Source organism: Carassius carassius, chromosome 47, assembly GCF_963082965.1.
Source record: "Carassius carassius chromosome 47, fCarCar2.1, whole genome shotgun sequence".
Classification (NCBI taxonomy): Eukaryota; Metazoa; Chordata; class Actinopteri; order Cypriniformes; family Cyprinidae; genus Carassius; species Carassius carassius.
Window position 1 is genome coordinate 24,460,674 of NC_081801.1, and position 124,263 is coordinate 24,584,936.

Genomic DNA, 124,263 nt, shown 5'->3' on the forward strand with positions numbered 1-124,263 from the left:
GATTATGTAATGTGGCTGTAAAAAAATTGCAGTCTGTTGTAGGATGTATTTGATATATATATAAAGATGTATTATTCAGTATTAAAGTGACAGCAGCCTAATATAATTGCCACAAAACAAGAAAAAAATCACTCACTGCCTGACTGAATAACTTTAGTAGCTTTAATAAGAATAAATGTATATTTAATTCATACAGTGAAAACTATGCAGTTTATTTATTTCTACATTTAGTAGGCTATTAACTGAATACTGTATACTGTTAGATTGAATTACATGAAAACTTAAAGCATTGTTTATTTAATTTGTATTTTTTTCTATTAAACTTGTTGGATTGTCTGTAATGTTATTAACTTTTGTTTAATTAATGACTGTTTACTTATCTTTCATAATTGTTTGGAGACTTCTTTTTTTTACATTACAGTTATGTTAGATAGCCTAGCATTAGTTTCTGCTATGGTAACAAAAAAAAAACAAAAAAAAACTTAAAACTTGGAAAAAATATTGACTCACATAAGCATGAAAAAAGTGCACCTGTTATTTATTTACTTCTTTATTTATGTGGTGGTGTGTGTGAAAAAAAAAACTATTGTTAATTTGAAAGAATTTTATTTTGTTGCACCACAGCAGATAAAAACCGAATGATGTATAAATTCACTAAGGACTGTGTGTATTAACAAGCTTGGCCTTGTGTTGACTCGACTTTGCCCTCGGCTAGAACACTTATAAGCTCTCTATTGTGAAGATGAATGGCTGTGTAAAGTGACATCCATTTAACACTTGGGAGTGGAATAATAATAGGCATGACATCACTTGTGTGGTAATGATTAATAGTGTTTTTAATGCCAATGATTTCAGCAATGTTTCGTTAAGAAGCGACAAAATTTCTCTGTATTTGTTACGTATCTAATGTTGACCCTTTTTTCAACCGCAGTCATAAATGGTCACTGATAAAAGAAAACGTTATCTCAAGGGTGAGGGTGCAGAATTATACTCTCATTTGTTGCTGAAAACCATAGAAGGATCCTGAGCAGATTCAGCCCTTGTTCTGTCAGGTGTCCCGACAAAGGAGTCATGGTTTGTAAGCATTTATGACTGTTCTGGTTAATCTTAAACCATTGATTTCCCATGCCAGGTTCCTCTCTTTTCCATATGTTTGTATGCGTTTGTCAATGATTCATGGGAACTTTGCATATCATCACCTCGCAGACCATCAGCTCCCATGTGTGAACCCTACTTGGATGTCAGCATGTGAAACCGTGCAAACCATTGCAGGACTATAGGCCAAGGTCATAACATTTTTCAAAAGCCAATGAAATAAAATAAATAAACTAAGAAAGCTACAGTGGACAGCTCAAGCAGTTCAGTTCAGTATTTTTACACATTCAAAGTTAATGTATTTTAAATTAAATATACTTCAACTTCATTATTACAAATGTGTAATGATAGCTATATATTACTATCAATAAAATTACATAAGCATATTTTAGTGTATCATAAATGCTTGTCAGTATATTTGGCAATACACTTTACACAACAGAAGTAATAATGATAGTGATGGTTCTGTGAAGAACCATTAGGGATCTAAAATATGGTCATGCAGAATAAACCGTTAATATGTGCTTTATAAGTACTAATGAAAGCCAATAGGCTAGTAATATGCATGCTAATAAACAACTAGTTAATAGTGAGAATCGGTCCCTAAATTAAAGTGTTACCATATTTATAAAGTTTAGTATTCGTTTTAATAGAATGCTAAACTGCACTTCTGTTTCACATGGGTTCCCATGCCAGAAAGCACTTTCTACTTACTTTCTTCCATTCTGAACGCTAGTATAAGTCAATACGGAGCAGTTGAAGTCAAGGGCAGCGTCACATGCACTGAGCACGATGAAAAGCCCAAGGCTGTTTGTTAGAGAGTATTAAACACTTGCTCTGCATATGTGACACACGCCAACTCCTTTTTTAACACACATCACTATTAAATATTAAACAGGACCATCTTTCCAACACAAGGTTATGCTATTCATGAAAAGCCAAAAAGCATTACTTCAACTTCGAAGAATAGATATTATATTTTTTCTTGTATGTAGAGCCGTTGAATCGCCACTACATTTGATCTCTTTTCTATTCCTCCCAGCTCTCCCTGCGTGTGTTAAAGCACATATAGTCCTACTGTACTCAGATATGATTGCACTAGCGTCATCTGCAAATACATCTGCTACTAATATTCCATACAGCACTATGCTAATGACATGACTTAAACAGTCTAATTTTCTCCTGCATGTTCATTGCCTTCAGGAATTGGTTATGAAGTCTATATTAGCATTCCAAATCTCATACAAGCAAATTTTTTATTTTGACTTTCTGCCAATTGGATAGTTGTTTGGAAAAACAATGTTCTGAAGAGCTGAGGTCAAGGAAAATGGATACGAACGGCGTCGACATTATGTTTTGACTGATGTTTGCAAAAGTTAAAGCAATTGAGAAAGCTGAGGATTATGCATGTGTTTTTCCATGCTAATAACTTTGAAAAAGCTTTGACTTCTGCAGTGACCAATGTTCAGGAATGTCTTACCAAATCAGGTTTATTATTGAACACACACACACACACACACAAACTGTGTGTTTGTTTGCAAAAAAAACAGCAGAGAGGTTTTTCTGAGATGTGAGGAGCTTGAAACTGTTAAAGAGTTTACAAACATTGGGGTGACTTTTGATTCTGCTTTCAATTTTAAAAGTCACGTGAAAAAGTTGTCTAATATTGTAAGGTTTAATTTAAAGAATTTGAAGTACGTCAAACCATTTCTGACAGTCGGCGCTGCTAGGTTGTATTTACACTCGGTGATCTTTTCACATACTGAGTGTTGTTTTAGTTGGTCATTTATAAGTGGCACAACTCAAAGACAATAGAATCACTGTATAAGAAGGTGATAAAAGTGTTAGATAAAAAAAATAATAAAAAAACTTGGCATTGTATTATTCTTCTAACATTTAAAAAAACACACACACAATGAGCTGAGTTTTGAAAATAAGAAGTAGCCTATTAAATATCGGAGTAAATACTGGAATAGTTTACCGCAGTCAATATGACAATGTTAGACTCATCATACCTTTATCATTTTAAAAATTGGCTTATGATGAATCAGTTGTGTAAACACTTTACTTAGAAATGTTAAATATGTGTTAGGTATTATTCTTTTATGTACTGTTTTTTGTGTATTTGAGTGTATGTAAATTACCAATGTTGCTATAAACCGGTATATTTTGTATTACTACAAATGTTCATTAACATTTATTGTCCCTATCAAATAAATAAACAATACAATATAAAGTTTTACTTGCTCGATGAGGATGTTAAAACAAATGTCATTCATAAATTCCTACAACTTTCACGCTGTGGAAATAAAAACGGAAGACGGAAGACAAAGAAAGAGCGCAGCGCTGAAAAGGGGCGGAGCTAGACTTCTAAAAAAAAGAATCCACTTTTTTTAAATTTATTTATTTATTTATTTTCATCTGAAGATTATTTTAAAAAAAATCTGAAGAACATTTCGTGGCATAGTAAGGTCCTTCAATGAACCACATATGCTTTATTTTTAAGAGCGTCGCTTAAAAGCAGTTGAGCTGTTTTAAAGGGTCGCTCCTAAAAGGTTTCGTTGTGTTGGTGTGAGTTTGTATGGTTCTGAATGAGTTGTGGTGTTGCACTGGGCGGGTTGTGTGTGGTTGTCTGTTCCTCCCCTCAGTGCTGGACTCTCCTCCTCACTCTGCACTAGTTTTATTTAAAGAGTGAATGAGGACAGCGCAGTTTCTCTGCTGTGGATACCGTTTGAATCAAATATGTCTCACACTGTGACTCTCGCCGGTCCCTCGCCGTGGGGTTTTCGTCTGGTGGGTGGACGGGACTTCAGCACACCGCTCACCATCTCAAAAGTACGTCTTTTCTTATGTTTCTCTTTAATGAATAACTCTTTCAGAGTGAGGCGAGGGTCTCTTCACAGCCGGCGCGTTACTCCCCTGTCATGATGTTACATGACATTTGGGGTTTACTTCTCTTAGATCAGATAAACCTTACAAACTCTTTCAAACTCTTTTTTTTATCTTGCGTTGATTGTTCTGTTACAGTAAGTATAGATAGTGACATCATCGCATTTGCCTCCCACTCTGTAACGACAATATTTTGACTTGATTTTGTTGATCAAACATTAGTCAGAAGTTGCTCTTTTAGGCTCATTAAACGTAACGAGTTCTTGGTCGGTTCCACTGAAATATGGACATCATCTCTAAAATGAGACAGTTGTTGACTAACAGTTTAAGCATATCACTGTAAAATCAATAGCACTGGTCAGATCATTTAGTCTGGGAAGAAATGTTTGAGTTCATTTTAAAACCTTTGACAATTTGGGTTCAGTCAAGATATTGAGGGGGGAAATGTAAAAAGCAGGAAACTTAACGGGAAAGTTGATCTAAAAATGAAAATGATGACATCATTATTTCCTCACCATTGAGCTGGGTTTCTTTATTCTGCTGAGCACTTAAGAAGATGTTCTGAAGAATGTTTGTGACCGAACAGTTGACAGTAGCCATTGACTTCTACAGTATTTTTTTATATACAATGGAAGTCAGTGGCTACCATTTAACCACATTCTTCAAAATACCTTGTGTTCAACAGAAGGTTTGGGATGGCATGAGGGTGAATGAATGATGACAAAATTTAGATTTTGGGGCAAATTGTCTCTTCAGGGAGAGGTCTTTGAGAAACATTCAAGATATTTCTGAGACCTCCTTTGTGATTTTCACATTTCTTTGGGATCTGACTTCGATGCTTCTCAAATAAATGAAAAGCTGAATCATGCTCGACTTACCCTATCATTTACTGCACATTTGTGGTCTGTAAATGCCAATGCCAGAAGAAATCTTATTCAGCTGGCTTCCACTTACATTGCCTTAGAAAAGCGGCAGCTGGTTTTCACCAATTAATATTTACAGCCCCAGCCAGCCAGGGCTTTATCTGTGATATGAAATGGTTGTGGATGTTTAGTCTACTCCACACCTCCAGTGGATGAATAAATGGAGTGGGTGCAGGCACAGTTTTCTAGTCGTTTATTAGAGATGCAAAAACATCCAATACAAATAAAATAACCCCTAGCCAGAGTAAGAACCCTGTGTTGATCAGTTTAAATGTTGTGCAGGCTAAAGAAACATCTGCAGCTTGTAAAGATAGCAGCTTGATGGTACTGAAAGCTGGTGAAAGGCTCCTCAGTATGAAACTGTTGGAGGCTCAGATTCATATTTTTCGCATTCACATCCTGAAGATTTTCATCTGGCACTGTGGGTAGATTTCCCAGTACTTGCTGAAATGAACAGGTCAGCCACAGGTTTTGTTAAGTGTCTATTAGGGTTGCAGATGTTAAGTTGTCTGTTGCCAAAATAGTAATTTTTCCAGAATCAAAATGGAAAACCTCCAAATGGAAAAGTTTAAACACAAGATGCAGTTTTAGGAAACGAATGCGGACAGCTGATTCAGATAATGTGTCAGATGCATTGGTAATATAAAGAGATTGTTTTTAAAAACTACAGTTACAGTAGCCATAGGGTCTCCACAACCTTGTTGTAAAATGCCTTTGCTTCTGAGCTAATGGGTTGAACATTTGGTGTTTTCCTGGTGAATGTGAAAGTGCAATACATAACAAATTGTCAGCGCATGTGGCCATCCATTCACAGGAATTCACAGCCCCGTGTCACACAGAAGGCGATGCTTTCACTACTCTTTCCCAAGTCTTCACTTCAAAAGTACTAAAAAGATCTGAAACCTTCATTCCTGCGATAAATTTTAAAGTTGTCCGAACCGGTTTAGCATGCACCGTCTTATAAACATATTTACTCTGTTAATCTTCGGTGTCTGGCTGGCTTCATTGGGGATTTCACAGAACTAATTTATTGCATCCAGGGCCTTCCTCTTGTTATTGCTCTGTAAGGGCATGCAGTAATGTTGGCACGCTGCAGCTCATTGTCCACAGTCGTTCAGCTCCGCATTTGTAACACAGACACATTCCAGGAAGCCATGTGACATCATTCAAAATGAGATTAAGTAGCAAGTAGGAGATTTTCAAACACAGGACTCATCTAAAAAGTTCACAACTGTTCAGCGTCATGGGTGTTTTGTCAAGCAACACTGTTAAAGTTGAATGTCTGTTTAAATGCTCTATCGGACCGGGTCATGGACGGTAGGGAAAAAACAATGCTAAAATGCCAAGCATTGCCTACTTACAAAATGCTTGCACAAAAAAACTCTACTGTATTTCAATGCAAATTCATCAGTCGTTAGAAGCTAGGCAGATGCCAGCACTGTCAGTTTGTGTGACGTGCACCCATCCTTGAAAAACAATACAAAATAACAAACTTTCAACAAAATATGTTCCAGTTTACAATAAACATGGGTTCAGTTGCAACAAAGATAAACATGCTTTGTGCTGACCACATTTAAAGCATGATTCACTTTTGCAGGGTAAGTATATTTGGTCATTCTTTGGGACTTCAATGTGAAATCTGGGTACTGAAGGTAAACCGGTTTACAACAGCTGTTCTATACTAAAGTGTCCTAAGAATTTAAGAGTAATTCATGATTTTTCTCTACTGTGTTTATCACCGCTATTAACTTTGTGTTACATTGAAAACAACTCTTTATACCCAATTTTCAGTGAACCAAGCATACATTTTCAGCACCCTAGTATTCATGTTTTTTTGTTTTTGTTTTTCATAGAATTGCCATTTATAGTCATTAAAATGTTAAGTAGGGATGTGTGATATTGGATTTGTGTCGATATCTGACATGCTTATATTTTAACTCACTTTGACTGATAGCGAAAGTCAATATATTTGGTTTTGTTTGAAAACAACACCAAGTCTCTCCTGTGTTGAGATTATGAACTTTTTTTTTTTTGTTTGTTAGTTTTGTGCAAAAACTTACTTGTTAGAAATAAATTATTTTTATATCATTTTTATAAGGACAGTGACAGCTTTATTAGTAGCTTTCTGACAGTGTAAGGTCACATCTCAAAACTTGTCCTCTGTAACTAGTAACTCTCAGGGCAGGGTAAACCAAAATGTTTCAAGATAAAACCATGTGTAGGATGACTCAGGACAGGCAAAGAAACTCGATAAATGGGATGAATTAACCTTAATAGTAGGTCATAGCTTCTGTTTGCTAAATATTTAGGGTTGTACATATGTGCTTGGCTTATTATAGGCTGATATATTTGCTAGTTAATGACTTTGAGGTAGGCTTAATTGCACTCATAACAACAGCCCTCGGTGCTTAAGTCAAGTGTCCTGCACTTAGGAACAATTTCAGGCAATTTCCTGACTTAGTCTAAACTGGGCTTTTGAGCGACATTTAGAGGTTTCTGAATACTTCAGCTTCATTGTATCTACTCAGTATGTAGTTAAAGTGGGTCTTAGAAAATGTATCTCAAATTATTTTAGAATTGTATTTAATATTTTTACTAGGGCTGGGCGATTTATTTATTTATTTTTCTCCATATCATACAATGTCAGTATTTATCACGATACTAATTTTGCGTTAAAAGGGAAGGAATTGTTTTACACATAGACCTTGAGAATGAATAAAGATAATTTGTTTGTTTACAGTTAAATTCCACAGAGCTTCCTTTTAATTTAGGGCCGTTATGAAATCGGTTTTATTTTCCACTAAATTCAGTTTTCAATTATATTTTATTCCTGTATTCTGTGTTTTATGATTCCATCAATGCAAATGTATCATAAAAACTCAATTAAAACTCTAATTAAACAAATTAATAAAACTTTAACAATGTAATATATCTTTTAAAATTTAATGAAATAAAAAAAAATGTCCATAGGTTTTCATTGTTATTGACATACATTTTATTGTGACTCAATATAATATAATGTTATCGCCCAACGCCCAATTTTTTCTATGCCAGTTTACAGAAGCAATCAACCTTTTACTGTACATTTGAATGTTTTTTTTTTGTTACCTGATTTCCAAATCCATCTATTTTTTAAACCACTTGTTAATGTGGTAGGTGATTTCTACTTGCAATTCCCTATATAGTAGTTTGATTGTAAAAAAGTATAGATTTATAATATCGACCCATATAACAGTTCCTTAATAACATAAAAAGGCAATCAAATAGAAAAAAGTGTCTGCTTGCATTTCATCGTTTTTTGATCCAGAGCCCCCCCATGAATTGAACAGATAACACTTTAGTTTGTGAGATCTCAAAGCCAGCGAGTGCTGGCAGGATAAGGGTGAGTTAGACATATAATTACTGATATAATTACTGAAAATTGTTGTCATGTGTAGAGAAAATGACCAACTGAAGTCTAACACATTAATGCTTTTTTGAAGGAATTCAGCAATTGTTTACTGTAATTGTTTGAAGTACTTTTAAAAAAGAATATTGTGGTTTTTGCTTCTTATGAAAACTGCTTGTCATTAAAACCATGTCTAGAAATATTTCTCCATAAAATCAAAAGAAAAGACAAGAAATTCTGTTTTACATAGTTTCAATTATATACCTTTTTAAAATCACTTTTATTACAAAGATCTTTGGCATTATGATGTTCCTTTTTTATAACTTCATTATTTCCTTCCCCATTGTCAGAAAAAGAAAAAAAAACATTACTGTAAAGGAAAAAACAATGGCTCATTGGAAAAACTTACCTATACTTACAATACACTGCAGTTTCCAGCTGAAATGCCACTATTGGCAGTAAAACACCACCAACTTTTAATCGTTCCCATGCGAATTATGGTGTAAAAGGCAGAACATTTATTAATAAAGGTTTTTTCACATGGTTCCATGCTCAATACTCTAATAACATCAGAACACATCTAATGTACAATATAGTGTAAGGGTTCCCAAAAATATTATGTTGTAAAATGTATATGTAAAATATTTACTTGATATATCCCTTGAGATTTTAGGTTAATATTTTATTAATTAAATGACATGTTGAGTTCTCAGATAACCGATAATGGTCACATGACTTGCAAGTAAACAATAAAATATTTCCTCTGTTTTTAGTAAGTTTTTATTTTATTTAATAAAATATTCAAATATATTAGTAGTAGCAGTAGTAGTATGTTTTAATGACACAAATATATTTTTGCAATATATTTTTACTGCAAAGTAAAAATTCTGTATTTGAGGATAATTATAACAAGAATTTTATTTCACACTAAAATACTACTGTTTATGTCTAAAGCTCTTCACTTTCAAGCACTCAATCTTATAACATTTCAAATGCTTGAGCTTTTATTTGACAGAATACTGGTGAACTTCTGTCCAAAAATATTGAATGTAAATAAAGAGAACAGGGTGCTTGCAACACCAATATCACTTGTTTCATTCCCAGGTAATGCATAATACACTTACATTGTACTTACAGTAAATGTACTGACTGGTGTACTTAATTAATGCTTTTTTAATAGTAAAAAAAAACAAGATTTTGACAAGATTTTTAATTGCTGTTTTAAGTTGATGAATTGAAGATATTAAGAGATTAATAGAATTTTGACAGGCAAGGCTTTAGAGTCTAAAAAGCAAACTAATCAGAGCTACAATAACTATGGAGCGGCATCATAAGCATGGATGCATCACATTGAATAGTCATTACATTCTACATTAGTCAAGTGTGTGACTGATCATATATCATTGGTCTAGTTGTTGGCTTTGTCTCACAGATGGTTTCCAGTCAGTCAGTAATGGTAGCTTTGGCTGCAGGCGCTACAGTGTTTGTCTTGGGTGTGGTGCCTCCTTAACCTCTTTTCTGTTTGGCTTTTGTTAGATAACACCTGCGAGTAAAGCAGCGTTGGGCAACTTGTGCCCTGGAGACACCATCCTAGCCATCAATGGAGAAAGCACAGAGACCATGACACACATGGAGGCTCAGAACCGCATTAAAGCCTGCACAGATCAGCTTGTGTTGGCCATCAGCAGGTATTCACATGGTGCAAAGATATGAGACGACATGCACATCTGTTTCCTTCTTTAGCAGAGAAAAAATGGTACAAGAGCTGTCACTAGGGCGCTACCTTTTTAAAAGGTACACTTTTGTGCCTTATTAACCCCTGAATGGTGCATATTAGTAACTTAAAAGTTCATTTTAGTCCCTAAAGTGTGTATATTACTACCTAAATGGTACATCTTAGTACATTTTGAAAGGGTACCACAAATGTGACAGCTTTTGTACCTTTTTTTCTGAGAGTTTGAAAAATGCTTGAGTGCTCGTGAACTTCTATAAGTGTTTATTATGCAGTTACAGGTCAGATAGTGATATTATTGTGACTCTTTGTTTGAGCGAGTCGTCTAGGCCAGACATAACAACACTGGCTCAACCAATCATGTGCGTTTGGTGCAAGGATCTGTCTGAATAATGGAATGATTTATAATGTGTCACGATTTTTCAATCTCTCAGTTCAAATGCACTGTACGCAGAGAAAAAGAAATCCATTAACAATCCCCATTAACAAACTTCTGCTTTTTTTACTTTTCTATTCAATATAATCAATTAAAATGTAATATGGTGATGAAGAGAGTCATGCATGCATGCTGAAATTGCTTTTTAGCAATGTTAGAAATGAACTTTTCCATTTAAGAGCAATATTTTCCCACTGGGGCAAGCTTTTTTTTAATTCCTTGTTAAATGTATCTGTGTTGTCTAACATAATTATTAACATAAAAAACACAGTAAACATAAAAAGTTACTGGCCAACTAGTTTTTACTAGAATTTGGTGCTTGGTGAATGTTAATGTTAGGCCCTGATCATAGCAGGTGCTGCCCATCATAAATTAAAGGCCTGTCACATGGCGTGGCAGATCATAATCAGAGGAATACACCTGATAAAGGCAAAACAACGAGCATGTTTACATGCACACCAATACACTGATAACTCACAAAAATCAGGCTTATTGAAATAACCAGTCATCCGGCTTACATGCAAACCAATAACCCGGCATGAAAGTAAACTGCATTTATAGTGTGCATTAAATATGCTAAGTACGGAAGCTCGAACGTGTGAGACAGTCAATTCTGTGTTGACCGAACACAAACAAACTGTGTGTTGATAGCACTGTTCCATTTTAACCGAACCATAGGAAACTTCATTCTCCCAACATCATTCTCCCAAAACGTTTAATACGTCAGTATAATACTTTTTAAACAAACAGAACTTTCATATGCGAGTGTGAGATTCACCTGGAGGCATCGAATGCTACATCTTGCCATATTTGGTGTGTGTTCTCTGAGCAAGCTGCTCTTGTTATTTGGAAAAGCCCCGACCTCTGTGCTCATATATCATCTTTTGACATCAAGTGGTACATTCACATAGGAGTAGTCAATTTATTTAAGGATACCCTGGGTTGTTTATACTCAGCCTTCGACTGGGAACTTTAGAGACTCCTTTCGTTTTCCTCCACAGCTGATCGCATTTCAAAACCTTCAGCCAAAATTTTCTTACATCAGTAAATCTACATGACTAGAGTAACAACAAAATTTTGTCAACATCTGATCTTTGCTGTCTTTAGGTGTTTTTATGGCCTGCATAGATGGCCCTGTGAAGGTCATGTGACAGCATTGTAAATGCAAAAACACGGCCCCCCCGTATCTTTTGGTATGTGACCTTTAGCATATGACAATGATTCATTTGTATTAGTCTGTGCTCTTAAAATGAGTGTTGCACTAGCACGTGCCTACTATAGCGGTTTGTTCACACTATTATGTTTAGATGGAAAAAATAAAGCTAATTATATGTTGTAAGTTGCAGTTTCGTTTGAGAGATGCATAGATGATAAATTGGAAAAAATGCATGACACATTATAAATAAGACAGTTCAGGTATAGCCAAAAAAATGAGCTGCCTCTTTAAACTTTTATAACCCATGTAAAAAAAGAAGAAAAAAAGCGGGTTCTTCCAGTTAAATCAAATGTGCATGTAAGTTTAGATTCGATAACAAGATTTAAGTTTCAAGATAAATCAGTATTGGATTATTCCTAGGAAACTGTGTCATTTGTGCCAAGGGGAAGTTTTTATATTTATTTTTTTAATAAATCATATTTTCCCTCCAGGGTTCCAACTGCCATTTATCACCACATATATATATATGTTATATATGTTATGTTATATATATATGTTATCCCCATGACATTGAGTTTACAAGTCAACAAATATGAGTTTTTGTGTGTTTGGTTGTTAAACTACTACCACTAATGCTAAAATGTGGTAATAGCCTTGTCAAGTATCAACAGTCTTTATAATAATTAACCTCTATGTTATTTTAACCCTGTCACAGCAAGACTGATTAATGCGCTTATACAATAAATTGAATCAATAACTGAGTACACTGTGGTAGTATTACAATCAATGTTGGGGTAACGCATTACAAGTAACGTGAGCTACGTAATCAGATTACTTTTTTTCAAGTTACTAGTAAAGTAACACATTACTTTTTAATATATTATGTTTTGGTGTGCTTTGTAATAAATAACAGAATATCATTCAAAATGTGCAAAAAAATGGTTGAGCATTATGGGGATGAACATCTGCATAAAATAGCTGATAACATGCTTAACTAGTCAGTCCTCTCGCTTTTTATTTGTGCTGATGTTGCTGAAATGGGGACATGTAAATAATATTCGGATGAAAAAGTAAAACTTCTTTTAAAAAAAAGTTTATCATTACTGACTAAACATTGTCACATATTTGAAATAATGTGATTAAATTTAATCAGTGTGAATCAGTATGACATATCCCACAAACACAGCTCTGTTAATAAAAAATACTACCATAATAAGTTCAATTGTTTAATTGATTTATGCACATAATGTAACATAATTCTAAAATAAATGAATTTGTTGTCCAAACACGTCAGTGTTTGAGGAATGAGGCTGGAAATAACACACAAATGCTGACAGTGGAAAATAAGAGCCAACACATTACAGCCAAATTGACCAGGAAAGCATGGGATTCTGAACAGCATCCAGTATTTAAGCGATTCCAGAACCATTGTCTTTTCTTGTTTAAGCATTAATAGGAGTTGAAACCCCCAGTGAAATCAAAACATGATCTTAGCAACACCCACTGAGGCTTTGTTTTGACTTAGCTGAATGTATGACCTCATCCATTACTCTTTTGTTTTCAAGGGTCACAGTTTGATTGATATCTCAGTGATGCAGGTTAGTAAAGGTCATGACACACCAAGTCAATGGCCTGCCAAAAAGTTATGCTTGAAAACTCTGCGAAGACTGTAGCCGATGGCCAACTCACAGGTGTTCTGCGTCAGTATGAGAGGTCTCCATGCGTGAGATAACTCTCCAGACCTGCAGATGGCAGTAGTCTGTATTCAGCATTCAAAAATGGAAACTGAATCTAGAACTGCAGATATACCACTTTGAATATGAATCATGCTGATTAGTTGGTCTAATTACAAAAAATAACAAAATTACTAAAATTAAATAAAGGAACTACTGAAAATATTCAATTTAAATACAATATTACAACAAAACCTAATTCATAATTAAACTAAAACTGCAATAGTGTATCAGTAGCCGGGTTTCCATCTAAAGTTACCAATTTAACTTATGCGCAAAATTGGAATATCGCACAAAACATTTGCGAACAAGCACCGTTTCCATCCAATGAGTCAAAGACAACAAAATCGTCACTTGCTGATAAACTGAGTGCGTCACATTCTCAAAGGGATAGTTGTCCAAATAAATGACAGTTCTGCCCTCATTTACTCACCCTCAGGTTGTTCCAGACCTGTATGACTTTCTTTCTTCAGCTGAACATAAAAAGAAGATATATTTAAGAAGGTTGGTAACCAAACAGTTGATGATATCCATTGACTTCCACAATATTTTTGTGCATAATGTGGAAGTCAATGGCTGCCATCAACTGTTTGACTCCCAACATTCTTCATAGCCAGCTTGGTATTGTTACAATGTCAGTAGCAGTGTTGGGGAAAATCACTTTCAAAAGTAATGCTTTACAATGCTGTGTTACTCCAAAAAAAATTGAGTTATTTAGTTACTTTTTATGAAAAGTAATGCATTACGTTACTTTTGTGTTACATTTTGTCACATGAGCTGGGCTAGCTTATTTATTTTTAATAAAAAGTTACATTAATAAGCCCTTTCACACCAAAATTGACATTAACAAACCTCAGACTGAAGGAAGTGCTTCTGAACCTCACTCACAATTTCTCGTAACATGGGGACAGGAGAGGTTTGAATAAATGGGAAAACAAAGTAACTTGCATTATTATTTGAAAGAAGTAACTTACATATTTTCATGTAAATGTAACAGTTATGCATTACTTTAGTTGTTACTTAGAAAAATTAATCTGATTATGTTACTTGTAATGCGTTAATCCCAAAACAGGTCAGTAGTATATGTCAAAAAACAAAAAACTACTGATCATACTTGTGCATTTTTGTCTTCCCGTTCATGAACAGTTGGATTTAGCCCAGTGCATTATGGGTACTGAAGCTTTCCTACCTTTTTGGCAAATAGGAACAGCTCTTTTTCTCAGCTTTCTCTAGTCATTATATTTTTTCTACTGTATTGACAGCCAGTTATTTTAAAATCCAGTGTTGTCAGTGGTCATTTACCCCTTTAACGCCCTCATTCTTGTATTTCTGACTGTAACATTCAGAGTTTCCATGTCTGGTTACTGGATGTACAGGATATGTTCCCGCTTGACCTCTGAGTCAGCACTGGACAAAAACGTCTACTGTAACATGTCATACAGACGCACCCTGGCATATCCTTGAGCTACTGTGAGTGTGAAGGCAGAGAACAGCTGCTGGGAATCTCTCCGTATCTCGCTAGCCTCCTTCCTCTTTAAGGAAAGTTGAAGTCTGGAAAAGGCGGAGAGTGCGGATGACAAAGATTTGTTTCCACAAGTCATGAAGCTGTCGGAAAGAGCCTGCTGGGCCAGCGACTTAAAGCTCAGTGAGTCATAAGACCTGGGTCATGGAAGTGCAGGGGAGCGGAGAAAATAAAAAAGAGGAATTAAGGCAAAGAGAAAACAGGGCAGGACTTAGTGCTTAGTGGACAATGACGCAGGAATGAAGAATTGTGTGTGGATTTGAAAGCTTAGAGGAGGAAACAAAGAGAGGGAAGAGCTACGTTTGCCATTCCTTGACAGCTGAAAAGGGAATTTCAAAGGATCGGTGGAGAGGGGTGATGTCATCGAATTGAAGCACTTGTCAAATAACTTTTAGTGTTTGAAATTAAAATATAGTTTAGAATTTCAAACTGGTTTTGCTGTTGGTTAAACAAACAGGACTTCCCGAAAAAAAAGTCGCACTGGTGGCTGAGCCAAAAGTTGACATGTTAGGACATCCTGCATTAAGTAGACTTGTACTGTGATTTTTTTTTTTTTACCCCACGGGACCCAAATATTTTATTAATACGATACTGGAGCAGGAATGGACACTGTTCTGCAGATTCTATCTCTGTCCCTAATTATACGGGGCCAGTCCCATGGAGCCAGTTTAGCCAGGTAGGTTTTAGATCAGTTGGGTTTTAGGGTTTTTAGTGTTATATTCTGGGTAAGAGATTGCAAACCAATACTGGAACAGTCAGCTGTCAGCATTAAAGTGCATTAAATGCATCAAAGATATAATATGTGTAATATATAATTCATACATCAAATCCAGGCAGTTTCATCTTTAAAACGTGAACTGCTTTCATTTGAAGCAACACATCTTAAAAGGATAAAATGCATTTATAGTATTCTGTGTCTCCTGTTCATCACATCTCATCATAGTTGCTAGTGAAGAACAAATTGTCTCCAGTAAAGTGGAAAAAATGGGACAAATGAAAGTCGCTGTGTCTAGACTCTAAAAAGTCAGTCTATGAATGGCTTATAGTTGACGGTGACACATATAACTGAGAAATGCGAGAAAACATTTTATCATTTAAAAATAAATAAATAAACCACATGCTTCAGGGCAGAACCGTTGTCTTTGTAGAACAGACTCTTAAAATGTAACATTCAAGAATTTGTGAACAAATAATTTCATTCCTTTTTCAATGAATAAGGCCCAGACAACTTGAAATAATTAAACAATGCTCAGATACAAATACATACACTATACAAATGTAAATAAGCATCTGGTTTTTATTACTGTGGCACAGCAAAATTCCAATTGCTCACTTTTCATACCTCAAGTGTCTTATGAAAAATGACAATTTGGAAACTATGTTTGAACAGTCCATGGCTGTGTTTTCTTCCTGAAAATGGAAATGAACCAAAGCAGCAGAGCCAAAGCGAACCCTCCATTATTGTAACTCAGTTACACGTTCAAGGAATCCCAACCAGATGGGAAAAAATGATAGAGACAGAAACATTTTATTTTAGCAACAGAGTTGAGACACCCACTGATAACATGAGTTAATGAGATGACGTCATTCATTTATTTGTATTCCTACTGTAAATAGTACTTTTGAGCTGCTAATCTCACTCTAAACCTAACCCTAACACTGTTTCTTAAAAAAAAAAAAAAAAAATACTTAACACAATACATAAATGTTATTCATTTGAAGGTTTTGAAGTGTAGTCTGGTTTAACATTATGCAAATATTTTATAACATTTCATTCTGTTGTGCAAATTTATTGATTAAAAACAAATGAAAACAAATACATTAGATTAACCGATTAATTCCACTTCTTCACAGATAAGGAATTATAATATGTTCATGTCTACAAAGTTGTTCCTACATTAAAACTTTACGTTTTAGATGACGTCAATCATTTTATTGTCTATGCAAACGTAAGAAAATGTATGTGTGGTAGAATCACACTTTATGTAAAATACATTCAGGTCAAGTCACCTTTATTTGTATAGCGCTTTATACAATACTGTTTGTGTCAAAGCAGCTTTACAGAGTCAGACAGGAAAATAGTTTGGCAATGATGCAATAGGACAATAACAGAGTCATTTTTCATCTGACGTCAGTTTATTGATGATTCAGTGATGTCATCATCCAGTTCAGTTCTCTTCCAATAGTGTCTGTGCAATCAGTCAAGCGTACACAACCAAGCAAGCCAAAGGAAGCAAACCTCCATCTGTGACAGAAATGGAGAAAAAAAACACCTAAGGAGAAACCAGGCTCACTCGGGGGTCCAGTTCTCCTCTGGACAGGTGAAACCAGCATGGCGTGGTTTAACTCCAGGCTGCAGCACTGGTCAGCACTGGTCAGAACTCATCTGGTTCTGATGGTCATCGAGGGGATGAAGTCTTAACAAGGGACCTGTCTCTGGGGTGCGTCTAGCTGTCCTGGTCTCCGCTGACATTCAGGGATGTAGAGGATGTCTCTAGAGGCTGATCCTCCATCTGGACTGGATACATACTGGATGAATGAAAGAGACTAATATTAGCGTAGATGCCATTCTTCTTACGATGTATTCTTACATACTAATACTCATGAGATCATGTTGAGAAAAATCCCATTTGTCCCTATGAGGAGGTCAGTCTCCATTTAAGTGTCTCATTGTCGTGCTGACAGATTTTGAACAGCCTCCCAATGCATAATTATGTGCCACAAACTTGCTTGATTATAATGGAGAAAGAGTGGAAACAAAATGATTCATTGTGTGCATCATTCCTGCCCACACTGCATCTGCCTCTCTCATTTCCCCTCATTCTCCGACACACAATACTTCACATTGTTGATGCAATAAGAGTATGAGTGTTTATTTGCCATGTGTTTTGTAGAAATTGCTCAATTTCCCAAATAATTATGAAGAAATTACAATTTTCAATTTCAACAAATTTGGCAAGACATTAAATTTAATGTGCAAAATGTATGTATAAAAACTAATATATATATTTTTTTAAATGTACTCCATTATCTTGGAAAAATACATAAAGTAAAAAATATATATGTAAAGTTGAGACATTACTTGGCAACTCAAATCTTGGTTTTTCTTTGCTGCATCTTATTTCGGAGGCTGGATCTTAGTTGTTGGCCGCATATGTCATTGAGATGGTCTCATTTAAGAAGAGTAACCGTTAGATTGCAAAGTAAGAAAAAAATAACAGTATTTTAAACCTCACGAGGAATAACAGTCAATTATAATATGCTTACCTTTCTTTAATTATGTATACAGCCTACGACTGCGACCTCCAGAGGACACAGCCTCTGCAGCTTTTGTCTTGATTTTTCTGCTCCGTTTACACAACTGGGAAAATAACATAAAGCTTTCCTGCCCAATATATTTTACCTGTTATAGAGCGGTGGTACTGTCATACCACCAAGTCCTACATACAACAATAAACAAAAACAAAAAAAATGTTACAACTACAGTACAACCATGTAAAAGCATCTTTATTCAAATGGGTATCATGGCAAACATCCTTTAATCAGTAACATCCAGATGACCCTAAGTCCCTTTGACCTTCATTTCCAAGTCATTGCCTCACCCTGCCACATCCAAGCCAACTCAGAAGGGGGTGCATTCATGCTCCAGTGATGAAGTTTCCATTATGGGACCACAGAGGTTTCTTTGTTGCTCAGATCTGCATATGGCTGTGTGCATGTAGGTGTAAGTAGAAAGGGGGCAGAGGAAAACCGCCGTCTTTGTTCGTCCATTTGGTCAAAAGATGCTTAGTATCTGTTTTATTGTACCATTTAACTTGACCATTATGCTGTTTGAGATTTTCATGACAAGCAAGCACATTGATCATTGATATCAGTCAATAATGTTGTAAGCTGTAGACTGTTTTAACTCATGTATGCAGCTCTATGGCTTCACTCACTTAACTGCTTTTGATTTTTTTAGATCTGGAAAGGTTTGGTCTCCAATTGGATTAGAAGAAAACAAGACGAGTCCATTCACCGGCACACTGGAGTCTGAGTCACAGGTATAAAGGCTGTTGGCATAAATATAATGTATAATGGGATGCTTTTAAACCCTCACGGCTTAAATTACGTTTTAATTCAAGGCATTTAGCAGATGCTTCTCTGGAGAGTCATAACTCTTTTAGCTTCACATGTGAGCATGTTGTGATCAACTGATGTTTTTTTGACGAGCAGCATCTGCCTTGACCATTCACAGGAATATAAACTACTATACAATGCTGGAATGAGTCTTCAAACCATAAAATAAATAAATAAATAACATTACAAAAGCCACCTTCGAAATTTGAGGATCAGTTGAAGTCAAATACATTTATGTTTTGCATTCTGATCTGTTTTGTATGGACGCTTGTTTCTGACACAGGCTTTTAAAAAAAATCTCTCTTTTTTTAAATAGACTCAGAATTGAGAGTTATAAACTCACGATTTGCAATAAAGTCAGAATTGTGACATAAAGTCACAAATACATTCCCTTTTCATTTTGAATTAGTGGTAGTAACAAAAAACTGAATTGCACAAAAAAATTATAATGCAATTCTGAATAAATATTCATATTTTTCCTCCGAATTCTGATTTGCGAGGGAAAAAAACTCTGAATTGTTAGATAAAAAGTTAAAATTACTTTGATCATTTTTATGCTATGATGGAAACTTCCTTCTATATTACTGATAAGGAAAGTCACAACAGCTTCTTTATGGAAACTAACTAATAATGTTACACATGGCACCTTCATGTATGGTATAAGTCAACGAAGTGAACACATTTTTTTTTTTTTAGTTTGACAACCAAAATGTGAGTGATAGTTTACCAGGTCAGATGCATTCACAAGGAAGGTGCATCTATTGAAATGAATGCATGCATTCTTATTTGGCTCTTTAAATATGGTCAAATATATTAAACACTTGGTTATATATATATATAATCACTGTGATCTGCTTTGAACGAATATGTTGTAACATTTTCTAGTCAAATTGATTTGACTTTTTCCCTATACAGTTTTTGTTTTATCCAGCTGTATTTACTTGATGCAACTAATAACATCTAAGTGAAAGATATAACACCAACATGTCAAAAAAGAAAAAAGAAAAACTGATTCACTGAGTTGGAAAGGGATCACCCCCTTTGTGTCAGTATTTTGTTGAACCACCTTTAGCCCTTTCTATTCAGTCATGTCATGAAAAATAGCAAATGTCAGATATTTTATGGCAAATGAGACAGATGGTCTGAAATGGTTTTTGGCGCTGACATTGGAATCGGTTGGGCATTGAACAAATCTTCAGTAAAATCACATTCACATTTGGTGGCTGTATGTCATAACGTCTATAAAGTGTGTTTCAGTCATTTCCAGAGCAGATGTGTGCCTCATGCTGACATGTAAGTCATAGTGGCTTCTGCCATGGCCACTGGAAAGTATGAATGTTGAAAGTCTGTAAGAATAGTGATAGAACAAGTCAAGTCATTTCCAATGGAAGTAGATGCAGCCAAGTATTTGGTAGAGCCAAAGAATTTTTCAGAGGCTGTATTTTAACCCAGACTGTGTAGGTCAGAGCATAACTGAGGTATTGTTTCATTGCTTGGAATTCTTGTTACCTCAGATTTGTCATATGAGATGGAATTTCTTTTATGAATGGAACAAAATTGGCCGTGATCCGCCAAGCTTTTAAGGCCCTCTTTTATAGCCCTACTTTTTGTGTTTTTTTAATAAATACATTATTATTTCTCAAAATTCTGTTTAATTCTTGGTGTTCCCCATTTTTATTTGTAATTTTCCAGTTATGTGAGTAATCATAATCAAACCATTACTGATTATACTTAGAATCAGTTTGAAATAATTTAGATTTTTGAATGTTTAATTGAAGTCTCTTCTGTTCATCAAGCATGCATTTATTTGAGCATACCCTAAAACCTTTATACCCTAAAACTTTGAATGATAAAAATGTATCACAGTTTCCACAAAAATATTAAGCAGCAACAAAATAATAGGACATGTGATATGAAAATCTGCATACTAGAATGATTTCTGAAGAATCTTGTGAAAATTCAGCTTTGCACCACAGGAATAAAAATAGTCACATTTATCTCCAATATCTTGCAATGTTTGGTGCATTTTGTGTACGGTAACCTATTTCGCTTAAAGAAATTCTACTTAAGAAACAAAGTCTACATTTTGGATACCCTGGCGGTAAGCTGATAAACATCAAATTTTCATTTTTGGGGTGAACTATCCCTTTAAGTCTTACATTGCATAATTTTTTAATGTATATTTAATAGGGGTGGAACGGTTCAACTTTTTCACCGTTCGGTTTGTTTCACGGTTTTAGAGTCACGGCTTCGGTACCGTTGTATGTGCTATGTTTATGGAGAAACTATACTTAAAAAAATATATCTAGCTACGAGCAACAGCACATTTAAATACAATAGGTTATAGATACAAATAAAATAAACAGTGATTTTCTTTCTTTTTTTGGGGGGGGGGGTCTAGCATTAGTTTTTAGGTACAGAAATTGAATAAAGTAATCAAATGTAAAACAGCATTGCATATTTGACTGTATAAATTAAAGATTATTCTTTATTAAAGTTATAAAAGCTTTTTAATCAATAGCAGTGAGTGGTTTCTTTGTTGCTGTTCGATTAGTATAAAGACTGTCACTTTAAGAGAATGCACTTATACAGTAGCCTACATTCAGCCGGCTATGTCTGCTGTAGGATACTTACCAAAACGGGCATTTTGACATAATAGGTGTGAATTTGTCCATTTAAACACAATACATCTGAGAGAGCTTATACGTGCGCGCGTTCTGAGGTGCGGGTTTTCCGGGCTTCGGATGAGCGCACGCACAAATCTTCACACTTCGCGAGCGAGCTCGCGTCCTCTCTGGCTCTTAAATGTTTAAACTGCCAAAGCTTAAATGAGTTTAAACACAGATATCAGCGTGTGGTGTTCAGGTCTCATCTGTGCGCCGTGCTATCAGCACCCGGGTGATGAAGGAATAAATGACTGCTCATATTCCAGCATACGGCATTCACATTGAACAAGAGTGCATGGTTTGTCTATGTTTTTTATGTCTAGGAATCCAGAATGCACATGCATCAACAGAAACATATATTAGCTGAACCATGTTTGTTTTACACATTACTTATAGCAAAACATACAGATGCTTTGTCAGATTTAAGTTGAACCGCGGTCCCAGCGCGTGTCGAACCGTGTGTTTTTTTTCAGCGAACCATGCCATCCCTAATATTTAGTAGTTTCCTTTGTATTATTTGATGGTGAGCTGGAGATGTAATGTTATGGGGCTGATTCTGGGAGTGTTTTTTTTGCCATATGGTTTCCATCAGGTCCTCCCTTCAACTTCTATATCTCCTTTGCAGTGCTCAGGTTGATATCAACCTCCATAAATCAGGGGTAATTTCCCCACAGCAAGCCTTAATGAATAAAAGTAGGTTTGGGGTCAGTTTAGATTTATTCATTTCATTACTGGCAGTCCGCTGCAGTAGCAGGGCTCTTTGGATAGTTCTGAATGTTCTGGCTCTCTGGGCCATCACCCAGAGCCAAAGGGCATGCTGGGATAGCATTGTAAAACAAGTCGGTGAAACCTGATAATAGTCAGGATTTATGAGCAGACACAAACACTCCTCATAAATATTTTCCTGGTCTTTCTGTGTTTCTGGTGGGCCCTCAGTGATGATTAAGTTTACTTTAGGATAGTCATTGCTGTCTGTTTGAATCCTACAAAACATGTCCAGGTTGTATTTCGTTCAGAGAGAAAAACACAGAATTAAATTTAGCATTTTTGGTCACATCGCCCCTGATGAGGACACTGTACCTCATCTTTTTAGTCCATTATTCTCTGGAAGTTCTCATTAATGTAGTAATTACATTAATAAATAAAAGGCAGTACAACTAAAATAACTGATTGATGTTTAGTAACACTTTACAATAAGATTTCATTTGCAAACAGTTAACTGCACCCTATTTCCTAAAATGTTCTACAAACCAAAAGTTCTAAGTTTATTTTTATTAACAGAAATAAACAAGATTAATAAATATTGTCACAAATGTACTTTTTTAACTGTAATGTTCTAATGCATTAAATAATGTTAGCTGACGGGACATTGTAAAGTGTTACCAAATACTTCACAATAATAATTTATCTTGTTTTTGCGTAACAGTAATTTAAATTGCAGCAAAATAAATGTAAACAGCATTAATAAAAATAAATAAATCAACAAAATATAAATTCTTATTTCCTTAATAATACATATAATTTTTACATTTTTACACCACACTGTTTTAAAAGGTTGTCATGTAATATTTCTTCTGAAGTTAGGGTTAGAGTTAAACAAAGTGAGTTTGTTTAAACAGCTATTTCAGTGATCCCCTTCATTCACTGTATTACAGAATAGGTTAAATAAATCAATTTAATGAGACAAAAGCATTATCCGGATTTATTAAATAACAAAAATTAAGCTTATATATTGAAAATGTATGATTAAAAAGGTACATAATTGAATGGGTTTCAATGTAAGACTACAAAACTGGCTCTTTTATAAGCTACACACCAGATGTGTAGACTAGTAAATCTGCCATTTTTATTGCAGTTACACCCTTTTGTGGCAGACATGTAAAGTAAAGAGGCATGCATCAACACACAGGTCTTCAACGGGTATTTTTTTAGCAACAAGAGGATTTCTGCCACGGTTTTCTCTGTAGAAATGCCTCAGGATGTTGCGTCCCCAACAGGGCTGTAAACATTATCTATAGCAGGACTAAAGCTATAGATGATATATGCAGAGTTCTGGCATGAAACTCTAGATGGCGCAGTTCGATAGGTCTAACTCAATCTGACCGAATGACATCATCACATGGCACAGCTGATTGGTTCTGTCCTGTATCAGTAGCCAATGAGCTCGCTGCTCAGCATTCAAATATATGACTAGGGCTTACCGTAGCAGTTGCAGCTTGCTTCAGAAACCCTCCACCTTCCCCAGCTCCACCTGTATAGATCTGCTATGAGGTGTTTCATTTATGCTATATTGGGGTTATTTCATGTCTGTTATTTTGCAGCAGCAATATTTCTTACATGCTCACTAACAGTCTGTTTGGTGGTCTACTTCAATTTATGTTCCCAGAGTTTTTAGGCGATTCCTTCCCAGTAAAAGAACAATCTGTATTGGCCTGCATTTGAATTGTTTTCAAGTATGAACTTTTTTTAAATACTTTAGATGATAATGTTTCTGTTTAGTGTTAATCAGCTAGTGGCCGGATCATTGCTCAAATACTGTAAAACAAACAATGTTTGTAATTATAAAATAACAAATGTTTATATGATGATAAATGATCTGTTGTTCAGGTCAAACCAATCTTGACCCATAACCAGAGTAAATTTGTGGCATCTGATATCAATTGAACTGCTCTGTGAAGTTTGATTTTTTTGGGAGGTTTTGTATCCATATGGCCTCCATGCTTTCCCACGATTTTTAAAGGTTCCTGGTATTTTAAAGGTATGTTTCTGTATGCTCTGAATATTTATTTGAAGTTATAAAACTTAAGCAAAGATCAGAATTGTCAAATACAAAAATACATTTCACTGAGTGTCTATTGTGAATGCATCAGGTCCTTTATTAAATGTTTCTGCTGTACACGGTTTCTCCTCTTAGTAACAAGACATCGTAATATTTTCACTTGAGCAAGTTTTCTGACACCAGTTGTTTACGGTCTTCTAAGACAAAAGAGCTTGATGACAACATATTCGTAATTCAGTTATTTCTCCTCAATACAAAAGAAAAGAGCATGTCAAATTTCCACTTTGTGGACATTAAACTAACTAACTAACTAACATTTATTAAGATGAGCTGCAAGAGTTTCTGCATCTTTCTGATGTCAGCTTGATGAAAGCATCAGCAAGATAATTTTATCCCTGATCATTTCCGTTTGATCTTTACATTCAAGCAAAATGTGGATTTCGTAAACCTGCCATGCATTTTTGCACAGAATCTGGATGGCGATGTTGGAACTAAAACTGCACTTTATGTACTCTATCTTATTTTATATTCTGTGAGGGTATTTATAAAGATACAGAGGAAAATAATTCTGTTTTAAACTTATAAGTGGCCCTCAAGGGAACGAATAACATAATAAAATGCATATGAACCTACTAAATCATTCATATTACTGCATAGAAATAGTCTCTCACACATTGTTTAAAATGAGCGACTGAGAACAGCTGGCTTCTGTCCACTCAAAATGAAAAATGCAATCTTCATACTGACTTGTTGCCCTCGGAACATTTTGTACCGTAATACAGTGATGGGAGATCTTTTTCACTGTCAACAGAAAACAGAACCTTTTCTTGGAAAGATGAAAATGTGGATTGCAGACAAACTATCTGCCTCCTGCTGTGGAGCTGAAAAATGAGCGCTGCTTAGATTGTCTATTTACCATAGAGAGAGAGATAGAGAGCGAAAGAGAGAGAGAGAATTCTGTCATTATTTAATCACCTTTGTGTCGTTCCAAACTCAAATACTCATATTTTTTTGTAAAACACAGTAGGATGCATGCATTTTGGAATTGACTCTAAACAGTTGATTCCAGATTCATTTTCTTGATTAAGCTCTTGTTTCCCAGTGCTTTAGAATAATGATGGTTCAGTGATGGAGAATGGTACACTATCAATTATGTTTGAAATAATAAAGGGTTTTAACTGTATGAAAGAATTCTCAACTGTTCACCTAGGCTGCATTTGTTTGATCAAAAATACAGTAAAATAGTAATGTTGGAAATTTTGTTACAACAACTATTTTTTTTTGTAATATTTAGTAAAATGCAATTTATTGCTGTGATAAAAGCTGATTTTTCAGCATCATTACTCCAGTCTTCAGTGTCACATGATTCTTCAGAATCATTCTAATATGATGATTTTGTATTTAAATTAAAACTTTTTTTGACGTTTGCCTGGTATCAATTATGAAACATTGCTGCTATCAGTTTCACCATTTCTTTTATTGCAGTCAGTATTAATGCATGACATATATTGCCAGTAGGCTTAAGCGTTCTGCAAAGCATTGGCAAAAGTAATTACCATAAATGTGTCAGGGGGAATAGGAAGGAGTTATTTTAATCATTTACTAATAAACTAGTGTTTTCTGAGTCTGTGTCGCAAGGATGAAGTTTCCGATCCTGTCTCGGCATCTCCTCATTAGACGTGCCTTTAGAGAGAAGTGTATCTTTACATATTATGATTATAATCAAAGAGGTTTTGTTTTTGATTTGTTTTATTTTGTTAAGTCGTAATTTAAAGCTTATATATATCATGCCTGTGTGGCATATATTTGCTGAGTTTCAGTTCATTTTTGTGAAGTGCTCCTGTTCAAGACGAGAGGGCAGAAAGCGCTTCATGTTTGTTTACTTTATTTTATAAAAGTGCAAAGTTTTTTTTTTTTTTTTGAGTGCACACAAATAAAAGTAGACCCTTTGCAGTAAAGAATGATGCATTGCTCTTGCCTTTATGAGCAAAAATTATGGTGTATCCACTGAAAAAAATGAAAGCGATCACGCTGGCGTCTCCAAGTCCTGCAAAGCGCGCTTTAGTTTCCACTCTCAGCACAGACTATTGGATATAGCACACATTTATCTGCTTGAACTGTTTTGTGTCTATAGATTTTATTTTAGGCAAGTTGTGATGATTTGACAAAGCTAAATTGATCAAACATAGGCTCACTGTCTGACACTGGCCACTTGGTTGTTACTTTAGAAAACAAAAACGTATATTTAATGAACAAAAATGTTTTTTGCTTCGTTTTTCTACAACCCGAATTCCGGAAAAGTTGGGACGTTTTTTAAATTTTAATAAAATGAAAACTAAAGGAATTTCAAATCACATGAGCCAATATTTTATTCACAATAGAACATAGATAACGTAGCAAATGTTTAAACTGAGAAATTTTACACTTTTATCCACTTAATTAGCTCATTTAAAATTTAATGCCTGCTACAGGTCTCAAAAAAGTTGGCACGGGGGCAACAAATGGCTAAAAAAGCAAGCATTTTTGAAAAGATTCAGCTGGGAGAACATCTAGTGATTAATTAAGTTAATTGATATCAGGTCTGTAACATGATTAGCTATAAAAGCTTTGTCTTAGAGAAGCAGAGTCTCTCAGAAGTAAAGATGGGCAGAGGCTCTCCAATCTGTGAAAGACTGCGTAAAAAAATTGTGGAAAACTTTAAAAACAATGTTCCTCAACGTCAAATTGCAAAGGCTTTACAAATGTCATCATCTACAGTGCATAACATCATCAAAAGATTCAGAGAAACTGGAGAAATCTCTGTGCGTAAGGGACAAGGCCGGAGACCTTTATTGGATGCCCGTGGTCTTCGGGCTCTCAGACGACACTGCATCACTCATCGGCATGATTGTGTCAATGACATTACTAAATGGGCCCAGGAATACTTTCAGAAACCACTGTCGGTAAACACAATCCGCCGTGCCATCAGCAGATGCCAACTAAAGCTCTATCATGCAAAAAGGAAGCCATATGTGAACATGGTCCAGAAGCGCCGTTGTGTCCTGTGGGCCAAGGCTCATTTAAAATGGACTATTTCAAAGTGGAATAGTGTTTTATGGTCAGACGAGTCCAAATTTGACATTCTTGTTGGAAATCACGGACGCCGTGTCCTCCGGGCTAAAGAGGAGGGAGACCTTCCAGCATGTTATCAGCGTTCAGTTCAAAAGCCAGCATCTCTGATGGTATGGGGGTGCATAAGTGCATACGGTATGGGCAGCTTGCATGTTTTGGAAGGCTCTGTGAATGTTGAAAGGTAAATAAAGGTTTTAGAGCAACATATGCTTCCCTCCAAACAACGTCAATTTCAGGGAAGGCCTTGTTAATTTCAGCAGGACAATGCAAAACCACATACTGCAGCTATAACAACAGCATGGCTTCGTCGTAGAAGAGTCCGGGTGCTAACCTGGCCTGCCTGCAGTCCAGATCTTTCACCTATAGAGAACATTTGGCGCATCATTAAACGAAAAATACGTCAAAGACGACCACGAACTCTTCAGCAGCTGGAAATCTATATAAGGCAAGAATGGGACCAAATTCCAACAGCAAAACTCCAGCAACTCATAGCCTCAATGCCCAGACGTCTTCAAACTGTTTTGAAAAGAAAAGGAGATGCTACACCATGGTAAACATGCCCCGTCCCAACTATTTTGAGACCTGTAGCAGAAATCAAAATTGCAATGAGCTCATTTTGTGCATAAAATTGTAAACTTTCTCAGTTTAAACATTTGCTATGTTATCTATGTTCTATTGTGAATAAAATATTGGCTCATGTGATTTGAAAGTCTTTTAGTTTTCATTTTATTAAAATTAAAAAAACGTCCCAACTTTTCCGGAATTCGGGTTGTAAATTAACTTAATAAAAAAAACGAAACGACATATAATCACTTTACCATTACTTACAAAACTGAACTACTTTAATAGTTGGAACAGTAGTATTAGCTGTTTTGAGAGAAGTAGTAATTTGAGATTAACTATCCCAATTTAATTTGAGACCCGTGCAGGGCTCTACGCTGGTCTGCCTCCATGGTCCAACAGTGCTCGTCAATGTCAAAATGATCAAGATGGCCAATCAAATCAAAGAATGCAGGTCTTATTATCAATGTCACAATGCAACTAGAGTTTATGGAAAGATGTAAGTAGTACTGTATTAGAAAACTGTTTTACGATAGAAATGTTTAGCAACCGACAGTTATAGACTATTTAGTGATGAATTAGCAGCACGAATTATGTGCCCAGCTACATCTGATTCAAATATTATGCTAATTAACAGTGAGTGGTGGTTTCAGACATTACAGTGCTTCACTCGCACTGACTCTTATTCTGCCTGAAAGAATGAAAAGACCGAGCTGAAGGTTGAGCGATTCGACCAATCAGATAAAAGCAGCGTTTCAGCTCCGCCCACAAGTGTGAATGAAATATTGAAGCCATAAACCGAAATTATCAAAACGTACATGGACCAACGGTCTTGTCCATGTTCTCTCACTTGAATCCTTTTCTTGAGATTTGAGTCTCTGACCTTCTGCAAGCCCCGCCTTGTTCACGCAGTGATTGACATGGCAGGAGGGGGCGGACACGTGATCGGCTCGGAATGCATTTTCAATGTGCATATAAAATTTTGCTACATTCATTGCGGAACACTGAATGAAAATGCAATCGTAAATGTCTTGACTGTGAGTGTTAATGCATTTAAGAAAAATAGCATTTAAATGATAATTTTGCCACAGTTTTTGCTTGAACATGTTAGACATATCTAATCATTTCTGTAATACATTTTCATTTTAATTTTGCAACTTATAAAGCGTTAAAATTCGTATTCATTTTACATGTTAAAAATGGTGTATGAAATGGCAAATGAAAATTATGTAATTTAATTTTCATTTTCATTTTGCACCAAACGTTGCACAAATGTATTGGAAAATGTAAATGTAAATACAGAAATGCATTGTCATTTTACATATTGCATTGTCATTTTGAATATTACATTCCAAATTGAATAATGCTACCCATATTCTTCCATAATTTCCGGCATGCAGAGTTTTAAATTTGACAGCCATTCACACTTAAACAAAAGTTTCTTCTTTTCTCAGAATTAGTCTTCAAGTACACTACTTCAGACAAACTCTTTAGCGAATAAAATAAAAAGCATCTCCACTCCATCTGCGAAGGATAACACAAATATGTTTCCTTAAATGACTGCTACAGCTTGTACTCAAGCACTGACTTGACCAGAGGCGAATGTATAAGATGGGAATTTGTGTGCAACAGTAAATATTTAGGTATTTGTAGGTAAGCTGTTTACTGGGTGCATCTCAGATCTGTAAACCTGTCAAAAGCTGTTTTACTGTTCCAATCATGGATCATGCTGGACTCGTACAGTCATCTCAATTCGATAGGGATGTAACGGTTCACAATCCTGCTTTCACAATATGATTTTCTCAAAAATATGTTAATAAAATGAAATTTAAGGCAAATTATAAATGAGCAAGTGTCTTTTTATTATTTCTCAGACAAAATACAGCAAATTTCTTCAAATAAGTAAATAAATAATACAACTAAAAAAATATCTGTTTATATATACATAGGGTTTATGCTATTTCCAAGCTTGGATTTTTCTTACTGTTTTTTATTTTTTATTTTATATCAAAATGTCCACAGAAAATGGACCTTGTACAGAAAAAAAGGCCTGACTTTAGCTTTGTGTAATTATGCTACATAAAAGCAGGCCAACTGAATGAGACCCAAGCTCAATCTCTGACAGCAGGTGGCGCTTATGGAACAACAGCAATACAGCGTTTCCTAGGTTACAGCTGTGCTTATAAACACTACTTTAATATGCATTATACAGAGACAAGGTGAAGTTTTCTGAAGATAGTCTGTTCTATTCAGAAATACATTCATGTAACTCCTGACTCCCAATTGTATCGTGATTTGTTTTACATCTCAACTGACTTGAATTGCATATGTTACCCTGGACCACAAAACCAGTCTTAAGTGTAAATTTTTCTAAATTTAGATTTATGCATCATCCGAAAGCTGAATAAATAAGCTTTCCATTGATGTATGGTTTGTTAGGAGGACAATATTTGGCTGAGATACAACTATTTGAAAATCTGGAATCTGAGGGAGCAAAAAAAAAAAGTTGTCCAAATTAAGTTCTTAGCAAAGAATATTACTAATCAAAAATTAGGTTTTGATATGTTTATGGTAAGAAATTTACAAAATATGTTCATGGAACATGATCGTTACTTAATATCCTAATGAGTTTTGGCATAAAATGAAAATCTATAATTTTGACCCATACAATGTATTTTTGGCTATTGCTAACTTCAGCCTTCAGACTGGTTTTGTGCTCCAGGGTCACATATTTTAAGCGATTTTCAAATGGCTCAGGATGCATCATTACATATGCTACCTAAAATTCAAAGGTGATACGCTTTTAGTAAAAAGTGGATAAGTTGCTCTGGAATTTAGAAAGTATTTGAATAAAAATCACCTTTATTTTCCCACAGACTTTTCGACCAATCAGCAGTGGCTATAGCCCCACTCCCATGAGTCCGTCCCCCAAGAGTCCCATCACAGGCGGTGTGTACAATAACGGCAACTCCAGACCTACCTACAACAATCCAGCTGGCCTGTATTCACAAAATAATGGAAATGGTGCCCTAACAAAGCAGATGGCAGGCCTCAGCCTAGGCTCCCCCCACAGGTGTGCCATTTTACAGCTATTCACACATGCACAGGAATAAAGCATTTTTTTCTTTGGAAGAACAATAAGACGAGGCACATAAGGTAAATTAAGTCAGTTCTGATTTCACATTAACTGTACACTGATCACTTCTAGCCAACACAAACCACACTGCTGTTGCAACGGCCAGAAACTGATATTTATGATCCTCACAAGGCTGTGAGAAACAGTGATTTATCAAGGAAGCAATGTTGGAAATGTACAGTGCAGGTCCTGTCTTCGCTCAGAGCTTTTCACAACAATAAACACTTCAGACTGAAAGATATTACAGCTCTTCATGCCTATTGTTATGTAAAAACCAGTTCATGTTAGAACTGGATTGTGAGTGAAGAGACGTCAAGGGAACATCTGCTGCACTGATATTTGCAAAATACCCTTGAGTTTCCTGAAGCACTAGAGTATTTGTATGAAAGATAAGGGTGAATGAGAAGCAGTTGCTTGCTTGTAAAACCCGCTGTTTATTCTGTAGATGACAAATCCATTGTTTATGAATTCCTTCTATACTTAAAGTGGTCATGAAGTGCCTTTTTTATCATCTTGTACTGTTTTCTGAGGTCACAAAAGATTTTTACATCAAAAAACATAATAATCTGGAAGTAATAGACTCATTTTTGTCCTGTTTTGACCCGCTCTGTTTGAATAGGCGTTATCTGTTTGGATTTTAGACTCGGAAGTAAACGCCCACTGATTGGCTAACAGTTGTGTATGTTTGACAGCCTACACAACTGATAGATGGATGCGGATTTGATTTATGTTAAAAACACATACATACGAAGTACATATCAAATGATCTGTAATAACAGACAAAGCAATAGTGGCGACGTAAACAGCTACTCACTTGTGTGCTGGGACATTACTGTCGGATCCAATAGAGTCGCACAGCATCATCTTTTAGATTCAGTCTTTCTGAAAATCCTGCGTGGAATTGTGCCTTGTTTATAAACAAATCTATATCTTGTTAAACTTGTTAAAATGAATATGAGTTTAATTGATCTAGCTGTTATTTTCAAATGATAAAGCATGTCATTTTGGGGAGAAATGTCTTTAGGGTATTGCATTTTTTAGAGGAATATTACAAAAGTCGTAACAGGCAGAAAATTATACCCTAAAATATTCCTTTTTAGGTAGAGTATGCAGCTTTACGGTGTTCAAAGTTTTGACTGATAGATTTTTAACAAATGTGTTTTGATTGAAATTTAAGCACTTACATTGGCTTCCATTCTTTCAGTTTTTATAAATACCTTGATTCACTGAAAGATTGTTTTGCTCAGTATGAAAACATATGGCAATAGCAGATGTTTCTGGAAGAGAAAGAGATGGGGATGTGTTTTTTACTCTCAGTTTCAGCCCTGAACTGCCAGTGAATTCATCAGGCAACCGCAACGGTTTCGACCCACAGTCAGATGTCTACAGGATGCTTCAGGATCATGAGGAACCTGTGTCAGCTCCCAAACAATCTGGCTCCTTTAAATACCTGCAGGAAATCCTGGAAGCTGAGGATGGGGGTCAGTTTTACTTTCTATTTCTCTCTCAGAATGTATGTTTAAAAGTTGTTAATTACCAGTAATATGTTAAAAACGGTCCTATATAGTAATTTGTTTCTATGATTTTATCAGTTGTACCTTTAAAACTAAATAACTTTTGTCCACTTTTCACGTAATATGTGTGTATATATATATAATCTTAGTAAACAGAAACCTGTTAATTCAAAAGACCAAACAAATTTTAATTTTCCATTATTTGCTGTTGTGTCACTCTAAAGTGTGGGCCTTAAATCTCAAACTGACTGAATGAAGAGGTGCTTGTATGCTTGCAGTGTTAAGCACTGTATATCTGCTTTTTATTGTAAATAGTCTTTGCAATTTGTCCATCCATATTGAAAGTGAATGTGTTGTCCAACATGGCACAGTGTGGGTCCAGATTTACTGTCAGTTTGCACCGGCGCAAAACCTCTTTTGGCAGTAAAAGTGTGAACTTTGCAGCTGACCGTATTGCATATGCATTTGTAGGCATTTCCCTTTGAGACACAACATTTATGGGAGGAGAGGATTTAAAAGCATGCAAGGTGATCTGCGGTAGTCAGTTTACTGGTATTTGCACCATTATTTAACACTACAAAAAAAGCTGCTGCAGAAACAGGAAAAAAAAGTAAAAGTTGCGGCTGGTTTTGAGTCACTTGTTTCATGATAAGCTGCAGGTTACAGTCGATCTACTTTTTTTTTTTTTTTTGGTAACAAAACTGTGATATGGTGTTTTATCACAATACATCAGTATATGCTTGTTACTAGAAATGCTACGCTATGTTAAAATTGTCATGCTGCTTAAAAATGTATTCTGTAAATGCACTGCATTTTTGGGCCAGGTCGCTCTCTAGTCTCTTGCAGGCTAAAAAAAAACTCAAAATGCTGTGCTTTATGTCATTTAAGCCCAAAAATATGTTTTGTCTCAGCCAAATCCCATAGAGAGACTTCTAGACCACACTATACATACAATTTGCCATTTCTCTTAGTTTGAATTAAAGGCCTGTGGAGCCACAGGGCTCAGAGATCAAGTGTTTAAGTGTGTAAATAATGGTATTCGTTGACAGGTTTGGAGTTGTAACCTGTCCCAGCAGTCCTTGGGAATAAGAGTTAATGATCTCACTTTGGCACAGCAACAGTCGGTTGACGGAGGCAGGCACCATTGTATCATTTATCCGTAATTTTTCCTCGGATGTTTCCTCATCCAGCAGCAGGGTGGTTTTCTCCACTGAGCTCATGCTACGCCAGTCCTGGTTCTAAACTTGGCTTGAAACGGAGAAAATAGGAGGAGGCCTTGGCAGCTGTGCTCCATACTTGGCCCCAGCAGTGCCCTGAAGCTAACACACACCCGTGATTTTCAGCTACGTCTGCGTGGAGAATAGTATCTGACCTGAGACTGAAGCGTGAAGGACATTCATTTCCGGCCAGCTCTTGTTCCAGGGACAGCTGCTGAGCGCTCATTTTGAGTTGTTCCTCACTTTTTAAAGCAATAGTTCACTCAAAAAATGAGAATTTATTCAAGAATGTTATTTGAAGAGCGAATTTGTATGTGAATTAATGGAACAGCATAACTGAGGACAGTTTTGGGGAAAGTTACTTTTAAAAGTAATGCATTACAATATTGCATTACACCCTAAAAATGTAACTAATTGCATTACTTAGGTTTTATGAAAAGTAACGTTAGATTTTTTTTGAGTATCTTTTGCATTACGTTTTCTCATTTAGCCTGATTTTGCTTGTTTGTTTTTAATATAAACATTTTTTAAAATTTTTTTGGTGAATGTACAAAAGCCCTTTTACTCCAAAAGTGAAATGAATAAGCCTTAGGCTGAAGGAAACGTAAATTCAAAAAGCTCAAATAAAGCTTTCAGCTGTTCTGCCATTATGGATTGCATAAAGACTGGGACGCAAGAGAAGTATGTTCAGTTGTTTATCTGAAGTTGTTTTTAATCAGTACGGTTGAATTCGATTTATTTAAGGTCAGCTACAAAGACACTGATTAATAAATTGGGATTAAATGCATAAAGGACATTCATATTATTTACCATATTTAAATATTACAGGTTTGTGTTCATTTTGAGGAATACAGAATCTGTTTTTGTGTGAGTGAGAAGTAGTAAATGCATGTTACTTAGCAGGGATGCACAAATGTTTTTCAGACTGGTTCTCATGAGAGCACCTGGAGGTTTGGTTTGGTTTGGTGCTCACATAGTGACTGTGACCCATTAAATATAACTACAAAAAAATCTAGTAATTATTAATTTAAGTAATAGCATTATTGCCCTTTTCTCGTAAAATAATAAACAAAACCGTAAATACAGTGTGATATTACTATTATATTTAAAAATAAATAGTTAGTTTTAAATAAAATTATTTGAAAACAGGCTACGCTTAAAAAAATACAATGCTAATATTTACATTTTCATTTCTTTTTCATGAAGTTTCATCATTTTCAAACTTAAAATCAGCAGTTATTACAGTCAGAAAATCTAAACGGTTATTGTGCATTAATGCAATGAGCTGTCTGAACTTATTTACCCAGCACATTTTTTATTTTGGTCATGCATGTGCAGCTGCACACCCCTCATGTGCATCCCTGCATATAATATTCTGTGCCCTTGACTTGAGTTTATTTTCCTTTCAGGGACCTCACCGGTGGACAAACCTAGTGTCAGAGGCTTGCGTTCCCCTGTCAAATCTCCCGTGCCAAAGCTGGGCAGCCCCATAGCGGCTCCTCTGGCACCAATCCCCGGTTTACAGAAGCTGCCGCAGTGCACACGCTGCGCAAACGGCATTGTGTAAGTTGTGCTTCATATCAGTTTGTTTAAACAAATAGTAGTATTTGCAGAGAAAAGCCCACAATTGAACATTAAGGAGATTGAAAGTACTGACATAACAAGTGACATTGGAAGCCAATATGAGTTTGTTTCCATATCTTTGAACATGAACCTACGAAGCTTAACTTGCTGTCAGTGAATGACATTAAAAGTGCACAAAAATAGAGTGTGTAATAGTTAAAGGATTAGTTCCACTTCTAGAATACAGAATATCCTGATAATTTACTCACCACCATGTCATCCAAGATGTCCATGTCTTTCTTCAGTCGCAAAGAAATTAAGATTTTGGAGGAAACCATTAGTGGATTTTCCTCCATATAGTGGACTTCAATGGGGACCAAATGGCTGGAGGTCTAAAATATGGTTTCAGTGCAGCTTAAAAAAATTAAAACGTATATACTTTTAAACCACAAATGCTCGTCTTGCACTAGCTGGACTTCATGCATTGCATAATCACATTGGAAAGATCACGCGTGACGTAGGCAGAAGCACCGACCCAGTGTTTGTGACGCGAACCTACAAAAACGGCCAAACAAAAAAAGGTAAAACGATAATGTCTGACGCTTTTGAAGTTGGGGGAGAAAATGAGAAATTAGTTTTTCTTCCTTCCCTTGCTTTATGAACTGGAGCGCACACTTTCCTACCTGATTACATAATGCATGGATTTGTGGACACACATCTCAGAGCTAGTGCAAGATGTGCATTTGTGGTTAAAAAGAATATACATTTTTATTTTTTTTTTATCAAATAAGCGATGGTTTTGCTAGATAAGAGCCTTATTCTTTGGCTGGGATCATGTAGAGCCCTTTGAAGCTGCACTGAAACTGCAGGCTAGACCTTCAGCTCGTTGGTCCCCCTCGACCGTTTTCCTCAGAAACTTTAATTTCATTGCGACTGAAGACAGAAAGCCATGAACATCTTGGAAGACATGGGTGTGAGTAAATTATCAGGAAATGTTTATTCTGGAAGTGAACTAATCGTTTAAATGAAGCTGACCTGCCGCAGCATGTGTTCCTCTCGCTGCACAGGTGATCCATATATAACTGCAAGTCACTTTACCGCTGTTGGCACTTTCCCACAGTTTCTATTAAAAATGAGTAAACCGTGAGGTCATATGATAAGGAAGTTCCACTGAAGAGTTGACAGATGTTATAACCGCCAAATAACTGTTCACTGAGATTAATAATAGGAAGTGGATTCCCAGCTAACAAAAAAGTTATAAAAACATTATTTCTGAATGTTCTCTGAAGGTACAAAATGTCCAGTTTTTAAGATGTTTTAGAAACGTTTCTTGGAACGTTAAGGGAACATTCGATTTTATGTTTTACAGCATCATGGGAATGTTACTTTTGAATGTTCTCTAAAACAAGTAGCAACGTTTAAAAAATGCTTGACGAACATGCAACTAAAACATTTCAGAAACGTTCCATGAACAATGTATAAATAATGTTTTTGTGCTGACATTTTAAGAACATCATTAAAGACCAGATAACTGAACAAATGTTCCATTAATGTTACTTTATAATGTGCAGGAGAACCTTGTACTTGTATTCAATCAGCCGTTAGGTTCACATAACAGACATTTGTCCAGAACAGTAGCTTTCTGTTTCTGTTTTATATCTTGGGTTAGATTAGTTTTACTGATCAAACATTATATGGCTAATCCTGCTTTAGAAAGTGTTGTTCTCAGCCATATTATCATAACCCTTTTTTCTTTTTTTTAACAAGTCTATCCATAGAAGTCTGTAGTATTGGACTAGTTTTCTGGTTTAAACCAGTTTTGCTCAGTTTCTCTAGAAGCAAACAAGTCAAAGTCTGCTTTATTGCCAGTTCTGCCACATGTACTGCACATGCAGAGAATTGAAATTGAGTCACTCTCAGACCCTTGGTGCATACTAATAACTCTAAACACTAAAACAGTAGAATGTAAAAATACAAATACAATATATAAATATGGACGTGGAAAAACAAAAAGGACAGATAAAGTAGCACAAGGCACATGGCAGATAGAATGCAAACCTGTGAAATAAACCAATAGTGCAGATTTAATGAGTGTAGTGCAAAAAAAAAGATAAAATAACACTTCATAGAAAATAGAAACATTAAAATTAAAAGAAACCAGGTTTGTTGTTGTTAGTGCATAACAAAAAATAAGATGTCTATTTTAGAAAGAAATCATTGTAAACATTAAGGTTGTTTGAAATGTTTTTATTTATACTAAGTAAACTAAATCAAATAAAACATTGATAACTTTTTTAATTTTTTATCTTAAGTGAAAGCTCTATTTTCATTTCATATTATAGCTGATTCTGCCTTTGTTTGTGGTGAAATTAAGGACAAAAATAATTTATTGTGTCTAAAGAAAATATATTAAGTATGGTCTAACTTTTTTATGTTGTTTGTTTATTTGTTTGTTGGAAGGTTCTGGAAAAAAAATTAGATTTAAAGATTTTTTAAATCAAAATGTATGGTTTAAACTAGGGATAAGAGATGCAGTCAATTAAAGCTATCGATGGTCGATTAACCGGTTTAATTTTGGGTTGTGTGCGGGCTGCAGGACACAGGACAGATAGGCTATTCATTCCTACAACTTGTTAATTCGTTCCTGCGACTTATTAATTTGTGGCCACAACCCATGTTTCATTCACTTTCCTCCTTAAATAACCCTATGATTCAATTAAAAAGAGGTAACAAATTAATAAATCCAACAAATTCTTAATTTATGGCCGTGAAATCTTTCATTTCACCTGCCACATGTTTACCACAGTTAGAGATGTGAAAACAGTGATAAAAAGTGAATCACAATAAAATAATCCTGTGAAATTAGGAGGGTTAGATGGTGAGGATTAAGGAAAAGAAACAATGCCTAAATATTATTGAATTTGTGGAAATTCATGACCAACCGGCAAATCAGAACAAAGCCGCGTAAATGAATGCTATGGGCTCAAACGGCATCCAAAAGCATGATTGCGATGTAACATTTTCCAGCTAACTAATTATTCCTCTAATAAACTGCTTTTTATACCACACCTTTTATAATCAGATATTATAATTTATAAATGAACAATTTCTGGATTCAAAAAAGGGACTGTGACCGACACAGACAATACGTTTTGCCGGAGCATTCGATGATGTCACTAAACGATGACAACACATATGAGCATCCTTTACAAGTTTATGCATGGACCTAACTAGCCTAGGGCACAGGTTTTAAGCTCTGGGACTAAATGGTATGCTTTAAAGAAAATTGTCTATGGGAAATACGACTAAAAAAGTTTTAAAACACGTTCACGAAAAATAAAGGATTACAACGAGCATTCTGTTTGTTTGCTTTATTTTACAAAAGCACACATCTGTTTTTATTGTTTGTGCAAAAACAAAAGTAAACATTTTTGCGGATTATCTCTTACTCCAAAAATTTAGGTTTTTTCATGTTTCATCTTATCGATCACGGTGGTGCCTCGCGTGCACACATCCCACATATTATAGCAAATCAAACTTACATTGCAGTCTGTTCATTATCAAAATACAGTCAACCAAAAATATAAAAGGTTACACTAGTCAGTTTAAATAGACCGTAGTGTACCGGTCCTCTCTGCTTTTAAGGAACGTTTTTGATCATGTGAAGAGGATGATCTTTTCCATCTATATGTGAATGTATGTAAAGTACAAGCCTAGTTTACATTATAAATAATTCAAATACATTGCGAATATGGAAATATTTGGATTTGTGCAGAATAAGACATGAGCAATAACCTCCAAATGCATCTATCCAAACGTATGTCGCGCTCTCTTCATTTTATCAAATGATCATAATCACATGTATTTAGTGTTGTCAAAAGACCCGGTACTTCGGTACCAAGTCGGTACTAAAAAAATTTAAATGTGACGGTACCAGGTTTCTTTAAGTACCGGTAGTACCGAGGTCCCGTTCAAACCCGGTTCAGCCATAGACAATAAAAGAAAGGGTTCAGCGCTACGATTTCCGTGAAGCAGAAAACGAGGACGGAATCTCAAAATCCAATCATGAAAATTAAACTTACATTTTAATATGGACAGTCATGGAATTTGTCAAAGTTAGCATACATTAATCAAATCAAATCTCCATATGGACCAGTAGCTGTAAATATTAAGCTGCAAAAGTTGTTTGAAATATGAATCCGTGTTCTGCATGTCTCTGTGTGAATTAATTAATGACAGAGACGTGCGGGTTTGTTTACTACATAGACCGAAGCGCATGACGCTTGCATTAATTTCAGCATCTGAGCTTCAGATTCTCTCTCCATCAAGCGATCTGAACTTTTCAGTTCATCTCAATGGACGCATAGTGCACCTGTGTTTGATGCTCTGTAAACTCTTTGTGAAGGCGCACGACTCACCGTCGCTTTACTGATAGTGCGGTTTCTCACACATGCAAAGAGAGAGAGAGCGAGAGTCTTACCACGCTGAATCGACACGCTATATGTAAACTATTCTTTGTTGTCTTCTCCAGTCAAAATAATGGAGTTCATTTAGAATTATTCATTCATTTTCGAACAAGCAGAAGACATACCGGTTTCTCCGGTAGTGGGCGGAGCTAATGCGCAAATGGCAATTTCATTGGCTGGCGCTGATCTCTTACCGTCCCTGTTTTGATTTCAGCAAATCATTTTGACCGAACGCAGACAACGTGATTAATATTCATGAACCCAGCAGCTCATCAATTCATAGTGCATTGTATATACATTACTATGATAGTAGAATTAGTAGTAGTATTATCAATACTCAAATGACAAATATGCATTCATTAGGCCTAAAAGTTAATTTTTACATAAAGGCATTGTGCTAGAAATATTACTATTATTTAGTAAAATGTATGTGATACTGCTACTGTTGAAAAAAAATATAAAACTTAATTTTTTAAAGAAATAAATCACAATATTTCTTCCATGTTTTAATTTTAATAGCAAATCCCCTTTATTTACCAAAAATAAAATGTTTAAATTTCATAAATTAAAAGACAGATTAAATTTGGGTGAAACTTGTTTACTGTTTTTCATAATTATATAACTTGTAGAAAAACTTTAAACACAATTGTAAATAAGTATAAAGAATGGCATTGGTTTTATTTTTAGTGCTAAAAAGTTTTTTTTTTTTAATTAGCATATTTTTGTGTTTTGCATTGGTACCGAAATTGGTACCGAGAACCGTGGATTTTCACTGGTATCGGTACCGAATACTGAAATTTTGGTACCGTGACAACACTACATGTATTAATTTTATAATTCTGCAACTAGCATTTTATTCAGACTAAAACCCCTTTATTTAATTTGATAAAGCATTTGAAAGTAGCTTTTGTACATCCTGTCATGCCGGTGACTGCGTTTCATTTAGCAGCATTAAGGTTAATGATGATGTATTGATTAATTGATCGTTAATTTAAACGTCGATCAATCATGGTAATGATCGAAAACTGACACCCCAAGTTTAAACCAAAACAAATATATTTGGCAGTAACAAATAACATTTTTCTTTTTATAAGTTGGTCCAAAGTATTTTTTTTTCGGTGTATAATACTAACCGAGAGGATGCACTGTATTTTTTACACCATAGCATTCAATTTCAATAATGTTAATAAATAAATTTATTTATTTCTCAGAATTTTTTTATATATATTTGAAAAGTTTGCAAGGAAAATATAGTTGCAAGCTCCAAATTGTTGAAATTGGAATGAAACATTTATTTATAAACATGAATATTAAAGCCCTTAAAAGTGTCTCTCTATAAGATTTGTCCTTTTGTACACTATTATCTATCTGCCATTGATAATAAAATCCCAGAAGAGTAAGATACAATAAATGACATTTAAGAACTGTCTTATAACGCAGGGGAACCATTGTGAAGGCCAGAGACAAGCTCTATCACCCCGACTGCTTCGTGTGTGATGACTGTGGGCTGAATCTAAAGCAGAGAGGATATTTCTTCATCGATGAGAATCTGTATTGCGAGACGCACGCCAAAGCCCGAGTGCAGCCTCCGGAGGGGTACGACGTGGTGGCAGTGTATCCCAACTCCAAAGTGGAACTGGTCTAACACACACACAAACACACACAGGTTCCCCTTGAGGATTCAGCTTGGCGAAGTGGAAATGAGAATAACAAACTGAAATATCTTTTTCAGTCCCTGCTCAACTTTATCCTGGACTCGCGTTCTGTAGTTTGTTAACCTGCAGTTACCCTCCTACTGAAATCGAGCAGCACTTATTTCTAGGTTAGATGGCCTTACTAACATTCGTACAGAGCAATTCTAGTGTTGCTTTAAATTTAAAACACAAGATAGCAGAATAGACAAAACAGCGTTCCAGAAGAACATCTGTTCACCTAAATTCCAGTGGCACACCAACGATTTATTTTTCTGAAAGCTGTGGTGAACTGATATGCTCAAAAATGCCACGAAGAATGTTTCGAGCCATGTGGAAAATGGAAATGGTATTCATTTATTCAGAACGTTTGGGACGGTATGTTTATTCTTTGGCTAAGAAGCCAAGACATGTTTTTTCTAGCTTCCATTGCCAAACCCCGCTTCATCTTTGCAGAAGATAATGAGACTGTAGGAATGGAAAACTGCATTTGATTGGCTCTGAGCAAAATTATGCTGTATCTGTGTTGTATGTGAATGTAATCTGACACGTAATTGCTTTTCTGAACACAATTTCTGTCACAAATATGCATTTCATTTTTTAAAGAGACTCTGCGGACAGTTTTTTCATTCGCATCAGCTATCTTCATGGTAAAACAACCATTTGAAGAGAATATTGATAAATGAGGCTTTTATCTATTCAGCATGTTTTCGGTCACAAATCTAGCTTGCTGAAAAAAAATGGTTTAATGGCGCAAACATTTCTAGATAACTGACTGCGTTTGCATACAGTATGTGATTGAAACTAGATTTATTTTGATGGTTTGGGTGACTTCATGTAAAATGAAACCAGAATAGTAAAATAGATATGCTTTTATTTTTTTGTCTTTTCGTTAAGTGGCTAGGCTTTTGTAAATTCTGTAAAAAAAAAAAAAATGAGAAATGTTTGTTTTTCTAGTTTCTTATGAATGATGCATTGTGTGGGTTTTAGAAACGTGTAACACAACTTTACATGGTTGACCTAAGAACCGTCTGTAAATAATTAGAATGCTAACAGATAATTTTTCAACATAATGACATTTGAACTGAAAAGCGAAAACTGAAAACAGGTACTTATAGTCATTTTAATGGATTATTAGGTCATTCCAAGCCCTTCTGACTTTCTTCCGTGGAACACAAAGGAGTAATGCTCATGCTGGCCAGATGCAGTTAAGCTACTAAAAAGCAGCATGAAAGTATTATAAAAAAATATCCTATATGACTTGCTGCAGTCCGAGTTCTTTGAAGCCAAACAATAGCATCGTGTGTGAGGATCAGACCAAAACTGAAGGCAATATTGTGACTCATATTCCATTTTCAAAACTGCTTGATAATCACATTGGTTTAACTATTTATTTCTTCTGGAAGTTTTGTGGTTGTTTCTCAGTTACAGTCATTAATGTGCATGCAAAGTTTTGCCATGCAGATGTGTTTTGGAAACGCTGTACAAATTATGATTATCAATTGTAATAGGGGTCAACCTGAACCCCATTGGTTTCCATACAATTTGCCAAAAAAAATCAACACTCAACACAACCAGCAAACGGTCAAACAAGTCCATCTAGCATATGTTTACATAGAAAACAATGCTAGCGCACTGGAATGGAAAAACACGTTCAGTGTGAATGCCCCCGAAACCATTTATTCAGATGTTTCGTCTGCCATATCTCACATATCTTCAATCTTTAAATATGACAAATCAAGAAATTGCATCAGGAATCACTGGTTCTCACATGAAGAACTTGATGAGCTAATTCAGCTGTGTTTAATTAGGACAGAAGCCAGCGCCGCAGGATAGTGGCCCTCCCATTGGAGGTTTGGACACCCCTTTACTAAACAGTTCCACAGAAGAAAGCCATGCAACTTTGGAAACACAAAAAAACACACAAAAAAAAGCAGTTTTGTTTTGAGCAGAATGCTAAGTGAGTCTGCGTTAGCGCCTCCCAGAGCTCCTGTGGATGCGTTCCCAAACTATTGCCAAATATCCATTCGCTGTTTTCACAAGCCCGTATGCTTTTGCTTATCAGAAACACTCTGCATAAGTGACCATCATTAAAATCTTCCACTTTCACAGCCGTTGTCTTCTTTCTTCAAAGCACTTCATGCAGACACAAGTTGGGTTAAAATGGCCTTTTTTATGTTGTAGATATTTCACCCAGCTGAGAGGTTTGTGTTTTCAGCTGTCAAGGTCAAACTGCTCTTCTGATGCATGGCTCTCGCTCAGTGGCCTCTTCGTAATCAGAACCAGAACTGCATTTCAGTTGCTTTTCACATTCCATTTCTACTTTTTCTCTATCCCTCATGATCTCCAACCACAACGATGGCTGTTGCAATTCCTTCATGGGAAATCAAATGACTCAGTCTAAAATGTGCAGTGGTTAATATTGTGGCAAACCCTCTGACTCTCCATCAGTTTTGCCAAACTTGACTCCGTGAATGTTTCAGGTTGGGTCATGTTACAAATATTCTGGAGCATGTTGGTACTTCATATCGGGATGTTTTCTTCTGAACACTTAGTGATTGACAGTGTAATAAAAAAAGGATCAAATTAATTGCGATTACAGATTACAGGTTTTTGCCAATGAATAGTTGTTTATATATTCTTTTGCATTATTTTAAATTTTTGGGGGATTTTATAATGCAATACAAAATGTATAATTTTTTTTTATGAGTGTTTTTTTATTATTATTTTTTTTCATTCATTCCGTTTCCATTTTTGACCACGAAGGTACAAGTATCTACTTTTTTTATTTATAACGCTTTAACATTTGAATCATGTTCATTTTTTTTTATTAAAGTGTGTTCACATAGCTAATGCAACAAAATAGACAAGTTTCATCCCATTTCAAAAAAAAAAAATAGATTTTTTTTTATTTCCTATGCCGGGTCATAAGTGTTACATTTTCATTTTCGACCATTTAACACATCTGAATCATGGCCAGGATTTTTTTTTTTTTTTGTATGTGTGTGTTCACATAGCTAAATGCAACACAAGTCACCATGTATCATTTAATTCTGAATAAGCTAAACATTTACAATATTCAAAAAAAAAAAAAATGTTCAGTCAAAAGTGACTGAAGAGGCCCAGAATATCCAATTGTGAGTCATCAGGCGTGTCTTAAAACTCTGTAAAGTGTTTCTTGGTTGCTTAGCTAGATAAATAATATATGAGAGCTTAGGAATTTCTCTTTAGAAATTGAGATTTTTTTTCTTCCTTAATATTTACATGAACACAGCCCAACTTTTAAGGCACTAGGAAGACAAAGTATGCTAAACTGCACTTTCAGCTGGACTAGCATGGAAATGTGTGGTCATTTCAGCTGGGTCACTAGTTCTGAAACGTCGGACAGATCCGCTGTGAGATCCAGAGGCATGCACACAGAAGCAGATCTCTCTTGTGCTGAGTCAGAGACTGCTGGCAGCACACTTCTCAAGACCAAGTTTGGACAAAACTGTGGAGAGGGCTGGTTTAGATCAAGAGAAGAAAAACAGAAACAGATATCTGAAGAGCTTCCTCTGCAATGTAGCTAAAAATAAACCAAAAGCATTTGTTAATGTAAAAACAATCAGCAATCGGTATATACCCCATCAGAAGAGGTCTCTCCAGGTTCCTCCATTACAACTAGTCAAGAATATCATGAATTGCGAGCAAGACAAGAAGCATTCAGGATTTGATGAGAAAGTAAAACAGCATGTTGGTATAAAGAGTGTAATCCAGGGCTCTTATTGTCATGGAAAAGTTAACAGGAAAAGGAAAACAGCCATTTAATGGTTTCATTATATTAATTTTAAAACTGGTACCGGTCAATCCAGCACGGTGATCTCTATTGAATCATTTTTACAACATCTTTCCATGACCAACGAGTGGAAATCATTGAAATTTGTCGGTGAAAAAGAGTGGGAACCTCTTCTAAAGCAGCCAAAAGCAGAATCATTGCGTTTTCTTTACTGTGTGTGTGTGTGTGTGTGTGTGACAAAATATCAAACATATAACAGAGCAGACCGCCATATAATTAGAGGTTTCACAGAATCCAATATCCAGCGGCTTCTCAAAACAGTGTGTGTTGTCATTGTCTTACTAAAAGTTCCCAAAGTGTGTTAAATGAGGTCATTAGAGGCAATAAGAAGGAAACCCCTGCTCTCCCAAGCTATAATAAAAACAAGAAATCTTCTTTCATGTATAGCCAGAAGAACTAGGGTTGCCAAGTGCACGCTTTTCCTACAGAATCTGGCTACTTTTAAACTCGGTCGGCTTTTGTTTCAGATTGCATTGCTTTTTTTGTTCTTCATCAATGTTTGCATGGACGTACACTCTTCCCAGTGTATGGTTTTACAAAAAGAGGAACTGTGTGCTTTGGGAAAGTGTATGTTTGGGCTTCAAATAGTAAATGGATGGCTTTAGAGTGTAGTCTCGGCCGGCACACCCATGAACCGCTGGATGAACGTCTGATGCACAACACACACACACAATGGAAAACACTTCAGGAGTTTCTAAGTCATCATCGGATTGGATTAATTCTATGAGTTCAGGAAGAAGTGTCACATTCTTCAACAGTTGTTGGGACTCCAAAGCCACTTTATAGAAGAAGAAATTCATTGTGTGATAACTGCAGTGTTGGGGAGTAACTAGTTACATGTAACGGCGTTACGTAATTTAATTACAAAATAAATGTAACAGTAATCAGTTACAGTTACTAAGAAAAAATGAGTAATTAAATTACAGTTACTTATGAAAATTGTAACGATTACAAAGAGGATTACATTTGAATATTTACACACATCCACATACAGCTTATTTCTTTCCCAAATTGCACTAAGACATATGACCCATAATCTCCGAGACGCGGAAAACACATTCGTAGAATCCAGTCATAAAAATGGAATTCAGCCTATAACGCGGACGCAATATGCCACATTTAGGACGAATAAATCAAAAGTAGGTCAGTACACTTGAAGCAAAACCCGATATGGACTGATGTCTGTGAATGTTAATCCGCAAAAAGACTGAATATGAATCCTGCACGTTCTGCGTGTCTGTGGAAATCAGGCGCTGACTGGACACCGGGAGAACCGGGACTATTCCCGGTGGCCTGGCAGACGATTTGGCCTTCTACTTTAATATTGTTATTGTATAATTGCAGGCCGAATATACTAAAGCGATTATTTCCGAATCCGCCATTCGATAATTAAATCTCTAATAAATCATGAATCGGTTAGTCGTGACTGGCAATGGTTGGGCTCGCGCGCTCTCCGCGCCTCCGCCGAACGGTTTGGATCAGACTCCGAGTAATCAATGCGAGTGAGAGAGACCGGAGTGAACTGTGTAAGCGCACAGCTGGAGCAGAGAAGCGACACTTCTGTTCAGGGTTTCAGGTGCAGGTCAGTTTCATCTGTAAATATGCTAATGTAGTTTTGTCTTTGTTTACTTAGTCAAGCAGCAGCAGCACATTGCTCGCAATCACTCAAAATACTGTATAAACGACGTCATTATTATCTTTTGTAATGTTACAGTAGTAAGTTAGCAGATAAATCATCATATTTTATCGTAGGTTTAGGGGGAGCTAGTGGATACAAAAACACAACCCTTAGGAAAATTAATGTAGCCTATGGTATGGCACTAACCGTGGTTTAATTATGGAATTTGTAGTAAAAATAAATACAAGTGGTAATTCATTTGCCAAAAAAACAAAATTGCACTTACAAAACATGGTAAAAGTCAAATAAAAATCTTCAGTATTAAAGTCATGAGAGAGATGGATGGATAATGGAAGTGAAGGTGCAGTTCAGGAGAGAACTCTTAATTACGTTGCAAGTCCCCCAACCTAAGGATTCACATTTTTTCATGTCAGGTCCAAAAAAATAATAATAGGGTTGTCCATGTTTCAGAATGGGTTGTGGGTGTATGAGTGGGAGATTTCCCAGCCTATTTTTTTCCCAGTCCGCCCCTCATGGAAATTAATCTCTAGAACAGTCACTTCATGAGCATTTTTTACTTATTTTGAGAAACTATCATCATATCATATACAAAGAGACAGCAGTGTTTCAGAAAGACACCAATGTTTCAGGAGTTTAGTACACAAAATAGGACACATGCTTATTAGATAACCGTATTTGAGTTGATGTATATGCTTTTATTTTTTTATTAACTATTTTTCCCCAAACCATTGTTAGATGCAGTTAGATGCCTGTAGTTATGCAAAGATTTGGTTTAAAAACAGTATCTATAAACTATTTCTTTTGATTTTAAATCTGCTTTGAACTTCAGATCAATCTCTAAGTAAAAGGCAGTACTAAAGTCTGATTGTGTGGTGGATGTGTTCAAATGTGATCATCTTAATTCAGGTGATGAAGAATGATGAAAGTCTGACAGTATTGAGCACTACTGTAAGGTTAAACCTGCATGGTGTAAAATGGTTGAAGATGATTAACAGTTGCAAATTAACATTCATTAGAAATTTATAAAAGTAATCAAAATGTACTCAAAAGTAATTAGTTACATTACTTTATTAAAGTAATTAAAAAAGTTACACTACTATTACATTTTAAATAGGGTAACTTGTAATCTGTAACCTATTACATTTCCAAAGTAACCTTCCCAACACTGGATAACTGTGACGATTATTGTTTATCAGAATCAATGAAATGCTGGATTTCCAAAAGCATTTGAAATCCACAGTACCATTATTGCAGTAAACTTGCACAATGTTTTACTAAATGTATACACATTTTATTTTAGAGGACGTATTGTAGAGATAAAGAGACTGCAGGGGCTCATTTCATCAAGGATTCTTTTGATGAAAATGGAAAACAGGCATCTTAAGGCTTGGACTTTGTCAGGAAGTATCTGCAGAATAAACACTGCCCTCATTCATTCCCCATTATATTTCAGCTGAATGAAACACTGATGTTTAGATCCATCACTCAAGAAAGTCTATTCTTACTAACAAAGTGGAGAGAAGAAAGAAGCGGGAAGCGGTTTGTTTCCAGTTCCATTGGTCTGAAGCTGAATTCTAAGAGAACGTCCGATACACAAATCCTTTCAGTTCTCCTCAGTGAAGGTGAGATCTAGTTCGGTGCAATAGCTTTCAAACATGATGAACAATACAGCCCTCAAATATTCACCCGAAATTACAAGAATAGCTACATAACAGCTTTATTTGAATTGCAGTAGTGATAATGCTTTCACTACAACTGCTAAAGATGGAAACAAGCTTGGTTTGATACAATAAACGGTCTAACAGGGCTTTATGATGTAAATCCCTTGTTCTGATTTCATTATTTCTTGTGAGGCAGATGATTATGTAGACCTATGGAGAGGAGAAAGAGTCCACTGATGTCAGCAACAACATATTTATATAACAGACTGCATAAAACACGAATTTCCAAGCCGTCTGAAATTCATCTTACTTTAAACATCAGAAACTGCTCCAGATTGCATGTTACTGCTTGTGTTGGGCGGAGGTGTTTTTTCCTCATCTGACCTCTATTTTTTCCTGTATCTTCCTAGATGGGAGCGTTCATTTACATTTTTAGGGGAAATAAAACTTATGAACTCTACTTCTGAAATGAACATGAAGAAACTGAGAACCAAGCAAACTTGATCCTGAAATGATCCTCTGAATGGAAACACTGACTGTAAAACCAGGTCAACACAAAGAGGCTTTTTGTTGTTGTAAAAACTCTTGTTTCATTTGATTACAGGATTTCAATTTCTGTATTTACAATAAAAAAAAAATAAAAAAACTCAAATACATTCAAAAACATGAATAAACCCAGGCAATATGGGTTTCATTTGGACAATAAAAAGAAATAACCGTAAACATTTACAAGCAAACTCCTGGGATTGACACACCAGTCTCTGTTCATTCTGAGCCAGCCTCAGCATCTTTAGACTTTTTCTTCTTTTTCTTCTTCTTTGCGCTCTCCGTAACCTGTGTGTGAATGAATGAGTTTAGAATTAGTGCTTTCAATTGATACATTTCATATTCATGTTTTGTGTCATAATAATATTCATCAATTTCATACTGAATCTCCAAATGAATGTAGAGTCGTTGCCAAAAGTTGAGAATTACATAAATATTAGTTTTCAAAAAGTTTGCTGCTAAACTGCTTTTAGATCTTTGTTTCAGTGATGTACTGAAATATAATTACAAGCACTTCATACGTTTCAAAGGCTTTATCGACAATTACATGACATTTATGCAAAGAGTCAGTATTTGCAGTGTTGGCCCTTCTTTTTCAGGACCTCTGCAATTCGACTGGGCATGCTCTCAATCAACTTCTGGGCCAAATCCTGACTGATAGCAACCCATTCTTTCATAATCACTTCTTGGAGTTTGTCAGAATTAGTGGGTTTTTGTTTGTCCACCCGCCTCTTGAGGATTGGCCACAAGTTCTCAATGGGATTGAGATGTGGGGAGTTTCCAGGCCATGGACCCAAAATTTCAACATTCTGGTCCCCGAGTCACTTAGTTATCACTTTTGCCTTATGGCACGGTGCTCCATCGTGCTGGAAAATGCATTGTTCTTCACCAAACTGTTGTTTTGGTACCATTCTTTATTCATGGCTGTGTTTTTGGGCAGAACTGTGAGTGAGCCCACTCCCTTGGATGAGAAACAACCCCACACATGAATGGTGTCAGGAAGCTTTACTGTTGGCATGACACAGGACTGATGGTAGCGCTCACCTTTTCTTCTCCGGACAAGCCTTTTTCCAGATGCCCCAAACAATCGGAAAGGCCTTTTTTTTTACCAATTTAAGACTTACTACATTAAGTTTATGATGCCACTAAACAAAGGAAGGCATTTTGACAAGTACGTTTTTGTCCATTAAACAGAACTCTCTGAAGCGCTTGAACATGACTAACTTCTCTTGTGATAGTTCACAATCTACTGTAACACTAGCCAAATGATGCCAGGAAAATGAAAAGCATGCTGAAAATGTATTAAGTAATCGTACAATTGCATTGTGCACATTGACAGCCTTTATGCTGAATGAAGAATGCCACATCTCTTATTCTGCATTTGGTCCAAACCACCCATCACAAGCTCACCTCAGTCTCCTCCTCCGCTGGAGCCTCGGCCGCTGCCTCTTCTGCTAGCTTCAATTTCTTTTCTTTCTTCTTTTTCTTCTTCTCCTTCTTGTCTTCTTCCGTCTTTGTGTCCTGAGCAGCTGCCGCGTCACTTTCGCTTCCACTCTCGTCTCGTTTCCTCTAAAAAAAACAGAAATCATGTTAATACTGATATTAAAGAGAGTACATTTTTATCCATGTGCTTCAGAAATCATACCTTTGCTGCCGTCTGCTCAGCAACTTCACTCTTTTTCACCTTGGGAGTGCTAGAAGAGGAAAGAGTCCAATCATTTCTGCTCCAAACCCAAGCAGCTGCTGAGTCTGAAGGATGTGTAAGGGTCTGTGCACCCAGCTCAGATCCCTCGGTCCTGGGCTCAGGGTTTGGCTTTAGCAGACAGACTCCCTCAAGGGTCACAGCAGACCAAAGAGGGATAACAGTCTGCAGAAACAGCTCCACTCAAGACTTAAGATCCAGGTTTGAGCAATTCTTCACCTCATGATATTTAAGTGTCTTTCACTTAATCAGATCTCAGTTTTGTAATCTCTGGTCTGCTGAGGATTTGCGACATCTTGTGGGTACTTTACGAATTGCATGCCATACAAAGAGTCAGGTTGGTTTTTTTAGGGCTGTCAATTTAATGCATTAATCTGGAGCTATTAATTATGGGGACATTTGATTTTTCTTCAAATGAATGCATCCACCCCGACCCAGTCCTATGTCATCTTACACTGACACAGTTGCTGATGAGCATGATGCAGGACCAAGGACTGAGTGTAGAAACATTTTAATGCAATTATATGCTCAAATTAAAGATGTGACACAAAAAATTCTCCTCGTCTTAAATTTACATGTTGTTTTCCACCAAAAATGGAGCAGTAATTTGTGTAAGAGATGCATGCAACAGGAAGAAACTTCTTAAATTGTACGGGAACAGCGATACATTCTCGATTTGAAAACACATTTGGCTGCTGTTGTGTTTAAAATAATAATAAATTGTGAAATGTTTTTGTGATCTTCAGAAGCAGCTGTACCTGTAGTCCACGTAGCCCTTGGTCCAGTCTGCCGGGGTGCTGCCGTTGGGCTTGCCGTGTTTGTCTAGAAGTCCTTTTTGGATCATCATTTTCTTCTGACTGGCCTGAAACACATGCCTTTTTAAAATACAAGTAAACGCTGGTTTCACCAATAAACCGTGCGATTCCTCTGAACACATCTCACCTTCGGTCCAAGGCCCCATTTGCGCGGATACGTGTCTCGCTCCATAATGACCCTCTTGATTTTGGCGACAACACCGTGGTCACATGTGGAAATGACGGCGGTCGTCATCAGGGCAACCGCTGCGGAAAAACAAATCTAATTCAGTCAGATCTGCACAAAGACTAGCGGCGGCTGAACTCTGACCTGAAGCCATCAGTCTCGGGTGATAGATGGACGGTCATCTTTGCAGTAGTGCTAATGCGATCTAGGTCACATCATGTGGCTCAGAACGGTGCATGCTGGGGCTGGGAGAGAGATTTGAACATTCACCTGTACAAATGGCTTCTCCTTTAGTGGTTATGACGACTATGTCTTGATTCACTTCGATCCCATCTTCATACCGCAGGACGCCTGGTAACATGATCTTAGCGCCGTAACATATCGCGTTCACCTGTTACACAACTAGCATCGTCAGACCGGCCCACCTCAAACTTCATCTGGATTATTAAATTACAAAATGAGCCAGTTTTCATACCGCGCTGTCCTTCATGACGATCCTCTTGTGGGAGATGAGGAGTTTTTCCAGAGGATAGATCACTCTCCTCAGGTAAGTCTCGTCTTTGTTGTGGTCAAACTGCCACTGGGCGTCCAACACGTCATGCATGGTCACCAGGTTATCCTGGGAGAGACCAACACGAGGATCAGCCAACAAAAACGCTTTTGTTTAAGTAAATATTGTATTTATTCATGCAACTATCTGTGACGTGATGGTACCCATTGTAAATGTTTTTCTTACTATGAAGTCAAAGGCTAAATGTCTACTGTTTGGTCACCAACATTCTTCAAAACATCATCTTTTGCATTCAACAGAAGAAATTAATACAGGTTTAGAATAACCTGAGGGCAAGGAAACAATGACAGAAACTATTTCGCTTTAAACTAAAAACAGGTTTTATTTGAGCCTATTAATCAACCGTAGCTCAAGTCAGGTTTACAACATCCATGTTATTACCAGTCACTGAACATTTGTAGCACAGCTACCTTCCATTAATCACAAAATACTGTTACTTCAGATAGCAAAGACTCAGCTCTCAAGCTCATGAGTCACAGTCCAGAGTTTAATGTCTGATGAAGGTTATGCATGTTTCTAATGCATGTAGCAATGATAAGCAGAACCAGGGAGGAAGCCCAGGACTGAGGTCGTTCTGCAGACGTACCTTTTCTCCCATGACTCCGGAGCGGACGCGCCGCAGCTCCTGCATCTGACCGCCCACCCCCAGCAGCAGCCCCAGATGAACACACAGAGTCCTGATGTACGTGCCCGCTTCACAGCTCACCCAGAAGATACCTGCACACACACGGTTACTCAGTCTCACACTCCACAGACATCAGTCATGGGTGATAGATAGCAGGTCATCTTCACACAGAGTGCTAATGCAATCTACATCACATCATGTGGCTTCAGAATAAGAGTCGACATGAAACTGCATTCACAACAGACCTAAAATAATCAATATTCTCCATATCGTATACTATTAATAGTTATGATATTCACTTAATAACAGTGTTGGGGAAAGCTACTTTAAAAGTAATGCTTTACAATGTTGTGTAAAAAAAAAGTAACTAATTGTGTTGCTTAGTTAGCATAACGTTACTTTTGTGTTACATGTCGGCACCTGAGCTGCACTTGCTTAGTTTAACCCCAAAAAATATATATTTAAGTGGGAAGTGCCTCCGCACTCACAATTTTAGTGAATAGATGAGAACATAAATTAAAATGCATTACTTTTTTGAAAAAAATTTATTTAAAAGTAATGAGCAGACCTTGAGAATGAATGTAAATTGAACTTGTTTGTTCACAATTAAACTCCACAGAGATCCCTTTTAATTTAGGGCCCCATAACACCTTTTTTATATTTAAATATATATATATATATATATATATGTATGTATGTATGTGAGATTCTGTGTTTGATTAACAAATTTAGAGTTTAGCATTAAAAAAAATGATGTCTAGTGAACAAATAAACGCAACACTAATAAACTTTTAAAATATAAATGTAACAATTTTCGACTCTCGGAGCAGCTCTGGAGATGAAGCTTACATGTTCACATCTCATATATTGGCATGCAGATGCTAAAAACAGTGAGCGTTACGCATTTTTCAGTTTGTGCATCAGATGAAGCCACGTCATTCATTTCCCCAGAGACACGCAGAATTTGTAACAGAGTTATTAGACGCAATTTATTTTATTCTGGGATCAGCTGTTAAATAAGTCCATAGAGTAAAAACGTCATCTTTTTAAAAAATCTTAAGTCATAGAAATAAGGTGCAGATTTCATGTCGATTCTAATAAAACCTTAAGTTTCTACCTAGTCGTCTCTCCGGATCATATTCAATAAGCTTGCTCTCGTAGATGGTCCGCACTCGTAGCTGGCGCTTCACAGCGGCGATGAGCGGAGGCCTCTGGAACAGAGCTCCTGTCAGACACTCCAGAGCCTGCAGAGAGAAGCACACACACTCAGACTCGCTGTCAGAGTCACACGGCCCATGTGTATGTGATCAGATGTGTCAGCTCTTCTTCGGTGAAACCGGGGCCTCCAAACCTGCATGAGGCTCCAGACCAGCGGCTGCAGAAGAACACTGCAGCTGAGAGCCGGATACCAGAGAGAGAGAGGAGCCCGGAGACACTCAGAGAATGGATAAAACACGCTCATCATCTCACACACAACAGAGAACCGCCACACTGATGACTTAAACTAGTAGCCACCTGCATTATTTACTGCATGTAGAATAGTCATTGAAGACATCAGAATCTCAATGTCAAGGAAAAAAGAGCTTTCGATAATATATATGCATGCATTTAATTAAATAATTAAGGCTTTCAAAAAGCCAATGCATATGCATTCTTTTAAGAATTTTGGCAATTAATAAATGTAATGTTTTTGAGTCCATGCACTTATGAAAAGATTTAACATCAGAGTATATACAGTCATATCGACCAACTCGTCTGCTTGTTTAAAGCTTACTTACCCTCGCTAGCTGGTGTTCGTTCTCTAGCGCATTGTGCAGCCGTACTATGCCCACATACTCTTTGCCTAAAAGCAACGGCACAAGAGTAGTAAGGAGAGGCCACTAGTTTTACTGGAAGTGTGTGTGAACATATCAAACTCTTGATTTAAGGCGGACCCACCGGCGCTCTGCTGAGACTTGACCAGCCGTGTGGCTCGCTCCACACACACGATCAGGCAGCCTGTGACTTTGGGGTCAAGAGTGCCGCTGTGGCCCGTTTTCTCCACACGAAGAATCCTCTTGATCCAAGCGACGACTTCATGGGAAGAGGGGTTTGCAGGTTTGTCCAGATTGATGAAACCAGTCCTGGGTGAACGGATTAAAAATGCTTCAGGAACTCGTGGTACAACTCAAAATACTTCGTTTTCTTGGAGAAGCCATCAGTCATGGGTGATAGATAGCTGGTCATCTTTGCACAGAGTGCTAATGCAATCTACATCACATCATGTGGCTTTGCGTCATACTTAATACTTTGATAACTTACTAGGGATGTAACGATGCAATATGTTCCACAACACTGATTATCTCAAAAAAAAAAAAAAACGATTCAAGATTTAAGACAAATTACAAAAAGGTGTGATTTTTTTTCTCCGACAAAATGCTCCACATTTCTTTGTGAAATTTAAATGTCAATATAATAAATCTCTTCAATCCAAACAAAGATAATGCATTTATGCAACTTGAGCAGGTCTGGAGTCTGACTTTGAGTCTAGCTTTGTGAAACTATTCTACATAAAATATGGATGAACCCAAAACAGTATGAGACGCAGATTCACTCTCTGACAGCAGGGGGCGCTTATAGAACAAAGCAGCACTGCGCTAATAAACACTGCTTTAATATGCATTGTACAGAGAGAAAACCATCTTAAGTTTTCTAAAGAGATACATTTAGATAAACCCCCCACTCGGGTGCATCGTTACAGCCCTAGAACTTATCAATCCAAGTTTTCCTACCTGACATAATCATGTATGTTCCTCTTGAGCGGGTTCGAGCCATGAGGCAGAGGAGTGTAATGAGCCGTCCGGATGTTGAGCTTGTCGAAGTTCTGTAGATAAGCAGGTTTATAGGTCACAACAGAAACATTAAGTAGAAGAGACTATGAAAACCCCAATGACACGTGTGATCAGACACGTCTATTCGTCTTTGTCAGAACCAGTCTGACCCCTCGCACCAGCACATCAGACCCCACACCAGTGACCCGACAGAACATCAGACCAGCAGAGCAGAACCAGACGGCTGTGACCCCGCGACCCAGAACGGGCCGCACGGCCGCTGAGGGACAGAACCAGCGGCGCTCGGCGAATGGATAAACACGTTCATCACGCCACACGTGCACTTCACCAGAGGATCTGTACACAGACACTGACCTTCAGCAGTAACGGCCACTGAGACGTGTCCAAGCGGGCCACCTTCGATTCAGGTTTGATGAGGAAGTCTCCACTTTCTTGAATGTCCTGATGGTAACAATTCAAAAACTGGTTTGAAAACTGACCAACATCAAGGTTGAAATCAGAGTGATGTCACAATACCAAAGTTTGGTGCTACCAAAAAAAAGTCAAAATTATATACATCTCATCAATACCTACAAAAAGTATTAAGACAATTCTTCATAACATGCATCTATTATTGGTCAATTCAGTGGTCAAATACAGGGTTTCTGCAGGATTTGAGTTTAAACTTTTTAAAACAAGTCTTTTCTGCCAGTACAAATGTCTCAAGTTTCATAAATTAAGATGCATTTACTAAGAAAAAATTACATAACGCTTTGTTTTCTGTGAAGCTGGTGTAAATTAAGAAAATTAATGATTTAATATCTTTTTTTATCTGTCAACAGGCCCTGAAACACAAGCGTAATTTACCTCATTACAGACAGAAATATATATATATTTTTTTTTTTTAAGTATGAACTCACATTTTGTTCTCCGACTCAAAACAAGACTTCACATAGTTTTGCATGGAGGAAATCAAGTATTTTGAGATCAGGTCATTTGGCTTTATGACTTTCTGCTACTAATAAAAGATCAAGACCCACACAAACTCTGCAAATATTTCAGAAGCAAATCAAACACTATTCATCTTGCAAAATCGATTTAATGTAAACATTTTTCTCTTCCTCACTTAATGCCCACTTATACATTACTACTACTTATACATTATTACATTTGTGTCAGTAAATATTTATGCTGATGATGCATCCAGACACGAAGTTAAAGGCTGCACAGTCTGCTAGTGGGAAAATGACAAATCAAATAATAAGTCATTAACGTGTATGTATATAAAGAAAATCAATTACCCCAATTTCTTCTTCTGAAATTTTCTTCGTCTTCTTTTTCTTCTCTTTCTTAGCTGACCCAACTGAGGACAAAATAAGTCACAGTTCCAGATCATTTGATCATGAACAGTGTTTTAAGTGTGCAGCACAGGCGAGTCTAGGAGGATGCTGCGGAAGCACGTGCACAGCACGTGGAGTCTGATTCTACCGAGAGTTAAAACACTCCATTATTAACGCTGAATGTCATTAAACCACTGTTACTACAGATCACGTTCCGCTACGTTACAGTTACGAGATGCAAAGTGAAACATGATCACTTACAATCAATAAGTGACTGTGATTTGAGGTTATCAGAAATTGATCTGGCCCCTTAATGCATTGTAATTAAAAGCTTTTTATTAAGGTTTTAAAAGGCAACTGTTGCAGGCGTCCACACAAACAGAAATACATCTACTTTCCATAATATTAGCTTAACTAATGCCCGGTTATTCGTGTATGCTTCATTTCCTACTACTAGCAGTAGTAATAATAGTAATGACTGTAAAACACATTTCTAAACGAAAACGCTTAAGCATAAGTCTTAACGTAACGTTACATGTCTAAGAGTGCACGCGGGAATCTTTTAACACTAGCGTTACCATTCGCACGCTTGAAGTTGAGAACTCAATATTTTGATCGATGTACCGTCACACTTCTTAAGCGCATTATACTTGTTAATAAAAATACAATGCAAAATATTTTGAGTTGAATTTTAAGCATCATCGTAACAGAAATAACGCAAATGTGGGAAAACATGATCTTACTTTCTGTGTCCGCCATCTTCGCCGCTGCGCGCTCCAGCACGTGTGACTGAACGCGCATGCGTGTTTCTTACAGAAAGGGCCTCACATCTCGTGATGTGAAGTATCGCGATATTATAATAACGTTAACAACGATTAGTAGCCACAAGATGGCACAAACAAACAAAACTATATTTTTTTTTTACTCCACAAATCTAAAAAACATTAACCTGTCGTTTTTTACTCCACAAATCTAAAAAAACATTAACTTGTCCACAAATACCTCAATAACAAATACACACAAAAAAGTTGATATTCAACATAACAGTGTCACGGATCACTTGTCCAAATACTATTTACTAACATCAAAACGGGTTTGACTGACTAAATCACAGAAATGTTGATCTTCAGATGAAAAATCACAGGCATTCATGAACTGTGTTGAAATGAGATGCAGAAGAAAAACAACCGAACAAACCCAAATCTCTAAATAAATGCTGTGGATAATTACCATGAACTTTTATGATTGTCCAGAATAAATAATAAGTTTCTTTCAAATATATATGAAATATGTATTCAAGGACTGGTTGGAGAATTTCGATTTTATGGAATCTATATTTTTTAGATTATATATATTTATAAATAAATACATATCTTGGTTAAAAACACCTTTACATTTTAAAGTGTGAACTGCATTGACTTTTCTACTTTGCACTATGTGTGTACTTTATTGTGTGCAGTTTATAGTATTGCAGTATGTTCTTTGTCTAAACTAAAATAAATATAATCAAAAAGTGACAAGGCTAGTCAACTTAAAACTAAATGCAAGTAAAAAAGACAAAATGCAAAGATACAAAATGCAAGGAAATGAATTTATTTTAATTTATTTATTTTCCAGAGGTACCATTGGTATTTTGTGCGTACATACATATGAGATCATTTTATATTGGATACAGAATGTTAAAAGGCCACAGATTCCAAAAAAAGCTCAGATTAATGCAATACAGTTTTAAATTTAAGCTTTGTGAGATCTTTAATATTATCTCAACCATGCACTCCCACATCACTGTTAAGGCACAAACCCACAGAAATACCTTCCATTTACAACCGTTTAGAGGATCGGTTCACAGTATCAGTTTAATTCATGACTTTAAATCTCTTTCAACTTTAGGACACTGCTCTTTCTTTCTGCCTACAGTCTGTCACACAAGACTGTGTGAATTAATCTGAGCTGGACCAATGCCAGCCTCTGGATTTTTTTTTCTTTTCTGAAATTGACTGATCATTTCACTGTAGAAAACCTGTTTGTCAGCTTGGGTCATGTGGAATACTTTGATATAGATCTCGGTCCATTAAAAAAGATCAAAAGTGAGCCCCGTTCACTTGCATTAGATGGTAAAAAATCCTATAATGTTTTACTCTAAAACTTGAATTTCTCTTCAGCTGAAAAAAGAAAGACAGATACAGTACACCTTGGATGGTGTATTGAATGGTGAGTAAATAATCAGGACATTATCATTTTTGTGAGAACACATTTCCAGGATTCAAAAATCATTGTGCGAAACAAAGGATCTTCTGATTTGTGTGAATAAACTCCATAAAAACAGACATTATAGTACAACTCTTTTGAAATATGTGCGTTTCACTCCATATTCTGTTGAGTTCCTGCATGTCCTGACCGTTTCTAAAAAAAGAAAAAAAAATCTATCATTTAAATTAAACTCTTTATTACTACCATCTGTTTTTCTGTGGAAAGAAATCGTTATGGATCAAAAGATTCCTCCTCTACAATAAACTAATTCTATTCAAATCATAAAATCATTCCAAAAAGAGCTGAGTTGTTAAGTAATACTGTTGGGATCCTGATGTATAGCAAGCGTCCTCCGCTATGCTTGAGAAATCAGCTTGTTTTTGGTGAATGCTGGTGTACCACCGTCATTTGGGAAGTTTAGCATTAGGGATTCAGGCCTGGAGACCCAGAGAGCGTGCTGTGTTCAGCACATCGTCACGCGTCAGATAACATCCGCACAGCTGTCGCAGGCCGGTGAACGACTCTCTGCCGTGCAGAACACGCCAGTTATCAATGAACAGAACCTTGGAGAAAACAACAGCAGTATGTTAACATGCACTGAATAAATCCAATCTGATTCTGAAAGCTCTGTTTAGATGCACCGTAAATTATGCAATCTGATTCACATAGTTGTTTACATGTGCATCTATTCTGGACAAAATTGTAGACCCTGCATTCATTAATGGAGAAAGCCATTGTGAGAAAGTCAAGGGAGCCACCATTTTTGCTTTGATGACATATCATAAAAATATATCATTGAGGCTTTTTAAGCAAATATGTATGTAATACTACAGGGCACTGGGCATGTACAGTTTTTTTTAAAGTGCCCCTATTATGGATTTTTGAAAATGACTTTTCATGCAGTGTGTAACACAGCTCTAAGTGAATGAAGACATCCTGCAAAGTTTGAAATCTGAAAGTGCACTGTGAATACAGATATCGTCTCTCAAAAGTCGACTTTGACTCAAGAGTCGACTCTGAAATATTGAAACAAGTCGTTTTTTAAACCGAATCCCATGCTTTTCATGTGGACGTAGAAATGAATCATTAGCATATTGCTTGCCCACTTGTTGGTCTTTGTGCATTGGTCTGAATGAAAATGCAAATTCATTCTTTGCCACTACATGCCGCTCTTGGAGTGGTAAAAATAGCAGTTTGTAACGTCCTCCTTTACCGTGACTCAATGGAGGGGTTTTGAAAAATGAATAGTTGAGCGAATCGTTTGGGAGCCGTTGAGCAAATAAAGTAAAAAATAAATGCATATTTTAAGACAATGAAAGTGTTGTTTGACCTTCCATGCATGTCAACCTGTTGTTGGGGACTCCCAAAACCAAAATATGTACCTTTCTTTTTTTGCATTGTGAATTTTTATGACGTTTGACACTGTAAAGCTTGACATATAAAATAATAGGTCAAATATGTTACATCGTTTTTGTTTTTTTGTTTTTTTTGACAAGATTTACAGGGCCAAGCTCATTTTCAATTTAAATGTAAAAAAAAAGAAGACATTACAAGTCTACTTTAAGCATATACTTTGCAATGTGTTTATCTCTCATAATATCTCATAATATGGCTTTATTTTCTTTATGGCTAGTTATATCTTTTTTTAAATCATATGTTTTTAGATTGTAATGTTAAAATTTTGGAATGAAATGTGATTGGAACCTTTTTTTGCACATAATATAAAGGCTTACATGGTTACGGTACATGAACTTTATTTGTTTTCATAGCCTTTGGGTGGTAAATTAAATAAACCAATATTGAATACAGATTTGTTTTTAATCCAAATACAAAAACGACGAGATATCGCAAATTGGCCAAAAAATACCAAAATACGTTTTTTTGCCCATATGGCCCAGCCCTATCTCAAACATCAATGGAGATGTACTGCATACCTTCCCAGGTTTCAGTTTGACCCACAGCTCATTGTCTGGTCTCCTGAGTTCAGCGGAGAGCTGTCTGTGAGCCGTGTACCAGCGGCGCACCACATCATGAGGGACTGTGTTAATAACAGAACGGTCATAGTTATTATACCTGCAAAACAAGAGAACACAACTCAAACAAAACTGGTGCAAAAACGTTTAGATGTACCTGTGACAGCACACGGGGAAAAAAGTCTCTTACCGAATCATGTACAGCTCGTTGTTCCACGGATAGACGTTGAGCACGGGGCCGATGCCGATCATGTGGTTGCGATGCTCACTCAGGTTCTCCACATACTCGTGTTTGATGGGCACGTGTGAAAGCAGCTCGAAGTACTCGGGCGTTCGCTGGAGGACCGCGTCAGCAGCGTGGAAAGCGTCCACCAGCAGAGTTCGTCCCCCCGTTCCTTCATGTCTCAGACAGTGAAACACCTGGATGCTGACGGAGCAATACAAAGCATTAAAAGCAGCACTGAAGAATGAGGACTGTATTAATCACCATTCCACCGTACATGAAACTTCTGTTACTCTTGATTTCCTTTTGGCTTTACCTCTGCTCAGACTGAAAACAATGTTTCTGCTTAACATCCAACATTAATACAAATGTTTTTGTGAAGCTTCTGCAAACCATTATTGCGCTGACACTTTCCACTTGATCTACTTTTTGATGCAATAACTAAATCATTGATATCAACAATAAACCATTGTGTATTTTATCATTAGAATAATACTAGAGTGCTACAAGTCTAATGTTTCCTGTAACATTTCACTGAGTAGCTGTTACAATTCGAATAATTTATGGAAAGCAAAAAATGTATATAAATGTTAAGTTAATAATAAATGCTGTTGTGTTGGGTTTTCGACTTTAGAGACAGAAAAGAGTAGAAAAGAGTGGACATCAGTAAATAAATAAATACATAAAAATCAGTCAAATCTCTTAGCTTGTCGTCTAATGGTATTCCAGTGGTCAGCAGATGTTTTAAGCTCTTATAATAGTGTAGCGTATCAGACCCCAACCAGACATTTTAAAGATTCGATCAGGATTATGGTTGAAACATGATGAGCCGAATTCCTCAGAAAGGCAACAGGATGTTGAAAATCAATTCCTAGATGCCACAAGTCAAGAGCAAGATAACCAACCAACCAACGCTTTCACAGAACAGCTTTCAACATTAACACCATTAGAACAATTATTGACAATTTCAATTCGGAGAAGAGATTGTAGTAAGTAATCAAAGAGATGCAACGCCGGACATCACATGTAAACCCATGATAGTAATCATGATCACAAGATCTGTGGATGGACTTCCCCACCTAGAAGACAAGAACCAGACTGAGATTCCTTTAAGGGGACCTTTTAGCCTCATGTCTCCACAGGACGTCCTTATGTCAAGGAATGGCAGAGAAACTGACTTATACAGATGTAGATGCCTCAAAATGAACTCAAAATGACTTATAAATCAATATAAGTCCATCGCTTCACTCCATATTCATTTATATGTAACCCACACATTTGACTATCATGTTATAATCACTTATTGTGTATGTCTTTTAATAACTATTGGATAGCTTAAGGATTCATATCCATGTTTAGTATGTTTGTGTTTCAGTCTGCTTGCTTGAGACATTTCTGACCATCAGTTATTTGTCAAATGTATCATATTCTTGTAATAGGAATCATGTCCACAATTAGACCCTGCAACAGCGGGAAAATTTGGACCCCCTTTACACAGGCAACACCAGTAACTTTACCTCCAGACTGAGCTAAACTGGTGTATCTAATATAATTTTAACCTCATTGAGGAACTGAATGCGAGGGTTAATTAAGTGATTGATGGCTGTTCATGTTTATGCAATTTCACGTATTGCTGTAAACTCGGGATTTCACATTTTCCGTGAAGACGTATCTTGTGTTTTGTGCGTGGGTGTGGCAAGTGTTGCAAGAGGGCGAGGTTTAGCGAAGTCTGCAGCGGGAGAGAGAGTCGGGAGACGAATGGTGAGTGAGTGGGTTAAACGCAAATAACCAACACCTGTGTCTCGTTTCAGTAACTGGTGTGGAGAGAGTATATAATGCCAGGAGAAACAGGAGTGTGTGAGAGAGTGATTTGTACCAATAAAAGCTTGTCAAGTCGACCCCGTCCTCTTCCTTTCCACACAAGAACTCATTACAACAAGTTAATGTCTTAAACTGCCGATCTTATTACTGTGCTAATTGATAGTGTTTTCACTATAGTTTGGATATTAATATCCAGTGCAGATTTGATGTTAAACGACTCATTCAGTGAATCGCAGGGCGTCTCAGTGATCAGCCGTGAAACAGTGATTCTGTTTAAATTCCCTTTAAAATCTTAAACGATTCCCTTTTGAGCTAAATTGACCTGTTTCCCTTACATAGAATAGACAGAATGTGAATGTGACTCCCTGCCGATGCACTACAGAAAGTCGATCTGACAGACAGGCATTTGGCTTTTCGTGGCTAACTGAAGCCCAACTCTGATTTTTCCGGTTTACCCGCAGGGTTCTTGGAAGTATGAGGTGTCGGTGTGGCGGTCCAGTGCCAGCTTTGTGTAGGCTGTATCTCCACGAGAGAAATCTGAAGTGAAGTTCCACATCCGCCCATACATGGTCTCCCTAGAAATAAAGAATTGCTCATCTTAAAGAGTAAATGATCTCAGACAATCCGTTAAATCAACTATCAAAACAAGTCTGCAGGATTTACTCTATGTGCCGCCACACACCAGCCCTGACCTGATGAGGCTCACTCTTTGGGTCACCGTTTCAGTAGCTTCTAGTGTTGGTGGGACGCCTTCCACGAAGGCAATTCCGTAAAGCAGGAAGTTGTTGAGGAAGTTCTTCAGCTCCTCGTCGCAGCTCATGAACTTGTCCCAGCTGGCAGAGGGCACCTGAGCGCTGGAGTAGATATCAGCGCTCCACAGGACACGAGGTTGCACCGCGCTTCTCTTCTGGCCCTCGTAGCTGTTCTGGGCCAGCCATGTGAGAGTGTACCGTGTGATGTGTCCATCTGGCCCTGGAGGAAATGACTTCATTAGGAGATAACTATGATCAACGAGTGAACATTTCATCAGTGGAAGATGTTAATAGTTCAGTGTCGAGTCGATCAGCGTATGGGGTTCGGTACAAGTTGAGCTCAACTGACAAAAATTAAAGGAACACTCCACTTTTTAAAAAAAATAGGCTCATTTTCTAACTCCCCTAGAGTCGAGTTTTACGGTTTCTGAATCCATTCAGCTGATCTCCGGGTCTGGTTTAACTCTAGAGGAGTTACTTTTTTTTTACTTTTTCATAAAAAAATATAAATAAATAAAAATCTGGGTTACAGTGAGGCCCTTACAGTAGAAGTGAATGGGAACAAAATGTACTCGGTTTCAATAGTGTTACCAACACCATAAATGTGTGAAAAAATTGCTTTTTCTGTTCAAAGTCACATCCAATTTTACAACTTCATTGCCACTATGACACAAGATTATAAACCCTGAAACCCTAAAGTAGCTAAAAATGCTGATTTAAACAGCAAAAATAGATTTAATATTAAGTTTAACTTCCATTGAGTCTGACTCATAAATGTAAAGTTAAATTGACGCCACTCTTAAATACAAAATACAGCAATGTTACAAAAGAATCATTATCCATACAATTAAATCGTTATCCTTGAAGTTTACACACAGGTTTACTAACATAATGCCAACCCAATCATTTAATTTATTCCATGAACTTGTATTCCTCACACCTGATCATATTTAGCAGAAGTACTCTGATTGTATTGACTGAAGAGTAAAGTCTGGTTCCTCTCATTCTGTTTTCACCAATCTAAACATCCAGACAGGTTTTTCTCGCCACCGTCACCTTTGACTTTCTTACTAGGAGCTCAAAGGAGCTTCATCCAAAACACATGTTGCTTCAAACCTGTACGACTTCTTTCTTCTGCAGAATGCAAAAGAAGGAATATTGTATTGGAGAATGTGGGAAACCAATTGTACGGACAAAGCCCAGAGACATTTCTCAACATATCTTACACAACAACATGAGGATCATTTTTGGGTGAACAGCAGAGAAGGGAGTGTGTGCTTTCCAGATTTATTCAAATGAACCATTTTACGTCATTTTAATTTGCTGAAAAGCTGCTTTTGAACCATATGGATTGTGAAAAGAGCTGTACAAATAAAAATGCTAACAGCATTTCTCACTATTAGCTGCTTATCAGCATGCATTATTATCTTATTCTGCATGATCATATTTTAGATCCGTACCTAACTTTACAACTACTCTACTAACTATTATTAAGCAGCAAATTAGGAGTTTATTGAGGCAAAAGTCATAGTTAATAGTGAGAATTGGTCCCCATAGAAATGATTTGACAAGAAAAATGTTTAATGCAAAAGCTTTTGCCATTAAATGCAATGCAACTTTTTCTTTGCTATGGTGAACTGAACTTTCCACAGTAATATTAGGATTATAGAAATGTTTTAAGAAAGTAAACAGGGCCCATTTGATTTCATGTCAACTTAAAAGAAAAAAAAGTGTGGACTCACACAATCATGGGCCAAAGTAACAAGTAAATTATGAGAAAGTGAGGAATGCTGTTACTATGTAACTACCTGTAAAAATAAAGTCAAATGAATCTCACAGATGGGTTTCATAAGAGTCAAAGGTTTGTCTGTCTTTCTCACAGAGTCTTATCTTTACTTAGGAAAGAGATATCCATCTTTATTTTGGAAGAGTGTTTCATTTATCTCAGGACTACAATCTCTGAGGAGAGAAGCACGAAGGCACAGTGAAAGTCTGATTATCTTCCGATCCCAACATTACGCAATCTTGCAGAACACCGTGAACATTTTGTAAAGGAGACACGTTTAATGATTTTGTTTCGTTTCCCATACAAATACATTTTGAAAGGATGTTTACCAGGAAATGAGGAACGGGGAATAAATGGGTTGGTTCACCGAAAAATGAAAATTGCCAGTGCATCTAATTTCAAAGGCTGTGCATTTGTCAGCTGCATATGTTAACTGCAAAAAAAAAAATAGTAACCATTATATTTCAAAAGAAATAACTAAATTACTCAAGTAAAAACAGCCAAGTTTATAATGGTTACTTTTGGAAAATAAGAAATCCTTGATTACATATCCGGCTGATATTCTCTGAAGGGTGCGGCCTTTGAAAATCAGACACAGATGTTGTTATTAATTGGAGACATCTTCCTTACTGTTTTTAACAGCAGCTCATAAGTGCTCAAGTCTGTCAAGCTGCAAAACAAGACAACTACAACAACAATATATGTGAGCCTGGACCACAAAACCAGAATTAAGTGTCAACTTCTTGAAATTGAGGTTTATATATCATCTGAAAGCAGAATAAATCATATTTCTGTTGATGTATGGTTTATTAGGATCTGACAATATTTGGTCGAGATTAGGGCTGCAACTAACGATTATTTTGATAATCGATTAATCTGTCGATTATTTTTACGATTAATCGATTAATCGGTTTATGTACTTATATTTTAGTTTTTTCCATTTTTTCCCCAAGTAAATTATTAATAAATGGTCTTTATCATTCAGCATAGATTTAAGAGATTATTTATGTCATATCCTCATCAAAAATATACCTGGAGTTGTTTTATTGTGTTAGTAATTCTTTTGTTGAACTCTTCTGCAATCAGAACACTGACCCATACTCTAGCAAATTTCACAAGGAGATTTCAAATAATGTTTTCACCATGGCAGTCCTTAGAGCTCCTAAAGTAGTTTAACATCCTGAAAAAAGCTTATTAAGGAATCTTTCAGAACATATTTTCACGAAGAATAAGGATAAAACAGAATAAAATTGCAGTGCATTGTATTTTATTATTTACTGGGAAACAGCTTTATAGCTTTTGCTGTGAAATTGTAAACAATCCTTCGAATAAAGTGCCAGTGGCATGAAACCTGAATGGAAATCACAATTTAAAGTAAAATCCATCAGAAGGTTGTCCAGAAAAAAAATGGGACACACACAAAAAACCTGCTGTGTGAAAAAGAGCAGTGAATACTTAGAAAAACAAGTGCATTTCAAATATCTACATTTACCTCTCATTCAGTCATAATTAGGCTGCACGACTGAATTTTGAACTGGTAAACGACAAACTGATCACAGAACATGTTTGTAAAGCTTTAAATGTTAACTGTTAAAAAGCAATGTTATCAGCTTTTACGACTAAACATTTGCAAACAACATTGTACTGGAGAATCTGCACAAATGAAAGTCTTAGGGGCCGTTCACATATCGCGCCTAAAACGCTTCTTTCCAAAGCGCTCGCGCAGAAGCGCCCCTGAGGCGTCTGCCTTTGCTAAGCAACCTCCTTGCTCTCTCCTTGAAGACGCGGAAATTTCAGCAAAGGATAAATGGATTTGTAGCTCATAAAAAATCGCTTGCAGTAGCTCTGCTACTAAATTTATTTCAAAATGGAAATCCATATACAACTATGATCAGCTGATCTGCTTTTAACGTTGTTACGGGAAAGGATGAAGCTGATTGGTTAGTTCTTGTCACATGACCCGCGGTGCGGTTGCTGCATTCTGAAAAGTTGAGATGTTTTTAACTCGATGCGGTGCGGTGTTGGAAATAACGAACTTGAGCGCGCAAAAGACGCGATATGTGAACGTCCCCTTAAACAGTGCAGTAGTGCAGGTTACTCTTCTTTTTTTAAAGGCTCAATGTAAAGTACTCCCACATCACGCTGAATGCTGCAGACATAGACATCATATGATGTCTATGGCCGCAGAGACGCTGCTCGGGAAGCACGTGACATAAAACAAGGCCAGCTATTGGCTATTCGCTACTTCTCCTGTTGTACTGGCTGAGTAAAACCTCCGGTGGCTCATTACTGCCACACTTTGGTCACCGCAGATTTGAAATATGCACGAAATGAGCCGCTTACGGCAAATAAAAGTTATTTAGCAACGAATCGATGACTAAATTAGTTGACAACTATTTTAATAATCGATTTTAATCGATTAAATCGATTCGTTGTTTCAGCTTTAGTCGAGATACAACTATTTGAAAATCTGGAATCTGAGGGTGCAAAAAAATCAAAATATTAAAAAAAAAATCATCTTTAAAATTAAGTTCTTAGCAATGCATATTACTAATAAAAAAATTGGATTTGATACATTTATGGTAGGAAATTTACAAAATATCTTCATGGAACATGATATTTACTTAATATCCTAATGATTTTTGGCATAAAAGAAAAATCGATAATTTTGACCCATACAATGTTTTTTTGGCTATTGTTACAAATATACCCCAGAGACTTACGGCTGGTTTTGTGCACCAGGGTCACATCTGTCAGTAAAGCCATGCAGTGATGAACACTTACACGTGAGGAAGAGGCTGTTCTCATCCACTCGGCTCTTGAAAGGCCTGATGTTCAGATCAATGCTGGCAGTGTCCAGGTTTCGCTGGTGTGTTTTTGAGTTGTAGCATGAAGCCGAGCGACAGTGATCTCGCAGCCACACATAGTCAAAGTGCATTACAAGACCACCATAGTGGAGCTCTGAAGAAATATATTCAATTATTACACTTGTTTAAACAAACATTCATTTTTTTTAACCTACTGTTTCTTATGGAATGTAATTTAACATATGATGTTCATGAATAAATTCTATAATGATGCACATATATCAGAGTAAATAATGTGGATATAACAGTGATAGCAGCCAGGCTGATTATTCAACCGTTTTAGTCAGTAAATATAAAATAAACGTACATATATTTGTATATTTGCAATTATGAAATTCTATTCAAACCTAATCAGCCATTAAATTAAAAATTAATAAAATAGTAATAATGATTTTTGATCTAAAAGACCTTAGATCTAGCATTATTTTAGTATCATTGAGATACTTTTATAATTTTTAAAAAGATTTATATTATATTTTTTAGTATCAGTTTTAGTTAACTAGAATAACTCTGGTTTGATCACTGTATGTATCTAAAATCATTTGGTTGAGAATGAGATGCAGAAAGATCCTCGGCAGCTCCACAAACTTCAAAACCCTTATAATAATAACACAATATGAAGCTATTTTGAAAGCAGCAGTCTGGGAATGTGATGTGTCTCACCCAGGCAGTCAGGCAGAAGCTGATAGTTGCATGAAGATGAATGGGTGGCAGTGTGCTGTAATCTCTTGCTCTGAGAACTGGCTCTCAAACCTTGCTCCAAGTGCACATATCCTCTCAGTCTGCTCAACATCCTTATCAATGCCATAGTGACCTGCAAAGAGAGAAAACCCCGTGCACATAACGCACTAATCACCAACACATGCAGCCAAATGCCCTCATACACAAAATCTGGATATCAGTAAAGGTAGTAACAATGTAATACAGTGTATCAAAGTCTGCATGCATGCTTACTTGCAGAGCACGAGCCTCACATGCGAGAAGGATCCGGAAATTTAAGCTCCAAGTGTGAAACCTCGGTGAACTTCAACTCGGGTCTGTTTCTTAAAGAGCTGCTGTAATCGTTAACATTAATCATTGAACTTGAGCTTTATCCCCGCCATTGTGTCATGTGCTGTCCACGCAAGCGCTCAAACCCACAGAATCTACTATGCTGACGACGTACTTAATATTCATGAGCCAGCGCTGTGCCATTGGAGGTTACCGAGCAACGTCAGCATCATCTAATTAATATTAACGAACTTTTGCCGGGATGGTTACCGCGTGACGTCACTTCGGATGTATTCATATTAATAAGCCAAGCCTTTATCATAGTAGGGTTCAGTTTTAGGATTTTTTTGGTTGGATATAAAATATGTATGCATAGTCTTACATTTATTTATCAGGTGATAAACACTTATTAAAGGCCATTTACTTTACACTGTCGACATTAAAACTATATTTATTTTATAACATTTACATTTTATACATTTTATATCACTTATAAAATAAGAATACAGTAATAATCATCCGTGAATAACTGTTAATAAAAGCCACATGCACACTTCTTCATCATAACGTACTAGTATGTTACTAGTAATTTCATTTCTAATTTGTAAAGTGTTGGCATACTTGCTCATATATACTATATATAAATACTAGTACTTCCACATTTCTCTAATATTAACAAGGTTGAACAATAACAATCTCTCTCTCTCTCTCTCTCTCTCTCTCTCTCTCAAAGGTAAAGTATAATGTGGCTACTGACACCTGGTGGTGGAAATCTAAAACAGCAGTACAGAAAATTTAAGTTTACCATTTTTAAGACTGACTCTTATTATTATAGTCTATACAACAAGTTAATACTATTTTTAAATTAACTTTTAAATTGTTATTATTTAAAATTATTATTTTTTCTGGTAATAAAAATTATTGTGATTTTAAAAGTAAAAACCGGTTAAATGGTTAACAGTAAGTGGAAGTGAAAAATAAAAAAAAGTGTGTAAGTGTAAAAACATAAATTGAAAATTGAACTTTATATATATATATATATATATATATATATATATATATAGTGTTGGATTTTTTATTATCAAAAAACTCATAAGTCAAGACAATCGAGAAAGTAGTGAAAAAAATGAAAAGTCTTTATTCACATGGCTTTATATTAAAAACATCTCTTAAGTGCACCGACGCGTTGTGGCTAACAAGCCTTCATCAGGGTGTCAAACTACAAACACACTCACAGTCCATTCAACAATCAGTTCATTACATTTACATTTACATTTACATTTACATTTAATCATTTAGCAGACGCTTTTATCCAAAGCGACTTACAAATGAGGACAATAGAAGCAATCAGACCAACAAGAGAACAACAACAGTATACAAGTGCCATGACAACTATCAGTTAGTCTAGGACAGATCGCATAGTCAGGTGTTTTTTTTTATTTTATTTTTTTATTTTTTTTATGAAAATACATTTACTTCTTTGGTAAATAAACCCAATAAACTCGATTTATAATTATTACAAAACAGAAAAAAAAGAAAATTGTCAATGTTGACTTTTCATTCATATTTAAATAGCACTAATGTACATTTGTAAACATATCATAGTTCTGAGACTGCTCTCCTTAGAGTTACAAATAATATGCTCTTATCATCTGATCGTGGGTGTATCTCTCTATTAGTTTTATTGGATCTTAGTGCTGCGTTTGACACAATTGACCACAACATTCTTTTGCATAGACTTGAACACTTTGTTGGCATTAATGGAAGTGCATTAGCATGGTTTAAATCGTACTTATATGACCGCCATCAGTTTGTAGCAGTGAATGACGATGTATCATATCGATCACAAGTGCAGTATGGAGTACCTCAAGGCTCAGTACTAGGGCCGCTATTCTTCACGCTTTATATTACCCTTTATATCACGCTTTTTTACCCTTGGGAGATATCATCAGGAAACATGGTGTTAGCTTTCACTGTTATGCTGATGATACTCAGCTCTATATTTCTTCGCAGCCCGGTGAAACACACCAATTTAAAAAACTAATGGATTGCATAGTCGATATAAAAAACTGGATGACGAGTAATTTCTTGCTGCTAAATTCTGAAAAAACAGAGGTGTTAATTATAGGACCTAAAAACTCCGCTTGTAATAACCTAGAACACTGTCTAAGACTTGATGGTTGCTCTGTCAATTCTTTATCATCAGTTAGGAACCTAGGTGTGCTATTTGATCGCAATCTTTCCTTAGAAAGCCACGTTTCTAGCATTTGTAAAACTGCATTTTTCCATCTCAAAAATATATCTAAATTACGGTCTATGCTCTCAATGTCAAATGCAGAAATGTTAATCCATGCATTTATGACCTCAAGGTTAGATTATTGTAATGCTTTATTGGGTGGTTGTTCTGCACGCTTAGTAAACAAACTACAGCTAGTCCAAAATGCAGCAGCAAGAGTCCTTACTAGAACCAGGAAGTATGACCATATTAGCCCGGTCCTGTCAACACTGCACTGGCTCCCTATCAAGCATCGTATAGATTTTAAAATATTGCTTATTACCTATAAAGCCCTGAATGGTTTAGCACCTCAGTATTTGAATGAGCTCCTTTTACATTATAATCCTCTACGTCCGCTACGTTCTCAAAACTCAGGCAATTTGATAATACCTAGAATATCAAAATCAACTGCAGGCGGCAGATCCTTTTCCTATTTGGCGCCTAAACTCTGGAATAACCTACCTAACATTGTTCGGGAGGCAGACACACTCTTGCAGTTTAAATCTAGATTAAAGACCCATCTCTTTAACCTGGCATACACATAACATACTAATATGCTTTTATTATCCAAATCCGTTAAAGGATTTTTAGGCTGCATTAATTAGGTAAACCGGAACCGGAAACACTTCCCATAACACCCGATGTACTTGCTACATCATTAGAAGAATGGCATCTATGCTAATATTTGTCTGTTTCTCTCTTGTTCCGAGGTCACCGTGGCCACCAGATCCAGTTTGTATCCAGATCAGAGGGTCACTGCAGTCACCCGGATCCAGTACGTATCCAGACCAGATGGTGGATCAGCACCTAGAAAGGACCTCTACATCCCTGAAAGACAGTGGAGACCAGGACAACTAAAAGCCCCAGATACAGATCCCCTGTAAAGACCTTGTCTCAGAGGAGCACCAGGACAAGACCACAGGAAACAGATGATTCTTCTGCACAATCTGACTTTGCTGCAGCCTGGAATTGAACTACTGGTTTCGTCTGGTCAGAGGAGAACTGGCCCACCAACTGAGCCTGGTTTCTCCCAAGGTTTTTTTCTCCATTCTGTCACTGATGGAGTTTCGGTTCCTTGTCGCTGTCGCCTCTGGCTTGCTTAGTTGGGGACACTTCATCTACAGCGATATCGTTGACTTGATTGCAAATAAATGCACAGACACTATTTAATTGAACGGAGATGACATAACTGAATTCAATGATGAACTGCCTTTAACTATCATTTTTTCATTATTGACACTGTTTTCCTAATGAATGTTGTTCAGTTGCTTTGACGCAATGTATTTTGTTTAAAGCGCTATATAAATAAAGGTGACTTTGACTTTGACTTTGAAGCTCAGTTTGGATTTTTTATTTTTTTTTTGGTCTGCCATCCACTCCCATTATAAAGCATATTTAATATAACTCTGATTGTATTTGTCTGAAAGAAGAATGTAATATACACCTAAGATGGCTTGAGGGTGAGTAAATCATGGAGTAATTTTTATTTTGGGTAAACTATCCCTTTAAACATCCTCACCATAGGTCAAAATGTTCAGTTAGCGGTCAGATAAGATGCAAGTAGCCAAGCATTTAATATCTGACAGCTGTTTTAGGATAGAGATGTTAAACGACTGACAAAAATAATCAGGAACATGTCTAATTTCGCCATTTAAATTGACGTGATTGATGTAATGAAATACACGATTTGTAATTGTCAATGTAAAGGAACATGAGTTCATATTAACGATTTCATTTTAATTTTATACTTAAATATTAATATTTATAATATGTTATTGTATGTGTGCTGCTAGAGTGTATTGATGGTCTAAAACTAAAGACAAGGTCACCATTTGACTATAGTCAACTACATTCATGACCGGTCACTGTTCATATCATCATTCACTGTGTTTTTATTTTTAAGAGGTTTATAAAACACAGATTGTGTCAAAGCAACTTTACAGAAACAAAAAGGGAAATAGTTAGTTAGTCAAATATGCTAAAGGACAATAAAAAAAGTTTTTTTTTTCTTTTAAAGTCAGTTCATTGATGTTTCAATATAACTCAAGGGTAACAAATCTGATTTATTTAAAAAAATTGTGAGAGGGTCTAAAAACTTTGAGAGGAGGCTCAGGCCAAGACAAACATAGCCCATCTAACAAGTTAAGGCAGAAACTAACCAAACTACAAAAGAAAACGAAATACAGCGGAATTACAGTAACTCCCTTTAAGAAAATAGCACCCCCTCTCTACTTACCCCTTTACAAATTAACAATATAAACTCATTAAAGATTTAGAAACAAAAAGGGGTACAAAAAAAAGAGAGAGAGGTGTGAAATTAATTCATTAATTCTTATAGTCGTAAGAAATATAAAAAATAAATATACAAAATTTGTTCGAAATAGGCATAGAAAGAACAACCTACCATGGATTTCGGAAGAGGTATGGATGCTCATGAAAAGGCGTGATAATGTTCTAAAAAAAGCTATAAAATCTGGTTTACAACAGGATCGACTTATGTTTAATAGCTTAAGGAATAAGGTGGTTAAGACATTACGGCAGGCTAAGGCACAATATTTTATCAATATTTTAAATGAGGCTAAAGAAAATGGCAAAAAGGTATGGCAAACTATTAATCAATTGATAAAGAAAGAATCTAAATCATGTACTAAATGTCCAGAATTAATAAGAATACTTAATAAACCTGATAAAATTATAGATACTTTTAATAATCATTTTGTTGACTCAGTTCAAAGATTGACTGATAAATTTGGTATCAGACATAGAGAACCTAACTCTGTTAATTCAGCTGAAACTGCTTTTTACTTAACAACAGTATCAGAGAATAAGATTCAGAATGTTATAAAAACCTTGAAAAACTCATACACTAAAGATGTAGACGGTTTAAATTTTTAGTACCAATCACACACCTTGTGAACTTTTCAATTAAGAAATCAATTTTTCCGAACTGCTGGAAAACTGGGATAGTTACCCCAGTTTTCAAAACAGGTGATCCACTAAACGTAGCAAATTATGGGCCAATCTCAATTTTGTCAGCTGTATCTAAAATAACAGAAAAAGTAGTAACTGAACAAATTGTAAATTTTTGTAAATTGTTAATTTATTGTGCCCTATGCAATTTGGGTTTCGTAAACAGCCCTCTACGGAAACTGCTGTATGTTATCTCATTGAGCAAGTGCGATTAAAGTTAGATAAGGGTGGGGTTGTGGGTGCGGTGTTTCTTGATTTGCAAAAAGCATTTGACACTTCAAACCATAATATTTTATTATCTAAATTAACACATTTAAATTTTTCTGTGCAAACAATGACATGGATTGAGTCTTATCTTACATCAAGGAAACAATGCACCCGGATTAAAATATTTATATCTTCAACAAGACACTGTTTAACAGGGGTACCTCAGGGGTCCATACTAGGACCTCTACTTTTTAGTTTGTACCTGAATGATCTTCCAGATGTTTGTTCTGATGCATTTATTCAAATGTATGCAGACGATACTGTGATTTATGTACATGCTAAAACAAACGAACAGGTATCACAAAAACTATCTGCTGTTATGACCAAAATCCAGAGGTGGGTAGAGTACCCAAAAACTGTACTCAAGTAAAAGTAAAAGTACTTCTAGAAATATTTACTCAAGTAAAAGTAAAAGTACTAGTCTTGAATAGTTACTTGAGTAAGAGTAAAAGAGTATCGGATAAAAAATCTACTCAAGTAGTTAGTTACTAGTTACTTTGGGTCATATATACTGAGCCTATTTTTATTTAGATATATGAATAAAATGTATGTAATGTATGTGTGCGTGTATAAATGTATATATTTCATCAGCCTTTACTCCAATTTATGTAATTTATTACAAAACCTTGTCTGTTCACTTAAGTAACAGATATAGGTGTCATGCCATAACATATTTTTAATACGACTGACTTTATATTAAATGTGAATTTAACATTGAAAGTTAATGTGATATAAATATTGCTACTAATCTTTCATTGTTCAGAAAGAGAGCAAATAACATTTACATTATTAAAGATCATTTTCACTGACAGTCTAGATTTCAATTTTAGAAAGACAACCTTTGGTCAATCCGTCTTCTTTGTTAAAGTAGTGGAGAAGTGGAATTCAATACCCACAAAGATTAGAAACTCAGGAAGTTTTGCAGTATTTAAAACCAGCCTCAAAATTTGGCTAAAATCAGCACAAGAGTGTCACCACTAATGATTGCATTGTATTTTGGTGTATACTGTATATCAAACCGTTTTTATCAATTTTGAAATGATGGATATGTATTTTTGTAAATTTATGTAGTGTATTTGTTGTTTAGTGGTTAGTTTTTTTGTTTTGTTTTGTCTACCTGCCCAGGGACAACAGGTGCAAATTAGCTGCTAGCTAACTCTGGTGCAATTGTCTAAATTGTGCACTGTCCCTGCCAAATAAACAAATAAAATCACTCTCAGAAACTCCCATTAAAATCACTGAAACCGTTAACACTGTGAAATCAATATCTTAATTAAAGATTCGTACACACATCTGCACTTTGTTGTTTCTGACGAGAGAATTCGCCAGAAAGAGGTATTCAGTCAGTGAGCGAGTGAAGGAAGCACCGGCATTTTAGCGATGACTCATCTGAACGCCTCTGATTGGCCAATGCTTTAATAAGCTCAAAAGAATCATGTGTGATATAATGCGCAGCTATGTAAAAACGCGTCTGTCTCTGGCTCAACGCCAGCAAGCAATCACAGATCTGAATTCAGCAGCTGATGCTATGACTCGCTGAATTGTGATTGTATTAAAATTAATAAAATCTTAATCGGCAATTTTTTGTCTTTTGAATTGAATTGAATTAATCTTTATTTCGAACAATTCATAAAAAAATAAAAAATAAAAATGACAGCAATTCATAAGAAATATCCATATAAATAAACAAACATGTATAACATAATAATATAATATTCAACCTGTTCGAAAAGGGATAGTTAGAAGCCCTAGGCTTATCAAAAACTACCCCCAGTAACTACCCAAGCCAATTCACAATCTAACAAGAAAAATTAACATAACATTTTAAATAATACAACAACAAAAAAAATACTAAATTAAATAAAGCGTTATCTTAATATCAAGATGAAGAAAAAAGCATATACAAAAACCATTATCAAGCATTCTTTCCCACCATAATGAATTATCATTCACCCTCTCCATTTCTATACTTATCAAGCATAAAACTTTTGTACCTTTTTCTAAATTGCAACATATTAACACTTTGTTTGATTGAACTGCTCAGACCATTCCACAGAAGCACCCCACAAATCGAAACACACATACTTTTGAGTTTTGTCCGAGTCCTATGTTGACTCAAATTTAAATCCCCTCTCAAGTTATAACCCCCAACCCTATCTGTAAATAACTGTTGTATGTTTTTAGGCAACTGTTTATTTATTGCTTTATAGATTAATTGAGCAGTCTTAAGTTTAACGAGATCTTTAAACTTCAAAGTGTGCAATTTTAAATATAGTAAATTAGTATGCTCAAGATAACCTACCTTGTTTACTATTCTAATAGCTCTTTTTTGTAATGTACTTAATGTTTGTAAGGTGGTTTTGTAGGTGTTACCCCATACTTCAACACAATAATTTAAATAAGGCAACACAAGTGAACAATACAAAATAAAAAGTGCTTTTTTACTCAATACATGCCTTGCTTTCCCCATTACTCCAATACTCTGCGCTACTTTTGTTCTAACGTATTTGATGTGTGGTTTCCAACAAATTTTATGATCAAGAATCACACCCAAAAATTTGATTTCATAGACTCTTTCTATTTTAACATTATTAATCATAACTTTTACTTGCGTGTCAGTTTTACGATTACCAAAAAGCATAAATTTGGTTTTATCTAGATTTAACGATAATTTATTTAAGTCATATTTTTTTACCATATTTTTAATTTATTAATTTCTGATGTGACCCCTTCCAACAGCTGCTTCAGATTTTCCCCTGAACAGAAAATATTAGTATCATCAGCAAAAATCACAAATTTTAGACGGTTAGTCACACTACATATGTCATTTATGTACATTATAAATAATTTTGGACCCAATATTGACCCCTGTGGTACTCCACAGGTGATACCCAAACAATCTGATCTGAACTCCCCCATTTGAACAAATTGTAGTCTGTAACTTATGTAACTTTTCATCCAATCTAATGCAATTCCTCTGATACCATACTTTTCCAGTTTATTGATTAACAAACTATGATCAATTGTATCGAAAGCTTTTTTTAAATCAATAAATACTCCCACTGCATATTGTTTGTTATCTATAGCACTGGTAATGTCTTCAATTAACTCCATAATTGCCATTGATGTAGATCTGTTTGACCTGAATCCATATTGACTATCAACCAATAATTCATGCTTCTCAATAAAATTATCCAATCTGATTACATACAATTTTTCTAATATTTTGGAGAACTGAGAGAGTAAAGACAATGGCCTATAATTTGTGAATTTATTTTTCAATCCAGATTTATATAGTGGAATGATTTTAGCAATTTTCATTTTGCTTGGGAATACACCTGTTTTGAAAGACAAATTATAAATATGAGTTAACGGTTTAACAATTGCACCAATGATTTCCTTAATTAAAACCATATCAATATCATTCACGTCTGTTGACTTTTTATTCTTACAATTATTTACAATATCAATAATCTCAATTTCCTCAGCTGGTTTCAAAAACATAGAGTAAGGGTTACTGTCTAAATAATCCACTGCCTTCACCTCACCTTCAGTCAGTGGATTTTTTATTACATCAGCCAGTTTTGCTCCCACACTTACAAAGAAATTGTTAAACCCATTGGCCGCATCTTTCATATTGTTTAAAGTCCTCTCATTATCTATAAAATACAGAGGGTATTTATTATTCATTGGTCCATTCCTTATGATATTATTTAGCACTTTCCATATACCCTTGATATCATTTTTATTATCATTTAATATTTTATTATAATAATCTTTCTTACTTATCCTCATGATACTGGTCAATTTATTTTTATATCTTTTGTATTTATTCTCAGCTTCTTTGGTTCTGTGTTTTATAAATTCTTTGTACAAGGTGTTCTTTTTTTTGCAAGCATTTTTTAATCCCTTTGTCATCCATGGTCTCTCTTTAAATTTGTGCTTTATGGTAAATTGATTTATCGGACAGTGTTCATCATATAATGATTTAAAAGTAGACAGAAATGTTGCGTATGCATTATTGGTATCAGTCTCATCATACAATTTTTTTCCAATTATATGCAAGTAATTCTCTTCTGAGTGTATTTATTGATTCAACAGTTCTGATTCTCCTGTAACTAATCACCTTAACTTCCTTATACTTCACATGATCACAAACACACATCACAAAAACTGGCAAATGATCACTTATGTCATTTAGTAACAACCCACTCATTAGACTATTGTCCATTCGGTTTGTGAATATATTATCTATTAGAGTTGCACAGTGTGATGATATTCTGCTTGGTTTTGTTATAAGTGGGAAAAGACTCATGCTAAACTTTGGAAGCTGCATTCAACTTGACTCCCCTCTGTTATAAGCCACACACGTAGGCTACAACAAACTAATGTCACAGTGGTATCGTGTACTGCCCAAGTTATTACCTGTTAAACAGTAGACAGCACACGCGGTGTTCATCTAATAAGGATCTCCATCGCTAGCAAATAATAGCCTTTGCAGATTTGCTTTCAATTCAGTGCAGTTCCAGCCACGTTTTCAACGCTCTTTCTGTTCTTAAACGTTACAACTCCGAGTGAACCACTTCAGATGCTCAGCGCGTACGGCAGGGAACTGAACGAATCATTCAAACTGATTCATGAACCAATTCACTCGTTTGCCAATTGGTTTGATCAAGCCTTTGAACAGAATTGACTCAAAAGAATGAATCATTCGCGAATGAGCATCGCTCATTGCCCAGAGAAAAGTAGACGGCGCGTTTGGAATAAACTGAAGCATTATAACATTTATTGCATTAAGATAAAGTAACGAGAGGAGCGTCGCCCACAGTAACGAAGTAAAAGTACAGATTTTTCCCCAAAAATTTACTCAAGTAAGAGTATAAAGTACCCATCTCTAAATATACTTCGAAAAGTATTAGCTACCCCAAAAAATTACTCAAGTAAATGTAACGAAGTAAATGTAACTCGTTACTACCCACCTCTGCCAAAATCTCAGACTGGTTAAATCAGTGTTGTTTATCGTTAAACGTCCAGAAAAGTGCTTGTATGTATTTTAAGATTAGAAAGATGGAGGAGGTTATACCAGATATATTAGTAAATGGTGAAAGATTACAAATTGTATCGGATTTTAAATATCTTGGAGTTATTTTAGATACTCAATTAACATTTGAAAAACATGTTAAAAAAATAGTTTGTACAGTTAGACCCCAACTTAGAAATTTTACATTTACACGGAGTCAACTTTCAGCAGAAGCTGCAAGAATCTTTCTGCACCCTTTAATCTTTCCTCACTTCTCTTACTGTATAACTTCATGGTCCCAAGCAGGAAAATCTACTCTTAGACCTTTACATAGTTTATACAAACGTGCTATAAAAGTGTTAAAGAAACCTGATAGACATCATCATTGTCTTATAATTCAAAAACATAATCTCTTTACTTTTAAAAACTTTGTAATATTTCACGATTGTAGTTTAATGTATAAAATTGTGAATGATCTTGCACCTCCTCCTTTAAAGATGTTTGTTTCATTGCGCAATGACAGCATAAGACAGACAAGAGCCTCGTTAAGAGGTGACTGTGAAGCGCATTTTAGAAAAACTGATTTTGGACGATCAGCTTTTTCTGTAAAAGCTGTTAACAATTGGAATAGTTTACCAACTGATATTAGACAGTGTACAAGTCAGGTTTGTGATCATTGATTATACAAGGTAATGACTTTTGAATATGTTTTTATACTTCTTGTATTCTACCGTGTTTAATTTGTATGTTATTGATAATTTGGTGTACTCCTGCCCAGGGACAGCAGATGAAATTTAGCTCTGTAGCTAATTCTGGGGTAATACTTTACTGTCCATTGTCCCTGTCAAATAAAAAATAAATAAATAAAATATCAGAATATCTTTATGTTTTTTTTTTTCTCCAGAAAGATGCTGGACCCTTTATATAAGACGCTGGATCACACTCAATGTTGTATCATGCAGCCGCGCTGTGACTACAACCAACCGCAGAGAGAACAACCAACTTCCTGTTCACACTTGTACATGCATGAATGGTCATGTGATGTGTGTTTTCATTTTCATTTTAAAACGCACTATATTTAGCCTAAAGAAAAATGACAATTATACTCTTTCTCTGGTTCTGAATGTGGTTACTGGACAATATACATGCATTGAGGTTTTGTTCAGAAAACATGTATTGCACGTGTAAATGAATAAGTCTGCAATGTTTAGAGTTCCTGAATGAAAATTTCAGAATCTGAAATCGTATTTGATTCATTCCTATTGTCAAAAATAATGCATGTAAACATAGTGGAGCTGTGATGGCACTGAAGTGAACTACATTCTTAAGATACGAAGCAACAGGTATACCAACTTGAAGGATGCTGCCTCACAATTTGTCCAAAACAGGACAGCTTAATTATTTAATTACTCTCAGAACAGCATTCGTTCTGCATGTGTACCCTGTGATGTTTTGATTTTGAGCTTTACTTGGCAGGGAGTAAGTGATCACAAATCACTACCTGTCTGTTGCTGCTGTTATGAGGAAGTCCCTGCAGCTCATTTACTCTACCTCCAAAACCATCGCTGCCAAGTTTGAGATGCTAAATATATCAGGGGTGATCAGTTGTTTTTCAAAGGTTCTGTCATTTTAAGAATGTTAATCATTTAAATCATGCATCTTTGCAGATACTGCAATCATGCGTTTAAATGGACAGTGCACCAAAAAATAATATTCTGTCATCACTTACTCATCACTTCCAAATATGCATGACTGTTCAGTTGGCATAAAAGAAGATCATTTGAAGAGTGTTGGTAACCAAACCGTTTAATTTCACACTGGCTTCCGTTGTAAGGACAAAAATAGAGTGGAAGTTAAAGGGAAGCGAAACTCTTTGGTTACCAACACTCTTCAAAATTCTTCTTCGTGTTCCACAGAAGAAAGTAGTCACACAGGTTTTTAATAAGGCTTACAGGTTTATCACAGTTCACATTTATTAATCTAAGAGGAACAGTTCACCCAAAAATGAACATTTATTTTATGTAAAGTGTAGGATAAGATAAATTATTGTAATACATGCTCAATTTATTTTTCAATGCATAAAAAAGTAAACGGTACTGTTAAGGTTACTTAAAGAAAACTTTGCATCCAAAATGTATGGAAGCATATGGGTAGCATTATTCAATTTGGAATGTAATATGCAAAATGACAATGCAATATGTAAAATGGCAATATATTTCTGTATTTACATTTACCAATACATTTGTGCAATGTTTGGTGCAAAATGAAAATGAAAATTAAATTACATAATTTTCATTTGCCATTTCATACACCAGTTTTAATATGTAAAATGAATACTAATTTTAACGCTTTATAAGTTGCAAAATTAAAATGAAAATGTATTACAGAAATGATTAGATATGTATAACATGTTCAAGCAAAAACTGTGGCAATATTATCATTTAAATGCTATTTTTCTTAAATGCATTAACACTCACAGTCAAGACACTTCGATTGCATTTTCATTCAGTGTCCCGCAATGAATGTAGCAAAATTCAATGTGCACATTGAAAATGCATTCCGAGCCGATCACGTGTCCGCCCCCTCGCGCCATGTCAATCACTGCGTGAACAAGGCGGGGCTTGCAGAAGGTCAGAGACTCAAATTTCAAGAAGAGGATTCAAGTGAGAGAACATGGACAAGACCGTTGTACGTGTACGTTTTGATCATTTCGGTTTATGGCTTCAATATTTCATTCGCACTTGTGGGCGGCGCTGAAGCACTCCTTTTATCTGATTGTTCGAATCGCTCCACCTTCAACTCGGTCTTTTCATTCTTTCAGGCAGAATAAGAGTCAGTGCGAGTGAAGCACTGTAATGTCTGAAACCAACGCTCACTGTTAATTAAGCACATTGAATTTTGCTACATTCATTGCGGGAAACTGAATGAAAATGCAATCGAAGAGTCTTGACTGTGAGTGTTAATGCATTTAAGAAAAATAGCATTTAAATGATATTTTTGCCACAGTTTTTGCTTGAACATGTTATACATATCTAATCATTTCTGTAATACATTTTCATTTTCATTTTGCAACTTATAAAGCGTTAAAATTAGTTTTCATTTTACATATTAAAACTGGTGTATGAAATGGCAAATGAAAAATATGTAATTCAATTTTCATTTTCATTTTGCACCAAACGTTGCACAAATGTATTGGAAAATGTAAATGTAAATACAGAAATGCATTGTCATTTTACATATTGCATTGTCATTTTGCATATTACATCCCAAATTGAATATTGCTACCCATATGCTTCCATAAAAATGGCATAGCCTACTCTCTAAATGGGAACTTCTTTTAACAAGTAATTACTTGGTGTCTGTTAAAAATAAGTATGTTCTATATTGTATGAATGTAAATCGGATGGCTGGCATTCACAAATCCTCTCCTGTGGCCTCATGGGATAGTAAAGTGTCCACAGATGCAAGCTACAGAGTCTCGTCGAGGTCATCAGGCTCATCCGCTGTCATACTTTTTTATGAATGCTGAGATTTTGGATATAGCCTAGGCTACTACTTTACTGCTTACTAATTAATATATGCTTTTTCTGATGCAGCCCATGTGTACAGTAGGGGTGGCACGGTTCAACTTTTTCACGGTTCGGTTTGTTTCACGGTTTTCAGTACAGTTGGATATGCCCTATGTTTATGGAAAAACTATACTTTCTAATAAAAAAAAAGAAGAAGAATATTATATCCAACTACAAGCAACAGCACAAATAAATATAATAGAGTAAAGATACAAACAATAAACAGTGATTTTCAGTCGTTTTTTAGGCAGGTCTAGCATACGTTTTTAAGTACAGAAATTGAATAAAGTAATCAAATGTAAAACAGCATTGCATATTGGACTGTATAAATTAAAGATTATTCTTTATTAAAGTTATAAAAGCTTTTTAATCAAGAGCAGTGAGTGGTTTCTTTGTTGTTGCTGTTCGATTAGTATAAAGACTGTCACTTTAAGAGAATGCACTGATACAGCAGGATACGTTCAGCGAATTCCACTTAACTGAAAGTCGCAAAAACACTCAAGATTACATACAGTTGCTTTAATGTGTGGAATGTTGAGCTCAGCTGCGTCCAAAAAGGGATCCCGCGGGACACAACGCAAATCTCGCGGGAGATTATACCTTTAGGCTACTGCAGTAATATATTTGCAGTTTATATTAGCTACTGTTCAAACGCGCACCTTCCTCATTGTCGTTTTGCTTTTTTATATAAATAAAAATGATTTAGTTAAGATGGAAAATGTAGCTACGATACAATTCTAAAATGAAAGCGTCTGTTTTGCTTAATACAGCCAAGGTTGCCAGGTCCTGCAGGTTTGCGTGACAAATGAAGCACATACCAGTCAAAAACAGCCCGATGTAGAGCTCAAAATGTGTTGTTTCCATGCTTAAAATACATATTTTACAGTCTCTGCTCTGCACATTGATCATAAACACAGCTCTAAAGCCGCCTTTCCACTGTCTCCGACGAACGACAAGCGACAGACCGGAAGTCATTCATTTCCAATGGAAAGTAATGCAGGAGCTGCGTGGAGTTCCGATCACATGCGTATGCGGAAATTTCGGATCTGATTTTAAGTGAAGTGACATTCGGCCAAGTATGGTGACCCATACTCAGAATTTGTGCTCTGCATTTAACCCATCCGAAGTGCACACACACAGAGCAGTGAACACACACACACACTGTGAACACACACCCGGAGCAGTGGGCAGCCATTTTTTATGCTGCGGCGCCCGGGGAGCAGTTGGGGGTTCGGTGCCTTGCTCAAGGGCACCTCAGTCGCGGTATTGAGGGTGGTGAGAGAACTGTACATGCACTCCCCCCACCCACAATTCCTGCCGGCCCGGGACTCGAACCCACAACCCTTCGATTGGGAGTCCGATTCTCTAACCACCAGGCCACGACTTCCCCAATTTGAGCCTCGGATACGTTCAAATATTTGAACTTCTGCGACTAGACCGTATGTGAACGCCCGACCGGATGTGATGTATTCTAATCAAAACTATCGGTGCGAGGTCAGAATTACCAATATTTTGTTAACATTAACATTATCCTTTAAACACTATTTCTGTAAAATGGTGGTTTATAATACTTATGGCAGAAATAATTATTTAATAATTATTAAACCATTATTTACGTTGATTAGCCCCATAAAACCTACTGTTTTTATTTTGGGGGTCACCTGATTTGTGACGATGCATTCATAAATTAACTATGTTCATTAAAATTATTAATTTTACCATGGTGAATATGCCAAGGTAACGGTTGCTGCACGACCAGTTTGAAAGTTCTGCGCGACTGCCGCTAGAGGGAGAAATGCGACAATCGTGTCCGAATGTCGTGTGCAGTGGAAAGGCGGCTTAAGGGTTCCTATAGTGGCCCCCCGCTAATAATAAAAAAACAGCGTAGTTCTGTCACAGGTTGAATGCAAAATGTTTTAATACAAGCGTTCAGTCAAATGTAAGTTATGCAATATTTAAAACTTTTAACCCTCGGGGAAAAATCAACCCACGAACGGTAACAGTTTAAAAGTAGACCAATCCTGTGAGAAAAAAAACTGACGCACATAAAAATGCCCCCTTTCTTTTTTTCTTTTTAAAAAAAAAAATCTGATTCAAACCGTTTGAAGGTGCATGGTTTGAAATCGACAAGTTAGTCATGACACAAATCTGATTTGATCACATGCAAATTATAGTGTGTGGACCAGAGGTGTAAAGTATTTGAGTAAATTATTAATTACTGTTGAGTATTTTTTTGGATACTCTGTAGCTTTATCAAAGATTATCAGTATCAAAGATATCAACAACTTCACTATATTTGAATTAGTATATCTGTCTTTAGCCTACTCCACTGCATCTGTAATGAGTGTACACATTACATTTTGCATGACATTTAGCTTTTTCTGCAGCAGTTTATTTCTGAAAATACAACATCTTGCTATATGACCACCTGCTAATAAGTAAGGGGGGACAAGGGGTATGTTTCTGAGGGACAATGTGGGACACTGCCTTGCGGCGGTGCCCCCACCCCATGGGCAGACTCACTGATAGTGGTTTACCCATTTCTAGCACATACCACCTTACATGGTATATTAATAATGCCCTATTCCCCTAAACATGTGTAATTGCTGATGTATGCTCATGACAGAATTGACAGATGCACTTCCACTTACGATTTACTTTAGCTATTTTATTTATTTTTCATTACAATTTATTCACTTTAAATACATTATAATATAACATTATAGGATTAAAATGAATTGTAGTTGCTCAACACCACAGGAACAGTTAAAAAAAAGTCTAAACTCACAACTCCAGAGGTTCACGGAACGAGAAGGGGGAGAAAGGATGGTGAACTTGCATGTTAGTAAAGGCAGGCGCAGATGAATATGCCAGATGAAAAAAAAACAGTTTGAAACAGGACACACCTTCTCTTTTTTTAATTGATGATGGCGGTGCCTGACTTTCTCCATTTTTCGAATTGGAAAGCGTGCATCTAAAAGTTCCTTCCCAGTGTGTCTGGTATGCACGTGCGTGCGCTGTCATGACAACAACGAAAAAGTTGACAATAACCTAGTCAGCAGTTCAACTGAGGGGTGGGTGTGGCAACAGTAGCGTGCTGAACTGTCAAGTAATGTTCGTTTGGCTGCCTGGGACTCGAAGATATAGAGCGACCAACTTTTTTTGAGCAAGCATTGATTATGCGTGACACACACAGTCTCAATTTGTGGGACGCATGAATTGGGCTTCAAACGCTGTGCGCGCACGCGCTACGCGGGACAAGTGGACACCCTACCATCTTGCCCTTACTCACCCAAACTTGTCCACAAGGCTGCTTTATATGAATGCGAGTTCATTAGCAGTAGCCTAGTTGTGAATCACAGGTGTTTCTGAGATGAGGACATGACTGCAGCCGGCAATGAGGCCAAAACTAGCCCATCTAGTGCAAGATTGTAAGAACTGTTAAAGTACAATAAACTAATTAGGCTAAGCAAAAAAAATTGTACATTTTGTTTTTTATTGCATTTTTTATATTTTTTTATGTATTAATTATTATTATTATCTTTTATTATTATCTGTTTTCAGTTTTATTTTGGTTTTTGAAAATAAACGCTATAGCTCTCACAAATCTCGTTTCTCGTTTTACACTGGCATGTCTCTTTTACCAGTGCATCTTTGAGCCTATATTTAGTATAAGTAAAATACTACTTTCAAAATACTAGATTTCATAAAAATCACATTTACTCTATGGTTTTCACCTCTGGAGCGGACAGTCTGCCTTAAAAGATCTGATTTAAAGAAAAATCTGATTTCCCTGCAGTCTGGACATGATTGTTTAATTATTTTATTTATCTTTAACACGCGACTCTGGCTATGGTGGAAAGAGGATTAACGTGTATCTAAAGCGTTGCTCAATTTCAAATGTTGCAGTTTAAAATGAAATGAGGGAAAGGGGGTTTTGAACAAGTTAAACTGATGGAAAAATGCGTGTACAAAATGTTGAGTAACAACACGTAGCCTAATTTTAGGCACTACTTGCAGGTTTAAAAAACTTGCATAATGCATTGAGTTAGGCTATATGTTAAAGCATCAGAACAACCATCTCTGTTGTATTATTATTATTATTATGAAACACCTATTTAAAGTAATTCATTGACCTATAATAAATAGTTCTAGGCTACACACCAGCTCTAGTCTGATTGTGCATCAGGAACGGATGATATTGAAACAGCAGGTTTGTCATGTAATGTCCTGCCCTCATTGCAGCGCCGATAAATGAAGCGCTCGCGCGCTGACTGAGAGACAGCACGAGCACAGCGCGTCCACGAGGAGAAGGTAAGACACTGTGTGCTGCTTCTGCGTTTGACTGGGGTTAGTTTAGGAGTCTGTAGTATTTATACAACAGGAGAGACATGAGCTGAAGAGTTATAACAGCTCATCTAAATAACTAAGGCTAAATGTCCAAAATAATTTTACCTATAAAGTTTTTTTCTTTCTTTTTGCGGTGAAATTATATGTTGGTTTCGGGCATCGAATTCAAAACTCTCTTATATTAGAAAATAATTTGTCATCCAAACCAAAATATTGTCGTATAACGACGTTCATACAAGATTTTACAAACTGTATGAAGGCATACATTTATTTTACATTTATTTTACATTTATTTTAGTTTCTGTTGGAATAAACAACGATTCATATCACATATTGTAAAATTGGTTAATTCATCAATTTTGTGTTTTATAATCATTATACATTTTGCATTTTGCTGACGACAAATTTGGCAATAACGCTGGAAATGTTCAATGGCTTTTTTTCTAGTTGTCATTTAATTTGATTTTTATTTAGAGTAAAGTTTAGAATAATAATAATAATAATAATATCTCGCTTGTCTTTCATCCTGAACAGGTTTATTCACGAGACTATTTTAAAGATCAGTAACATCAATGCCATGCCTGTACCAGGTCTTATCTTCTCCAAACTGTATGACATATTAACCAATTGCAGTGTCTATGAAGTGCAACATATTGAAATCTTTTTTTCTGAATGTTACACATGAAGTTAGATTCAGGACAGCAGGTTGCCACAGCAGTCTGAAATCATTTAGTTTGCAAGAAATATATTTCAGAATTAAATTTTGAAAAAGCGTCGTTTTCAAAACTCCCAGTTACATATGATAAGGAAATCTGAGCCCTCAATATGACCCGCTGGCATTGCCAGTTGTACTAGAACTGTATGAAACTGTATTCTTGAAGTTGTCCTGGGATTGCGTTCACAAAACATTCTTGAGAATACAGTTCTTTTATACTGCACCACAGCAGTCCAAATGCATTCAACAACTATTGCATGAATTATTTTCTCACCCAGACATAACCACAAAGCTCTACAGGCCGGTTTTGTTCTTTGTTCTCAGTGCGTACTGTGTTGGAGCAAAGAACACGGATACATAAGAGTCACAGGAATAATAGTGTTTAATAGACAAACCGAAGGGCAACACAGGGTGGACAGGAGACACACGTAACACCCTCAGGAGATGACCAATACCAGACAGGGAACATAGGGCAAACAACAGTTTAAATACATGACACGAGGGTTATTGACAAGACACACCTGAATCAAATGAACACAATCAAAGAAGGGAGAAACTGGGTCACGGGGAGCACATGGGGACAGAAACACAACAAAACAGGAACACAAGTCTGACAGGTTTGCACATTTACATACTCTTTTCAAAACTGTTAAACTAGTTCAAAATCTAACATAATACAAAACTGAATAAGACAGTGGTCTGCTGCAATTCTACAGTAACACCATATTGAAATATATTTTAATTATCCAAAAACTGAAATATTATTAGAAAACAATTAGATTTACAGTAGCTGAACACCAGCAAACGTGTTTTTCTTTCAGTTTCATCACCATCTAGACAAAAGGGTAAACATAAGTATAATGTTGTACTGTAATGTAAATTTGGACCATGTAACAAGTTCTGCAGAGAGTAGAGAGTGCCATTCTGGTTTTGTCACATTTCACATAACATTTTATTTTATGTAATGCAACCGTTTGTTAGTGGTTTTTAAGTCATTATTTCATGAATGAGAAAGCATGTTTGTGGTGTTGTGGTATTCTTGAGTCATGTGAAGAAAAACAACGATGTTCTCTAGAAAATGTTTAAACATTTTCAAAGAATTTTATTTATGAATAAACTTCTTGGAATTTGTCTTAAGAATTTTTAAAAGTTCTTTCGTAGTTGATCCAGCCTCTGATGCCCCAGCTTGCCCTTTCTTTTCTTTTCTTTTCTTTTCTTTTCTTTTTTTTTTTGTAACAGGTTTGGTATGATCGTTAAACTTTATGACAAAAGAGTAATATTGGCAGCCAGCAGTGAACATGACTCACCTAATACATACATTAGATACATGATAGCCTATAGGTTTGTGAACACTTTGAAAATGTCTGGACTTTTTACATCTTTGCTGCATAAACTGAGAAATCATTTGAGGAAATTAAGTGAATTTAGTAACCTTTTGTCAGAGCGAGACTGGGACTCAGTTGCAGGTGCTCAAAAGGTCAGTTTATTAGACAGGCTTGAATTTCAAAGCAGAGAAGAAAAGATAAACAAATTAAAAACTATCCAGGAACAGGGCAGCCTGGAACAGATCCAAAAGAGCCTCCTGGACGAATTCCACTTGGAACATCCACTGATGCAATGCCCAGATAAACTGACAGGGAGGTGGGGGCGCTGTTGAGGCGGGTAACTGGTGGCACGCTGCGGCACGGCGAAGAAGAGGAGTGACGGCGATCGGTGATCACGAGCACAGGAGGGCTGAAGAGTAGCGCTGCCTGAAAGCAGGAGAAAGAGGGAAAAGAAAACTAAAGGATGAAAAACAAAATGGGCACGATCTCTGTGCAGACCAAACGAGATATGTGGACAGAGCTGAGACATGAACGAGAACAACACAACGATTTGACAGCACACATGAGGAGACTAAATAGAGAAGGAGTGATTAACATGATGCAGAGACGGGGCACCACGGTGACACAGAAGCACATGGTAAGTGTAAACAACCACACACACTATAGGGAAAAACAGACAGATCAGCCCGGGGACGTGACATTACCCCCCTCCCCAGGAGTGCCCCTTGGCTGCCTGTTGAAGTCCTCGATCAGCGAGCGATCCAGAATATCCCGGGCCGGGACCCAACTCCTCTCATCCAGACCATATCCCTCCCAGTCCACCAGATACTGAAATGCCCGACCTCGATGTCTGACCTCCAGCAACCTCCTGACAGTGAAGGCTGGGGAACCATCCACTAGACGGGGAGGGGGAGGGTTAGTACCAGATGAGTTCAGGCGAGAATGAAACACGGGCTTGTCCCGAGAAACATGAAAGACTGGGTATACCCGACCAAGTATGGGAGGTAACTTGAGCTTTACCGCCACCGGACTCAATACCTTGGTGATCTGATATGGCCCCATGAACCTGGGGGCTAACTTGCGAGAAGCCACCCAGGGTGGAAGGTCCTTGGTTGACAGCCATACTCTCTGACCACATGCGTAGCAGGGAGCAGGAATACGGTGACGGTCAGACGCTGCTTTGGTTCGTATGGAAACCCGAGCCAAGGTTTCCTCAGCCCTCCTCCAGGTGTGGCAACACCTGCGGACGAAGGCTAAGGCAGATGAAACAGCAGCAGGGCTCCTGTGAGGGGAACATAGGAGGTTGAAAACCAATGGAGCACTGGAATGGAGACATACCAGTGGCCGCCACTGGCAAGGAGTTATGGGCATATTCAATCCAGGATAACTGTTGGCTCCAAGAACTCAGATTATGGGACGTCAGGCAGCGGAGAGCTTGTTCCAGAACCTGGTTTGCCTGCTCGGACTGCCCATTGGTCTGAGGGTGAAAACCTGACCACAGACTTGTAGAGGCCCCGATCTGTTGACAGAACTCCTTCCAGACTTCCAAACTGTGGCCCCCTATCAGAAACCACGTCCACTGGAAGGCCATGAATCCGGGAAGATGTGGTCAACCACCACTTGAGCTGTCTCCTTAGCTGAAGGCAGTTTGGGAAGGGGGATGAAATGGGCTTAGAGAAGCGATCAACCACCGTCAATACTACCGTGTTACCCCTTGATGGTGGAAGACCAGTGACAAAGTCAAGGGCTATGTGTGACCAGGGGCGGGAGGGGATGGGTAAGGGGTGTAGCAGACCAACAGGAGGCTGATTAGAACTCTTGTTCTGGGCGCAAATTGGGCAGGCAAACACAAACTGCCTGATGTCCTGGGCCATGGATGGCCACCAAAATTGCTGGCGGATGGCAGCCAGAGATCTCCGAACCCCAGGATGACAGACTAACTTTGATGAATGCCCCCACTGGAGGACTTCAGGGCGCAGCACAGCCGGCATGAAAAGTCTACCCTCTGGGCACCCCCTTGGCACCTCTCTCTCTCGTATGGCCTCCAGCACTCTCCTCTCCACATCCCAGGAGAGGGACCCCACCTGCTTCCAAGACAAAACTGAGTTTCTGGCCCAATCCACATGAGGGCCGTGCTGCACCAACCACGGGTGTCCCAGAACCACGGGGGCACTTGGGGAGTCAAGAAGGTACAGCTCGGTTATCTCATGATGATTACCCGAAATGATAAGACTTACAGGAGGGGTGAGGTGAGTGATGGTGGTGATAGGGGAGTCATCAAGAGACCGAACAGAGATAGGAGAAGAGAGGGAAAAGGCAGGAATTCCCCACTGCTTGGCCAGTGCCATGTCCATGAAACTACCACCAGCCCCAGAATCCACCAGGGCCAAACAGGAGTGACTGGAGCCTCCAAACTGGACACCCACGGGAAGAAGTGTGCGGGAAGAGTGGGGGAAATTAAGAGGAGATGTGCCCACCAGAATCCCCCTGGCTACTGATGGGCCCTGTCTTTTAGCGGGCATTTTCCGACGAAGTGTCCTGCCCTCCCACAGTAGAAAAATAAGCCCCGGGTGAGTCTCTCTTGCTTCTGCTGAGGAGTGAGACGCAGGGTCAGGGTCAGCAGGAGATGGCAGAGGCAGGACCGGGGTGGAGTCGCTGCTCATTTCTCTCACCCTCCAAGAAGTGCGAGCAGTCGATTGTTGGCGACGAAGGCAAAGGCGGCTCATTACACGGAGGGCCAAGTCGACCAGATCATCAAAGCTGCGTGGAAGCTCCTGGGTGGCGATCTTGTCTTGGATCTCCTCATCCAGTCCAGCATGGAACACAACTCTGCAAGACCCCTCATTCCAGTCACAGACTGCTGCTAAGGTTTTGAATTCAATGGCAAATTCAGTCACTGAATGGCCTCCTTGCCGTAGCCATGCCAGCTGGGCTGCTGCTTCATCACCCCACGCAGAACGGTCAAATAACTTGACCATCTCCCGTCAAAAGTGCTCAAAAGAAGCACAAAAGGGAGCCCAGGCCTCCCACACTGAAGTTCCCCAGTCACGGGCCCTGCCTGTGAGGAGGGTTAATGCTGGCCCAAGAGAATGCCCTGCTGGGTGACGGCTGATCTGAGGGGATCTTGCAGGTGCTCAAAAGGTCAGTTTATTAGACAGGCTTGAATTTCAAAGCAGAGAAGAAAAATAAACAAACAAAAAACACGCACAATCTCTGTGCAGACCAAACGAGAGATGTGGACAGAGCTGAGACATGAACGAGAACAACACAACGATCTGACAACAGAGAGCGCACATGAGGAGACTAAATAGAGAAGGAGTGATTAACATGATGCAGAGCAGGTGATGGTGACCAATAACAATATAATAATGAAACAGCCCTGTTCAATCCACCAGGGCCGAACAGGAGTGACTGGAACCTCTAAACTGGACACCCACGGGAAGAAGTGTGCAGGAAGAGTGGGGGAAATTAAGAGGAGATGTGCCCACCAGAATCCTCCTGGCTACTGATGGGCCCTGGCTTTTAGCGGGCATTTTCGGACGAAGTGTCCAGCCCTCCCACAGTAGAAACATAAGCCCCGGGTGAGTCTCTCTTGCTTCTGCTGAGGAGTGAGATGCAGACGTCCCACCTGCATAGGTTCAGGGTCAGCAGGAGATGGCAGAGGCAGGACCGGGGTGGAGTCGCTGCTCATTTCTCTCACCCTCCAAGAAGTGCGAGCAGTCGATTGTTGGCGACGAAGGCGAAGGCGGCTCATTACACGGAGGGCCAAGTCGACCAAATCATCAAAGCTGCGTGGAAGCTCCTGGGTGGCGATCTTGTCTTGGATCTCCTCATCCAGTCCAGCATGGAACACAGCTCTGCAAGACCCCTCATTCCAGTCACAGACTGCTGCTAAGGTTTTGAATTCAATGGCAAATTCAGTCACTGAATGGCCTCCTTGCCGTAGCTGTGCCAGCTGGGCTGCTGCTTCATCACCCCACGCAGAACGGTCAAATAACTTGACCATCTCCCATCAAAAGTGCTCAAAAGAAGCTCAAAAGGGAGCCCGGGCCTCCCACACTGAAGTTCCCCAGTCACGGGCCCTGCCTGTGAGGAGGGTTAATGCTGGCCCAAGAGAATGCCCTGCTGGGTGACGGCTGATCTGAGGGGATCTTGCAGGTGCTCAAAAGGTCAGTTTATTAGACAGGCTTGAATTTCAAAGCAGAGAAGAAAAATAAGAGAACAACACAACGATCTGACAACAGACAGCGCACATGAGGAGACTAAATAGAGAAGGAGTGATTAACATGATGCAGAGCAGGTGATGGTGACCAATAACAAGATAATAATGAAACAAGAGGGCGGAGACGGGCACCACGGTGACACAGAAGCACATGGTAAGTGTAAACAACCACACACACTATAGGGAAAAACAGACAGATCAGCCCGGGGACGTGACACCTTTAGATCTTCCTTTTGCAGCAATATCTCTACTAAACACTTCCTGCAGCTAGCTTACAAGACTTCTGACCATCCCTCCCCACAAACCTTCAGTTTATCAATATTTCAGGGTTGTCTTGATGGCACAGCCCTCTTTAGGTTATCGATCTCATTTGACTTAAGGTCGGTACTCAGGAAAACACGCATTTTCTTCTTTTTCAGCCATACTTACAAAAAAAACATTGTATGAGTCAAATTTATCTATTTTTCTTTTATGCCAAAAATCATTAGTATATTAAGTAAAGATCATGTTCCATGAAGGTATTTTGTACATTTCCTATCGTAAATATATCAAAACTTAATTTTTGATCAGTAACTTGCATTGCTAAAAACTTAATTTGGACAACTTTAAAGGAGATTTTCAAATTGCTGTATCTCGTCCAAATATTGTCAGATCCTAATACATTACCATACATCAATGCAAAGTGTATTTATTCAGCTTTCAGGTGATGAATAAATCTAAATTCCCCAAAAGATTTAGACTGGCTTTGTGGTCCAAGGTCACATATATTTTCAAAAAATTTGCATACATTTTCCTGCCATATAAAAACAAAGATTGCACTATTAATCCATTAAGAAAAAAATATTGTAAATGTCTGTTGACAAAAAAAAAAAACCTCCCCTACTCACAAGTTGAGAGTAAAGTGCACAAGAGCTGCTTTGCATTGACATTTACTCTTTCAGGGCTAAACTGATATACTGCTGAACTAGTTCTCACCCTACTGGCATTTCTGGCAGAGTTCTTAAATGCCGAGAGGAAAGCAGTTAAGGGCTACGTTCACACTGTCAGTTTTTGGGATTGTCAACCACATTTTCTGTACAGGTGTATGTCTCCAAATGTCCCGTTCACACAGCAGCTAACACTTGTGTTTAGAATAATTTGTGTATGAATGTGCAACAGGAGTCAAGCCCGTTTTCCTTACCAATAACCACAGCGACAGTAACAAAAGTGAAATCAGACATGGCGATGTGCATAATACTGAAAGTCTTATCACTTTCTGAAACGACTAGAGTCCAATCGAGCCGCGAGTTCTTTCGTCAAATCTTCATTAACCGACAGCAGCCTTTAAATTTGTGTGGGAAGCATTTGAGTCTCGCGCAGAACACAAAACTGACGGGATCTAAACTGTCGGAAAACAGACACACGGCCCACATGAAAAAATACTATTTTATAGTAAATACTATAGTGTTTTTGAACCATACTATAGTAAAGTACTTTGCTGCCGTACTTCTACAGTTGCTGTGGTAGGCTAATATAACAACCATACTAATTAAACAAATTACTTTACCCAATACTGTACTATATTTTGTATAACTATAGGGTATAGCCTAATATACTAAAATACACTACAGTTTACTGTAGTAAAAACTAAAGTATATTACAGTATTTATTTCATTTTATCAGTTCACTTTAGTTAATACTACAGTATTCTTTAGCATTCATTAACAAAGTGCTATAAATACTATAATATATACAGTATAATACACTTTACTATAGTACGGTTCAAAAACACTAGTATTTACTATAAATTAATAAGTAACTTTTATGCTCATTTTCCCGTCACTGTAAAAAGTTACCGAATATACGCATAAAAACACATGAAGTTCACACACTCTTCTCTTCTCCTCTTCTCTTCTTTTTTCCTTGTTACACTGTTTTGCGAAACCTTTGCAAATGAAGAGTTTATTCCTTCTAATTTCTGTAATACACATGCAATTTGACAATCACTGAGTCATGTTTTGCCAAAGGCAAAAAGTGAAAGATTAAGAAATATTACAGACTACAAGTCAAGACAGCAGTTTCTTGGTGATAACAGGCAAATCAATGTGAGCTATGCAAATCAAGTCACATTTATTTACACTTCTCATCATCCGAGTTTGAAGAAAAGAATCACACACATAGCAATACTTTACCTAATAATGAGTGCTTTCATCATTACTCCCCCTCAAGTTGTTCCACGCCCTTATGTCCTTCTTTCTTCCCTAGAAAACATAAAAGAAGATAATGTTAATGTCACACTTTCATACAGTGATGTACTGTACACAGTGACCACGGCTGCTCCAGAAAGGACATAAAAATACCATTAACTATAAATATAGTTTAGATAACTTTGTGTTAGGAACATAGAACATCTTGCTCCCACTTGCAGCTGTGTAATCTCATAGACCTTAGTCATATTTCATGTTTGTCAGAAATGAAAACAAGGATGTGAAGGCCAGAAGTACAGAATTGTACTGTTGTCAGTTGTTTAGCTAATGAAACATCTTTCTAGACGATAAAAGGGGTTTGAAAGTTGTGAGTTAATAAATATAAGTGATCTGGGAACATTATACAGCTCATGTCATTGTAAAGACTGAAAGTTTATCCCTCACAAATATGAACTGACTAAGGTGTTTATGTGTTTATGTGAGTTATGCCAGGCTGGATTCAAACTGAGACAAGATATAACAAGTAGGTATAACTTTACTGAGTAGAGTGCAATATTCAAATACAATGTGATGCAACAATATGCATGCATCTCATGCTGTCTTTATAATGATGATAATACTAACAATAACAAATAATGATAATAATACATTGCTCATTATACAGAGGCTTTGAAATAAAGTCTGGGTTCAGCATTTGTGGGCAATTCAGACAGTTGTCAGAGTAACGCATATCTATCTGATCTGATCTGTCTGTCTGTCTAACCAGTATTTCCATCTGTTTTAGGTGTAGGATGCACAACCTCAAGAGAAAGCAGTTCTAACAAAAACGGCCTGAAGTCAGTTGACACCTGAGACTGATCGCACAGAATCAACACTGACAGCTGCTGCTTAGAGCCCTATCAGACTTCAGTTTTACTTCTACCACGATGGCCTTGTTGAACGTTACTCTTCCCTGGAATGTCTCTTTGGACCTCAACCACAGCTATTTCAAATCCAACCTCACAGAATTAGAGGACACACAACCTATGGAGAAGAACTGGCCAGCCCTGTTCATTCTGGGGTTTATTTTTTTTACTGTTGCTGGGAATATACTGGTAATTATGGCTGTGTCCATCGAGAGAAAACTGCACAATGCCACCAACTACTTCCTGTGCTCACTGGCCGTGGCAGACATGCTGGTGGGATTCCTAGTAATGCCAGCCGCTCTAATTATTATTCTTTACAGTAAGTACTATACTACAAAAAAACACAAAAAACTAAAGGCTACCCAGGCTCTATTTCTAAAAAACTCAAAAAAGTCCAAAATTCTAGTAATATGCATGCTTATAAGCAATGAGTTGATAGTGAGTTTAGGTCCCTAAACTGAAGTGTTACAATGGTTTATTAACACTACTCATGTGTCTCTGAAACGTCTCCTCTTGTTGTCTGTTTCCAGATAACACCTGGCCTCTCCCTGAACTGCTGTGTCCCTTGTGGATCTTCCTTGACGTGCTCTTCTCCACAGCCTCCATCATGCACCTGTGCGCCATCTCTCTGGACCGCTATATCGGCATCCGTAATCCAATCAAATACAGCCAGAGCAACTCACTTCACAAGACCATGATCAAAATAATCAGTGTCTGGACAGTTTCTGTAGGTGAGAATGAAGCATCCAGTTCAGAAATACAAAAGATATTGTTGTTGTTAATGATGATATACAGTACTGAATCAACACATTAGTCAGGCTAGCATTCTGACCCTGTTTTTGTGTGCTTCCCGGTGCGCCAACTTTGCTTGACATCTTAACCTAGAGAGTACACAGCACTAACAGGAACTGAGAAGAGAAGTGAATTCTGCTGCATCAGGACTGTGCACCTTTTGGCTCCGTCAACCATATTTTCTGTATGATTTTAGCATTTCTGATGCATAAAGATTGATATTTCTGCACAGTTCTTCTTATGGTTTTGTGCTTAACACTCACCAACCCTATGAGCATCTCTTTTTAGTTAGAGGTTCTGCAAAACTTTTCGCCAAGGCTAATTTTGAAGAAGCTTGCAGTCATGCATGCACCATATCCAGAAGATGCTTCTCCCGTTCTTGGTTAAGAGTTTTCATTATCTTAGTATGTGTTATAATGTTTTTTTGTGGGAAGGGCTTGGTGCATTTCTCTTTTGACTTTTAATGAGCAAATGCTACTACTGGTCTCTGGACCAAAAGATGTTTGTCTTTGCAAGTCATGCAAATACTTCTTTGCCTCACACTAAAAGTCTGTCACAATTTTCCATTTCAGATCTGGCTTCCATTCGATATGCACTTGGTTTGGTATTATATAGCAAACTTATTTATTGAACATATGTCCCTGGATTGCACAGTGAAAAAAACTGCATGCTTTTTATAAAAACATAGAAATAAAAAAAAGGTTAGATTTGTTATTTTTCACTGTTTCACTGAAAATACAGAGAAAATCAGGCCGTTTTGAATTGATCAGTTAGACCCACTACAAAACTGACCAAAAATAATATAGCATAATTTATTTTTTTCTAATTGTAGGGAGAAATGACATGATAAACCAAAAATAAATGTATTATTTATTTTTATGCTTCATTTAACATTTCAAAATCTGCAATTTTAAAATGGGACTCATATACATGGTTATGTGTTATAAATCAATAACAGGCCACTAAACATAGATATTAAATTGCTTTTCCTTTTTTTAGTGTAGCAACCTGAAATGAAATGGCTTTGTGTGACTGTTCACACCAGTAAATATGTTCACACTTACATTTAATCTGTGGGATGCAAACATGCTTTCTGAACTGATTCGTCATTCTTCTTGCTCTTTTTCTTTCAGTGTTGTCGCTGCCCATTCCAGTAATGGGTTTCCAGGACAAGAAGAAGGTGTTTGTAAATAGCACTTGCACCCTGAATGAGCCTCGTTTCGTCCTTGTTGGCTCATCTGTGGCCTTCTTCGTTCCTCTGGTCATCATGGTGGTCTGCTATTACCTTACTCTCCGTCATCTCCAGAGGCACAGCGCTTCCTTCCCGCAAGAGAGCAGGAGCACCCCCAAACATTTATCTGTTCAGAGAAGTGTCACAAGTCTGCTGAACAGCAAGTCCTCCTCCAACAAGTCTTCACAAGGTCCACGAGGCCAAAGCAGACGCGGCATGCTTCAGTCTTTGAACAATGAGCGTCGAGCCTCCAAAGTCTTGGGGATTGTCTTCTTTCTCTTCCTGGTCATGTGGTGTCCGTTCTTCATCACCAATGTGCTGATCGCCATCTGTCAGGACAACTGCAGCGAGCATCTCTATGACCTCATTCACTTTTTTGTCTGGGTGGGATATATCTCCTCTGGAGTGAATCCTCTGATCTACACCCTTTTCAACAAGACGTATCGACAAGCCTTTGCTCGCTATCTAAGATGTAATATCATAAAGCTGTGCCACAGAAGAAGGCCCAGGCCATATGATGATATTGACAAAGTTACAGCTTAATGGTTAAAACTGATCAATAATTGACTGGTCGATTAATTCACTGGTTGACCATCTTGACCTACATCTACATATTTCCAATATGAGGCTGCCAGACTTCCCATCCCTTTAATGACTACCAGAATTTGACATGACACATTGTTTGTGAGTTTAAAAAAATAATAATGTGTTGTTCCTGTGTAACAGAAGCACTGCCTTATTTTGCAAGCTATTTCTGTGAATATGCCCACAATGATATGAGGTACACCATTAAAAACCGGAGTAATGTGTTCTCTCTTCTTAGTACCCGTTAAAAGTCTGGCAGCTGAGTTCTGAACGAGCTGCAAACAGGAGAGAGAAGCCTGACTCACACCGAGATACAATACATTACAATAATCCAAACGTGAAGACACTAAGGCATGAAGAACCTTCTCCATATCATTAAAAGTAAGAAAAGATTTCAATTTAGATATTGATCTAAGATGGAAGAAACTATTATTAACAACAGCATTGATTTGCTGCTCAAATTTAAGCTCAGAGTCAAAAATGACTCCAAGGTTCCACACGCTAGACAGTTTTTTCCCAGGAAACAACCCCAGGCATCATCCGCACACACCTTATTTCCGAATAAAATGATCTCAGTCTTATCCTCATTTAATTGGAGAAAGTTATTTGCAAGCCAGCACTTAACATCTGCCAAACATGCATGAAGACACTGAATGGCACTCATAATATATATCATAAATTTGAGAATTATCTGCATAAAGATGATACTGAATCCCACATTTTTCAAAAATAGAACCTAGAGGGAGCATATAAAGGGAAAATAAAATTGGTCCCAGTATTGAGCCCTGTGGAACCCCACACACAAGGGGGGCAATGGAAGAAAAATAATCCCCTAAGCTGATCTAACAACAGCAAGACAACGCGGTTTCCAGAATCAACACCTCGTAGGATATCATTAGACACCCTCAAAAGAGCCGATTCTGTACTATGACCAACTCTAAAACCTGACTGGAGTCTATCGAAGATGTTATTCCTAATTAAAAAGTCATTGAGCTGTGCGTGCACAATTTTTTTCTAGTATCTTTGAAATAAAAGGCAATTTTGAAATGAAATTAGAGATCTGATTCTATCAACCTTACCAATAAAAAAGTTTAGAGTTGGACCCGAAACACATTGCAAAGAATCTAACTACTCTAATAAATTTAAATTTTAATCTCCAATGGAAAACCTGAAACAAGAGCATTTTGAATCACTCTCTACAATTCTTTTGCAACTGCACCTTCGGGACTCGTGAAGCATCTGTCAGATGGTTTTGACTGCAAGAACAAAGCAAACATTAACTATTTCCTACTGATATAAGAGCACTGATCAAACAGATTCCTTGCACTGTTTTATTTCCTTTATCGCACAGCATGTTTTAACTGCACAGATACTGCTGTAGACTCCGATGAATCAGTTGATATCAAGCCTGTTTGTGTTACACTTGGGTAAAAGACATTAAAGTGCATTAAAGTGAATTGATAATGAGAGAGTGCCACCATGTGGTGACATTCATTTGATTAACCAATGATTAATAATGGGGTTACTACAACAATAAATTAAAAAAATGACATTTTACTGACAGTTTTGTTTTGCATTCTTGATTTGATTTGTATTTGATATATTGTATAAGAAAAAAAAAATTCCCAGATTTTGACATCATTGGAGAGCGAGGTGAGTTGAGCTAGTTTTTTCTTGTGTTTAAAGTGAGCACACGACAGTAATGGGTTCTACTGAAATACGTATACATTTCAGGATGTGGTGCATCCTCGGGGATAATCCATTTGGATCTAAAGTAAACTGCTTTCAAAATATGGCTTTCCAAAAAAAAAGTGGTCTCTTGGCTCAACTTAACTACCCCACTAAAATACCCCACTCCCGCATTTTGAACTAAACTCCTCCAGCAGTTTAGAGCCAACACAATGCTTACAGTATAACCTCATATTATAACCTCCTAAAGCACACATGCGTGTTATTTATTTTATATGTTTTTTCATATATGTCTATGATTGTTCAGACAATAGAAGCACGAGTCCTTGAACAAAAATCACTTTGGACAGCAAAAAAAAATAGTTTTTTAACTTAAATGCAGTAACCATTTATTCAATCACTGGGTGAGTAAAACAGATAACTCTTCGTATATTTGTGGTCACATCACCAATTTTGTTTTAAGGTTGCCTAGAAACAAGGGTGGCTCAACTTTGGCCATGAGAGGACAATACAAAGAAGCCATTTAAACAGTTAAATGGGAAGACTTGGTTGAATTGAGTAACAGCATTAAAACTCTAGTTTCACTTCAAGTGTATGTATTTTTGCATATTTCCTCCATCATGTATCATTGTTCCCCTCACACACACACACACACACACACACACACACACACACACACACACACACACACTCAGGGTGGTGGTCTTTTGGGCACGCGCACACATGCGCAAAGCATCCACGCTGCAGCGCACAGCGACTGGCGACGCTTCCAGGCAACGCGTGCGTGCATTTTCAGCACCACCTTTCTTTCGTTCATCGCACCACAACATCGACGTGATGCCACCGCATATTTACGGCATGTGACGGCGAATATTTCACCGGAAAAGAACACCGAGAGGAGACAACTACAGCTATTAGTAAGTAAATGGCAATTACGCACACTTTTCATGTACTTGTGTTTTCATGTACTTGTTACGTGATAATGCCGAAATGACTAGAAGGAAAGACGCCAAGGTATAGGCTAACGGTGCTGGCTCTAATATCTAGCACATGCTTTCAAATAAGTTAATAGATCATTAATCATCACGCTCATATTTATGACTGCCATCGTTTCGTTCGTTTTCCCATGTGGCCGAAGATACACCTGTTATCATATCACATGCCAGCACAGGGGTCTGGACGGATGACGTCAGGGTTCTGGGTGAGTGACGTCATGTCGATCAACAGCCACAGACAGACTGACTGAGTTCTCACACAGTTCAGTTTGTCCTAAATTTTGTCTACGATGCTTCTGCTGAAATCTGAATTTAAAATAACCACAAAATGTCACACTTTCAGTGAAAATCCCAGCTGAAGTCATTTTTTGGTCATTTATTGTTTCCTGTATAAAATCATCCATCATAAGAATATACTGTGAAAAGATTGAAATCATAGTGAAATGAATGCTTGAATTTAAACTTTTATGCTTGTTATCTCATAATTAGATTTTGAGACTTTAGCCTGGATTTCACAGAGAGGGTCACAAAATGATGTAATGATGTGAAATCTTTGATTATGAGAATCTTGGCAAATCCGAGCAGAATTTGAGGCACTATTGGGTGGGCTTCAGAAATGTTATTGCATGAACATGTGCTAAATTAAACATGCAAATGGTGCAGCAGTCATGTCTTGTAAACGTATATTCCTCATAATAAATTGCACACACAGGCTTCTGTCAAGAGCTTCATCTTGGGGTCAGTTTAATTAGCACTATTATCATTAAACATTAGCATCTAAAAGACATTGATGACTAGTTCACCGAAAACATGCACAAGCCTGAAACCAGTAATCAATGCACTTATTAAAACCCCTTTGTGATCACCAGCTTGCAGTTTAGAGGTATTCTGCTTATTTTAGTGATTAACAAACTCCAGCCTTGTGCTTATAAGCAACAGTTGGCAAGAAAAAAGAACGTGACATTTCCTTATTTCCATGATATTCCACATTCTACAGAGCCTGAAACCTGGGTGCCCCATTCCCACAGATCTGAAAGCAGCTGCAAGCCCGGGAATGCAGGGTTTGATTCACTGGGAACAGATTACGTAAACGTGTTTTTGGTGAAAGGGTTTAACATGTCTTGGCACCAGCATAGTTGAGGCATTGCCATGGTTTCCTCTCATGAATCAGTTCCTGCCTCTGACAATAGAGACAGGCTGTGTGTTTCAGAAAGTGAGAGATAATTCTTCTGTGCAGAGAAATAAGGATGTTTACTGAGGCCTGGTTTGAGGCAAGTAGCAAATGTTGTTTTATTTTCTCATACTAGACAGATATAATACAATGCAACATTTGTTTATTTCTTTACAAAAGCCTCTGGTCTGTTCTTTTCTTATATTTGTGTTTGTATTTTATTCACCCATTGACTCATAGTATAAATGTATTATATTCTGTTGTGTTATTTATTCAGTTTTTCTTGTTGTTTCTGTTTGTTGTTGCACTTTGGAAAAAGAAAGTCATTCTTGTAAATGGAAATATTAGGACATATATATATATATACATATATATATATATATATATATATATATATATATATATATATATATATATATATACAATATATTATCCTGAAGTTTTTGATATACGTATCTTGGAAGTTCGATAAAACATAGTTGGCTCAATTAATTCATTAAATATTCAAAGGGGTAATTGAACGTGTAACATCATGTAAAAACGTGTTGTCTTTTATTGGAAATTGTAAAAAAAAAAAAATATTTATGAAACTTTGATAATCGCATTGATCTTTTAAACAACTGAGAAGTTAAGAGAAGTAAAAATCATCAGTTTATGCAAGTGCAGAACAGATTTATATTAACGTGCTTTGAAGCAATGAAGCTGTCAAAGTAGTGTGTGGACCTCTGTTCCTCTTAAATGCTGCCATGTATTGTATATGTTAATTGCAACTTTGCAAATCATTGAAATCTCTGACATCTGATTACAGATTTTGCTGAACCGCAAAAAATGCTTCTTTACAAATGACTCTTTATCATGTAGTAGGATATTTTCATGTCATAATGCTTCAGTTTACACGAATGAGGTTTCATTTATTTATTTTTATCTCTGTATTAATCATAAAGTAAAGAGGAGGGAGCGCAGAAGGAAGCATGCACATGGTCAGGCTGGTTGCTAGTCTTCTCACACAGCTGAAGTGATATATGTGTGTTTCGATGGAGTGAGCTCACTGTGTCGTGGACCGCAGACTGAGGTTCCTCTTGAGGATGTTTATGCACATTCACCATGCTGAATTATCAGCATTATAACAGCTGCAAAAGGAGTTCACTGACGGTCTATATTTTAAAAATACAATTCTTTCAAGCATTATGGCAAAAAAGTCTAAAAATGGATGTGTTTAGAGTAGCACAGAGAGATTGTCTGAGATGATCAGAAGCTGTAGTACTCAGCGGAGCATGAGAAAGGGCCTCGCTCGCTCATCATGGAGATGTTCGTGGGCTTCAAGGCAAATAGTCTGAGTAAACTCATAAAACACAAAATGACTAAATATACTGCTTATATACAGTGCTGCTTGAATGTTTGTTAACCCTTTAGAATTTTCTATATTTCTGCATAAATATGAGCCAAAACATAATCAGATTTCTCCTGAAAGTAGACAAAGAGAACCCAATCAAGCAAATGAGACAAAAATATATACTTTTTCCTTTATTCAACTTTGAAGCTGCAATATATATGTATATTATATATACACACACACACACACACACACATATATATATATATATATATAGACGTATAATACACTTATTTTATAGCAGGCTACATTTTAAAAATACAAAGCTAATATTTATTTATTTGAAGTTTCATTATAAAAGTGAAACACTGAACATGTGTGGTGAGGGTAGGCTTTGATACATTGGTTATGAAATATAAAAATCAATTATAATGACTAATTACCCTATGCTTTATATTAATGCAGTCAGTAAATGAAGCTTACAGAGTCGACTTTCTGTGTCATTTTTAATTGCATTCATCCAAGTGAGCATGTGACTTCATTGTTTTTCATCTCTTTTACAATCAGCTGTATTATGCATTTTATGCAATATTGGGTAAATATGCAAGAAAAATGTTCTCTCCGTTACAAATGTACCTTCAAGCATATTTTTGAAATTGCTAACAAATCGTGCTGAAAATAACTGGCTCAATTACACATTTCATGAATAAATATTAACCATATATTAACAGACCTAAGACCACTCCACTGATTAAAGAGGCGTTTGTTTGTTCAGTTATGAATCATAATGTAACACAAGAGCTAATATAGTGCTAAAAGACATCAGCGTTCATACAAACCATGTTTTGACCCGGAAAACCCTGTTTAGGGTTTCTTGTGACAAATGTAGGCAACACTTTATACAGTAGCAAATAATATTTATTAATATTTTATGTGGAGATTAGGTACAATGAATTTCCCCCACAGACTCAGAGTTCTGTGATATCCAAATCTCAAAAATTAACTGTTTTAGTAAAATGAGCCATTTAAAAAGTTGGATTTGTTGATTTAAAAAATGCATTGTTTAAAATAGCATTCATGTTGTGTCAAACCCGCTTCTGTGCCCTCACAGCTGGGTGTGTGTAGTTGAGCACAGCCATGCCTCTTGTGAAGAGGACCATCGAGCCCAAACACCTGTGCCGAGGTGCCCTGCCCGACGGGGTGACCAACGAGCTGGAATGTGTCACAAACACTGCACTGGCGACTATCATCAAACAGCTGGGAGGACTCAGTAGGTTCAGTTTTTCACTCCAGAATCACTGATGCACAGTCATTTTTCACTGATGCACAGTCATTTTTCAGCTTTGAGCATGATGGTTTTCTAGTACAGTACATTTTCTACATTTTTCACCAGCAAAATCCTTTACACAAAGACAGACAACTATTTTATGACAAATTGCTTGAGATGTTCTTAACTTATAAGTCTCTTGGGGAAAAAAATGTCTGCTAAATAAATAAATGTAGCCAACTCATTTTAACTCAAATAATTATTGTCATTTTAACGTGTTAATTTAACTAATTAGTGACAAATGTTTTGCAGGATAACAACAGGGGACAGTTGTTAACGTTATCAAGATTAATAAGCTACTACAACTTAATTTAAAAAATGAATAAATCCATTAATTGTATTAATTAATTGTAACGATATCAACCTTCATATTCATCCGGAAGAAGGAGGCGGGAACCGGCGGACAATCAACAACATTTTAATAACACAAAATAAACACAAAACAGCGCACCAGCCCCTCACGGACGACTGGTGCGCATAAAATAAAAACCAAAACACAACTAAAAACCCAGGCCTGGTCCTCTCTCGTCCTTCACTGTCGTCGCTCCAGTTTTATATTCTTCCATCTCCTCCATGGGCCTCGAGACCGGTGGGACGAACAGGTGCAGTTCATCTCCAATCACTCCCCCGGCCTCGCTCCCATGTCCCTCGGCCCCGCCCCACTCGTCACATACCCCCATCGCCCCTCGCAGGCCGGGGGGTACTCCCGAGACTGCGCTCTACTCCCCCCCCCCCCCTCCCTCCGGGGGGGCCGCTCCCGGGGACCTGCGGGAACCTGGGGGTAGGACAGGCGAGGCGAGAGAAAAGGAGATGGAAGGAGGAGCGACAGAGACGAGAGAGGGGAGAGAGGAAAAAAAAAAAAAAAATTCCGGTTCCCAGACGCACCGCTGCTCGGCCCTCCACCAGCTGGGCGATCTCCTCCGCGGTGCCTGGCGGTGGCACTGGACGGCCCTCGGCGGACGGCACGACACTCCTCCGCCGCCCGGTGGACGGCGACGGCTCCTCCGGTTTTGGGCAGCCGGCAGGAGTCCCCCGTTCCCTGCTCCTCCCCGTTCCGGCGGATGGCAGCAGGCTCCGGCCACCTGGCGAACGGCGCCGACTCCTCCGCTCCCTCACGGACGGCAGCCGTCTCTCCACATCGTGGGCGGCCGGTAGCGAGCTCGCCCGTCCCCGGCAACTCGCTCCAGCCCACCGCCTCGAGCGTCCATGGCGGCACACTCCTCGCCAGCTCGATGGCACCGCGGATTCACCACAGCGGCGAGGGATCTTCAGCAGCGCGTCCCTCCTTCTCCCGGGTTTCGGCACCACTGTAACGATATCAACCTTCATATTCATCCGGAAGAAGGAGGCGGGAACCGGCGGACAATCAACAACATTTTAATAACACAAAATAAACACAAAACAGCGCACCAGCCCCTCACGGACGACTGGTGCGCATAAAATAAAAACCAAAACACAACTAAAAACCCAGGCCTGGTCCTCTCTCGTCCTTCACTGTCGTCGCTCCAGTTTTATATCCTTCCATCTCCTCCATGGGCCTCGAGACCGGTGGGACGAACAGGTGCAGTTCATCTCCAATCACTCCCCCGGCCTCGCTCCCATGTCCCTCGGCCCCGCCCCACTCGTCACATTAATCAACTAAGAAATGTAAGTTTAAATTGTGCACAATATTAAGCAATAATTAACATTATGTCAGTGTAACTCATCAAAATATTTATTTATTTATTTTTATAATAACTAACCCCAACACACTGATAATTTTGATAATAATGTTGACATATTTTCAATATAGGAAGTTTTAGTTGATATGTGAGAACTAATATATTAAGATCAAAAGTTAAGTTACAAAAGATTGTGAAATGAAATTGTTGAAGATTTTAAAATGCACTGAGCACTTTATCTTTTTGCACTTTGCACCAAAAGGTGATTTCTAGCATCTCGGCTTGTAATTTTTTTGGGAAACAGCAAATTATTTTTAAATATTTAGTTTTTACTCTTTTTAGAAGAAGTTTCAAAAAGGAAGTACACTGTAAAAAAAATCATTATGTTATGTAAAAATAAAAACAAAGACTGGGGTACATTTCACAAGAAAACACTGTTTTAGTTTTTTTTTCTTAAAAATTATTTCAGTAACACTTTAGTTTAGGGAACAATTCTCATTAATAACTAGTTTATTAGCTTATTACATATTACTAGCATATTGGCTGTTTATTAGTACTCATAAAGCACATATCAATGTCTTATTCAGCATGAGCCTATTTTAGTTCTCTTAACCCAACCCAATACCTAAACTAACAACTACCTTACTATTACTAAACTATTAATAAGTAGCAGATCAGGAGTTTATAAAAAGTGAAAACTCTTAGTTAATACTGAATATGACTTCCTTATTCTAAAGTGTTACCATTATTTCAATGTGTTACATGTTGTTTCTTTGTAATTACTTATGAAACTAGCAATTTTAGACTTTCTACAACATTTATTCAGTGTAGGTAAAACAAGAAATAATCAGCATATTTCATGGTATCTCTAATTAAAAATGACATTGCACATCAGTTTTGCCTTATCATAGATAATGTGTTTATTGATTCAGGTCGACATGCGGAGGACATCTTCGGGGAGCTGTTTAACGAGGCCAACAGCTTCTACATGCGCATGAACAGTTTACAAGAGCGCGTCGACCTGCTGGCGGTGAAGGTCACACAACTGGACTCCACAGTGGAGGAGGGTGAGTAAGAATGAATGTGCATTAGCGAATACAGACCCACTGCTGACCTGATCTTTTGTGACACAGCCTGGAAATACACCAGAATGCAACCACAGGGCTGTTGAGAGGATTGGTGCTGGTACCCAGACTCATAATGTAGGTCTAGGGCCCTGTGAAATCTGTTATATTTTTTTCTCAAATTCTATTTTATTTTTTCCCAAATAGTTTTTTTTTTTTTTTATCTTAATTTTTCAGCTTTTAGTTTTTCTATATTTTTGTACTTTAATGGTTAATTAAATTTAAAAAAGAGATTAAAAAGCATGTCTAATTAATTGAAATGATGACTTTCAATCGATTTACAGGTTAACGATTTAACAACATCAGTTTAATAAAATTCAGTGCCTAATGAAATAAGCTGTTTTTTTCTCAAATTACATTTTATATTTACAAAATGTTGTGTTTTTTTTCCGTTTAGTGAAATAGTATAATTAAAATGCATGTCTAATTAATTGGATTCATCAACAAGCAACTTATTCTTTAATCATTTAATAATAGGGCTCTATGATTCTGTGTTGCGTATTTACATTTTTCTGATAAACAAATGAAGACATAAATGAAATTAAAATAAAAAACTTTCATTTTTAATAGAGTTCATCACAACAGAAGTTTACTGTTAAAATTGAAACATGCAGGAAAATGTTTTATTATTTCTTACAAAAATAATAATAATGGTATATTATTATTATTATTATTATTATTATTACATTAAGATGCACATTCTGTTGTTTAATAGTTATATATTTCTGTCACAATTTAAGTTTCAGGTTAAACAGAACTTTTATTTTGATGGGTTGCTGTGAATACCTTTAAGTTTCTGTGTGTGTTTGATATGAGGATAGTTTTTCTCATACGAAATGGTAAAATGCTCATGAAGTGATTTTTAGAGCATTCTGTATAATAACTAGAGCTGAGCAGATGAGGCACAGATGAGGCAGCTGCAGTAATTAGCAGTGTAGATGCAGTGCTGCATGTCCCACTGACGTCTAGACACTATCTGAGTTATTTAAGAGCACAGTGGAATAGTCTAGTTGAATAAGAGGCAGTTGACAAGGGTGCATAATTAATAGAGCGCTGCCTTCAAGTCCTTATGGGAAGTTCCTACGTAAATGCTGTATGATGTAATGTGCATCCATAATGTGCTTCACTGTCTGACTCTCTTCATTAACAGTACATAAAATGAATGAAACTTACTGTGAAGTTAACATTTACAATTGCAAAGTAATTACAAACAGAACCATGAGTCTCTAACTGATAGTGAAAGTTCTATCATTTCTAACATTCGTTCAGTTTCTGAACTATAGGAACACCTCAGGTGTGACCGATTGTCGAAGCACCAATAACACCACATCTGCCAACCATGGCAGACCAATCACTGCATTGATCAGGGAGTGCCGCCTTCCTGTAAATAAACCACTGTAAATAAACACAATACATTCCTAACATTTGTTGATTGACTTAACTTAGAGTGACATAACTAATGTGTCAAGGCGAGTTTTCTGTTTTAAGTTATCAATTTATTTTCCAAGTTTTTGGGTCGCTCACCACATACCAAAAAGCAGGAAAAGGAGAGCTCTCTATCACAGCACAACTCCATACTAATTGTCACGTTGTGGTGTGCTTAGCGTACACAGAGAGCACAGGTTTCATGGCCACTGTGAAAGAGCCAAAGATCCCCGGAGGAAAAGGTTGTCCTCCTCATCTGTGTGCTTGTGGAATGTGGATTTGTGCAAAGGATTCACATGGTCTCTGTATCTCCTGTTTGGGCGCTAAACACACTCAGGCAGCTCTGTCCAACCCCGAGGGCTGTCCTCATTGCATGACATTCTCGGTTAAAATCTAAGAGGGAAGTCTTCGTGTGGCAGTAGCTGGGAACTCGGACCCATGCCTCTCTGCTCAAACCAGAGAGGAACCGATAAATTGTCCGTCAGAGGCAACTGAGGCCGTCAGCTCGTGGGGAGAGATGATGGAGAGGTAGTCACCCTTCCTTCCCCTGCTGTTTGAAGATCTGTTCATGAGAGAGGAAGATGACGAGGACAAAGTATTGTCAACCATCATGCTATTCTTCCCCAGAATCAGTTGCGTCCACCTAGTGCAAAGGATGAGAGTTCACCCTCCCCTGTACAGATGGACATGGATCGACTCGAGGTCTGTCACAGGGCAGCTTGGTCTGTGTCCTCAACTCTATTTTTTACTACAATATTAATATTGATATTATATTAACAACTATATTTCAAACTACTGTATATCGATATAAACAGTATTGTCTCATACCGTATAGCTTATAAAAATATATTGATATTTCGTACAAACTCAACCGCCCAGCCCTAATACAGACTTCAATTCACTGTAAAACCTCCTGTGTTTAATGGAGTGGTAATTTCAGTGGCCCAAGGGGAAGCAGCTCAGGTTTTAGTTAAAGAAATATCATCTTTAATGAGAAAAAGAATGATTAGAGTGATTGCAATGAAAGACAGCCACAAAAGCTTCTATTCCCTTTATTTTGTGATTCCCAAAAGAGGGTGAGGTCTCCGTCCCATTTTGGATTTACAGGTCCTCAATAAACACCAGAAAATACAAATTCAAAATGCTTTTGCTCAGAACATTCTGTCAAAGTGTTCGTCAGGTTGATTGGTTCACCTCAGTGGACTTCCATGACGCATATTTTCACATAGATATTTTTCCCGCTCACAGAAAATATCTGAGGTTCGCTTATCAGGGCACAACATACGAGTATATGAAAATCCCCTTTGTCCTTGCTTTAGCTCCCAGGGTTTTCAGCAAATGTGTGGAAGGGGTGAACAGAGGGGTCCCAGTTTCATCATCTCTGGATGATCTGCTCATCTTCACACTATCCCCGTGGCATGCAGAGAGTGATATGTACACACTAGTGACGCATCTGGAGTGATTAGGTTTCAAGATAATATAGACAAAGAGTTTTCTAACTCCTTCACAGGAAATAGTCTAATTGGGTCTCAGGCTGAATTCAGTGATGTTTCGAGCTTTCCTATCAGAGGAATGCATCGAGACATTTCACAGCTGCCTCTCCTTTTTTAACAAGGGAGATTAATCAGCATTCGCTCCAATTTTGGTCTGGGCGGCATGGGATTCCCTCTAAGCACCCTTCCTGGACCCACGAGGACACCAGCATGCATGCACGGGGAGTGCCTCATCAAAAGTCACCAGCCCTGGCTATTTCAGTGCCCCTCCTCTCTCATGCACCCACTCCTGTCGGGAACTTGGCTGGCGAAGGGCGGCGATTAAGGGGCGAAGTGTTGATGATAATTATGGGGAGGCAGCTGACTCGTCACAGTATGTTCAGAGAACCCGCACACTTCGTAGTAGCAATCAGCTTTTGTCTTGTGGACTGACTCTTACAAAGAAAACAAAAAGAAAAAAATCTCCCGTCAATGCCTTTCTCTCTGGGTGGTGGAGGCTATCATGTTATGTTACAATAATAAGAATATAGAGCCCGCAATAGGACTAAGAGCACACTCTACTAGAGGTATGGCTACATCTTGGGCTCTGTTTAGAGGCATTTCTATTTAATAAATTTGCGCTGCTATGAGCTGGTCTTCTCCGCACACATTTGCTCATTTCTGTAGACTAGATGTGATAGAACCCTCTCTGTTTCGCTCAGTCCTGGGAGTGAGTAGTCAGGTTGTAGTTTTATTAAGGGGCAAATGTCTCATATTAAACTGTTTTCACCTCCGTCGGGAGCTATGATTCAGATCATAACCCACTCACAGCAATACAGGAGGTGTCTATATCCCATAGTGAGATACTGAACAAATGTTAGAAAGAGAACGTTAGGTTACTGATGTAACCCCCGATTCTCTGATAACATGAAGTGAGGTATCTCACAAACATTTCCCTCCTTGCCTGTTCTGCATGGAGCAGAGATATGCAGAGAATGAGGAAATGGCAGGTAGCTGTGGTTTATATACAGGGAGGCGGGACTCCCTGATCGCTGCAGGGATTGGTCTGACGTGGTTGGCAGACATGGTATTATTGAAGCTTCTATGATCGGTTCACATCTAAGGCATTCCCATATTGAGATACCTCATTTCTTGTTATCAGAATTGACCTCAGTAACCTAATGTTTCTGAGTATCATAATAGTTGATGATAATCAGGTGTGTATAACAACACTGGTGTAAAATAGATTAAGACATACTTTTTTGAGCATTAAATAATGGCACAATTACCAGTAAACAGACTACTGCAAACCTTAGTAAATCAGCTTGCACGATTCATTTATTAAATACTCTCTTCACATACATTTTGTGTCTAAAAAGGACACTCATACAAATGTCTATGCAATAAGGTCGGCCACAAAATAGCTGTGTTCACACCTTTACATCACTAATGTTTCACTGCACGTCTTTAGTAAATCCAAAGTGTAGTTTCTAATAACAAAAGAAGGTTTGCACTGGCGCAAGCTGTAAATCTGGCACTTCTGTCATTTCTAACAGGTTTGTGATAGTGTTTGATGATGTTTTCCGGGTCTGTTTGCTTGCTCTACAGTGTCCTTACAGGACATCAACATGCGGAAAGCATTCAAGAGTTCCACTATTCAGGACCAGCAGGTGGTGTCCAGAAACTCCATCCCGAACCCTGTCATGGAGATGTACCATCGCTGTGACAAACCACCTCCTCTCAACATCCTCACGCCATACAGGTCTGTATATGCTTCAGCAAGAAAAGTCACCCAGAAATGAAAATTTGCTGTTAATTTATTCACCCTCAGGTCATCAAAGATGTAGGTGACTTTTTTCTTGAGTCTGTTTTATGGTTCATGTAAAAAGGTGACCTGCTGAAGACTTGTTTATTCACTTTATATGCTTTTAGACATGTAAAACATACATGCATCATTATTGGGTGCTTTAATAATATAATTGCTTATATGTGTCGTAATTGCAAGATTAGGTAAACAAACTGGTGAATCAGTAATTTGAACCAGAATTGACTGTCTGAAAGAACATGTTAATGTAGTAAATAATGTTCAGTTTCTTGCACAGACCAATCATTTCACTCCATAAAACCCCAATATATCGTCAGTATGCAATTCAAATGCATACATCTTAAATTCAGAGACTAAAATAGTTTTTAAATTTCATTTAACCTTCATTAGAAAAAAATAGATGCGAAATCATTAGACATATGTTAAAAAGAGTTACTGTGTGCACATCCCACCTTCTGGCAGGTGCTGGACAAAGAAAGACTACTGAGGTGAAGAAATGTAATGTCCGCAACACTGCTAACTCCCATAATTTATTAAAAAACAAGCAACGTTTCGACCCTCAGGTCTTCATCAGGCTTAATATCAATGTGAAGTGAAATCACCTTTAAATAGACACAGGTGATCACCTTAATTAGACACACACAAATACAAGTCATGTGACAATTACAAGTCATAATAACCCCACTCATTACTCAGTTAAGGGAACAGTTGTATGGAGAAAACAATCAACATACATAGCCTACATGCAGAAACACAAATGCACTCATTGTAAGCATGGCTCGAACACAAATGTACTCATAAGAATGGCTTTATGTCAAAATCTTCATTAAGACCATAAGGAGATAATGTGTTTAAATAGTAAATCCAAAAAGTTTCCCGTTGGAGAAGCTTTTTACCATGATCACCTCCTCTAAACGGTTTGTTGACCTGCTCCACCCCAATATATCTAAGGGCGCTGACATTATGCCCAGCTAATTTAAAATGAGCAGCAACAGGACTACGTTCATCTCCTGTTCTGATGGTGCTTCTGTGCTCACTGATCCTAGTCCGTAGCGCTCTCGTTGTTTTACCAACATATGATAAGCCACATGGGCAACTGATTAAATAAATAACATGTGTGGTACTACATGTAATGGTGCCGCGAATAGATAGTGTCTTACCAGTGTGTGGATGATTAAAATTTTTACATTTATGCGTATAGGAGCACTGGGCACAACTTCCACATCTATAATTACCCTCTGGCATGTTAAAAAAAGGAGTTGTAAGTTGTGGACGTATATCATTCTTAACTAGATGGTCTTTTAAGTTAGAAGCACGCTTAAAAATAAGCTTAGGTTTTTCTGGGAAGACTCTGATTAGTTTGGGGTCCGAATCAATAATGTGCCAATGTTTGTAAACAGATTTTCTAAATTCTGATACAAGTGGAGAGTATTTTACACAGCATAAAGGAGACTTGTTTGGGGGTTTTGTGCGTTTATTTGATCGAAGGCACTCATCTTGCGTTGTCTGATCAAAACGTTTTTTTGCCGAATCCACCCAATCTTGTTTGTACCCTCTATTGAGGAAGCTTTTTGTCAAGTCCGCAGCCTGCTTTGAGTAAGATGTGTTATCGCTGCATATTCTGTGTACACGATTAAACTGACTTATTGGGAGACTTTTGACCAACGGCCTGGGATGAAAACTATCCCCATGCAATATAGTGTTGCGATCTGTAGGCTTGCGAAAAAGATCAGTTTTTAAGACCGTACCATCTTTATATATCTGGATATCCAGAAAACTGATGAGTTGTTTATCATATTCCAGAGTAAATTTTAAATGTTCATTACAAGAGTTCAAATACTCCTGAAAGTCATTTAATACATCCACTGTGCAATCAATAATCAGAAAAATATCGTCAATAAACCTCTTGTAAAATAAGATCTTAGAGTAAAATGGATTTCTCTGATGCAGCACAAATTGATTCTCAAAAAGACCCATAAATAAACAAGCATAATTAGGGGCCATTTTGCTTCCCATGGCAGTGCCTTTCTTTTGTTTCTTTTGTAGATTAAGCCAAACGATTTAATTTCTAAGTAGGCCTACAGTGTTTTGTTGTCTAACAGGGATGACAAAAGAGATGGGCTCAAATTCTATACCGATCCAGCCTACTTTTTTAACCTTTGGAAGGAAAAGATGCTGCAAGCCACAGAAAACAAGAGGAAGGAGAAACGACGGCAGAAGGTGTGTGTGTTTGTGTATGGCCAGAAACATGCATTATGTAAGTACACAGACTGCTTAAAGTATCAAATACATTGCAAGTGCATTCTTGCGTTATTGTGACGATAATAGACACATTATAAAACACAAGACCTGTCCTCAAACATGAAGGTTTAAATACACAAAATGGGATAAAAAGACACTGCAGAAAAGAGGAAATAGTAAACAAGAACGATAAGATACAAAACAGAACTTCAAACTAAAAGTGCAAACAACAAAAGACAATAAAATACATTACAGTATTTGTAAATGCAAGATATTTAAAGTATATTTGCAAATGATACACTATAGCACAATCAAATATACTTCAGTATATCTTCAGCACCACTTCCTTACAATTAAAGTGCATTAAGTACAAAATTCGTTGTTCCAGTTTAGCAGACTTTAAGTATACCATTTAAGTATACTAATATAATACAATTGCAGGGTATTTTTATTAAGTACATAAATATGTTAATGTATTTGAAGTAGGCAATTTCAGATACATTTAAATATATTTTTTATGACGGTAAATGCAATTTAGAGATTTACGCATTTATAATTTACAATTATAAATGTACAATTCTGAAAAATAAGTCATAATTCTGAGAAATAAAATCTTTGTGAGATATAAATAGTCACAGTTATATATATATATAATAACAATTCTGACTTTATTTTCTCACAATTTTGAGCTTATGTCTCACAATTCTGACTTTTCCTGCAACTTTGAGTTTAAATCTCGCAATTCATATTTTTTTCTTTACTTTATTGCTCAGAATTGCTTCTTTATATCTTACAAATCTGACGTGCAATTGTGAGTTTATATCTCAAATAGATATAAGACAGAATTGTGAGATGTAAACTCAAAAATTGCAATTAAAAAAAATCTGAACTGGAAAATAAAAAGGCGTAATTACCTTTTTTTTATGTTTTTATTTAGTGGCGGAAACTGGCTTCCATGATATATCAATTGCATTACACTAGATTTTTTGCCATTGACCAATATGTTTCAGATTTCTCTTAAAAGTGTGAAGTGGATTTATTATTTTTCACATCACAGCTCAGAATATTCTCTAGGGAAGGTATTGGGAATATTGCATGTTCTGGTAAAACATGGTAAGTTGGTAAAATAGATAATATGATGAAATAGTTGCATTTTTAAATGTTGGCTGCTAAAACAAAATTACTGATTAGACATAATATAGAGAGGATTGATTAAAATACAACAGAACTGTTGACATACCCAAGTGTAATTCTATATTGAACGATACAGAAAACATGATTGATTTTTGATGATCTGTTGTGAGATTGGTACTAAGTGTTTTGAAAATGTGGAATTTATTTGTGAAAATTTGCCCCAAAAAGATTTTTTTAAACTTATAGAAACATTTCCTTTTTTCTGCCTTAGCAAGAGCAAAAGCACATAGAGGATCCCACTCGCGGGGTAAAGAAAGTCCGTAAAGCTCATAACCGGCGTCAGGAGTGGAACATGATGGCGTACGATAAGGAGTTTCGTCCGGACACTCGACTAACACCGTCTCCTTACCATGGCATGTCCTCTGAGGGATCTCTGTCTCCAGATCGGTGAGTCTCGTGATCTCTATACTGTATGCTCAAACCACTTAAAGAAATAGTTCACCCAAAAATGAACTGTGCTTTGACACCTCTCATTATACCAACAATATTCATTTTTGTTGGTTAACTCAGTTAGAAATGGCTCTTTAAGGTAACAACCTAAAAAAAACTTTTTATTTAAGTGTTTTAGGAAACATAGTCATGGAAGTGTACTTTCTTTAGCTTCAAGTACAGATTTGTTCAAATATACTTTTTAAGATTTAAAGTACACTACAAGTGCACAATCAGCTCACTTCATTTTCACTCAGGAGTCAAAATTGCCATTAGTTTATCAGCAATTAAGCAAGCTAAATAATAGTAGCATATAAGCAGTTATCGTGAATCCTAACTCAAATTCAGCAGAAATTGCCATAAAACGACTCATTTTGTAAGTTCATGGGCACATGCAGTTAAAAAAATAAAGAAATTATGATTCATAGACAGTAGTTATATTTAACACACCCTTGAAAACAGTCAGCTTTAGTGTCATAAAAGTGAGATGAAAAACATCATTATGTAACTAGTGCACAAGTGGCCGGATTCATCTCATCCTTTTTTAGATTAAAATTAGAAATAAAAAATTTAATTATTAAAAACACGCATATTCATTTAAGTACGATGGCTGAGAGGGCTCAGTGCTCTGAAAATGAAAAAAAAAACATGCAAATAGAAACAAAAATCACTTGCTAATCAAGAAAACATCTTCATAAATTTGACAACACACGCGCTGCAAATACTCACACAAACAGCAACAAAGAAACAGCTTTCTGATGTGGTCTGTGCATATTTGCAGCACGTTTCTGTGTTTGGTTTTGTTGTGAGAATTTGCAGCATGTGTGTGTGTTGTCAAATTGATGAAGGATGTTTTCTAAATTTGCAGGGGTTTTTTCTATTTGCATATGGTTTTTTTTTCATTTGCAGCACGTTATGCTCTCTCAGCAACCATAGTTAAGTATTATAAAACACTGTTTTAAATTAAAACCTATTAGGAAATGCTTTCAATAATGCAGAGTCTTAAACTAGTAAAAAGCATTATATTTTGTTTTTGTTGCTCTGGGAACATGAGCATTTGTCATCATGAAATATTATTGTACCTAGCAAGCTTCAGTAAAACAGAAAAGCAGTTTTAATTAAATTATGTTCATTACTCGTTTTAAATAAAAAGAGTGGAGAAGCGAAGCGCTAGACACAAGTCCAACTCAATAAAATTCATACAATTCTGGCGGTGTGTAGACCCAAAAATAGCTGAAAGATCAAAAAACAGAGGCTTGGACATGGCACTGATGAAGTAAAGTGACCCGTACTCTGAATTCATGCTCTGCATTTAACCCATACAAGTGCACACACACAGTAGTGAACACACACACACCGTGAACACACCCAGAGCAGTTGGCAGCCATATTACTCATTTTAATGCATGACAACTAAATATACGTGAATGCATAAAGGGGATGACAATGACTCATACAATGTGGTTTTCTTCAAAAAGAAAAAAAAAGTACCTTTATGTTAATTTCAAATAAATAATTTAGGAATTTAGCCGATGTTAATCTATTCACTACCTATGTTCATAGAGTGTATGATCAGAAATGAATTTCAGTATAACTCATAACTATATGTGCATGCTGTGTGTCTGAATATTGTTCTTTGCTGTAAACAAGATCTGGCATGTCAGATGAACACTCGTACCCAGCGAGTCCCAGTCACCCGCAGGAAGCAGGTGCAGCAGGAGCTGATGGGAAGGACACAGGCCCCACACAGACTCAGTCCCTGGACCGAGCGTATCGGCCCCAAGCCTCTGCCACCACCGCTGCACCTCGACAGCACTCTCTAGGACGCGTTCAGACCCACCACGGACCCCCAGCGGCAGACTCGTCCCTCAACGGACCCCGGCCAACAGCTGCCAAAGAATACAGGCATGTCACTCCTCTGACTAAAGTTTCAGTATGTGTACTGTATATATACTTGAATAGTTCACCCAAAAATTTACATTTGCTAAAAATGTCCTCACTCTCAGCTCAGGCAGTCCAAGATAAGGATGAGTTTGTTTCTTCATCAGATTTGAAGAAATGTAGCATTGCATCAGTGTCTCATCAGTGGATGCTCTGCAGTGAATGGGTGCCGTCAGTCCAAGCAGCTGATAAAAGCATCACAATAATCGACAGCACTCCAGTCCATCAGTTAATGATTTTAACTTTAAACCATTGCTTCAGTATAAAATTCAAGTCGATCATATTGCTTTCTCCATTGAAAAAGTCTGAATCAGGAGTGAAATACGCACAGATCACGCACCGTTTACAACAGTTCAAAACAACTATGTTGGTAGATTTTGATGTGAAAGGACAACAGGGTTGTTGGATGGGTTTTTTTCACTGGTGCAATCATTGTTATGGATTGTGGACTCATATTTTAGCTAGAAGCAATAGTTTGAAGTTAAAAATATCTTGATCGATTGGTTTCTTACAAACAAAGTTTTTCGCTTCACAAGATATTAACTGATGGACTGGAGTGCTGTGGATTATTGTGATGTTTTCATCAGCTGTTTGGACTCTCATTCTGACGGCACCCATTCACTGCAAAGCATCCATTAGAGAACAAGTGATGTAATGCTACATTTCTACATATCTGTTCCCACGTAGAAACAAACTCATCTACATCTTGTATGGCCTGAGAGTGTGTACATTTTCATTTTTGGATGAACTATTCCTTTCAGTAGAGTATCTCAAGTAACATTGTGAAGTTAATTAACCCAAACCTTACAAGGGGATTAGGGATGTAGAAAATGGCCATGCAGAATATGTGCTTTATTATAAGTACTAATAAACAGCCAAAATGTTAATAATAGGCATGTTAATAAGAAACTAGTTAATAGTGAGAGTAATAGTGAGAGTTGCTAAAAAAAAAATGGAAGAAATTGTTTTATAAAGACTGATCTTTACTTGTGTGAACTGTTCTTTTGAGCAATGATGGGATGTGACGAATACTCTTTTGGTGCAAAATAGTTCCTTAAACATTTCTCCTTTGTAATCACTTCTCAGGGGCCATCAAATCCTGGAGCATTTTGTCCCGCCTGCCCCTCCTCCACCTCCTCCCCTCATTCCTTCCTCCCAGACCGCCTTTGACAGCACGTCTGGACCTCCGTCACTGGCTCCGGGGACAGTGGTCTCATTCTCACGGCCCTACATCCCATCTCCTCCCACAGCTCCTCCTTCAGCCTACACTGCTTCACCTTCACATGCTGTAATGGGCGGCCCGCCTTTGGCCCCGCCCCCTCCTCCACCAGGACCCCCCACCCACACCCCATCCCCATCCCGAATAATACACCCGTCTGGAGAGTCTACTCTTCCCAGGAAGGGCCAGGTGCCTCTCATCCCCATGAGTGATGCCCGGAGCGACCTGCTGGCCGCCATCCGCAGAGGTTAGTATGCACAGGACAGAACTCAGTGTTCAGAATATTCTGTTGAATGAAGCATGTTCCTTGTGCTGTTTTTATTAATTAGACTACTGAAGATTCAAGAAATAGCCTTAAAATAGGCCTTTTACACATTTACATGTATAATGTAAAAAGAGACGTGTATATATGTATATATATATATATATATATATATACTGGGGTGCACATAAGTGGTCTGGTTTAAGTTTATAAATAAAACATTAAAATAATTTAAATTAATAAAATAATAATTTTTATGTTAAAATAAAATAGTATTATCACACTTTATTATTTAGCTTATTATTTTAGTAAACAAAAAACTAAATAAACTGCAATAATATTATCACTATTATTATTATTATTATCATTATATAAATTTTTTATAGTTATATTTGATGGGTCACACCATGTATCACCATGTGAGGACCAAATCAAATCTCTAGGTTACAATATGTGAACCAGACTTAAAAACGTATGTGCACCCCTGTGTATGTATGTGTGTGTGTGTGTGTGTGTGTGTGTGTGTGTGTGTGTGTGTGTGTGTGTGTATATACACTTCCAGTCAAAAGTTTGGAATCATAAAGATTTTTTTAAAGTATTTTCTGTTCATCAAGGTTGTGTTTATTTGATCAAAATACAGTAAAAACTGAAATAAGGTGAAATATTATTACAGTTTAAAATAGCTGTTTGTATATATTGTAAAAATGTACTTTATTCCTGTGATCGAAGCTGAATTTTCAGCATCATTGCTCAAGAAACATTTACTATTGTTTTTGCTGCTTCATATTTTTTTTTATTCAAAATTTAAGTTCTTTTTTAATGAAAAAAGAGAATGCTTTTATTTAGCAAGGGTTCATTAAATTGATCAAAATTGACAGTAAAGACATTTTTATTGCTACAAATCATCAAGGAATCCTGGACAAATGTCACAGCTTCCACAGTAATATGAAGTAGCACAACGCATAAGACCACATCATTCTAATATGCTGATTTATTATCAGTGTTGGAAACAGTTGTGCTGCTTCATATTTTTTCGGAACGTTCAAAAGAATAGCATTTATTCAAAATATAATATTTTTCAGTGTATTTAAGGCTATTACTTTTTATCAAGGTAACACTTCTTCTTTTTAATGTTTTATTCATCAAAGAATCCTGTAAAAAGTATTTCAGGTTCCAAAAAAATATTAAGCGGCACATCTGTTTTAATAAATCAGCATATTAGAATGATTTCTGAAGACTGGAGTAATGATGCTAAAAATTCAACTGCGCATCACAGAAATAAATTATATTATACAATATATTGAATGCAGCCTCGAGGAGCAGGAAAGGCTTCTTAAAAATATTGAACTGTTGGCTCCTCCTCCAGGTTTCCAGCTTCGTAAGGTGCAAGAGCAGAGAGAACAGGAAGCCAAAAAAGAGCCAGTGGGTAACGATGTGGCCACCATCCTGTCCCGACGCATCGCTGTGGAGTACAGTGAATCAGACGAGGACTCTGAGCCGGAGGAGAACGAGTGGTCCGACTGAACCTGAGGAGGCGAGATCTGCAACCATAGTGCTGCTATTTTCCATTCCTGCACAGAGTACACACTCCTCATAAGATCAGAGGGACATCGGATGGGGCTAGCGAGGAGATCATGACAGAGAGGGAAGGAAACAGAATTAGTGCAATGCAAGGTGAAGGACACAGGGCAGGTGCAAAAATAAACAGATGACAAGAAAGTTTGGTGAGGTAAGCACAGGAACCGTTAGAATACAGTTTGTCTAATTATCATAATGTACATTCAACATGCTAGCATTTCTTTAAGAGTCACCAAGAAAATGCTTAATGAAAAGAAATCGTTCTATGTTTCTGATTATATATTTTGGTAGCTGTCCAGAGAATATAGAGAAATACTTATCCATCTTTTGTGGTACACGAAAATGATGGTCAACAGTGGTATTAGCACTTTAGCACTAATTTGATGTTACAGATCATTGCCACAGTGTTGTTACACACACAAATGTGTCGTGAAATCTCTGGCTTGCTTCACATGAGATGCCCTGAATACAGTATGGACAATCAGATCATCGCTGTCAAAGAATTTCTCCTTCAATACCACAACTCTCCATTATCCAAAACTTGTCACTTGTGGACAGTGTTGTGATGAATATTTATACCCCAGTTAAGCAGTGAGTAAATTTCTTGATGCTCTTGTTGTTTGCTTTTTTATTTCTCTATTTCACAATATGGCCAATAATTTATTACTGCTTTAACTGTTTACTAATCGTGTGTGTGTGTGTCAAATGAGGTGATGGAGTGCAAGGCGGTGTCGTCCGCTATTTTAGATTACTACAGTTTGTAACAATACTCTATAACTTACAAGTACTGTATCATTAATGTGTTTTACAATTTATTGTTGTATAGATTTTTGTAACACTGCTGAAAAGATGAAAAAGACAACCTTATGTTTAAGCTATCATGTTGTAGTAATATAG

General features: G+C 37.0%; 5 protein-coding genes and 3 non-coding genes across 10 annotated transcripts; 3 read left to right on the forward strand and 5 right to left on the reverse strand.

Moving 5' to 3' along the window:
- The first annotated feature begins 3,774 nt into the window (after positions 1-3,774).
- pdlim4 (PDZ and LIM domain 4) lies at positions 3,775-42,290 on the forward strand. 2 transcript variants are annotated; one of them, XM_059541878.1, is made up of 7 exons: positions 3,775-3,930; positions 9,832-9,983; positions 18,836-18,917; positions 30,987-31,183; positions 32,564-32,727; positions 35,387-35,540; positions 41,447-42,290. In XM_059541878.1, the coding sequence occupies exons 1-7, from the start codon at positions 3,838-3,840 to the stop codon at positions 41,649-41,651; spliced, it is 1,047 nt and encodes a 348-aa protein (XP_059397861.1). In that variant the 5' UTR covers positions 3,775-3,837; the 3' UTR covers positions 41,652-42,290. The 2 variants fall into 2 exon arrangements, with proteins under 2 accessions (XP_059397861.1, XP_059397862.1); XM_059541879.1 differs by having other exon boundaries at positions 32,570-32,727.
- Positions 42,291-49,438: 7,148 nt separating this feature from the next.
- Positions 49,439-58,233, reverse strand: dkc1 (dyskeratosis congenita 1, dyskerin). The gene is made up of 15 exons (XM_059542227.1): positions 58,151-58,233; positions 57,369-57,430; positions 56,443-56,529; positions 56,029-56,120; positions 55,196-55,380; positions 55,036-55,100; positions 54,375-54,501; positions 53,219-53,349; positions 52,537-52,680; positions 52,332-52,452; positions 52,023-52,141; positions 51,839-51,942; positions 51,024-51,072; positions 50,789-50,947; positions 49,439-49,666 (listed from the first exon to the last, which is right to left on the reverse strand). Exons 1-15 carry the CDS (start codon positions 58,206-58,208, stop codon positions 49,598-49,600), a joined length of 1,572 nt encoding a protein of 523 aa, XP_059398210.1. The 5' UTR covers positions 58,209-58,233; the 3' UTR covers positions 49,439-49,597.
- LOC132131026 (small nucleolar RNA SNORD83) lies at positions 52,210-52,285 on the reverse strand. Its single transcript, XR_009428830.1, has one exon. It is a non-coding gene; the product is annotated as a small nucleolar RNA SNORD83 (small nucleolar RNA).
- LOC132131025 (small nucleolar RNA SNORD83) lies at positions 53,385-53,461 on the reverse strand. The gene has a single exon (XR_009428829.1). It is a non-coding gene; the product is annotated as a small nucleolar RNA SNORD83 (small nucleolar RNA).
- Positions 55,450-55,526, reverse strand: LOC132131023 (small nucleolar RNA SNORD83). Its single transcript, XR_009428828.1, has one exon. It is a non-coding gene; the product is annotated as a small nucleolar RNA SNORD83 (small nucleolar RNA).
- Positions 58,234-59,011: 778 nt separating the features above from the next.
- tmlhe (trimethyllysine hydroxylase, epsilon) lies at positions 59,012-70,223 on the reverse strand. Its single transcript, XM_059542400.1, has 8 exons — positions 70,034-70,223; positions 69,743-69,893; positions 68,997-69,173; positions 64,367-64,646; positions 64,130-64,249; positions 61,821-62,057; positions 61,592-61,730; positions 59,012-60,220 (listed from the first exon to the last, which is right to left on the reverse strand). Exons 2-8 carry the CDS (start codon positions 69,885-69,887, stop codon positions 60,089-60,091), a joined length of 1,230 nt encoding a protein of 409 aa, XP_059398383.1. The 5' UTR covers positions 69,888-69,893; positions 70,034-70,223; the 3' UTR covers positions 59,012-60,088.
- Positions 70,224-88,457: 18,234 nt separating this feature from the next.
- Positions 88,458-100,514, forward strand: LOC132130361 (5-hydroxytryptamine receptor 2A). 2 transcript variants are annotated; one of them, XM_059542052.1, is made up of 4 exons: positions 88,458-88,484; positions 97,753-98,192; positions 98,404-98,604; positions 99,799-100,514. In XM_059542052.1, the coding sequence occupies exons 2-4, from the start codon at positions 97,895-97,897 to the stop codon at positions 100,437-100,439; spliced, it is 1,140 nt and encodes a 379-aa protein (XP_059398035.1). In that variant the 5' UTR covers positions 88,458-88,484; positions 97,753-97,894; the 3' UTR covers positions 100,440-100,514. The 2 variants fall into 2 exon arrangements, with proteins under 2 accessions (XP_059398035.1, XP_059398034.1); XM_059542051.1 differs by lacking the exon at positions 88,458-88,484 and adding an exon at positions 97,235-97,491.
- Positions 100,515-102,921: 2,407 nt separating this feature from the next.
- si:ch73-362m14.4 (actin-binding protein WASF3) lies at positions 102,922-124,062 on the forward strand. Its single transcript, XM_059542534.1, has 9 exons — positions 102,922-103,087; positions 106,781-106,939; positions 109,590-109,724; positions 114,287-114,440; positions 116,606-116,723; positions 118,150-118,325; positions 120,017-120,271; positions 121,394-121,773; positions 123,155-124,062. The coding sequence occupies exons 2-9, from the start codon at positions 106,807-106,809 to the stop codon at positions 123,310-123,312; spliced, it is 1,509 nt and encodes a 502-aa protein (XP_059398517.1). The 5' UTR covers positions 102,922-103,087; positions 106,781-106,806; the 3' UTR covers positions 123,313-124,062.
- Positions 124,063-124,263: the final 201 nt, after the last annotated feature.

Coding starts and splice junctions, on each gene's coding strand:
- pdlim4 (XM_059541878.1), top strand. CDS start 3,838: ATGTCTCACACTGTGACTCTCGCCGGTCCCTCGCCGTGGGGTTTTCGT. Junction 31,184..32,563: donor AGCCTAGGCTCCCCCCACAG/GTGTGCCATTTT, acceptor TTTTACTCTCAG/TTTCAGCCCTGAACTGCCAG. Junction 35,541..41,446: donor CGCTGCGCAAACGGCATTGT/GTAAGTTGTGCT, acceptor CTTATAACGCAG/GGGAACCATTGTGAAGGCCA.
- dkc1 (XM_059542227.1), bottom strand. CDS start 58,208: ATGCGCGTTCAGTCACACGTGCTGGAGCGCGCAGCGGCGAAGATGGCG. Junction 56,530..57,368: donor TTTCAGAAGAAGAAATTGGG/GTAATTGATTTT, acceptor TGTTACCATCAG/GACATTCAAGAAAGTGGAGA. Junction 52,453..52,536: donor TCGTCATGAAGGACAGCGCG/GTATGAAAACTG, acceptor GTTGTGTAACAG/GTGAACGCGATATGTTACGG.
- tmlhe (XM_059542400.1), bottom strand. CDS start 69,887: ATGGCATTGATAAGGATGTTGAGCAGACTGAGAGGATATGTGCACTTG. Junction 62,058..64,129: donor TACTTCCAAGAACCCTGCGG/GTAAACCGGAAA, acceptor TTGCTCCGTCAG/CATCCAGGTGTTTCACTGTC. Junction 60,221..61,591: donor TCAAACTGAAACCTGGGAAG/GTATGCAGTACA, acceptor GTTTTCTCCAAG/GTTCTGTTCATTGATAACTG.
- LOC132130361 (XM_059542052.1), top strand. CDS start 97,895: ATGGCCTTGTTGAACGTTACTCTTCCCTGGAATGTCTCTTTGGACCTC. Junction 98,193..98,403: donor TCTAATTATTATTCTTTACA/GTAAGTACTATA, acceptor GTCTGTTTCCAG/ATAACACCTGGCCTCTCCCT. Junction 98,605..99,798: donor TGTCTGGACAGTTTCTGTAG/GTGAGAATGAAG, acceptor TTTTTCTTTCAG/TGTTGTCGCTGCCCATTCCA.
- si:ch73-362m14.4 (XM_059542534.1), top strand. CDS start 106,807: ATGCCTCTTGTGAAGAGGACCATCGAGCCCAAACACCTGTGCCGAGGT. Junction 116,724..118,149: donor AGGAGAAACGACGGCAGAAG/GTGTGTGTGTTT, acceptor TTTCTGCCTTAG/CAAGAGCAAAAGCACATAGA. Junction 120,272..121,393: donor ACAGCTGCCAAAGAATACAG/GCATGTCACTCC, acceptor ATCACTTCTCAG/GGGCCATCAAATCCTGGAGC.